This window comes from Microtus oregoni, unplaced genomic scaffold (assembly GCF_018167655.1).
Source record: "Microtus oregoni isolate MIOR12 unplaced genomic scaffold, Mior012 000019F_ref0000042, whole genome shotgun sequence".
Taxonomy (NCBI): Eukaryota; Metazoa; Chordata; class Mammalia; order Rodentia; family Cricetidae; genus Microtus; species Microtus oregoni.
Window position 1 is genome coordinate 22,290,018 of NW_024543078.1, and position 136,829 is coordinate 22,426,846.

The 136,829-nt window shown below is 45.3% G+C and overlaps 2 protein-coding genes, 1 non-coding gene and 1 pseudogene across 4 annotated transcripts; 3 read left to right on the forward strand and 1 right to left on the reverse strand.

Moving 5' to 3' along the window:
* Positions 1–7,997: 7,997 nt before the first annotated feature.
* On the forward strand, positions 7,998–8,161 carry LOC121459925. Its single transcript, XR_005975998.1, has one exon. It is a non-coding gene; the product is annotated as a U1 spliceosomal RNA (small nuclear RNA).
* A 12,954-nt stretch (positions 8,162–21,115) lies between these two features.
* Cep68 (centrosomal protein 68) lies at positions 21,116–51,607 on the forward strand. Of its 2 annotated transcripts, XM_041668783.1 has the most exons (8): positions 21,146–21,212; positions 34,890–35,021; positions 35,106–35,463; positions 37,186–38,691; positions 39,296–39,418; positions 42,451–42,547; positions 47,909–48,082; positions 49,403–51,607. In XM_041668783.1, the coding sequence occupies exons 3-7, from the start codon at positions 35,149–35,151 to the stop codon at positions 48,076–48,078; spliced, it is 2,211 nt and encodes a 736-aa protein (XP_041524717.1). In that variant the 5' UTR covers positions 21,146–21,212; positions 34,890–35,021; positions 35,106–35,148; the 3' UTR covers positions 48,079–48,082; positions 49,403–51,607. The 2 variants fall into 2 exon arrangements, with proteins under 2 accessions (XP_041524715.1, XP_041524717.1); XM_041668781.1 differs by lacking the exon at positions 34,890–35,021 and having other exon boundaries at positions 21,116–21,212.
* Positions 51,608–52,881: 1,274 nt separating this feature from the next.
* Positions 52,882–79,206, reverse strand: Rab1a (RAB1A, member RAS oncogene family). Its single transcript, XM_041668784.1, has 6 exons — positions 78,977–79,206; positions 64,700–64,772; positions 62,389–62,484; positions 55,208–55,303; positions 53,864–53,995; positions 52,882–53,690 (listed from the first exon to the last, which is right to left on the reverse strand). The coding sequence occupies exons 1-6, from the start codon at positions 78,997–78,999 to the stop codon at positions 53,493–53,495; spliced, it is 618 nt and encodes a 205-aa protein (XP_041524718.1). The 5' UTR covers positions 79,000–79,206; the 3' UTR covers positions 52,882–53,492.
* A 6,947-nt stretch (positions 79,207–86,153) lies between these two features.
* Positions 86,154–86,249, forward strand: LOC121459943 (annotated as a pseudogene).
* The last annotated feature ends 50,580 nt before the right edge of the window (positions 86,250–136,829 follow it).

Genomic DNA, 136,829 nt, shown 5'->3' on the forward strand with positions numbered 1-136,829 from the left:
GTGTTGACTCAGTGACTGATGTTCTGACTTAGGCCCCGGGAAGGGGGCAAAGTGACCCTCAGATGTTTCCCCCTTACCTCATCTTACCTCGTCTGATCTGGCAACCACTCTCCAGCCAATTATTGGTAATAGCCCTTTTGAATAAACCAATCATAATAGTTAATAAACAACCCCCAGACACTCCCCTTTCTTCTGTGGCTTTTTTCTTTAAAAGTAGCCTGTACCAGCTATTCAGGGTCTTTCTGCCCTCCTGACTGCTGGAAGACCCTGTCATGACAGAATTAATAAAATCCTCATGCTTTTACATCAGCTGTGGTGTGAGAGATGGTCTCTTGGTGCCACTCCTCCTGGGTGATTGGACTCCAGGGTCCAACAGGGGGAACCAGACAGGGCTGTGTGTGCTTGTCCGCAGTATCTGTGTCACTGTGTCTGCAGGACACATTCCCTTTTCCAGACAGCCTCCGGGCTCCCTTGAACACCGGCTGCAGGACAAAGGCAGATTCTCACCAAGGAGCCCTGAAAGCATCAACCTGTCACAGGGCTGCTACTGTGTTGTCACCATCTTTGGTGAGGGCATTTGTATTACAGCTCTTTGGATATATTATTCCATGTGCCCCATAAATTTAACAAAGCTTCAACAAAGATAGTTATCAATGGTGCCTAACTTGGTTGATCTACAGCCTCAACTAACTGATGTAGCACAATTAATAAAAACCAAAGACAGAAATTGGGGTTCAACCTGAAGGTCAGAAAAGCAAAACAGCCAGTCTCTGGCTCTTACCTCGACCTCAGTCTGAAAAGGCGATCCTGCCTCCAGGAATCTCAGAACAAGATTGTGTGTGAGTGTTGTCTCCTCCTGTCTTATATTCCTCTCTGGTGCTGGGATTAAAGGTGTGCACCACTACGGTCCAGTTTCTATGGCAAACTAGTGTGGCTGCTGGGACTAAAAGTGTGTGTCACCACTGCCTGGTGTGTAAGGCTGATCAGTGTGGCTGTTTCAGTCTCTGAACTTCAGGCAAGCTTTATTTACTAAAATACAAATGAGATATCACCACACACTGACGCTGGGAAAAGGATTTCTTCGCGTGCTGAGAAAGTGCTCCCGGGGTTCTGACTGCTCCCCAGAGCGGCTGCTGGACACAGATCTTCTAGGAGTGGGAAGCTATTTTTAGCTTTTGCATATTCTCACTTGGACACCGTTTTCCAGGTTTCATTAATGTGTGAGAGTGTGCTCTGCAAAGGAAGAAAGCAGAACAGGTACAGAGTGCGGAGGGAAGGCCTGGATCTTGGGTCCATCTGGGTTGCTCCACTAGGGCTGCTCCGCACTCACTGTTTGGACCCAGAAGCCCAGCTCCACCTTCTTGGTACCGACACAAGGTCAGTGTTGAGAGCCCCGGGCCATAGACCTGCCACGTGATTTCTCCTTCCCCCCCCCCCCCCCCCCCGAGATCACCCAAGGGTGCTTTGCTCAGATTAAACCTGGTCCTTGACTTTTAATTTGGCTCCATTTGGTTTACTGCGTGGGCAGAGAAACCCACTGCCGGGAGTCTCAAAATGCTTATCATTGCCCTTGACTGGAATTGGGTGTAGTGCCCATATGGGTGGTTCACAACCACCTGCAACTCCAGTTCCAGGGGATCTGATGCCTCTGACCTCCAACATCACTGTGCACACACCCACACCCCCACACACATACATAATTGAAAATAAATGTTTATTTAGGAGATTGAGAGCTGCTCTTCATGACACCTATAGAAAAAGTACCTTTTTTTTTTCCTGGAGGGGGACGGGGGTCTAGACAGGGTTTCTCTGTGTGGCCCTGGCTGTCCTGGAACTTGCTTTGTCAACCACGCTGGCCTTGAACTCACAGGGATCCTCCTGCCTCTGACTCCCAAGTGTTAGAGGCATGCACCACCACCGCCTGGCAGAAACAGGCTTCTTTTATCAATGGCTCCTTTTATTTCCCCTGTGCAAACTGGCAGCAATGACGCCTGTGTGCAAACACATTTCACACCCAGTAGAGCCCTACTGTCTGTCATTCAATTCGGCAGTCAGACTCAACCATTTAGAGCTCAGGAATGACCTGGCCTTTAATCCTCAGCACTCAGAAGGCAGAGACAGGAGGGGCGGATTTCTGTGCATTCGAAGAGCAAGTTCCAGGACAGGATCCAAAACTACAGAGAAACCCTATCTGGAAAAACAGAAACAAAACAAAACAAAGAGAACTCGGGTATGTACGAATTCCCAAGCCTCACTCAAGAGTTTCAGGAATGTGTCTAAAATAAAGGTTAATGATTTAACAAGTCAATTATATGGCTTCCTCTGGCAGGCACCCAGTCTTCCTAAGTCTTATCAAATTCCGCCAATGCTTGAATGCTCACGGTGCACGGAGGGCCCTGTGAGATTGTGATGATCCAGAGAGAGCGCAGAGATTACAGTTCCAGGGCAGGTAGGGGAAGCAGACCACTGACTGCACCAAGGGCTGAAGCGCGAAATCCTCCAAACAGGAAGGGTAAAGCTCTCAGCTTCCACGGGGTTAGGATGACATCAGATAACGAAATGGCCCCCTCTGCTGGATCAGGGCTGGAATGCTCCCTGAGGTTTCACAACAATGCTGTTGTTAGAAGAAAAGGGAGGAGGAAAGAAAGACAGGAAGGGAGGGAGGGAGAGAGAGAAGGAGAGAGAGAGAATAGGAAAAACGCCAGCGAGATGACTCAGCAGGTAAAAGTTCCTGTCGCCTGTCAGGCCACCCAAGCCTGACCACCTGAGTCCTATCCACAAAACCTTTTGTGGAAGGAGAAACCAACTCTGGAAAGGTGCCCTCTCACCTACACACACACACACACACACACACACACACACACACACACACGCTAAATTAAAAAACAAAACAACAACAAAAAAAACATTAAAAAAAGAAGTGAAGCTGGGCGGTGGTGGTGCACGCCTTTAATCCCAGCACTCAGGAGGCAGAGGCAGGCAGATCTCTGTGAGTTCGAGGCCAGCCTGGTCTCTGGGACAGGCTCCAAAGCCACAGAGAAACCCTGATCTCGAAAAAAATCAAAAAAAAAAAAAAGAATAACAAATGGAAAAGTTGAAAAATGCCTGCTTTAGGTTGGGTATGTGCACTCCTACAATCCCAATATTTAGCAAGTAGAGACCAGTGAGATCCTGTTCCAACCAACCATCAAACAAACAAAAAATAAAGAAAAGAAAAAAGAAATCTCCAAATCCAACCAAGCTACAGTCCCAGCCATGTCGGGGAGCCCTGTGTAACAGGGCCAGACCTTAGCACAACTGACTCCATGATGGAAGTGCCGTTCAGGCTGTAAAATTCAGCATATAGACAGCACCATCTGCCAAAAATGAAAACAAAGACCTAATCCATCAAAGTCCATGTTATGGGAAAGTCTCTAAATGTACTAACCTTGCTTTTTGGCTTCTGTAGTTCGGCTTCTGGCTGACTGTTCTTGTTAATTAACACAAGTCAAACCAGAACACAGTGTCTGTGCTTAAAAGCTCATCCTGTAAGCTCACTGAGCTCACCTCAGTGGTTAAGAACGTTTCCTGCTCTTCCAAAGGTCCTGAGTTTAATTCCCGGCAACCACATGGTGGCTCACAACCATTTGTAATGAGGTCTGATGCCCTCTTCTGGCCTGCAGACATACACACAGACAGAATATTGTATACACAGCAAATAAATAAATAGATATTTAAAAAAAAAAAAAAACTCACCCTGACAAAGGCTCGGGGCTGCACTGGGATCCTGAACACCCAGTGTAGTCACTGGCTGGCTAATAAGTTTCTGTTGACTTAAACCAATGTCTGAGGCATCTCCTCTGGTGAATACCCCTCCACCTTTCTGGAGATCCCAGAGACCAGCTTGAGACACTGGGGCTCCCAGAGTTCCTTGGAGCGAGGAAGAGTGTGGTGAGCAGGGGACTCCCAGAGCATGAGCAGCCAGAGGGGTTCCGGAACCTAAGGCTCCCTCGGATTAATCGCTGGCTAACGATTCAGACACCTCCACCCCAAAAGGAAACAAGTTAGAAAGTTGCCTACTCTGTCACCTCCCGAGGTTAAGTCTGGCTAAGGCATCTTCTGTTTGGACACAGAGGAGAGGTCAGATGCAGCTGCTGTTCCAGTGTCCAGGAGCCATATGAGATGTCACTGTGTGTGTGTGTGTGTGTGTGTGTGTGTGTGTGTGTGTGTGTGTGTTTCTGTCAGTTTTATTTCTCTGTATTGACCAGAGGCTTTCTCTCCTGTGAGACTCTCCCCCAACCCAGCGGCTTGAGTCCTGTGGCCCCTCCTGTTGAGGACCTGAATCCTTTTGGCTCTGCCAGGTCACCCAAAGTCCTCCACCAGCCCCACTCCGGCAGCAGAAGCTCTTGACCATTTTGTTGTCTGACTCCTACTCGGGGTGAGGCTTGGTCCCTGCATGGAGGTGGGGAGAGGCCAGGTTTCTCATCCAGCCCCCCCCTCCCCCATCTTCTAAGTAGAATACACACTGGGAGGGGTAAACAGTGCCCCCCAACCCTGTGAGCATCCCCATTCCCCCCTCCTCTGCTCCATGCTGCAGTCCCAGGGAAGCGGAAAAGTTCCCCTGGCCTGAGACCAAAGGAAAAGAGGAAGTTCCACTCCTTTCTCCTTCCTGATTTATATCTCCTTTTCAACCAATGATCCATAAAACCCGTCATTCTCTGGAAAAAAAAGCAGAAATACCGCCCCCGGGCTGAGCAGGGTGTTGCTACCAGGCACATCCACGGTATGATCTACAGAAAAAGAGGGCTTCTCGTTGTTTGGGGAAAAGGACATTAAGAAATGTTGTCCCTCCTAGAATCCTAGAGACTATTTGACTAACCCTACAAATCGCTGTCCTCCACTGCTGGGCTGCAGACCTGGTTGCCCACAAATGGCCTGAAGAGCAGTGGAGCCTATGGATACTCTGATGATACACCGTGACCCAGAGCGGCCTAAGACTCCACGATAAAGGAGAAACGGACAGCTCAGACCCACAGGTTGAGAGTAAACCCACACCAGAGAGGAAGGTCATTTCCCCAGAAACAACCGGCAGGACTCTGGTACTGACCTTCGCCAGGCTACTCGTCTGGGGTCCACAAGACTTTCGGAGCTGCTCACACCAAGGTATGGTACACCTAGACTGGGAAGCCTCATGCGGGTGTCTCAGCCAGATGCCAGGTTTGTGCTCCAGTGAATCCAAAACAGAAAGCCCTTACACAGAAGGAGAGCTGAATAAGAAAACAACACCCTAGCAAACTTGGGGAAAACTGGCTTCACAGAGATCTGTTGGGGGAGGATAAAAATACCTGCTGGTTTTTACAGATAGCTTTTCTGGGTGGGTAGAAGCGTTCTCCACCTGGACTGAGACTGCTCAAATAGTAGCTAAAAAGCTCTTCCAGGCACTAGTCCCCTGATTTGACTTCCCCCTAGCAATGGGGTCCAACAAAGGCCTGGATTTCACAGCCAAAACCTTCAATTAATAGCTAAAGTTTTAGACATGGATTGAAACACATACATATAGACCCCAGAGTTCTGGTCAGGTAAAAAAGAATAAACAAGGCATTTAAAAACAACAAAAACAATAACAAAACAAACGAAAACTCTAACAAAACTCTCATTAGAGTTCAGCAAAGAGTGGATAGGCCTCCTTCCTTTGCTTTGCTGCATATAGGGAGGGATTTACCCCTAATGGGGTTATGTCTGGAGGACCTCCCCACTGCCTCCCAGGTTCAGAGAGCAGCAGTTGCCAGAACTCTCTAGCCATTCCTTTCTCAAGGCCCTCCAGTCCTCCAGACAGGCTAGTCACTGGACCATCCAAGAGACTCAGCGGGCCTCCAAGGCCACCACCAGTTTCAGCTTGTTCAAGCCTGGTGATACTGCCTGGGTCAACAGGTAGTCAGCGGCACCCTGGAGCCAACTTGGAAAGGACCTACACAGTGATTCTCCACTGCTATGGCTGTGATGGGAGCTGGCATACACCATGGATCCATCACACCCAGGTCAAGAAAACAAGCCACAGACACTGCTGCCAAATGAACTGTTATATTAAAATGTGCTACATTTGTTTATGCTGTGGAACATTTGTTTAATGATGCAAAGACGAGTTGCGTTCTTTTATGTTGCATTTGTTTAACTCTGTGAAGCTGAGACTCTTTACCTGTCTAAAACACCTCATTGGTCTAATAAAGAGCTGAACAGTCAATAACAAGGAAGGAGAAAGGATAGGTGGGACTGGAAGGCAGAGAGAATAAATAGGAGGAGAAATTTGGAAGAAAAGAAGAAGCAAGAAAACAAGGAGAGGAGGACATTGGGAGCCAGCTACCCAGCAAGTCATGGAAAAAGAAAGAAAATAAAGAAGCAAAGAAATGGAAAAATAAATAAATAATAAAAGCCCAGAGGCAAAAAAAAAAAATAGATGGAATCATCTAAGATAAGAAAAGTTGGCTAGCAAAAAATCAAGCTAAGGGGGGCTGGAGAGATGGCTCAGTGGTTAAGAGCACTGCCTGCTCTTCCAAAGGTCCTGAGTTCAATTCCCAGCAACCACATGGTGGCTCACAACCATCTGTAGTGAGGTCTGGAGACCTCTTCTGGCCTGCAGACATACACACAGACAGAATATTGTATACATAATAAATAAATAAATATTTTTTAAAAAAATCAAGCTAAGGCCAGACATTCATAAGTAATAATAAGCCTTCGTGTGTGATTTATTTGGGAACTTGGCGGCAACCCCCCCCCCCCCCCCCCCGCCGCCCAAAAGAGTAAAAGAACAAAAACAGTCTCCTGGACTATGGACCTATTTAAATTGAGGTTTCACTGGGCCCCAGACTCTTCCACTACCTGGCCCTCTACCACTTCCTGAATTTTGTTTTCTGCTCAGAGATACAAGAGAAGATATTAGCTAGTATGACTAGTATGACTACAGCCTAGCAACTCATATTCCATCTTGACTTTTACCTACTGATGCCCACTTTAAGTGTCTGGTTGGTTATATGAAAGGAAAAAGAAAAGATATATGTATATTTTGAACTAAAAATACAAAATTTACAATTCTATGCACGCACACCCTACAGCTGAACTTCCTAGTTGCCAGAAACAAGGGAGTCTCCATTATAAAAATTGGGGTTGTCAAACTGAGACTTCCTGAAAAATTCCTTTAAAAGATTCTGGCCTTTGGGGAACAGGAAAAACCCAGGGACTCAGATTCTACCCCACAGGAAGGAACCCTGGGAATAGAGTTCATTATTCTCAGGCAGAAATCAGCCAGGATTGATGGGTACCCTTAGACACCCAGCCCCTGGACCACACAGGATAGGAACTAGCCAGACTGTCAGCCCTTTGACTGACAAAACTCACTGTGACTGGCTGCAGCCTGAACTAACGTTAGAGGACTTTACAAGGGCCTGAAACTAGTCTAGGATTCAAAACCTTTAACCCAGGCACCCCCTTTATCTGATGCCTGCTATTCTGCCTTATGTGTTAGTTCATCTAGACAATAACAACATTACTGAGCTGCTGCGGCATATATTATTGTTTTGATTAAATATGCCCCTTCTGATGTTTTCCAGTCCAAGTTGATCAGAACCTATAGGTAATTAAAAATAACAAGGAATGTGTGATCCCCAGTAGTCACACACTCAAGATCAGAAGTTTAGGGCCATCCTAGGTTGCACAGTCTTCCGGAGGAGAGCCCAGCAGGGGGGATATCCTGTCCGCGGCGCGGTCGCAGGCAAAGAAAAAAGAGAGGCGGGGCGTATGCAGATTAGTACCAGCGCAAGGGCTGCCGGTCCCGCAGGACTCGAAGGTCCGCGTCCGGTATATTGAATAATTCGTGTATCTTGAGTGTTATTTCCATAGGGACGAGGAGCATATCCTGCGGTCTCTATGGCATGAGGGTGAGGCGGTTGCGCGAGGACGATCACCGTGTGTTGAAAGGGTGTGTGTTGTAAGGGAGAGCGTGCGCTCCGCCAGAGCAACTCATACTTACCTGGCAGGGGAGATACCATGATCACGAAGGTGGTTTTCCCAGGGCGAGGCTTATCCATTGCACTCCGGATGTGCTGACCCCTGCGATTTCCCCAAATGCGGGAAACTCGACTGCATAATTTGTGGTAGTGGGGGACTGCGTTCGCGCTCTCCCCTGATATTAAAGTCCAAAGTAAGACTTACAATTGTGCTCTCTAGTCGAATGCTCGGCTTCTATGCTGTTCATACTCTCTGTATGGAAGATATAGGCACGGCACTTTCCGGGCGGCGTGTCCCAAGAAAGTGCCAGGGCGTTTTCGTAATTAGTGACTAAAAGGAAAGGTCCCAGCTCTCTATGGATGGTGCCGCCCTAGGGTCTGTAAACTGGGGGGCTAAGTAAGTCCTGAGGGGTAAGCAGCGCCCGGCCAAGGCTTTTGCTTCAGCTCCTCCACTCCAGTTTCTGTCCTAGGTGTAAGCCAATTAAACCCCTTCCTCCCCAACTTTCTTCAGAATGTCTTAGCTGTGTGACCAGTATAGAAAGGGAAACAATAAATCAGTATGTCTGTGCAGTGCCCACAGGGGCCAGGAAGAGGGCAGGGTGTTGGATTCCCCAGGAACCAGAGATGCAGACAAGTATAAGCCACCATGTGACTGATGCTGGGGACACAGCAGAGTCTCTCCAGTACCCCTTCTCTACTTCCATGTCTTGTTTGGTTTAGGCTTGCATTTTCGTTTATTTGTTGGCTGGCCATGAACTAGATATGTAGACTGAGTGTCTTAGTAAGGGTTTCTAGTGCTGTGATGAAACATTATGACCGAAGCAATTTGGGGAGAAAGGAGTTTATTCGGCTTATGCTTCCACATCTAAGGAACTCAGGACAGGAACCCTGGGGGCAGAAACTGATGCAGAGGCCATGGAGGAGTGCTATGTACTGGCTTGCTCCCCATGGCTTGCTCAAGCTGTTTTCTTATAGTTTAGAACCAACAGTACTCGGATGGCCCCGCCCACAATGGGCTGTGTCCTTCCCCAACAATCACTAACAAAATACCTTTCAGTCAGGTGTTGGTGGTGCACACCTTTAATCTCAGCACTGCACAGGCAGGTGGATCTTTGGGTTTGAGGCCAGCCTGGTCTACAACACAAGTTCCAGGACAGTCAGGGCTACACAGAGAAACTCTGTCTAGTAAAAAGAAAGAAAGAATGGAAGGAAGAAGAAAGAGGAAGAAAAATGCTTTACAGCAAGATCTTACAGGAGCATTTTCTCAAGTGAAGTTCCCTCATGTACCCAAAGAACAGCATGTTCAAACTCCTTTACCTGTCAGCCCTTCATACCTGAAAAGACAAAGCCTATTTCATGGAATCACATGCACTTCAAATGCAATTGCCCCAGAACCAAATGTGTGCACACGTGGATAGATGGATGGATAGATAGATAGGTGGTCTTTCTATATATCCCAGGCTAGCCACACATTCTCGGCGGTCTTCATGCCTCCTTGGCGTAGGGATCATAGGCATCCACCCCACTCTAAGCCGTAGATATCTTCTAATATTACATTTTCACTAATTTCAACACCCCACGGACCACTGCCCTAGCTCACTTCTCTGTTGCTGTAATAAACACCATGACCCAAAGGTTTTGTTTGGGTTTACAGGATACAGTCCATCTCTAAGGGAAGCTATTGAGATTTATGTTGGGGTGTAGTTCCCCTGAACCTCTGCAGGATTTGAAAGGACCGCCACACCAGGGGAAAACTGGCTAATGATACCTGAAGGTAAATACATTAGCTCACATAAATCTTTTCATCGTGTCCCATTTATTCCTCCTATGTTCTCCTCAATGTTTTCGATGTTCTGATCATCTCCCTCCTCGATGTTCCTTCCAACCCCACAAGGGTTCCAGTTTATATATCCATACAGACATGATTAACAATAGCACTGATGCCAAACATGCATTTCTTAGTGCTAACGAGATGGATTAAGACTGATAAAGCAGGCTCCAGTTCACTTACTGTTGTCTCGGAGGGGGTGTGGCAGTGAAGCTCACCAAGGACACATCTGAGAAGGGGTAAATAAAGGGCTATGATTGCTGAGAGAGTTTTGTGTTATCTACATTTGTGTGGTTAGTTAAGCTAGAGTTTGTGATTGGCAAACGTAGAGAAGAAGGGAAGAAGAACGATACAGGACTGTGTATTCTCTAAGCACTTCCAGCAGCGGCTGGGAACATAGCGTTTGTGGTAGCATGGCAACCAGTCAGTATAACCTGTGGAAGAAAAGCAGATGGTGCCTGGTTCCCGGGGGCCAACAGGGTGCTATGGGGGTGCTGTATCTGCTGGTACCCAGGTGAGAAAGAATTCCTTTTTCTGGGGCTGGTTTAGCAATCTAAGCTTTTTTTCCTGATATTTTTTATGGATAAAGGAACAAGAGAGTTTAGGGCCGCCAGACCTGTTTATCAGAAAGAGCAGACATGCTATCTCTCCTGTTCAGTGCCTCCTGCTCAGGGCTCCTTTTCTCGCCAGAAGTCCTGTCAATAGGGAGGATTATGAGAGACTAGTTTTATGTAGATCTGACTATAAGAACAAAGATTTCTTTGACGGAGTGAATATCTATACACCAGGGTCCCACAGTGTGGGAAAAGGTCATCCAGCTGCCAGTTCATGAAGAAGTTATTGCTCAGTGATGTACGCACTGCTGGGAAATTTCAGGATGAATCCACTATGAAAAGAAGGAAGGCTGTGTCTTCACAAGATTTGTACAGAAATGTCAGTGTCCATTCAGAAGACAGGTGTTCCCAAAGCTTTGCAAATCTGCATCAGAATTTGCTCCTGTGGGTTTGCCTATTGATCTCAGCTATACTTCTACTGTATGATGCTTGTGGCTCACCGCAGGAAGCCAGGACAAGAAACCCTGAGGCAGGAACTGAAGCAGAGACCGTGGAAGAGCGCTGGTTCCTGGCTAGCTCAGAGAGTCTTATTATATCTAACAAAGGACCACCTAAGCAGAGGTGGCCCTGCCCACAGTGGGCTGGGCCCTCCTACATCAATTACTAATCAAGAAAATGCCTCGCACACACGCCCACAGGCCAATCTGATGGAGGCAAGTCCTCCATAGGAGTCAAAAGTCAACCAGCAGCACAGGTTTTTGTTTTGTTTTGTTTCTTTTTTATTTATTTTTTTTTTTTCGAGACAGGATTTCTCTGTAGCTTTGGAATCTGTCCAGGGACTAGCTCTTGTAGACCAGGCTGGCCTTGAACTCACAGAGATCTGCCTGCCTCTGCCTCCCGAGTGCTGAGATTAAAGGCTTGCGCCACCACCGCCCAGCCTGTGTGGAATTTTTCAATTAAAAACTTACATTCACTTATTTTGGTTTGTATGTGTGAGGACAGGCCAGAGGACAACTTGTGGGAAATGAGTTCTCTCGTTCTTCCGTGTGGTTCCTGCAGATTCTTGTGGTTGGTTTTAATGTCAGTGGCCACAAATTAGAATCGTGTGAGTAATGAGCTTCACCTGAGGAGTTGTCCTGACTGCTTTAACGACGTAGGAAGGGCCACCCTGATGGGGGTGGCACCTTCAGGGAGCAGTCCGTATCAAAAATGGGCATTTCAGAGAGATCTTTTGCTGGTTCAGGCTTTCCTCCTGCTGCCTGGGTTGATCCATCCTGTTGTCGATCCTGCTGACTGCTTTGCTGGTAGCAGAACCAGCATTTGCACACCTACATTGCGGAACAGGGACCAGTTGCTCTAGGAACCTTGCTGGATTTCAGCACCAGGCTGGGGCCTTGTGAACTAAGTGACTAATGGCTGTTGCCTCCACCACCCCCACCCTGAGAGACAGCTATTCTGTTGAGGCGCCCAACCTCAAGGACTGAGTATCCGATTCTCAGCATCCCAGGTATGATTATTTAAAGTCCTCTTAATAAATTTATATATGTATATATACACACACATATACACAAGCATACATAGACACACACACATATACATATACAAGCATACATATACATGCATATATACACAAGCATACATAAACACACACATATATACACAAGCATACATATGCTCACAAATATATGTATAGCATACACACATTTACAAATATATACACGACCATATATACATGTACAAGTACACACACACATGCATGTACAAATGCACACACAAATTCATCTCCTTTATGTTCCTCTAGAAAGCTTGGCTAAAACAAATTGGTGCTAAAAGTCATTATCATTATCGAGAAAGAAAATTTTAAGGATGAGTTTCTCTAGTGGGCTTAGTGGTACCTAGAACTAGATCTTCAGCGGGATAGAACCTATGGTCACTAAAGGCGCCTCAGATAGTATTTGGAGTGCTGAAATACATAGTGTGCACTATTTAAGGAATCTATTGAAGCCAGGCAGTGGTGGCACACACCTTTAATCCCAGCACTCAGGGAGGCAGAGGCAGGCAGATCTCTGTGAGTTCAAGGCCAGCTTGGTCCACAGAGTGAGTTCCAGGATAGCCAGAGCTACACAGAGAAACCCTGTCTCAGAAAAACAAAAACAAAAAACAAATTTATTGAGATAAATGTACTTGCTCACAATTCACTTCTTATGAGGTGTAAGGAATTTAGTGATTCTGCGTATAAAAATTCTGAACGTTTCTGGAAAGTACTAGCTGGCTCCTTTTAGCATCTTTGAACAAAATTACAAAAGACTGTGAGCTGAGTAATAAAACTGATTCACTCCAAACGCACATAAACTATCTGAAGGTTTCTAAGTGTGCACTGGGAGAGGATCTTTCCTCCTTCAGTGACAGAGCTCACATTTCAGAAAACCAAAACCAAGCCCTCATTATACAATTAGCTGAGTTACAATATAAATTTAATTGCCAGCTTCATTGCCCATCAGCAGTTAAAGCAAGGGCACTGATTTTTAAAAGAAGGGGATACTAGCCGGGCAGTGGTGTGTGTGTGTGTGTTGGGGTGAGAGGGGGACCCTAATGAGGTTGGAGGTGTTGACTCCTCATATTCTGATGAGTCCTCTCTGCCAGGAAATACTCTCTCCAGTATTAGAAGATGCTAATACCCCCACCCCAATCCCAGCAGTGTTGCCTTCTCTACCTTTCCCTAAGATCCTGTCCCCTGTGTAGAGCAGGCAACAACTTTTCCTAAAGAAGTCAGGCACAAACGATGCTGATGTCCCTGGGGAACCACCCATTCTCACCCCTGACCTGTAACTAGACTCAAGGTTAAGCAAGCCCCTAGAGGTAAAATAGGAAGTGATCCCTGAGGGGGCGCACTACTCCACTAGAGAACCTAACGAGTTCGCGAATTCATTCAAGCAGAAGTCTGGGTCATCTGAGTGGCGATGGATTTGCAGAGCGTGGGCTTATGGTGGAGGAACATCAAACTGGATCAGGCCAAGTTTACCATCAACATGGGGCCACTGAGCAGAGATTCCAAGTTTCCTAGTGAAACTGGCACAATTTCAAAAAGAGTTTATCTGATTAGTTTGTTGGAGTATTTGTGAAAAGGTAGCCTACTAAAAATGACCTAAAATTCCCTGGTTTCATGTTGATGAAGAGATTTTAGGGCTTAGAGAAATTAGAATGTTCAAGTGAATTCGCTGCTCAAAACCCAGAATCCTCCACAATGCGAGGGCCCAGAAGACACGCCTTTCACTAATACTGTAGGACAAAGACATTTGGAGAACTTCATTGGCACCCTTTCCCTTGTGTTGGACCTTGGAGGGGGAGATGCTGCTGCTCAGCTGAAGGAATTAAATATTATAGGTTTAATTGTACCCCAGAGCAGTAGGGCCAGGCTGACAACATTGCATTACAAAGGCAAGTTGAGCACTCACGTAACGGGCAGCAGGGCAAAGAGATGTTTATAAAGTCATGGTTCAGACGGAGCTTTGGGACTGGCTGATCAACCATGGTGTTTTATGAAGTAGGTAAGATTTCTCGGGTTTTGTTTGGTCTGCATATGTGAAAGAGCTCTAGAACACATGAAAGGCCGCACTGGATCATAGTAGCAGGGAATGAGGGCCAAATAATCTCCAGACTTGCGTCCATTTAAGGAATTCCCCAGAGGAAGGACCTTGGTACCTGAGAGTTTTATTGTTACCCTTTCTCCCTTCCCGAGGAACCTACAGTGTTTTATCAGAGTAACTGTACATTGGGAAAAAGGATTTGTCATGTTGGGTCCAGAGGGGTCACGCAAAGATGGGGACAGACCACCAAAGTCTAATAAACCAGAAGCAAACTTTATTCCAGAAACCAGATCCCAGGAAAACTAGAAGCAAACTTAAAAATAATTAAAAAAAAAAAGAAAAAACACTGTGGGGCACAGAAGCTTATCAGCTAGCTCAGACCACAGCCAGAGATGGTATTTGTTAGGCTGTGGCCAAAGGCTAGTTTTTTGGTTTTTTGTTTTTTTTTTTTTTTGGTTTTTCGAGACAAGGTTTCTCTGTAGCTTTGGAATCTGTCCGGGGACTAGCTCTTGTAGACCAGGCTGGCCTCGAACTCACAAAGATCCACCTGCCTCTGCCTCCCGAGTGCTGGGATTAAAGGCGTGCGCCACCACCACCCGGCCAAAGGCTAGTTTTTGAACCCACCTTTTATAGTTAGGGCACCAAGCATTAGGTCTGAACAAAGGAATTTTTACATTCTTGCCCTGACCCGCGAGTCAGTCAACAGAGACCCTAAGGAGGGGAGTGAGTTCTAATGTCAATGGGTAACTAGACAGCTATCATGAAATATGTTTCAGAGTAGATTACAGTGAAAGTTGCTAATTGCAAGAAAACAGGTGTCTTTAGCCATTAATTAGAAAAGGGACCGCTAGTAATACCAGAGGGTTAATAAATTAGAATGAATTGGTTCTTAGGCTGGGAACTTAGAAGACAGCAGAAACCTTTTCACACTATGTCAAGGTAAAACTCAGATACAGACTGCCATACTTTACAGCCTCCATTATCAGAGCTCATTAGTTAAACCATGTGTTTGCACCGTGGTCACCGTCTCCTGGTTCCTCCAGGCAGTGTATACTGAAGCCCCATGCCTCCCCTTTGATGGTGCCAGTTTCCCATAACAGAGACAGTGCCTAACCCAGAGGTCATGTATCTCTGTCTCCTAGAGGTTAACTCAGTTCATATCTGTCGTTTATCAAGGATGGCCAAGACACTACTCTCAGTTTGCAGAGAGAAGCTCCGGCCTTGTAAATAGAACAGCCAGTTGTAAAATGAAATGACCTAGGCTGATAGAGGCTTCTTAAGTGGCTGAGAAAATAGCTCACTGTGAATGACTGATCCTTGATCTGCTGAGAAAGCTGCTGACAGTCAGTTCTTATTCTCCTAGACTTATAACTTTACATTTTTTTATTTCTACATTCTCATTTCTGGAATCTACATTTTTATTTTCCTATTCTTGGACTCTTCAGTTGGGGCTTATTCTCACAGATTCAAGAGACCCCAAAACACACCATGGCCCTCCAGCTGACGCAGGAGCAAGCCCATAAGCAGCATGTGTTCCTCCATGGCCTGTGTCAGTTCCTGACTCCAGGAGCCTGTCTGGGTTCCTGCTCTGACTTCCCTGAATAATGGACTTCAAGCTGGAAGATGAAATAAATCCTTTCCTCCCCAAGTCAGTTGGGTTATGGTGTTTTATCACAACAATAAAAATCCTAAATTAGCTGGGCGGTGGTGGCACACACCTTTAATCCCAGCACTCGGGAGGTAGAGGCAGGCAGATCTCAGTGAGTTCAAGACCAGCCTGGTCTACAAGAGCTAGTTCCAGGACAGGCTCCAAAGCTACACAGAGAAACCTTGACTTGAAAAAAACAAAACAACAACCAAGCCAAACATCCTAAATCAGAGATCAACTCAAGTTGTCAGCTTTGGCAACAAGTGTCTCCTCCCACTTAAACATCCTGCCATCACATCGTGAGTATGAACATTTCTGAGTTAGTGTCACATAGCCCAGGTTGATGCCAAACCCACCACACAGCTGAGGCTAGCCTTGAACTCCTTACCCCTCTCGCCTTTCCCTCCCAGTGCCGGAACTACAGGCAAGCACTACCACTCCAGAGTCACACAAAACGTGAAATAGCTCTCAACATCTTCCCAGGCTCTGCTCTGCCTGTCACGATCCCACCAAAGAGTATTCTAGTTTTATTTATTTATATTTATCAATTTAGCTTTTGGAGACTGGATCATATCATGTAGTTTAGACTGGTCTCGAACTGCAGATCATCTGCAAACTCGAGAGGGTTCTAGTTCTAAAATTTATATCTGGAAGGCACAATACACCCAGGATGGCCCGAAACCTGCTCCATAGCCCAGGCTGACCTCAAACTGCAGCAATCCTTTTGTCTCAGATTCTTAGAATGCTGATATTTTAGGCATGAGTTAGTTACACGTGTCATGCCTAGGTGTGATGGTAATTTTTAAAAATGGATTTCATTATGGTATTTCATGTGTGTGTGTATGCATGTTCATTTGTATGTGGGCATACGTACATGTATGTGTACATGTGTAGGCTGGAGTCAACCTCAAGCGTCATTCCTCAAGAGTCACCCACTTGGTTTTTATTGTGACAATGTCCTTTGGCTGGGGGCTTACTGATTGTGCTAGGCTGGCTGGCAGTGCATTCCAGGGAGCTGCCTGTCTCTGTCTCCCCACTGCTGGGACTGCAAGCATGCAGTTCCAAGTTTGGTTTTAACTTTTTTTAGAATGTGGGCACAGGGGTTGTGCTTAGGTCCTCATGTGTACACAGGAGGCACCTTACCAACTGAGCCCACAATGGTTAATCTTTATTATAAACCTGACTGGCTAGAGAATCCCATACCTTTTAGGTGGATCTGTGAGGGGTTTCCAGAGGAATTAACAGAGGGGAAAGACTCACCCTGAATGTGGGTCACACTGTCCCATGGGCTGAGCCTCATGCTGAATACAAAGGGGAAGCAAAAAGTTGCCGGGCACCACCATTCCCTTTCTCTCTGTTGCCAGGATGTGAACTGTCCTGTTCTGACAAGCCCTTCACACCATGGACTGACATCTCTAAAATCATTAGCCGAAATAAACCCTCCAGAAAGAGAGAGAGAGACAGAGAGAGAGAGAGAGAGAGAGAAAGAGGAAGAAGAAGAAGAAGAAGAGGAGGAGGAGGAGGAGGAGGAGGAGGAAGAGGAGGGGGGGGAAGGGAAAGAAAAAAGAAAGAAAAAAGGAAGAGAGAGAAAGAGAAAGGAGAAAGGGAGGGAAAAGCAAGAAAAAATGGAGGGAGGGAGGGCTGGGAGAGAAGGAGGAAAAAGAGTCAGGAAGAAGTGTTTTGCAGGTGCCTTTAGCTTTCGGCCTGCCACAAACATCCCTTGAAGACAGTAAAACAAACTTGCTACCTGCATGAGGGAGAGGAAAGGGGAAAACTTCTGAAAGGGAGAATTCCACATTCGTAGTCAAAAACATCACCCAACCTCAAGAAACTTAATAACATGGTATTGTGAGAATGGATGTTACGACACGCAGTCTGTGGCCTGCACATGAATTCCGACAGTCTGACATTGTACATCTGGAAAAACCAACTCAATTTGTTCCAGACTTAAATTTCTACAGTTACTGTCAAAATGGTTGACTAAGGGCAGCCCAGTGGGTAAAGGCGCTTGCTGCCACGCCTGATGCCTGGAGAACACTTCCTGGAACCCACAGGATAGGAAGAGGGAGCCAGCTCTTATCTCCACGCGTGTCATGGCACAACATACACTAATAAACAGATATGCTTTAAAAAAAAAAACAACAAGATGGCTGAACAGACATTACAACACCTGGTCTTGGCTTTTCGAGCTTTATCTTCTTCTCTAACTTACGGAATCTCCTTCCTGTCTACAGTTCTCTAGTATCTATGACAGACAACTCAACCTCCATTGCTCCAGCCCTAACTTCTAACTTCACCTTTATCTGTGGTGCAGAAGGCCACAAGACAGTGCCATCTGGGCATCTGTCTCTCCGTATCCTAACCCGGTCCCTCACTCAGACAGCTTTCCCTGAGCACATTTCCTTGTCAGGGAGACAGCAGTGAAGCGCATGCCAAGTCAACTCCTCCACACGGGCCTTTAGAGGTTTCAGGATACCTGCTAACGCTCCTAACATGGGGTTGCTTTGTAAAGGTCAAATCTGTTGAAGTGAGCATTAATTGCAATGGTATCCAAGTTGTTGGCCAATCTGAACCTGACAGCGCTCAGAATGCAAACTACGAGTACACAGGGAACAACAGCCCAGCATTCAGATCTGAGGAGGTGGCCACGGGCTGGGGACAGAACAGAGACAACAGCTGAACCGCCATCAGGAATCTCGTGAGCTTATTCTGGAGCTGGCAGGTGGCTTTCCAGGTGAGTGGAGGAGAAGGTACCGTGAATAGAGACATCTCTCTTTCTGTTCCTTCCCTTCCTTTTTCATCTTTCATCTATCTATGTACTATCTGGGTGGTTTTCCCAGTGCTTGCAGAATGCCCCTGTTGGAGAGTAATGTCCACTGCATGAATCTTGGCAGACTGCAGGGCCTCTACTCTTACTGTGGAAGCTTTCAGGAAGGTACTGCATGTCTGTCTCCACGACATGCAGGCTTGAGCACACGCTGATCTGAGTTGCAGTCAAGAAGGATGTCATTTACTCTGGCAGTATCAAATGTCAGCAGTGGCAGCACACAGTGTCCAGCACATGCTGCCAACAGCGTGACCAGCCAGACTGTCCCTATAGTAAAAAAAAACTGCAAATTTTACAAGGTGAGCTCAGCTTTAAGGAAATAAGTGATTCTTCTGAAATTACACAAGGATCAATGAAATAATATTTTCTTTATAAATAATTCTTCTCTGACATTTCATTCATGAAATTGCTGGAGCATGTGGCTTAACACACAAGTCCTAGTTGAATAATAAAAATGTAACTGATCAGTTTGGTATACAAAGCGAGTTCCAGGCCAGCCAGGGCTACACAGTGAGAGAGACCCTGTCTCAACAACCAAACAACAAAAACAAACACGCAGTTGAAATAAAAATAGTGACTATGGGATTAAGCTTTGGAAGATAGGACCAAGATGGCTCAGAAAGTGAAGGCCATCGCTCCAGTCCTGATGACCTGAGTTCCTCCCTGGGACCCACAAGCCGAAAGGGGAACTGACTCCCAAGAGCTGTCCCAACACTGTGGTGTGTGCGGCCCCTCCCCACACAAATGAGTAAACAAATGTAAATAAAAACTAAAATAAAACTTTAAAAGACTTGAAAGATAATGCAAAATATTACTTGCTCCTATGTTCAGAAAGGATCCATGGAAACATAAGAGCTAAGACGAATATAGCACAGTTTCACAAGAAACTGCAACTTCCTGTTTTGGAGGATGTTCAAAGTTTCATTCATTGGCTCACTTCACTGTTTTGGTTGTGATCATGTATAAATTCTGATAATCATTAATACTCTCCACATTCGTGTCTGAAGGGCTCAGAAAAGAACTTACTTATATTAAGACAACCAATACAAGTGTAGTAGGCTCTTCTTATGGCAAGGTTTAGAAACAAGAGAGTCTTGTGACATAGCTCAGTAGGCGGAGTACTTGCTGAGCACATATGAGGCCCCGGGCTCACTGTCCACCAGCACATCAACCAGGCATGGTGGCACACGTCTTCAATCCCAGCACTGGGGACGTGGTGGCGGGAGGACCTCAGGAATTCAAGGCCATCCTTGGCTACAAAGTGATTCCAGATTAGTCCAGGCTATATGAGACCTTGTCAATAATAATAATAACAACAATAATAATGAGTAAAGCATACTCATTACAAAAATGAGAAGGGCCACGGGCAAAGGAGGGAGCAGAACACATCTGGTTGAGGTTATACGAATGTTCAGTTGCATTTACAACATGTACTGCTAAACGATTTCTTAGGCCCTTTATTTTTTCCTTTAAACAAGTAACTGGATACATGCTGGTAAATGCTGACTACCCATCTGACATATTTCTGTTTTGAATTCTTTTTTCCTTCTGGGCTGAGGAGTGAACTCAAGGGCTTGCGTATGATAATACACTTTGACTTAAAAAAAAATCCAGTACTTAGGAGACAGAGACGAAGGATCAGGAATTCAAAATCAGCCCGAGCTACAATAAAATTTACTCTCATAAAAAGCAAAGCCAGATAAAAAGCTGGGCGTGATGGGGCTTGCCTGTACTTCCAGTACTAGGGAGGCTGAGGCAGGAGAATCATCGTGAGTTGGAGGCCAGCCTGGCTGTCAATTTACCTAAGGTGGGGGCTGGAGAGATGGCTCAGTGGTTAAGAGCATTGCCTGCTCTTCCAAAGGTCCTGAGTTCAATTCCCAGCAACCACATGGTGGCTCACAACCATCTGTAATGAGGTCTGGTGCCCTCTTCTGACCTGCAGACATACACACAGACAGACTATTGCATACATAATAAATAAATAAATATAAAAAAAAATTTCCCTAAGGTAAAATTTCCCTAAGGTCAGACCAAGTCTCTGAGCTGTCGTGGCAGGTTCAGCCCGGCTCCTTCTCTAATCTCACAGGTCAGCGTGCCCTTGACCACAGCTGGGCTCCGACACCCGCGGACCATTTGGGGAACCGGCAGGACACCGTGGAAGCCGACTGCGGGGAAGCTCTTCTCCAACTACTGCTGTGGCAGGCTGGGCCTCTCCCTGCGGCTGAGGGTCTCCAACCGACCGGGGACACCGTACAGTGGGACACACGACCCACAGTATTCTCCGCCCGAATCCCACGCGCCGCACAGGCCACGCCCCCGCGGTTTCCACGCGAACGTAGAAGGGAGCACGAGGCCTGGGACCGCCCTCCCTGTCTCTGCGCGCACGACTGAACCCACGGCGCCCTCCGCCCGCAGCCGACCGGAGGAGAGCTCGCGCGCCCAGCCATCGGCGTGGGCAGCGGGACCGCCAGCCACCCAGCTGGCACGAGCGTCGGGGCGGCGGCGAAAGAAGCCCCGGCCTCCCATAGGCCAGGGCCATTTAAGGGGCGGGCTCTCGCAGCAGAAGAGGGCTGCGGATTGGTGACGCCTCCTCGCCGAGGGTTCCTATTGGCGGCTGCCTCGGGCGTCCTCCGCGGAGGGGCGGTGCGGACGGAGGGCGCGGCGGGCGCTCAGTTCTCCTTCCCGCTAGAGTGCGGGCGCCCGCGGGAGCTAGGCAGTCGCCGCCTGGGACCCCGGCCCAGCTCTCCGGGCTGCTCTGGACGTGCGACGGTTCGGTTCGAACTGAGGTAACTAGGCCGTAGCAGCGCGAGTGTCGCGATGCCGAGACTCGAGACCGGGCAGCCCGCGCGTGTCTGGGGCTCGGCGTGGGGCCCTGTGCGAGGCCCGCGGCCTGGAGGGCACAAAGGCTGGCCGGGGTGGGGGCGCCTCGTGCCTCCGCCTCCATCTTGCAATGGGGAGCGGCGGGGCAGGCAGCGGAGTGTCGGTGCGGCCTGCAGAGCGCACGGGGCCGCACATCTGGCAGCCGCGCAGCTGTTGCGCGCGTCGACCTTGGTCTCGGGGAATCGGCCGGTCACGGACGCTCTCAGTCGGGAGGCCACTGCTTCCCTGGCACAGTGAACGCAGCCGAGGAGGAAAGCAAGGCGTCTCATTTTTATTTTATTTATCTCGAAGATCTGTGTCACCTGTAAACCAGTCTCTGCAGCTCGGGGGCACACGCCCCAACCCTAAGAGAAGCTCTTTATAATGACCAGGTTCAATTCAGTGTGTTGTTTATAATAAAAACGAGCGGAAAACTGCCAGTTTCAGAGCAAGGTAGACCTCACTGGGAATTGATGGGGTCGGAGACGCGAAAGGAGATAGTGTGGTACACCTTCTGACCGGTTGGGACACTTTTGGTTTGAGCTTGGTTAAAATAAATACAAGTCACTTCTTACCTTATTCTCTCCAGCGGTCTGGGTTCAATTCTCGATCACTTAGGAAGAGTGGAGCGTCAGCTTCACGTCAGGAGAGCTTTTAAAAAGTTTTTCCCACAACTAAAAAACATAACCTTCTCTGAGTAGCCTTTACTGGCCTCCGTTTCGACATATGGCGCTGTATTGTGGTTACCCCAGCCCCCTAGCAGGATGCAAGGTCTGTAAGGGAAGGCAGCCAAACGAAAACAAGAGCAGCCAGTGAAGCCAAAAGTTGAGAAAACAGGAACTTTTAAAAAGCCTTTAAGTTGTTGGATTATTTTTACAGGTTAGGGAAACAACCGCGCTCTCTGAATAGAATCAGATTTCAACCCCTTTCACGCTACTGATTCTGGATAAGTTAACTTCTCTGTGCCCCAGTTTCCTCATCTATAAAGTGGAATTCAGGCCCCAGCACGACCTACAAAAAAAAGAAAGAAAGAAAGAAAGAAAGAAAGAAAGAAAGAAAGAAAAGGTGGATAGGTAGAATAATAGCATCAATTCCATGGGTTATAAAGTACTGATATAAAATACCTTATATAAAAAGAATATTTGAAGAGACTATCAGAGCACTCGGGAGACCGAAGCAGGTGAATCCCTGAGTTTAAGGCCAGTCTGGTCTAGATAGTGAGTACAGGATAGCCAAAGCTTCATAACACAGAGACCCTGTCTCAAAATAGCCACCCCCCGAAAAAAAAGTGTCACCCTGCCGAAAGTATAGATTTATGCTTCTAAAGTCTTAACATCCATTCGAGATCAATTAAGTGGGAAACAAATGGTTAAGCTTTATAGAGGTGTTATTTATTTTTGAGGTGAGTCTTCTTAAGTAGCCCAGGCTGGCCTGATTTGGCATCCTCCCAGTGCTGGGGTTATAAGCATAGACCATCATTGCCTGGTTTGGTGAATCATACAACCCAGGTTTGTCTGGAACTAGAGTTGATCCTTCTGCCTCAGCGTCCTAGAGTGCCCAGCTTCAGACACTCACTCTTAGTCCCTTTCTTGGTCCTCATGTAATAGCAAAGGGCTGAGCTAGATCACTGTCTGCCTTCTGGCTAAGGTTGATTATAGGACTGAATGTATAGAGAGCCTAATACGACTGGAAAAAGTCTTGAGGGTGAGAGTCACAAAAAAAATTTAGAAACAACATATGAAATTGAGTTGTGGATAGCTTGTTGCCTTATATTAGTCTGTCTCATGGAGAAACTGCCGTATTGTCTTCAGAGTTTCTCACAGGCAGCATGAAAAGTGGAAGAACCCTTTCTGTTTGCTAGGCAGACAGATGTGGAGCATCACCCCGGGCAGTACTGCCTCACTTTGGTTTTCTGTGTCACGGGAAACACTGAAACATGTATTTCCTTCCAGCTGTTATTCCCTTTGACATGCCTGTTTCTCTTTAAATTATCTCTTCCTTCCTTACTTGTAGCTCAAAACAAAAAAAATTCAAGTATGTAATTCTGCTTTTACTGTTCCAAAATTTATCTTGAACCCTACTCTTACTCTTTCTGGGGCTCTCTTTCAACTCTGACATTCTGTAGTTAGCTGTTAAACACCTGCCATGTATGTCCTGTGCTTTCTCAGGTGTCTGTGCACAGGACAGACATGTCTGTGTGCTGCCCTGGGCTAGGATATAATCTGCGGTCATAGAACCATTGTAGTTGATCCTTTCTAGGAAGGTGAAACCGTCCTGCTTCCTCCCGGGGTGTCTGAGAAATGGACCTGTGTTTAGCAATTGATCTGAAGATCCTGCTATGTAGGTTCTTGATTCCGGCCTCTGAGGGCTTAAGACCAACGAACTCTGAGGTGATGTGGACACCTGGTCCTATTTCACACTTTTTGTTTTGGTTTTTCTTTTTACAGCTGAGTCTGACCTCAAACTCAAAGTGGTCCTCCTACCTCAGCCTCCAGATGCCGAAATTAGAAACATGAGCCACTGTGGCTGTAGGTCACACTTGGGCAGGAGATAGGTTTTATTTGACAGTTCTGGGATTGAACAGTGCTTCATTCCATAAACTATTTTCCTTTTGTGTTTAACTTTTAGAATTACTGGTAAATAGATTATTTATTGTTGTTATTGTTGGGGCTCAAACCCAGTCCCCTTGTGCATATTAAGCATGTGTTCTACCATTGTGCTATAGTAAAAGTTTATTTTATTGTGTGTCTTTGTATGATAATATCTGCCACAGTGCATGTATGGAGGGCAGAAGACAGCTTTTGAGAGTCAGCTCTCCTACTATGAGTTCCTGGGATTCAGGCCTGCATGGCAGGTGCTATTACCCATTGAGCCATCTTGCTTTTGTTGATTTGTTTTTGTGAGACAGGGTTTCATTTTTTTAGCCCTGGCTAGTCTGGTACTATGTAGCCCAGGCTAACCTTGAATTTCATCCACTTCTCTGGCCTTAGCTTATTGAATTTTGGGGAAATGTGTGTGGCCCCATACCTGGCTTACGTTCTTTATCTGTTTTTTAAGACAGGTTCTAGATGTAGCCCTGGCTGACCTGGAAATCAATGTGTAGACCAGACTGGCCTGGCTTCAAACTCAGAGATCTGTCTGCCTCTGCTTCCCTAGTTCTGGGATTAAAGACTTGTTTTACTATGGTCAGCTAGGTTCTTTGTCTTATTCCTAAAAATTGAGAAATCTAAGATACTGGCCAAATTGGCCAAGCCAGCCTTCAAGTCTACCCTCCTGCATCAGCCTCCTGAGTACTGGGATTACATATAGGGCCTGGAGAGATGTCTCGGTAGTTAGGGGTGCTTTTAGAAGACCGGGGTTTGGTTCCTGGGACCCGTGTCAAATGGCTCACAATTCTTTTACCTCAGGGGATCTTCTAGCTTTTATAGGCACACACAGATTTGAGCACATATAGACACATAAATAAGAAATAAAATTCAAATATGTATTTATTTGTGTTTGTGTTCTGTGTGTGTGCATGCCGTAGTATCCATGTGGAGGTCAGAGGACACCCTGGGATGTTGCTTCTCACCTTCCCCTTGGCTTTCTCTGGTTGGCTGCTCTGATGCATACCTACTCCAGGCTTACTTGCCCATAGGCTCCCAGGGCCTCTCCTGTCTGTTCTTTTCATTGTCACAGAAGTGCTAGAATGACACGTACCACCATGTCCTACTTCTGTGTGCGTTCCAGGGTCCAGTCTCTGGTGGCCAGGCTTGTTTTCAGCTACTTACTTGCTGAACTATTTCTCTGGCCTTCTAATATATATATATTTTTTTTTAGATTAAGACTTTTTTCTTAATGTGTGTGTCTGCTTGTCTGTATGAATATTATGTGAATACAGGTGCCCACCAAGGTCAGACAAGGGTGTCAGATTCTCTGGAACTGGAATTGCAAGTCACTATGAGATGCCCAAAGTGGGCGCTGGAAACCAAACCCAGGTCCTCTTGCAAGAGCAGCAAATTCTTTTAACAGCTGAGCCACTTCTCCAACCCCTGTAACAAGATTCCATTTAGAAGATTTTATGTCTTCATGTTTGTAAGTTTGCTGAGTATATGCCAAGTGCCCATGGAGGCCAGGAGAGGGCATTGGATCTCCTGGAACTGGTTCCGGTTCACAACTGGATGGTTGTGAGTCACCATGTAGGTGCTGAGAACTGAACCCGGTTCTCAGAAGAGGAGAAATGAGGTAATATTATAATCTCATTTTTTTTCTTAATGGGATCAGGGCTAAAGAGATGGCTCAGAGGTTAAGGGCACTGCATCATAGTTCTTGAAGACACAGATTCAGCACCAGCACCCACCAGAGCTCACAACCAAGGGCAGCAAGTGCTCTTAACCTCCTCATCAGCGTTCTAGTAACAGGGTTTCTAATAAAGCAATTGAGACAGAAAGATCGAAAGGAAACCACATAGCCGTGGAGGGTAACACAGAAAGGGAGTGGAGTCTAGCACAGTTTTTTAGGTGGGACTTTCTATTTAACACTGAGCTTCCTAGGAGAAAAGCAAAGAGGGATTTTTTTTGTTTGCTTGTTTGTTTTGTTTTTGAGACAGGGTCTCACTATGTAGCTATGGCTGTCCTTGAACTTACAGAGATCCCTCTGCCTTTGCCTCCCAACTGCTAGGGTTAAATGCATGTGCCACCACCACACCCGACACAAAGAGGAATGTAAAAGACAAAAACAATTTTGCTAAAACTTAGAAAGTGAAAAGAGGTATTATACAGACTAAGTTTATATATGTATCTAAGAATATACATATATACTTCTACATATATGTATGTAGTAACAACTAATGAAAAAAGAAGCTATTAATTTGAAAGAGAGCAAGGAAGGGTATGTGGGAAGGTTTAGAGAAAAACAGAGAAATGATGTAATATTATAATCTCTATAAAAAAAACAAAAGAAATTTAAAAAGGAATTGGGGCTAAAGAGATGGCTCAGAGGTTAAGAGTCCTGACAGTACTTTTAGAGGACCCAAATTCCGAGCACCCATGGGGGCTCACAACCATCTGTAACTCCAGTTCCAGGGGATCTGATGCTTTCTTCTGACTTCTGTGGGTACCACATACAGAGACATACATTTGAGCAAAACACCCATATACTTAAAATGAAAACAAATTAAAAAAGGGGGGTAGTTGCCACTCAGGAGAAACAGTGTTTCTGTTGACAATCTCTTGTGGAGTCTGCAAACAGGATGCTTGATACTGTGAGTGCCATTTTTGTTTGAGGGTTTTTTTTTGTTGTTGTTTTTGTTTTTTGGCTTTTCGAGACAAGGTTTCTCTGTAGCTTTGGAGCCTGTCCTGGAACTCACTCTGTAGACCAGGCTGGTCTCAAACTAATAGAGATCCTCTGGTTTCTACCTCCTGAGTGTTGAGGTCAAAGGCATGTGCCACCACTGCCTGGTCCATTTTTGTTTTTGTTTTTTTTTTAAGATTTATTTTATTTTGTGTGCATTGGTGTTTTGCCTGCACGCATGTCTGTATGAGGGTGTCAGATCATGAGCTGCTATAAGGATGCTGGGAATTGAACCTCGGTCCTCTGGAAGAGCAGTCAGTACTCTTAACTGCTGAGCCATTTCTCCAGCCCATGAGTGCCAGTCTTAATAGTATCATTTGAGAATTTTTTTTTCTACTTCAAAGTTATTTCTTAGATTTATTAGAGAGTGCATGCTTTAATCCTAGTAGGCAGAAGCAGGTAGATCTCTAGTTCAAAGCTAACCTGATCTACATAGTGAGTTCCAGGCCATCTTAGCCTACAAAAGTAAGACCCTGTCTTGAAAAGCAAAGTGGGGGTGGGGTGGTGATGGCACTGAGTTAATATGAAAATAAAAAGCCCTATCCCTTTAATAACTTTTTTAAAAAGAAAAACTAAGGAGTCAAGTGAAGAGGCATGGGAAGCCCTGCTTGTGGTTAGGCCCGGCCCACTATTGCTCCTACAGTGAGATTGTTGGAGCAGCAGTGTCCTGTTGGAGCCCTGGTCACCTGGGTCAGCACCCTTCTGGGAGTGTTGAGTCAGTTCGTGCATGCCCCAGATCTTGTCTAGTAGGCCTAGAGGAAGATAAAGGCCTCAGTAGGTTTTTAACAGCCACAGCCCCATGACACTGACAGCTTGTCACCCACCCACATCAGTCTCCAGCTCTGGGGTCTCCTCGCCTGGCAGGAGTAGGGCATGTAAACTATTCCAAGCTTCAATCCTGCAAACGTGTGCTTCTATAGTGATGGCATGTCATAGTCACCTCCCTCTGCCATCTCACCCTGCAGCTTTCCATGTATGTTGCCCAGGCCCTTCCCTAGGGTCCTCCATTGCAGCATGAAGAGACTCGAAGTATGCATGAGGCCCCGAGCCACCACTGCCCGCCCCTGTGTCAGGGCAGCACCCACAGGAGAGGACAAGCTTGAAGCTTTTTAAATTTTTTAATATTTTGAAAATTTCATATAGGGACTGGAGAGATGGCTTAGCAGTTACATGCACTGGCTGCTCTCCTCTCCTAAAGGACCCAGGTTCATTTACTAACACCCACATGGTATCTCACAACTGTCTGCAGCTCCACCCCCAGGGGCTCCAACCCTCTTCTGGCTTCTGTAGGTCCTGCTTACATGTGATGCACAGACATACATTGAGGCAAAACACTCATAAAACAAAAGCAAAACTTCTAAAATAAATTTTAAAAAGGAAAATTCATATGCACGTTCAATATCTGTTGCTCATAGCCATTCCTCACTCTCGCTCTCCCCAGGAATCGCCATCAAGTCAGACATTTATTTCGTGTGGGGGTCAGAGTTGGCACACGTGCCTATGGTGGTAAGAACAGTTTGTGAGAGCATTTCTCTCCTTCCTCCATTTGGGTCCTGGGGATTGAACTCAAATCATCAGACTTGGTGACAGGCCTTTACCAGTTGAATCAGCTTGCCTCGCCCCCTTTGCTGGCCTTTAACTTAGTGCTGTGATTACCGAAGCCTGGTGGAGTAGGAGCAGGTCCTGTAAACCACAACCCCAGAGCCTGTGGGAACCGCTTCAGCTAACAGTAGAAGCAGTTTTTCTGCTCTGCTCCAGGGGCAGAACTTGAACCTGTTGATGAGGTGGTCAGCCCTCAGCATTGTAGGTAGTCCAGAACTCAGCCAAGCTCATTACAGATTGGCAGTTTCACGTCTCCAAAGCCACTGCAGACTTCTGATAGGACATTTACTCTGCTGTGAGACTTGGGTAACAGGCAAGTAAATGTCTGAGAAAGTGAGGCCAAACACTGGTCTCCCCACACAGTGATCTGTAGAGACCCACAGATTCCTCTAGGGCCCTGGAAACTCTTCCATTCTATCCCCTTTCAGAGAAATGTAAATCCCAGAAGGAAGAAGGGGTAGGTACACTGATGCCCCAGAGTCCTGGAGAGGATGATGTGATCACTGACAAGCCACAGGAGACATCTTAATCCATGCTTTGATTTTATCTTCAGAGCTCCAGGTCACCTACTCCAATGGTATTTTAGCCAAGCTAGAGGCTTGGGAGTTTTAGGACCTGTAGCCAGGGAGGGAGTGGGTGGAATAGCAGCTGCTTTTAACAACTGGTCACCTACCTGCCTCTTCATTTTTTAAATCTATGGCCACAATTTTCCTGGTATCCACCCTGCATGCAGCCAGCCAGCCTCAGGGCCATCTCAAGCCTATCCTCTCTTTTGTCATCCCAGATTTACCCTCTTTCATGCTGCCATCCTGCCTAGCTTGGCCTCTGCTTTGATTCTCTCAGAAACCTCGAAGCCACGTGCCCTGCTGCCCGGTTTTTCTCTCTTGCTCGTTAAACACGATCTGCACTGGTATTTGTGGTATTTCTCTCTGTACCTGTGTGTCTTGTGAGATTTCACGGAGGCCCCAGACTGAAAGGGGCATCTGTGCCAGCACAGGTGGCTGTCAGGGCCCATGGGTGCAGGGGTAGCACTTGTCAGAGCAGAACTGCTGACACTTTGGATAAATGTAATTGTTTCCAAGGGAATTGTGATTTGAAGAACCATTGCAGGAATTTTTTTCTTTTTCTTTTTCTTTTTTTTTTTTGTTCAGAGAATTGCTCTTGGTGAATTATTCATCTATTTGAATAAGTTAGACAGAAGTGAAACAGTGCCCTGTCTCCCATTTGCCTGTCCTCTCCTATTTGCTCTAAACAGGAATGAGTGGGAAGAAGCCAAACAGCTGGAACAAGCTTGCTTGAGGGTGACACAGCAGATACAGGAAAGATCAGGTGTCCCCTAGTGTTAGCTTATACATGGTGCTGAACATAGTTTTAGTGGGACAAGAGAAAGCCACTGGGTCACTCCTAATGCTATCTGGCAGATCCTGTGACCTCTACAGGTTCCGGAGACTAATTGAGGGGTTTAGTGGTGAATTTTAGAGGGCTCTGGAAGATGTTAAAGCATGGGTAGCCCCTCGGTTGGCAGTTGTGTGTTGTACAGGACTTTCTCAGAAAAAGGGGCAGAGTTCACTGTTTATTTTCTATGCTGGTAGTGGCGGAGATCATGGTACCCCTGCAGAGGAAAGCTGCTTGTGTGGACTGGATCCTACTCAAGAGAGGCTGTGCAGGCATCTGGGGGGGGCAGGGCTACTCAAGCCTTTGGAACCCAAAGTATTCCATATTGGGCTCCAGATGCCAGCTCCCATGAAGCTAGCTGCAAGAGTTGGTGTTTGCCCTGCTGTATTTGGTCTTTGTTTGATCGTATTCTTTGCTGTCCCCCCAATTCTTTCCTTTGGGAATGGGAATGTATATTATCTATGTATACTGGAAGTATAGAATGTCGGTTTTAGTTGTACAGGAGCTCACAGGTGATTTGCTGAGTTTCAGAAGAGAATCAACAGTTATACACACACACACACACACACACACGAATGTTTTGCCTTCATGTATGTCTGTATACCACATGCATGCATGATACCTATGGAGGCCAGAAAAGATAATCAGATCCCTGGGACTGGAGTTAAAGATGATTGTGAGCCATCATGTAGATGCTGGGAATCAAACCTGGGTCCTCTTTAAGAGAAGTGGTGCACGCCTTTAATCCCAGCACTCGGGAGGCAGAGGCAGGCAGATCTCTGTGAGTTCGAGGCCATCCTGGTCTACAGAGCAAGTTCCAGGATAGGCTCCAAAGCTACAGAGAAACCCAATCTTGAAAACAAATAACAAACAAACAAAAACAACAAAGAGGGCAGTCAGTGCTCTTCAGCCCAGAGCCATCCCTCTGGCCCTAGCAGGTGCACGGTTAAAAACTGTTGGAATTGTGTGTTGGACTGAATGTATTTTGCATAATGAGATGGCTGTGAACAGTTAAGTGTGTTTGTGAGTTAGGATGGTTACTGTTGTCAACCTGACAGGTTATGGAATCATGTAGAAAACAGTCTTCTGGGTGTGCCTATACGGATTATTAGGATTATTAGATAAGGCTAATTGAGGTGGGGTGCCCCCTTAACTATGGCTAGGTCCCAGATGGATGAGCAGGAAGGGAACTGGAATGCTGTTGCTCCTCCTTTCTGCTCCCTGCTGCGGGTGCAGTCTAACAGCAGCCCAGGTTTCTCCTGCACAGCTGCCCCACTGGGACAGACCGCACTCTGAGCCAAAATAAACCCAACCTCCTAGGCCGCTTTTGACATTTTGTCCCAGCAACAAGACAAGTGACTAAGGCAGGAGAGAGCATGGTTTATCAGGCAGACTAATAAATGAGGTTGTAAAGAATTTGAGTGTGCAAACTGGGACAGTAAACACCTATAAAGTGCTGTTTCGGTGAAAATCTTGAACATCAGGCCTTTTTAAAAAGAAAAACTTAAACATTAATTTTCTGCAGCCAGATCACTCTCACATCCTAACCCTAGAATCTTGTGCACGCTGTGGAGTCAGGTTCAGAGCTGTGTGACTCCAGACCCAAGCGCTTGATGACTCAAACAAGGATCAAGGGAGAAAACAAACTAGAAGGCACCCAGAGCAGCTGCTGGTGGAGAATGGCGTGCAGAGTGCTCAAGTTCAGATGAGGATTTCCATGGAGCCACATCCTCCCCTTGTGGCTCTTTGAAAAACTGCACATATTATTATTTGTATGTATGTATATGTGTCTGCATGTGAGAGCATGCTCATGTACATGTATGGACCCATAGAGGCCAGAAGAAATCAGATCTGGAATTGGAGTTGCAGGTAGTTGTGAGCTGCTTGACATGGGTACTGGGAATAGAACTTGGGTTCTCTTGAAGATGAGACAGCACTGCTGACGTGGGTGTGGGCGCTCACATGTCATGGTGGTGCGTGGAGGCCAGAGGACAGTTTACAGTTGTTCCTTTCTTCCCACCATGTGGTTTGGGCTTGAACTCTGCTCCGAATGTCAGACTTTACATGCTGTCTTAGTTCCTGTTAAATTGCTATGAAGAGACACTATGACCAAGGCAGCTTATAAAAGAACGCATTTAATTAATGGCTTACTGTTCCAGAAGGTGCATCCGTGACTATCATAGTGGGAATCATGTAGCAGGCAGGCAAACATGGCACTGGAGCAGTAGCTGAGAGCTTACATCTGAACCAGAAATTGGAGGCAGGAAAAGAGTGAGGCTGGACTTGGCATGGATACTGGAGGTATCCAGTGACATTCTTCCTCCTTACCAAGGCCACACCTCCTAATCCTTCCCAAATGGTTACACCAGCTAGGAGGCAAGCATTCAGATCCCTCTGTGAGGGCCATTCTCAATCAGACCCCACAGCTGGATAACCTACCTTAGGATTCCGCCTCTTGCAGTCTCCTCAGCAGCCTTTGAGAGCTCTCATAGCTCTCCATGCTGCCCTCCCTAGAGCAAGTTTGAAACCCTTTGTGAATAATGACTTCCAGGCAAGACAGAAATTTTAAAAACTTGTCATTGAAACAAAGTGGGGCCACTGAGATGGCTCATCCGGTAAAGAAAGGCATTTGTTGTCTTGCCAAGTCTGATAGCCTGAGTTTGATCCCTGGAAGCCCACATGGCAGAAGGTGAGACCAGACTGTGACAAATTGTCCTCTGACCTCCATGTATGGCATGGCATATGCATCTGCACACATCCATACATGCAGAAATACTTTTTTTTTTAAAGATATTTGATTATTGCCTTACTCAGCTTTATTTCACTGCAGGACCAAGTCTTAACACCATTCTTGTTAGGGGCATAATGGAGCTGTGACCCTTGAGAGGTTCTAGAAATGGAGGAAGAAGTAACAGTCAGAAGTGATAAGTAGGTTCTCCAGCTGATAGGGTCAGCTGTAGTTACCAAAACTGATGCGGGGGCTGGAGAGATGATTCAGCAGTTAGAACTTGCTGATCTTCAGAGGACCTAAGTTCTATCCCCAGAACCCTTGTCAAACAGCCTTTAACTCCAACTCCAGGAGAGCTGATGTCTTCTGACTTCTGTGGGCCCACACTTGTGTGCACACACACACACACAGATACACATGCACGTACACAAAAATAATGATATGTGCGATTTTTCAAAGAGCCACAAGGGGAGGATGTGGTTCCATGAAAATCCTCATCTGAACTTGAGCACTCTGCTCCCTATTCTCCACCCACAGCTGCTCTGGGTGCCTTCTGGTTTGTTTTCTCCCTTGATCCTTGTTTGATTCATCAAGAGCTTGGGTCTGGAGTCACACAGCTCTGAACCTGACTCCATAGCGTGCACAAGATTCTAGGGCTGGGCTATGAGGCAATCTGGCTTTACCTGTCACCCCATTAATAGTCAGAGCTGATTTAGTGGATCTGACTGCTGAGGCAGGTCTTCCCTTTTCACTGCCTCGTGTGCCCATCGTGGTTAAAGAGAATGGATTTCTCTAACAGGAGGACTGTTCTTTGATCCAGGATATACCAGCAGCTGCCCTGTTCAGCACTTTCATAACAAAGGCGTATGTGTGGGGATATTTGTGTTTGTATATGTATCGTGTGATAGGAGTCATACACGAAAACTAACAGCACTGCTTGCCTGTGTTTGTAGGACTTTTCAGTGGTAAATACTTGGCTTGTTTTTTGTTTGTTCGTTTTGTTTTTTGGTCAGGGTTTCTCTGTGTAGCTTTGGAGCCTGTCCTGGAACTCTCTATACCAGGCTGACCTCGAACTCACAGAGATCGATCTGCCTCTGCCTCTGCCTCCTAAATGCTGGGATTAAAGGTGTGCGCAACCATCGCCAGGCGATACTTTCCTTGCTATATGAAAGGTTAGGTGCTGTTTCTACCAGAAAAGGAAAACAGGTCAGAGCCCGATAAACCTGTGAAGGAGCTGGTGTTTAGAAGAGTGAGCTGATTGCGTTTACAGTCCATGCTTTTCTCTCAAGTCACCTCAGAATGGCCCGGAGCCCCATGTGCTGGGTTAGGGAGGAGTAGAAATGTCATATTCCACCTGGGTTGCATTTCCTGGTATTGAAACCAAGCAGGACGAGCCTGATGCAGCCACTCTACCCCACTTGGCAGCTTCCTATGCTGCCACCACAACTTCCTTTTCCACACTTTGCCTCTAGTCTTTGGGAGAAATAAGGCTGTTCCTGTCCAGGTTTGAGTCTTGAGGTTGGTCCTGGTGCTCCGCAGATGACTCCCTGTCCACTTGTCCCCACTTCCATGTCCTTTCAGGTCAGACTTCTGCCCATCATCCCACCAGTGCCCAAGCCTGCTGATGCCAGCTTGTCGTCTTAGGTCTTCTGTAGATGCAGCTGCTTCTTCCCTTTCTTTCCCCAGCTGCCCCCTCACCATGACTCTGCCTGGGGTGCTCTCCTTCTTTCTCTCATGAACTTGTTATTACCCGGCTTTCCATGGCTTCCTGAGGCTGCCAGGATCAGCTTATACCAAGACAGCCTGAGAAGGGGTGCTGATCTGTTTCTGGTCATTCGTCATTATTGGATCAAAAGCCTCACCTAGTCCACAGTCTGGGTGTGGTTCCTATTCCCACAGTCTCCTCCCACCAAGAATAGTTAGAAGCATTTTCCTGAGCACAGTGGAAACCCAGGTGTACCTGGTCTCCTCCAGGGTAGAAGGGACAAGACTCAAGTTGCTGACTGACAAGCCATTAATATAAGAGAACCACTTGAGGGGAGGGTGTGCATGGCAAAGACCAGCTGGACACCCCAGTGAGGTTGAGTAAAGAGGCGACATATGGAGGGCCCACGTCCTGTCTCTGAAGTTACATCTGTGCTGCACACTGAAGCAAGGCCTTGTGCTCAAGCCCATCTCATTTCACCTGGGTGAGCTTGGTAATCACAAGAGGGGTTTGTGAAGCCACCCTTCCCTCTGGTCTGTCCCTGTGTAATGTCCAGAACAGCACATGGGAACCTAGTCAGTGAAAAGAATGGCCCTAGGAAATACTGACCTGTGCTGAGATTTGCAGAACCAAGTATCTCCTGAGCAGGCAGTTAGGATGAGATGTGTCTCTAATCACAAACCTCCACCTGGGAGAAGGCGCCCGCTGATCTGCACTCCCCCTTCTCCCATGTAAGCCTCCTCTCCCGTCAGCTTTCAGGCAAGGAAGGTGTGCCATCCACCCAGGTCAGCCGGCTTACAATACTTTTTTGTCTTCTGTTGCCTTGTTTTTGACCTTCTGCAGTAACCTGTACAAGCCTTTGGTTTGGTCACACCTTTCCCAACTCTACTGAGGCATCTGTGTGAAAGGATCTGGGCTGAGGAAAGTCCAGACCTTGATACTCCCTCAAGGAAGTGGTCACTGTTCCTTACTTAAGTAAGTCTGTCTTTACTTAAAGTCAAGGTTTTTTCAGGACACATGAAGGAAATTATTTTTCTCTCTGCTTCCCTTGCTTTGTAGGTTTCTGAAGGCTTCAAGGGAAACCCAATTTAGGGAAGACTCAATGGCTCTAGGTGAAGATGTGGCAGAGACAGACGCATCTGTCAACACGAAGGTCCCATCCTGTGGCAGGTGGAACTCTGGGGAACAGGAGCTGCTGCCCCCAGGACTCAAGCCACAGCAACCCCTGCATCTGGAAGTTGAGAGAGGGCCACTGTGGAGGGCTGAGGCTGGCCCTGACTGCATCTCTGGAGTTTTCTTGTCACAGGCCCACGTTGCCAGCGGAGAACCAGTAGCAGATAGGTCTAAACCTACCCTCAGAGACCCACTTCCTTCTGCCAGCATGGGGACTGGAGACCTTCACTCTGCGGGAAGCCATGTAAGTACTGAGGAGTTGAAGCTGGAACTGAGCCAGGGTATCCTTTGGGTGTGCACCGCATTTTCTTGACAGTTACTTCCTGCCCACCACTGCAAGGTGGGAGTTGTGGGATCCTGTTTCACAGGTTCACTTGGAGAGCTGGGCCTTGAAGTCAGCAGGGGGTTCTGTGCTATGTCTCCTGTTCAGAGTCATTGGGGACTTCTTAAGGACAGTTTGAGGTTCATCAGGAGCCTGCTGACCAGAGGACTAGGATCAGGGGTCTCTTAATGAGGGACCCTCATCCTGCTTCTGATTTGGTAATCTGAAAGCTTCTAGGGGACTTGGTAGGGGGCTGGGGGTTCCCAGATTAAATCCTTTTGGGACTTGTCAGAACCCTGAAGCTCCTTTAGCGGGCAGCAGTGCCTCTGGTCTCCAGGACTGGAGATTATATGAGAGCCATGTTCTAAGGCCAAAGGCAAGTCTCTGAATCTTTTAAGTCCTTGTAGTAGGAGAATGATCAGTGATCTGCTCCTCCTGGCTCTGGCAACGTCATGTTCAATCTACCGAGGTCCAGGGACAGCTTTGATGTGTGCATTGTGTCTGGCTGCTACTTGGTCTCTCTGTCCTTGGAGCCCTGTCCTGTGAGAAGGCTCTGAGCATGACTGGGAGAGAACAGCGCCTGCTGATAGCAAGGGTTAACAGGGGGCTCTGGCACCTGTAAATCATGTTTGTTGGGTCAAGAAGCAAATCAGCAAGCCCAGAAGTGGGTGTTTCTTAAAAGAGGTTGTGGTTTCTGTTCTTACGCTACTAATGAGGGGCTCTTAGTGCTTTCTCAATGCCTCCTTAGGGAGGCAGTGCTGGTGCTATGTCCATTCCCCAGGGTAGGGAGGGAAGGTCTCGTTGTACTTCTGGAAGGTGGTACAAATAGGAGTTCAGCCTGGTTCTGAAGTCCTTGTGTTAGTTATTGTCTTCCTCTGGGGTAAGTTACTCCCTGAGATTAAAAGTCCAGAGTAAAGAAACAGGGACTCATTTGGTAAGAGTGCACCCTGGTGGAGCCTGCTGGATCTCCTGTCAGAGGTGGTGATTGATGGAGGGCTTGTTCACTTGATGGGGACCCATCATCAGGAGAGGCATTGATTTCCAGCTTCTGCATGCAAAACTGTCTTGGATTCTGCTCTCACAAAGTGAGTGACTTAACTTCTGAAAAGATGGGTTCAGGATCAGTTGCCGGAGAGTTCCCAGGGTAGGATGAGTATTGGTACTAACCACTAACAGCAGCAGCCTTGAAATCTTGCCTGAATACTCCTCTGGGCACACAAGCAAATCTATGTATCCATCTATCTTTCTTTCCATTTTTGTTTGTTTCTTTGTTTTGTCTTCTTAGATAAGTATATTAAGTAATAGGTTTTACCATAGGATCCTTAGAACTACTTTGTTTTCATTGATATCCCCCACACTCCTCCTTCAGCCTTAACTGGTCTTTAAAAAAAAAACTTTGCGGGCTGGAGAGATGGCTCAGAGGTTAAGAGCACTGACTGCTCTTCCAGAGGTCCTGAGTTCAATTCCCAGCAACCACATGGTGGCTTACAGCCATCTATAATGAGACCTGGCGCCCCCTTCTGGCTTGCAGGCACACGTGGAAGGAATGCTATACACATAATATAATAAACAAATATTTAAAAAAAAAAAACAAAAAACTTTGTTTATTTTCACCTCAGCTTTTGCTTTTTCCCCTTGTTGTAGATGGAGGAAAACAAACTTCCTGCCTCCCAGGACCTGTATCAGAGGGTTAAAGTCCTTGGAACTATAACTGTGTGCTCAGAACATGATGCTGACAGTGAAGACAACCAGTCCCTGATTGAGTCACCTCAAGTTCTGGGCCTCAGCCAGCAACCTCACGTCTCAAGTTTCCCTCTGCTATCACAATGGAAGACCACAGTGAGCCCAGGTGCTCCTCAGCTCTCTAGCGGAAGCATCTCTGCCTCTTCCATGGGCAACAGTCTCCAGGATCACCAGGAGAAGGCAGAGCCTCACAGTAGCTCCTTTGCCAAGGTCTCCTCTCAGGAGTTTATTGTACCCCATGGAGCCCCCTCTGTGGTGGGGTCAGAGCCTCAGTCCCTGTGGTCACCACAGCCTGGGGTCCCTGGGGGTAATGCTACTAGCCTGGGTAAGAGACAGCTCTCCTTTCAGGCAGAGTACTGGGCCTGTGTGCTGCCAAATTCTCTACCTCCCTCTCCTAACCGCAATTCCCCACTCTGGAACCCAAATAAAGAGTATGAAGATCTGCTTGACTACACTTACCCACTGAGGCCTGGGCCTCAGCTCCCAAAGCAACTTGAGAGTCATGTACTGGCTGACCCTGTCATGCAGGACTCAGGTGTAGATCTGGACAGTTTCTCTGCCTCCGCAGCAAGTACTCTCAAGTCACCCACTAACATCTCACACAATTGCTTATCAGCAGAAGTGCCTGCCCTGCCATTTTCTGGAGCCAGGGAGCCATGCCTTAAGTGTTGGCCCTTGGGAGTATCCCAGAAACAGGATGGCATAAGCCTGGCATCTTGGAAGCAGCTTGCATCAACCCCTAGAGCCTCAGGTACCAAGGCTACTTCTTGTGAGAACAGAGAGGCAGCCCCAAGGGACACAAAGAACTATCCACCTATAGGCAAGAACCTCAGTGTGGGTTCTCCCCAGCTAAGGACAAAGGAGAGGGGCCTGCCCTTTTCTAGACTAGAGAGAGAGAAGAGAGCCTGCCGGAATGTTGGGCATCCTGCCTATGTGAAGCCTGGGTGGACATCAGAAGAGGAGATGGAAAGTGAGGATGAGTACCTTGCCTTGCCCACGAGGCTGACTCAGGCTTCTAGTCTGATGTCCTACTTAGGTGCCATTCCCACCCTTGTGAACCTACCCCCTGGGGCTGCTGAGGAGCACAGTTCACTGGAAGTCTCAGACAGTGATGGGTCAGCTTCCCCCACATTGGACTCCAGCCAAAGGCAGCATCCTTCTGGTGCTACCTTCCAAGGGCCTATGGTCCAGAACCCCTGCTTCGTGGACTCTATCCATCCCAAAGACTCCTCAGACAAAAGTAATATGATGAGCAGCCAGGCCCTTGGGGTCTCTTATGGACTGCTGAAAACTCACCCCTCGATGCAAGCTGCGTCGGACAGGTGGTCATTCTCAGAGCCAGCTGCTGGAGAGAGGCTTCCCAGGAACACAGGGCAGGGGAAAGCGTCACTGGTGCAATGTGTGCAGGTAAAGATGCTCAGCAAGGAGAAGCTTTTGGAATAAGTGTTATTTCCCCAGCCCACCAACAGCATGTCTCAGCACCTCCAACACACATACCCCCAAAATAGAGGTATTGTTCTCCTTTAGTGGTTGTAAGAAAGTGACAGAGAAATTAGGTAACATGAAGCACCAGTATTCTGTGTGCCTCGGTGATACGAAGCTAATACGCAGTTTTTCTGTTGGGTCATCATGTAACAGCTGTTTTGAATAGAAAGTTTAGTGGTTGGCACGCTTGTTCTTCTGAGCTTGTGCTGTTCCTCCACAGTTCCATTCTCACCTTCAGGACTGTGTTCTGAGCCTGTTAGTGTTGGTGTCATTGCCGGATGAGGGGAGACACAGCCAAGTATGGGGGAAGTCTGAAGTCATGGGGTAGAGGTGAAGACAAATGACCTGGGAGAGAGAACTCTAGAAGGACATCTGTATCCTAACATGCTGCTGTTTGTAGCCTTTGGACAAGGACAACAGCAGCTCACTCAGATGCACCATATAAACTTTGTGGTACTGGGCCCTGAGCATGGTAGGCAGACTTCCTCGCTGAGCTCTCTCCAGCTACGTATTCTTATCTCCACAGACATTTTGTTGTCAGCTGGAAGAGCTCATCTGCTGGTTGTATAATGTCACAGATGTTGCTGACCTCAGTGCTCCACCCAGTTCCACTCTGACGGGTCTCAAGTCTTCTCTGCAGCTTTACCGGGTAATGTGTGGTCCTGGCTTCTGGCTTGCTCACCCATGAAACTGGTGGTTAAATCACTTCTTACAAAATAAAATCTCAACTGGAATCTTGTAGCTCAGCTGACTATTTAATCTGAATATATCTAATCAAGACACCTTTTTTTTTAAATACAATATCCTGCCTGCAGGCCAGAAGAGGGCAACAGAGCTCCATATAGGTGGTTGTAAGCCACCATGTGGTTGCTAGGAATTGAACTCAGGACCTTTGGAAGAGCAGTCAGTGCTCTTAACCACTGAGCCATCTCTCCAGCCCCTCAAGATATCTTTTTTAAATTCCAAATTTTAAAAACTATAAAATATGACTGAACTTCCAGACCAGATAGAGGAAAATGATATTTGTCTCAAATCAGAAATGTTTTCGAGGGGATTTGCATTGTACTTTGGCAGATGTCTCAGGATTGGATCCTTAGGCCTGGGAATCGAATGACAGTTCAGTTAAGTCAGGTGTGCACCACAGCTATGTGGTGGCTGCCACACGGGGCACTGCAGACAGAACACGTCAACATCACCACGGTTCTGGACTGTATTGGTGTTTATGGAGCTGAGTTGAAACTACTGAATCCAGGCATAGATGGGGTCATGTGATAGGACAGATTTAAGCCAAATTTAACCCAAAATCTGACACCAGTTTTATGGATTTTATTTTACGCCTGTTTGTTATTAAGGTCTATTATTTCACACCTATGTATTTTAGCTAGTGATACTAGATTAAAAGTATATTGAAATGGACGGTAATTCCTGTAACTGCTAACCTTGGGTAGCTTGGCTGGCTTTGACCACATGGTGATGGTGTTTGTAGCCCAGACCTGCTGCTAGTCTGGCAGGGAATGGGGAACCTATATCAGATCATATACCCTAACACTGAATCAGCAGAAGACGGTGAGATTTAGTTCCAAGCTCTGAGTCAGCATCCTGGGAACTTCATGTCTGGAGAGGAGGGCCCTTGTTTTCTGTCTTTGCAGTTTACTAAATCTAGCCTGGGCTAGCCAGCTGTCCCGCCATGGCAGGGATGCTCTTAGATACAGTGTAGAGATAGAGAAAAACTTAAGGAAAGAGCTGAAGGCTGAACCTGAAGGTTCTCTCTGTTCAAACACAGTGTGTCTGTGCCTGGAGAGTGTACCTGGGGAGTCCCAGGGAGAGGAAATTGCTCTCTGACACTGAGTAGCCTTTCCTGGCCTGGCTGAACAAGTGAAAGTAGACTTACTCCACTCTGCATTTGACCCTCATAAGCCCCTCTGTGACTCAACTTAAGAGTAGCCAGATGCAACCATCTTGCATTGTAGACAGCTAAGCTCTGAGCCAGGACTTATTCCTGCATATTAGTCAAGCTTAGACCCCTTGTATGACCACAGCTTTGTCAGTGAGATGATTCTACTAATGCCTTCCTCAGAATGGGACAGGACTTACGAATGGGCTCTCTTGGCTCTTGTTAGACTGAGACTGAGTTCTCAGACTTATGGGTGCTTACATTTTAATCATCACTCTTCCTCTCCTGTCCCCGTCCTCTCCTGTCCCCCCGTCCTCTCCTGTCCCCCCGTCCTCTCCTGTCCCCGTCCTCTCCTGTCCCCGTCCTCTCCTGTCCCCTCGTCCTTTCCTGTCCCCTGGTCCTCTCCTGTCCCCGTCCTCTCCTGTCCCCTGGTCCTCTCCTGTCCCCTTCCTCTCCTGTCCCCTCGTCCTCTCCTGTCCCCTCGTCCTCTCCTGTCCCCTCGTCCTCTCCTGTCCCCTCGTCCTCTCCTGTCCCCGTCCTCTCCTGTCCCCTCGTCCTCTCCTGTTCCCTCGTCCTCTCCTGTCCCCGTCCTCTCCTGTCCCCTCGTCCTCTCCTGTCCCCTCGTCCTCTCCTGTCTCCGTCCTCTCCTGTCCCCTCGTCCTCTCCTGTCCCCTCGTCCTCTCCTGTCCCCGTCCTCTCCTGTCCCCGTCCTCTCCTGTCTCCGTCCTCTCCTGTCCCCTCGTCCTCTCCTGTCCCCGTCCTCTCCTGTCCCCCGTCCTCTCCTGTCCCCTTGTCCTCTCCTGTCCCCCGTCCTCTCCTGTCCCCTCGTCCTCTCCTGTCCCCGTCCTCTCCTGTCCCTCATTCCTTCCTGTCCTCACCCTTTCTTGCCCGCTTGCCCAGGAGAATAAAGTGCTTGGGGGCAGAGTAATAGTGATGACAGGAGAACAAATCCAAGAATAAAAAAGCACCCTCAAAATATTAAACAGTGAGGTCTGCCCCATGTCATAGTTTAATTTTATACAATTTTTACCTGCTAAAGAAAGATTTAAAAATAAAATTAGCTACAGCCAACTGTGGTGGCACTTGCCTTTAAATTAGCACTCAGGAGACAGAAGTAGTTATAGCTCTGAGTTTGTGGCCAGCCCAGTTTACATAGTAGTTTAGGACAGCCAGGACTGTCTTTAAAAAAAGTAAAAATCAGCAACACTGCTTTGTAGTTGTGAGGGAAAACCTGCTTGGGAAGAGTTTTTGGGAAAACATCAGCTTCCCTGATGCCAAGGTGTTGCTGTAGAGGTCCATAGAGAGGAGGAATTAAGGTGAGGGCCACAGTTCCGCCAGTCAGTGTAGGGGCAAGCTCTGCTTGTAGTTCTTATTTAACGTGTTCATTCTAGAGGTGAGTCCCATACTGAGTTAGAGAACACCATAAAGGAAGGCACAAAATTAAATCCCATTCCAGCCTGTTCAAGAGCCAGCTTCTCGGGGGAGAAGTCTTCTGTTGAGCTGGGCTTGATGGCCCAGGGTTATAATTCTAGCCCTGGGGAGGGTAAGAAGGAGGGCTTTAGAACAGCCTGAGCCAAATTAAGACCCTGCTTCAAAACAACAAAGAAAATGAATGAATATATTTCCCATGGACTCAAAGAAGCTGCCACTAGACTGGCCCACTGAGGGATTCTACTGCATGATGGCCGTCTTCCATGTTAGAGAAGTCGAGTGTTGGGTCAAGTTCATTCTAGACAACTTTTACAAGCAATAATATTGAAGCTCTTTTTCTTTCTTGATGTCTTAAGCAATTTAAGAAAGATGTAGACAAACATCAGTCCCTGACAGAGAGTGTCTTGGAGAAGGGGGAGATTCTTCTTCAGTGCCTGATGGATAACACCCCAGGTGGGTAAGCAAGAGCTCTGTTTGCTTGTTTATTGACACATAATGTATCTCTGTATCTATGGGTCCAGTGTGGTACACATGTCCACTGTATGTAGCTATAATTGGGGCATGCCTTTCCACTGAGTGTTTTAGAGCAGCCCTTAGGAATTCAATCCATTCAGAATTCAATCCATTCACCTACAAGTGAATTTTAATATAAAAGTCTAAATTGGGCTGGTGAGGTGGCTCAGAGGTTAAATTCCCAGCAATCACATGTTGACTCAACCATCTATAATGAGATCTGGTGCCCTCTTCTGGCCTGCAGGCATACATGCAGGAGGAACACTGTATACATAATTAAAAAGTTTGAAGTAGTCAATGTAAAATGAAAGATGAAGAGCATAGTGGTACGTCTTTAATCCCAGTACTTGGGAGGCAGAGCTGCTTCTTAAATTTCTGGCTAGCCTGGTGTGATAGTTCCAGGACAGACTGGGCTATATAATGAGACCCTGTCTCTAAATAAATAAAAACAAAGGTGACCACTAGCCAGGAACTGGAAAAACAGCTTAGCTATTGTGAGCACTGTAACTCCAGCTCTAGGACATCCAGTGTCGTCTTCTCGACTCGCCTGTGCACACATACACATGTAATTAAAAATAAATTTAAAAAAACTAGCCACTATTACAGCAATTGAATTTAGAATGTGGTGGCACTCTATCATCTCAATGTAGAATTCTCATCAGCTTCAACGGACAGGGGTTTTCAGATTGGTCCCATCCCCACATGCGTTCCGTCTCATGCAGAGATGTGACTATAGAGCACAGCAAACATGAGAGTGGCATCATTCTCCCAGACGCTCATAGTCACAGGGCTCCCAGGTCCTGCTGCTGTCTCTGGTCTAGTACAGACCTCCATACTGCTTCCCGCCAGCCGTGTGGAAGACATCCCTTGCTGTCATCCTTGCTGTCATTTTGTCTGTTTCAACTAAGCCATCTTACCTAAAGATTATATATCACGTAGTTCCCTTCTGATTAATAATAGTGAACCTTTTTCAGAGGTTTGCTGCCCTTTCCTAATATCCTCTTCTGAAGTATCTAGGTCATTCATCCATTTTTTTTTTAAATCAGGTGGCTATTAATAGTAACGCTAGAAATTTTGTTTTTTGTTGCTTAGTTTTTGAGACAGTTTCCCTATTTAGCTCTGACTAGGCAGGAACTCACTGTATAGATCAGGATGGTCTTGAACCCGCAAGGATTCTCCTACCTCTGCCTTAAGTCCTGGAATTACAGGTTTACGCCTGCAATTTTATTTTGTGAGACAAGGTCTCCTATCCTAGTTCCTGGTCACGGTGTTGTGTTTGTTTATTTGAATTCTTTTTTTGTTGTTGTTTTTTCGAGACAGGGTTTCTCTGTGGTTTTGGAGCCTGTCCTGGAACTAGCTGTTGTAGACCAGGCTGGCCTCGAACTCACAGAGATCTGCCTGCCTCTGTCTCCCGAGTGCTGGATTAAAGGCGTGCCACCACCGCCCCGGCTTATTTGAATTCTTGTATATTATGTGGGCTCCAGAGGTCAAAGGCAGGTCATTAGGCTAGGTGCGACCTACTGTGCTGCCTCACAGGCCCTATAGTGTTTTTTGTTCGTTTTGAGACAGAGTCTCACTATGGAGCTCTGTCCTGGAATTCACTAGGTAGCGAGGCTGGCCTTGAACTCAGAGAGACGTGCCTGCTTCTGCCTCCTGAAAGAATGGGATGACCAGCGCAATACCCTTTTTAATAAAAGACTTATTTTTCAATTATGTGTGTTTCTATGTGAGGGTAATGATATGAATACAGATGTTCTTGGAGGCCAGGACATTAGCTCCCCTTGCGCTACAGCTGCATGTGAGCAGCCTAAGTAACAAACTCAAGTCTTCTGAAGAGCTGTCTGTGCTCCTCATCACTGAGCCCTGAGTGTCTGTGTATATTTGCTTGAGGTGTTTGGTTTTTAGATGTGTGTGTGTGCCTGCGTGTGTGTGTATATGTACCACATGCACGCAAGAACATGTGGGGGTCAGAAGAGGGTGTTGGAGCTCCTGAAACTGGAATTAAAAAATTACTGTGAGCTTCCAAGTAGGTGTTAGGAACCAAACCTGGTATTTTCCAAGAGCTAAGTATTCTTAACCATCAGTCTAGTCTTGAGTGTTGTTTTTGGTCTTTTGTTTGTTTGAATCCACTGCTGAGAGGTCAAGTCCAGGGCCTTGGGGTGTAAGATGCTACCAATGAGCTGCATTTCCAGCCGTGTGCTTCAGGTTTTGCTCTCCTGTTGTAAGAAAACGTGCACATTGCCTTCCACAAACGTAACTTCCACAAAGAACACCTACTGGCTCCTCATGTCGCTGACCCTCCAGACCCTGCAGACCCATGGTGAGAGTTATGGGCATAGACGTAAGCCTAAGGCATTGAGCTACAAGAAAAAGATACTTGTTTTTTGGGTTTGTTTGTTTTTTATTTTTATTTTTTAGTTTTTGGTTTTTCGAGACAGTGTTTCCAGTAGCTATAGAGCCTGTCCTGGAACTCATTCTGTAGATCAGGCTGGCCCCGAACTCAACAGAGATCCGCCTGCCTCTGCCTCCTGAGTGCTAGGATTAAAGATGTACGCCACCACTCCCCAGAAAGGCTTTATTTATTTATTTATTTATTTTTTAATGTAGCGGGTGAGGCCCCTTCTACCTTGTTTTGAGGCAAGGGCATAGGCTTGCTTCTTCCCCTGGACTCTTCCTCTCTGCCTGCCATCTTGCTGAACTTTTTACACAGTGAGACTGTCAGGGTAGCCCAGCAAGCACTTTCTTCTCTGAGCCATTGTGCCAGCCCCAAAGGAACTCATTCTTTTGCTTTTATAAGTCTCTGGCAATGTTCTAAGTAAGTGTGTATTGTGTGAGTTCAGGTGTGTGTGTGTGTGTGTGTGTGTGCATGGCACAGATGTAGAGATCAGAGGGCAGCTTCTGAGAGTGGGTTCTCTCAAAATTAGGTCCTCAGGTTTACCCACTGAGCCATTTCCCTGGCCCAGGAAACTAGAATTTATTTGATCTGGCAGTCCTTAGTTGTAGGTGGGGTAGTCAGTGGAAGCCCTCAAATTTCCTGTTTAGCTCAAGTTTTAACTGGCAGGTTTCTCTATTTTATATCCTACTAATTTAGGGAAGGGTTTCTGTCAAAAAAGCAAGGATCATATCAGCTATAGGCAGTTACTGCCCAGCCTGCTTCCTAGCACTTAGAAGGTTTGAGACCAACCTGGCTCCTTTGTCAAAAATAAAGTCTGTTTTCAGGGACAGATGAGTTAAAAGGATTTAAATTTATTAGGAGAATGAGTGGGGATATGATCAGAATACATTATGTGAAATTTACAAAGAATTAAAAAATATATTTTAAGAATTAAACTGAAGCTGGGAAATGGTGGCACATGCCTTTACTCCCAAGCACTTGAAAAGCAGAGGCAGGCAGATCTCTGTGTTTGAGGCCAGCCTGGTCTACAGAGCGAGTTCCAGGACAGCCAAGGCTACACAGAGAGAAGAACCCTGTTTTGAAAGACAAAAAAACGAATTAACCTGATGGGAGGACAGGGTTGCATTTCCATACAAACCAGACTTAAACCCATTTGCAGGATAGGTTCCAAATTTAGCAAAGTGTGAGAACTTCAAGAGTATTTCTAACTGCCTTCACGCCAGGCACTGATGCCCATCTGTGTCTGCAAAAGCCTTGAACTGATGGGCCCCAAAGTGACCACTAATGTCCTGTAGTACTACACAGTTCCAAAGAAAGAGTACTTAAAGGGGAACCAAATGGCATCAACACAACCGTGATGAATCTTGTGTGAACTGATGGCCAGGTACCTACCTACTGGAGAAAGGTTACAAAACAGTTTCTCAGGCTTGGTGCCACTGCCATATAAAGCTTTGCAAGATGTTTTGCAGCACAGAAGGCATTACATCTCCACAGTGTTGATGCCCTAAAAACATTTCTAGACAGTGTCAGTTGTACTCTGGGTCAAGTGACCAAACACATGGTAAAGTTTTGATGGAAAGCAGCCACTAACAGGTCTCCAGCAAAGTGAACTGGTGAGCCCTTGCTTCTCGGAAGGCCTGTCTGCAGTTCTTCTGGATTGAGTCTGAGACATGAATCCAAGTTCCTTCAGAATGATAGGCTAACTCCTCCCAGTCCTCTGCCTGGAATAATTGGAGCATTTAGCTGTATTGTTCAAGTTCCTCTTGACACTTCCTACTTCCTCCTCTCATAAGCAGCAAAAGCAGCATCCTGTCAGTGTGTACACACACACACACACACACACAGACAGCCTTTTCAGATCCTGCTTTTTTACTTGCTACAAATATAACCTTGGGAGTGTGAGTGTACCTTAACTCTACCAAGAGGCCCCTATGCCAGCACCCCGCCAAAGGCATTTTGACCTAGTTACATAAATACAGGCTGACATTTTGTCTTATGTTCAAACTGCTTGAGTCACATGACTGAACCCCATGGGAATTAAGCCAAATGAAGTCCCATATGCATATGTTAAATTAAAACAACACAAAAATCACAACAGGAAAACAGATCTTTCTAGCCTTTCTTCCATGACCTGTTTACAGTAGTTTTAAGTCAAAGGCCCCTAGAATCCCACTGATGGCACACAGGAAGACTGAACCGAGCTTGGCTCAGCCACCCTACAGCATTCCTATGGCACCAGCTCTCTTGTTAGGACAGCACTTTGCCCTCACGTGGCTTCCTAAGGGGCTAACCTCAACACACCCAGCTTGCTGTTCCTTCCCTTTCTGCCCCCTCTAGTCCACGTTGTGTAGAGAACAAAGGCTTCCCCTTTCTTATCCTCGGCTGGCAGATGTTCCCTAGGGCAGGAAGCTAGGGAACAGTTAATAACACAGCCGATAAAGCACAGGAAGTAGCTTTTGTGTGTAACAAAAGGAAACAGCCTTCCAATTGCATACTCTGACCCCAGCACACCCCTCTTCTCATTCTGACCTGTGGGAGTGAATTTAGCCTATTCTCACGCCTTTGCTCCAGTTTTGGTCACTGATTCTCTATGCCCTAAAAATCTACAGATTTCCCCTTGGAGCATTCCTGTTGAAAAGGAGAGAGGTGGACTGGGAATGTGGCTCAATTGGTAGTACTTATTCAAACATGAAATCTTGCATGAAGTCTTGGGTTCTGTCCCCACAGCTACATAAACTAGTGTAATGGTGTATACAAAAGTTGAAGGTCTTATTCAGGTAGAAAGCTTAAAAAGAGGTCTGCCTGCTCTACAGGAGACCCTGCTGGGGTAGGGGAGGAGGAACTGTGAGCTACTACATCCCTGTCTGAGCAAATGGCTATTCCTTTTATGACTTGACCACCGCTAGTTTTGAAGGATGTCCTTGGGAGGATCGCAGAGCAGTCTGGTGAGCTGGAGAGCTGTGCAGATCACCTTTATGACTCCATCTTAGCCTCTTTGGACATGTTGGCCGGCTGTACCCTCATCCCTGACCACAGGCCAACAGCAGCTAAAGAACACCTGCCTGAAAGACTTTAACTCAGTAAGTAGAAAAACCCAGAACCTGCTGTCCAGCCACTGCTGACCAGGACACAGGGCTGTCCTAGTAAAGGATTACTTCTGAACAGCTCAGTTGGGGTGACGGAGTGCTGTGGGACTCGCTACCCTGGCAGCGGCGTGGCTCTTCCTGTGGTGGAACTCAAGTTGGTTCCACTGTTTCCATGTGCTTGCTGAGGAGCACCCCACGTCCCCACTTCTGAGTGTTCTCTTCACCATGACTCCACCCGCAGACAGGAACAGTAACCCTTACCAGTGCTCATTTCCCACAGGCACTTCTCCAGTGTGGGCTATAGTGGTATTTTGTGTTTTAACAAAGCTTGCCTGAAGGATCAGAGAAGAGTGAGGCCAGCCACTAGAGACATTTTACCTCTACCAATGATCAGACCGAAGGGGCAGTCCTTGGACTGCAGGGGCGAGCCTCAGACTGCAATGAGCTCTTGTCTCAACTCACCTAGCTATATCCCTTCCTGTCTCCATCTCCCTAATGCTGGGAACAAAGGTCTAGGACTCCCAAGTGTGGTCACCTTTGTGTGAGCTGTTTCTCCTTTAGACAGATTCAATCTCCTGTAGCCCAGAATGGCCTTGAACTAATAGAGATCTCGCTGCCATCACCATCTCTGAGTCCTGGGGATTAAAAGTGTTTGTCACTACTCTCTGGCCTCCCCTGTCTTAGCTCTGCACTCTGATCTTCAGGCAGACTTTGTTAAGACTGCCTGGCCTGTAGGCTCTCACCCAGCTCATTAGCACTTGTCTCCAGGCATCTGTAACAACACAAACATCTACAAAAATCCAGTCAATTGCCAGCTCTCTACTCTACCCCCTTCCCACAAAGTATCTTTGCAAATCTTATACCACATCCTTCCCCAAAGACCGTGGGGTATGGCACTTCTAGAGACTTTACAAATACTGCTCGTTAACTACAACTTTCATCTTACCTTTTAGAAAGTCAAACTGGGAATGAATAATAGGAAAGAGAGGCCAAGAGAAAGAGAGGGTTACCTGGTGCCTACCCTATCTAGCATTTCAGAACCACACAATTCTATTGTACTTTTTCTGGAACAGCCTCTTTTACAAAATGTTTACCAATAAAGTTGTCTCAGTGAGCATATGCTGAAAACATGTCAAGAGCAGAGACTCCGGGGCGGGGCTGTAGAGACCTGTAATCTCAGAAAGGATTCAGTGATAGAAGCCAGCCTGGGCTACATACCAAGACATCTTTAAAGCATAATAGGAGTAAATGGGGACTCAGATTTGCATCAAAGCAGTGTGAGCAGATGCCTGTCACCCTTGCTTTCTGTTTCAGGCACAGGTGGACTCATCATCAGCTAAACTGGGGAGAAAACAAGAACTTGTTGGAAGAACCATTTAACAGTTAAGGTGTAAGGGAGACACAGCTCTGAACAAACTGCTTTAAGATGCCTTTCCCATCTCTGAAGGGTTCTTGAGTCTCTGTTCTCATCGTGAAACCCTCCAAACGAAGGCTTTTCCTTTTGGTGCTTCTCTACCAAAAATACGTGGCTTTACAATTTTGATAAAATACTAGGATTTGTGGGTCTCATGTACCTCTTCTGTTTAAAAACCAGCAGATAAGCTGCTCAAGAAATGTTCTAAGTACTTGGAATTAGCATACCTGTTAATCTTTTAGACATAAAGTACAATATTTCACATGCCTGCTGCAACCCAGTATGGCTTTTCACAATGCTTATGGGCGTGATCCAAATTAAACTGTGTTGATTCTGCCATCTCTAAGTCAAGCTTATTTCTTACATTGTACGTGGTGAATAATGTGCTTTCAAAAGGCAAAAGAAAATGCTTTTCTAGCAAATGAGAATTGGTTAAAAATCAGTACATTTTACCTTTCTGGTGTGACTTTAAATTGACTTCTCATTAATGTTAGAGCTGCCCTCAGAAATTAAACCCATATGGCAGGCATGAAAGTCAGTCAGCATAAAAACTGAAGATGGATGGGCTGGAGAGATGGCTCAGAGGTTAAGAGAACTCACTGCTGTTCCAGAGGTCCTAAGTTCAAAACAGCAACCACATGATGGCTCACACCCATCTATAATGAGATCTGGTGCCCAGAACACTATATACATAATAAATAAATTAAAAAAAAACCCTGAAGATGGCAGAACCTTACAGAAAAGAGTTAACCAGTTGCACCAATTGAATGCAGAATGAAGCGCTCCTGTTCTCTTAAAGTATAATTACAACCAGCTTCAACTGACAGTGTTTAGTTTGGAATATACTGTTTCCCAACAAAGTACTACCTTGCCTGAAGACGGTCCATGCTTTTGTTCATCCTCTTTGTAACAAAAAGATAAGCTTTTTTGTAACTAAAGGGTGCAAACTCTGACCTTGGCTGTGAACGCCACTTAAGAATATCAACACAGCTGTTAATTGTATCTTCTGCTGTGTGTTAACTTTTGAGCTGAAACTGTCTCAGCCTAGGATGATGCCACCATTTCCATGTGCAAGTGTGGCCAGGGTAGGTTCATTCACATGGCCATGTTAGAATTTATATACGGTCCTTTAAAGTTCATTTGAGTCCACAATAAAGTAGCATCTCAATGCAGGGTTCTTGTCTGTCTAGAGCTAAGCTCTAGCACAAAACAGAGGCTTCAAAGACAGGTTGTTCTGAAACTTAAATGGAACCCAAAAGGAGCGGTGTGCTGAATGGCCAATATGTGCTTGAGAGGGAACTTCTTCTCAAGTGAGCATAGGAAGTTAGCATGAGTCCAATGACTACTGTTTGTTAAGGGTTCCAGGCAATGGCAGAATGTTCTTCATATTACACAAGTTACTGTGTAGCAGCCACTTTTCATTTTTAGTATAATTGGTATTTCGCTATTATGTGCACAATTAGAGCCCCCAATAGTCTTGAAGTGTTTATACTTGAAAAGTGGGATATACCCCCCAAACTGCATTTATTGGTGCATACATCAAAGCAAATAGTAGTTAAGTGTACTGAAATGGTGTTGTAAGCCCTAATCTTGCTGCCAGTGGTGAAAGAAAACTAGGATTTTGCAAAGTCTGTAAATTTGTTTATATTATAAATGTTTTCTGCTAACAAAGAATAAACCAAAAGTTTGAACAGTTTTTGCTATTGTAAAATTAAAGTGCATGGCATCACTTTGTCTTACATTGTTTCTTTATCATTTAGTTATTATAGAAAACAGTTTATGAACTCTTTCTCCCTTTGTATTGTCAAGGAAAAAACCCAACAGTGTACAATATATATATATATGTATATAGGTCAAAATATATTTTGACCCATATATACTGATGGCTTCAGGAGTTTCCAGTTGTCTTACATAAGGACGAATAGACCCAACAAGCACATCTATAATACAAAGTAAACTATGATTTTATTGTGAAATTCTCATAGATGGAAAATTAAATTGAATATTTATTCTGTCCATTTTTCATTTTACAATAATCTTACCACTTATTTTTGTACCATGTATTTCAATTGTCTGTTTAGTGAAAAATAAAGAAACCTGTAATTTTTGACTTATTTTTAGCTTAATATTTTATCATTAAAGACCCCATAATAAAATGTGTTTTCAGCAGCCACATCCTAAGCCCCCAATTGAAGAATGTTTGGCTGCTGCTTAAACCAAAGGAAACAATCTCTGACCTCTGTCACCTTCAATGCTAGTGTCCCTAAGAGACTTTGTTTCCCACTGTAAGACAAAAGCAAAGTCTAGGATCTCAAAGTTCCTAGTTAACAAAACTTTCACACATGCAAAAATTTCACTGAAATATATTATTCTCTCATCATTCCCATCTACCGTTCATGTTTTGAGTTAATTTTCGGGGGATAGAAGTGGGCTACAATTAGGGCAATCAACATTTCCTGCTTTCTATTCTAATGCTTAAATTCTCCTCCAACATGAGTTATACAATTGGAAAGAATAAAAAGTTGACACCTGGAAGTGGGGGCAGGAGGATCAGGAGTTTCAAGGCCATCCTTGGTTACAAGTGATTTTGAGGCCTCTTGAGCTACATGAGACACTGTCTCAAAAAAAAAAAAAAAACGGTGTAGTCTGGTATTGTAGTACATGCCTTTAATCCCACCATTTGGGAAGAAAAGGCAGGTGGGTCTCTGTGAGGGATCAGTTTGTTGCACATACTAACTTCCAGGCCAGTAAGGGTTACATAGTGAGACTCTGTCTCAAAAAAAGAAAAAGAAAAAGCCAGGCGTGGTGGTGCACGCCTTTAATCCCAGCACTTTGGAGGCAGAGACAGGTGGATCCCTGAGTTCGAGGTCAGCCTGGTTCACACAGCAAGTTCCAGGACAGCCAGAACTACACAGAGAAACCCTGTCTCCAAAAGCAAAAATAACAATAATAATAATATTGTGTGACATCTGACTCAGAGCATGGAGGGAGCACCAGCACATATTACCAGGTCACTGCTGTGAGGAAGCATGTGCTGCTCTCCAGCTCTACCACAGACACATGAAAAAGGGTTGCCAGTGAAGCCACTTCAGATGGTTTTAGGACTGGAGATGAAGCGCTAGGGAGCATACATTCTAAACTTGTTTTCCATACAGTTTGAGCTCCTTGAACCAATGAAGCTGGTTCAGTCTACACAGCACAGAAGCTTCTCTAGGTCACTTAGCAGGTCTACTACTAGAAAGCAAATACTGGATGCTGTGCTATAAGATAGGTCTACAGTGCCCTTGCTGCACACACAAATGGCTGTTGAGTATAATGCAAACCTATTTCCCTTTAACCATAAGAATTAAAACAATACTTATCACCATACAGTTTGATATGACTTCCAATAAGTACAATATTTATTAAACATATCTTCAGTTTTGTTACATAGTGTGCAACAAATTACAATATTCTGCAGCCACAAATTATATGCAGAGTATGAAGAAACTATTGATCAGATAGTGTAATCTTTCCATTTATAACTCTACAAGGAAGAACTAGCAAATCAGATCTTACATAGAACGTCTCACTAAACTTTATGCATGGAAATTGACAGACACTGGTTGTGCTGTTTGATACAAAATGGCTGAACTTCATCTTCAGAAGACTAAACCCAACATCTAAAACATGCCAATATAAACATCAAAACAAAATAAATTCTAACCAACCACGGGAAACAATCTGGTATCAGGAAAGCAACAAGGATTACACACATTATTTTATGAACCAGCACACAAAGGTTTAAAACAGTTCTGAAAATGAAGTTAGCTGTCTTGAGTCAAGGGAATAAAAAAAAAGTCAGTATTGACCATTTACAATCTCTGACCTTGTGGAAACGGTAAGAATCTGTTGTAGTGCAGCTACATACAGTACAATTCAGGCAATTTTGTTTTTCACTTGGGTTCAGATTGCGAATTCATTGCTGTGAGAAAAGGACGGAGGCAAATTTTAGCAGCAACCTCCACCTGACTGCTTGACTGGAGTGCTCTGGATTTTAACATTGGACTTCTCTGCACCACCAGCTGTTGCTCCAGGACCCATTCGCTTTTTAATCTCAGCTGCCATCGTCATGAAAGACTGTTCTACATTCGTTGCATTCTTAGCACTGGTTTCCAAAAATGGAATTCCAAGGGAATCGGCAAATTCCTGAGAGAGTAATAAGGAACAGTGAACACTGGAAAACCTTTCTAACTTGATCTGTCAGTGCTTTCTGAAATGGCAATGAAGGACTGACTTAAAGGTTGAGACAGTCTTAGCCTCTGTGACCCATTCATTCCCTTAATTAAAATCCAGTTTAAAAAGTCAAACCTCATACATACCTTTGCTGTTGTGTAGTCTACTACTTTCTTTGTGGTCAGGTCACACTTGTTCCCTACCAACAACTTGTTGACATTTTCACTGGCATAGCGATCTATCTCCTGCAGCCACTGTTTAACATTATTGAAGGACTCCTGAAAGATAAGAACGATACAGCTCTGGATGCAACTAATGATCGATAAACAGCTCCTGTGAAACCCTAGCGACAACTATAATGCAAGGAGAGAAACTCATACATTACAATGACAAGGCTCATCTAATGAGGACTGGAAGGCCTGAACTAAAAATAGCTTATTTGGAAAGGGAAATAGTTAAATATTTAATGGGGCAAACTCCCCAAAAATTGAAATTTTAAAGTACTAACAAAACCTAGTTTCTGAAATTTAGTAAAATTCTAGTTTTTACTAGATACAGAGCTGGATACAGAGACAGCTTTATTTATTTGTTTGTGGTTTTTCAAGACAGGGTTTCTCTGTAGCTTTGGAGCCTGTCCTGGAACTTGCTCTGTAGACCAGGCTGGCCTCGAACTCAGAGATCCTCCTGCCTCTGCCTCATGAGTGCTGGGATTAAAGGCGTGCGCCACCACTGCCTGGCTACAGCACAGCTTTAATCCCAGCACTTGGGAGGCAGAGGCAGGTAGCTCTCAGTCTAAGACAGCCTGGTCTACAAAGCGAGTTCCAACACAGAGAAACCCAGTCTCAAAAAAGGAATTTTTTTTTAATGGTAGGTCAGGAGTGGTAGCATGTGCCTTTGATCCCAGTGCTGGGGTGTGGGGTGTGGGGAGTAAAGGAAGGCAGGTCTCTCAGTTCAAGGTCAGCTTTGTCTTTAGAGCTCCAAGACAGCCAGGGCTAGTCAAAGAAACCCTGTCCCAAAAAACAAACAACAAAATTATGGTAATAGACTAGACATGTTTAAAGTTAACATATTCTGATTATTTTTTTGAGATGCTGCCTAGGCTGGTCCCAATCCTCTGGGATCCTGAGAGCTTATCTCAGCCTCCCAAGCAGGTAGACCACAACAGGCACATGACATCATGCTAATGTAGCATTTTCTTCTCCGCATATCCATGCATCTTCTGCTTGTAATACAAGAGCTAGTTCCAGGACAGGAACCAAAAAGCTACAGAAAAACCCTGTCTCGAAAAATCCAAAAAAGAAAAAAGAAAATAAAAAAATTTCTCTAATGGTAAAAATAAATTTCTGATCAAAAGAAAAGTATTCAAGGGCAGCCTGTCTACATATTGAGTTGCAGGTCAACCAGAGCAGCACAGTGAGAGTGTCGAAAATGTACACATACACAAAAAGTAAGTCCCTGCTTTGTTGATAAAACACTTTCTAGACACTTACCTGATCTGTCACATCATACACAACTATGATGCCATGGGCTCCTCTGTAGTAACTGGAGGTGATTGTTCTAAATCGTTCCTGGCCTGCTGTGTCCCACTATTAGAAACAATCAAGAAGGCAAACAATTCCATTAAAGCAGGCTTGGAAAAGTACAGGAGAAAATCAGATTATTAGGATCTGAAACAACAGTATTTAATGCTTACATTATTAAAATGCATTGCAAGTATCAAATATGTTAAAGTACAGACAAAAGGCATGCACCACTACTCCCGACCTACCAGAATTTTTTTTTTTCTCTTTTCTTTTGGTTTATTTTTGAGACAGGATTTCTTTGTAACAGCTCTGACTGTACTGGAACTTGCTCTGTAGACCAGGCTACCCTCAAACTCAGAGATCTGCCTGCCTCTGCCTCCCAAGTGCTGGGACTACAGGTGTGCACCACTATTGCTGGCCATAAATATTTTTAAATGAGAGAAAAAAATAAACAGGGAAAAAGCCTCACCAAAAGTTATTTACTAGCTCTTTCCTCCCTATCCCCTACCTTGTAGTGGTTTTTTTTAAATATTTATTTATTATGCATACAATATTCTGTCTGTGTGTATGTCTACAGGCCAGAAGAGGGCACCAGACCTCATTACAGATGGCTGTGAGCCACCATGTGGTTGCTGGGAATTGAACTCAGGACCTTTGGAAGAGCAGGCAATGCTCTTATCCACTGAGCCATCTCTCCAGCCCCCCTTGTAGTGGGTTTAAGCTTGAGGCTTTCTGCATGCCATGCAATTTGTCAGTCCCTGAGTTGTACCCCCAGGCCAATGGTATGCTTTTGATAGTAGTAACACTGCTATTATTCATAACCAGTTTTTTTTTTTTTTTTGATTTTTCGAGACAGGGTTTCTCCGTAGCTTTTGGTTCCTGTCCTGGAACTAGCTCTTGTAGACCAGGCTGGCCTCGAACTCACAGAGATCCGACTGCCTCTGCCTCCCAAGTGCTGGGATTAAAGGCGTGCGCCACCACCGCCCGGCTCATAACCAGTTTTTATGTTAATTTTTGTTTTTGTTTTGTTTTGAGACAGGATCTCATTTAAGGTAATTAAGGTAGTTCTGCAACTTTAGACTTTGAGGCTTTGTAGACCAGGCTGACCTGGAACTCAAGAGATCCACCTGCCTCTGCCTCCCTATTCATAAAGTTAATAATGCCTACAATTTAGCTGGTGGTACTGATACCAAAATTATAAATTCTTTAAGAACTGAAGCTATGCTAGGCAGTAAGTAAAAATCAGAGCCCAAAGCCTACTCCTTCCTGGCTGCAGCCACTCATCCCAGACCAGGGTGTTCTGCTGTGTCCTAGCGGGGCAAGGAGGTGGACTTCACTAAGTGGGAGACCGATAAGCAAGGACTGGCACTAACCCTGTCGAAAGCCTTAGGAATGTGAAGAGATAGCGACTGGCAGGGCCCATGCTGAGAATGCAGGCAAGTCCTATTGCTACTCATCCACGTTTAAGCCCAAAGGCTTTGGGAAAGGTAAAGCTGCAAGTCACATTTTCAAGTAGACCCAGGTTGTAGAAACCTCCCACCCACAGGGCACATGCCAGGCCTTATCCCCAGGCACCAGGGTTCCTCCCAGGAGCCCTTTAGGTGTGTGTGTGCACACATACACACACCAGTTGACAGGGCTAGAAAAAAGTGCCCCAAAGACCTATGAACAGAGGACAAAAGGCAGAGTTACTCACTGCTAATACAGTTTACAATACCAGAAAGCAATGGAAAGATCTAATGTTACCTACCAGTCAGAATGACACCCAGTTCAAGTAGGTACTATTTTAATCTGAGCAAAAAATAATGTAAGGAAAATGTTTCTAAACACTTTGGGGAAAGGCAGACAAGAAAGCTCAGCAAAAGATTTGCAAACCTGAGCCGGGCAGTGGTGGCGCACACCTTTAATCCCAGCACTTGGGAGGCAGAGGCAGGTGGATCTCTGTGAGTTCGAGGCCAGCCTAGTCTACAAGAGCTAGTTCCAGGACAGGCTCTAAAGCTACAGAGAACCCTGTCAGTCTGTCTCAAAAAAAAAAAAAAAAAATTGCAAACCTGACAACCTGAGATGGATCCTTAAAACACATGATAGAAGGAAAAAAACTATAAAAAGTTGTCCTCTGACAGGTATGGTGGTTCATGCCTATAATCCTAGCACGGGGGAGGCAAAAGCAGATGGAGCTCTGTGAGTTCAAGACTAGCCTTATCTACACAGCAAGTTCCAGACCAGCTAAGGCTATATAAACAGTGAGAGACCCTCTTTCTGATCTCCACAGATGTGCCACGATACACAGTGACACGCGCACACACGTTCATGCTAAGTTTTTGTTTTGGTTTTTTTGAAACACGGTTTCTCTGTGTAGCCCTGGAACTCATTTTGCAGACCAGACTGGCTTCAAATTCAGAGATCTGTCTGCTTTTGCCTCCTAAGTGCTGGGGTTAAAGGTGTGCATCAGTATGCCTGTCTGATAATAGTAATAAATTTTTTAAAAACAAAAATATATCTCATTTTAAGAACATCTTACCGCAGCTAGGGGGTGGTGGCACACACCTTCAGTCACAGCAATTGGGAGGCAAAGGTAGGCGGATCTCTGTTGAGTTTGAGTTCAAGGCCAAAGAGCTAATTTCTGGACAAACTCCAAAGCTACAGAGAAATCCAGTCTTGAAAATACAAACAAAAAAACCTCACCTTACTGTAATGATCTGTCCTGTTTCTTTGAGAGACAAGCCACCCACCCTCCACCCCCACTGAGACAGTACAGATCTTACCACTTAGGTTCTAACACCAAAAAGAAATGCTTCATCACTGTATTATTGTTCTGAGTTTTAAAAAATGAAAAATAACTAGTCAAATTCACTTTTTAAATTTAAAGTCTTAGTTCTAATAAAGACAGCTGCAGTTGAGAATGTAGCTCAAGAAAAGAGGATGAGAATTTTGTTTAAATTTCTCCTAAGCAACAGCCACACACACACACACACACACACACACTCCATTTTATGTGTATGAATGTTTTGCCTGCACATGTGTCTGTGTACCATATGTGCAGTACCCTTGAACGCCAGAAAAGGATGCTAGATGCCCTAGAACTCGAGTTCAACATTTCTGAGTCATCATGTGGGTGCTGGGAATTAAATTAGGGTTCTCTCAAAGAGCAGTCACCGAGTCACCTCTTAGTCCCCAATGACCTCTTGTTAAGAAAAGTTTGTCTAACTAGATGACTCAATCACTCCACTAAAAGATAATGGTAGGGCTGTGTACACAGCTCAATGGTAGTCGAATGCCTTGCACTGTAAGATTCAATCCCAGCAAAGTTCTTTAACTCTCAGAAATGTGAGACTAGGTAAGGCATTAATATTAATTCTTTTAAATATGACAATGGTTTAATAGATAATAATATGCAGATGCATATAAAATTTTTTTTTGTAAAACTGGGCATGGTGGTGCATGCCTGCAGTCCCAACAGCAATAAGGAAGCAGGAGGATTACAACATGCTCAAAGCCAGCCAAGGCTACATAGTAAGCTCTGTCTCCAGTACAGCCCAAAGTCTGTAACATTAGCACACTTCCAGATGAAAAAGAAAGCAGCTAGGTGTGGTGGTTAAGTATATATCTTTAACCCCAGCAGTCAAAGACAGAGGCTGGCAGATTGCTGAATTCAAGGCCAGCCTGATCTACAAAGAGTTTTAGGACAGTAGGACAGTCAGGGCTGCACAGAGAAATCCAGTCTTGAAAAAAAAGAAAAGAAAAAGAAAGCAAATAATATATAAGGTTTAGCAGCTGCTTATCTTAAAAACAGAACCAATGCTGGCTTCATTCCTTTCTTTTTGGTCCAAACTGAGACTGAGAACTCCAGACTTTGAGGATCACTGTCAAAACTAAGGAACTTGGTATCACCTGGATCTTCTGGCATGACTCTATTGACGTGCCCCTCTTGCTCAATGGTATAACCACTAATTTTGAAGAATACCTGGCCATCGCCACTAAATATAAAAAGTGAAAGGGAAAAACACTTGGAAGGGAAAATGAAGTCTAGCAAGTTGAAATGTAATGGCACAATTTTGCATTTAAAATTGTAAAACATCCATTCACAGAAGTCTCTCTGTGTCACTCATAAACACACATGTGTGCACCCTTTAAGGGTGTGTGTATGGTGTGTGCATGTGGAGATCTGAGGCTGAAGTAAAGTCTTCCTGGATTACTCTCCACCTTATTCATTGAAGCAGGCAAGATCTCCCAACTGAACTCAGAGCTCACTGATACGACTAATAACTGAGCTCCAGGGATCCACCGTCTCTGCCTTCCATGGACTATAATTAGAGGTGAGTCCCTGTGCCTAGATGGCATTTTGCTAGGTGAGTTCTGGTTCTCAGATTTACAAGTACTTTATCTACTGAACATCTCCCCAGACCATACGTATCCTTTACATTGCTTTGCTTTTGTATCCTGCAGTGGGTTAACAATAAGCACCAGTCCCTCAAGTCCGAGAGAGAAATTTCATTTTATGTGAGTGTTTTGCCTGCATACACTACTGTTTGCCTGTGCACTACATGCATGCCTGTTGGCTACATAGGCAAGAATGTGGCATTGAACCTCATGGGGCTGAAATGAGTGCTGTTGTGCAGCATGGGATCTGGGAATTGAGTTCCCTGCCTCTTAATCACTGCATTGAGCTGTTTCCCCACACCAAAAGGGTGAAAATTTTTAAGAAATTAGAAAAGGCACTTTAAAATGCAAGACTGACCCAAATTCAAATGGATCTAAAAACAATTCCAAAAAGAAATGATCAACTGAGCGAGAAGATGGTGTGATGGCATCAGTCTGAAGAGCAGATGCCAACAGAAGTTAGCCTGATCTGCAGTGTCAAATGCAGAGGAAGTCCATAGACATGAAGGCACACTGGCTCCAGCTCGATATAAAGAATGGATAGCTAGGCCAGATTTAATTCCAGCACTCAGGAAGCAGAAACAAGGCGGATCTTTGTGAGTTCAAGGCAAGTTCCAGAACAGTCAGGTCTAGATAAACCCTGTCTCAAAAAACAAAAACAAACAAACAAAAGATAACTAGAGCCCCAAATAAATGGAAGCAGCTGCTTTAGAAATTGGTGAATTCCCCAAATATACATAACAGCATCAGATATGGGAAGAAAATTCCTATTGAAGATAAAAGGCCAACAGAGAGCAATCTGCAAGATCCTTTTCAGACAAAGGAAGTGACAAAATTAAAATGTTTCAAGTATTGAAACCCTGTAGAGAATAATCACCACCTATGCAACTGGTACCCAGGTGGCAGGCTGGAGTGGCTCTTTTCATAATAGTGTTTACTTCTCGCCTTCATAGGGCAGTCTCAAAACCCACTGATATGCCTTCTCCAAGGTCACAAAAGTAAATACACAGCAAGCGTCACGTGATCCTCAAAACTACCTTGTAAACTAGTAAGCCAGGAAACAGTGCTGGGGCTGGGGCTCAGCAAACTTGTTATTATTCTAAGTCAGCATAAAAGACTAGGCTCACACCTGTAACCCCAGCACTGGGAGGCAAAGACAGGCAGACAGATCTTTGAGTTCAAGGCCAGCCTGGTCTACAGAGCAACTTTTTCAGAACAGCCAGGACTACACAGAGTAATCATGCCTCAAAAATGGGGAGGGAGGGAGGGAAGAGTACAAAGACTAATCTTCAGTGTTACTGCATACTAAATAAGTCCATTCTACAACATACTGATTTTTAAAAACTAAAACCCAACTTAAAAACTATTTACTTACTTTCTCCCCGCCCCCCCACCGTGTGTGTGTGTGTGTGTGTGTGTGTGTGTGTGTGTGTGTGTGTGTGAGAGAGAGAGAGAGAGAGAGACAGACAGACAGACAGACAGACACTGATATTCACAGAGGACACCCTGCCATGGCACACACATGGAGGTCAGAGGACAACTTGCAGGAGTTGGTTCTCTCCTACCACCACATAGGCCCTGGGGATCAAACTTAGGTCATCAGGCTTGACTGACATTAAGCACCTTTACTTGCTGAGCTATCCTGCTGACCCCATGATATTTTTTTTTTTTTTTTTTTTTTTTTTTTTGGTTTTTCGAGACAGGGTTTCTCTGTGGCTTTGGAGCCTGTCCTGGAACTAGCTCTGTAGACCAGGCTGGTCTCGAACTCACAGAGATCCACCTGCCTCTGCCTCCCGAGTGCTGGGATTAAAGGCGTGCGCCACCATCGCCCGGCCCCATGATATTTTTTTTAAGATCACAGACAAGCTGGCAGTACACAAACCCATGCTAAAGAGGTAAAAGATGGATAAGGTAGTTAGGATAACACAAAGGCACCTGTTGAAGATGGAGAGCTATATGTCACTTGGTTTTGCCAGTAACTTTAGGCAAATCTTTCTCTCAGCATCCATTTTCTGAGAGTAAAACAAGAATATTAGAAAAACCAAGTTTCCTTCCAATAAAATTCTGTTTCCACAGAGTTGGAATATATGATCTTAAAGTAGAAACACCCAGAGAACTAATAGTTGTCTTTATTTAATGAATGTACGAAGAGCCTCTCGTAGATTCCTTCTAACTTGCCAAAACACTTAGCACAGTAAAAGACATAGAGAAGATGCCAAGTAAATATCCACTGTGAGGCAAGAAAAACTCAAAACTCCTGCCTTCCACCGGAGAAGGAGATCAGTCCTAAGGCTGACTCAATATGAGCATCTCTGCTTTACAAGTAGAATTTTAACATGGAGGACCTGGGATGTTAACTCCATGCTGACAGTGCAGACTTATAGACCTTGGGTTCAATCCTCGACACAGGTGACAAACAAGGAGGGGCTGGAGAGACGGCTCAGTGGTTAAGAGCACTGGCTGCTCTTCCCTCTTCCAGAGGACCTGGGTTCAATTCCCAGACCCACATGGCAGCTCACAACTGTCTGTAACTCCAGTTCTAGGAGATCTGACAACCTCACACAGACACATACTCAGGCAAAATATCAATACACATAAAAATAAATAAGGAAGGCATTTCAATGAGAAAAGTGAACCTAGGACATGCCTTTTGGTCTAAAAACTATCATCAATGCATGGCTCTTAACCTTTATATTCAACTTTGTTAGAATAGTAAATATATATAAATACACCATACATTTACCAAAACAATTTCCAAGACCACTTACTATCTGAAGTTTGATTGTTTTCCCGTCTAACTCTATAGTTCGTATCTTGAAATCCACACCAATTGTGCTGATATAGCTTTCCGTGTATGTATCATCCTGAAGGGGAAGAGTTAATAAAATCAATGATCAACAGAGAAAAAATTTTTTAAATTCACTTTCATTATAGTCAAAGCTTATAAACAAAGTTTTTAACATCTGATTTCATCTTGCTTTGTGTTCTAAAACAAAAAAGTTTCTTTTTTCCTTGAAATATTTTTCAAGCGTTCTTTACTGTTTTTTATACATCTCTTGGTAAATATTTTGCATATGTCAGGAAGATTTTGTAACTGTCAGAGCTCACCCAACCAGATACCTGAGTTTTATCAGTAAAACTCTTGCTCCTTAAATACCCAATCCACTGACCAACAAACAATGCTCATTTCATTCTCCTCTTAGGGATGGATTCCAAAATCTAATTTATATCCTGGAAGTTTTTAATTGAAATACAATACACATAAGAATCCCTCCTTCAAGGCAGAGGCAGGTGAATCCCTGTGGTTCGAGGCCAGCCTGGTCTACAACAGTAAGTTCAAAGAGTACATAGTGAGACCTTGTCTTTAAAAAAAAATTCTTTAGTGTATGTATGTGTGTGGATGTGTGCACAGCATGTACATGTAGAGGTGTTAGGACAACCTTGGCAGTTAGCTTCCTCCTTCCACCATGTTGGTCCTGGGGATCAAACTCAGGTCATTTTGATCTACTGATTCATTTCACCAGCCCTACTTCATTATTGTTTTTGTTTTTTCAACCACATTTTTTGCAGCTGAATATAATCCCATTGATATAGTTTATGAAAGAATTGGGTAGTTTCCATTTGGGGGGGTCATTATAACAATGCATGATCATGTCCTTATCATCATGTTGTTTGTCAATTTATTAACACAATGTTTCTCTTTTTTGGTACATGCCAGTAATCTTAGTACTTGGGAGGCTGAGGCAGAAAGATCACTAAAAATTTGAGGCCATCCTGATCTAGGGAATTAATGGCCAGCCATGGACACATAGTGAGGCTCTATCTTGAAAGAACTCAATAGGCAGTGGTGGCACACACCTTTAATCCCAGCATTCGGAGGCAGAGGCAGGTGGATCTCTGTGAGTTTGAGACCAGTCTAGTCTACAGAGTGAGTTCCAGGACAGCCAGAGCTTTACAGAGAAACCCTGTCTTGAAAAGCCCCCTTCCCCACCACACCCCCCCCCAAAAAAAAGAAAAAGAAAGAACATGACTTCATGAGGGCTCTTACGACAGATCAGAGAATAAAAGTGCCTGCCCCAAGCCTTTCACCTGGGACCCACAGGTGAAAGGGCAAGTCATGCACTCTGTTGTCTGACCTTCACACCTGCTAGTGTGCTCACGTGCACAGCTGCCCCGTGTATACAAACACATAAAAACAAGTAAATGTTTCAAAAGAAGCTCTCATGGAAAAACAGGAACGGAGACTAAGCATCCCTGAACTGCAAAGCAACACCTGGGAAGTTCTCCGACAACCAGGACGGACACCTTGGTGTAGGAACCTAAGAGCAGCATGACAAACTCAACTTTTCTGTGACATAAACTGCTAGCCAATGTGGTGGCCACTAGCCAAGTGGCTTATGAAATGAGAAAAATATAATGATCTTTTTCAAATTTCAATTAAAGTAAAAAAAAAGCTAGAGAACTAGGTTACTATGGTTGTAAAGCTTAATCTGAGTTACTGAATGCACATGACCGTCAGTACATATGACACCATGCATGTACTCTGCGGCTGGTGATGCTTCTCTTTATTAAAATGTTGCTTGAAGATTTCTTCCCATGTCACTGTCACTAAGGCCAAATATCCCACATTATCTGTCCACCTCCATTGGAATCAATCAGAATTCTACAATGAGCATTAGACGCTAATTTTATCATCACACTTCACTGCTTCACTGAATTTCTTTCTTGGCTTTGTTGTCCCGTCCCCCCCCACCCATGTCTGTCTCTCTCTTCTTACGTATTTTTTGGACTGACTGACTTCAAGCCCAAAGTATTCACCTCCCAAGTGGAGAGATGACAGGCATGCACTACCACACCCAGCTTTCCCATGAATTTCCTTTAAGAACAACAGTTACAACACTTATTTAACAGTCCAAGATACTACAGAGGGCAGGGTTTGGGAGCTCTTAGATGTACAAATTCTGAAAGAGTAAGTCAACAGACATAAAACAGTTTGATTTTTGTCTAACTAGAAAGCATGCACTAATTGTACAGTTAAGTGCACCATTAATTGTAAAAAGTATTTTAATTTCAACTTACTGCAAACCTAAGGAGGAGGCAAGACTTTCCAACTCCAGAATCGCCAATCAGAAGTAACTTGAATAAATAATCACTGCAAAAACAGAAAGAAAATCGTATTAATAAACAGTATGTTGTACTGTTAAGTTCTGCAAGAAAACAGAGCTAATAACAGCTTGTTATGAAGACTACAGCTCCTGAAAAGGACTGTGTGTGGCTTAGCAGAAGCCAAAACTAGATCCACCAGCAGCCCTTTGATGCATAGCTGAACGTGTGAATTGCCCAGTCAAGTAAGGAGGCAGTGCCACCCAAGATCGATCTCTCAGGAGTGAACTTCCTCTTCCAAGGAAAACACGTGGTTCCTATTCTGAGAGAGAGAGGGCTGAGGAAATTTCTGCTAATTAAATCCCAGTCCTCTACCCTAGGAGACTAGGGAAGGTTATGCTCCAGCCAGTAAAATTGTCTCTCCTGGCTCAGTGGCCCATGCCTGTGATTTCAGCAAGCTTTTGAGAGGTGCAAACAGGAAAATCTTGACTTTAAGGCCAGACTCAGCTACATAACATAATAGTGCTGGCTTGGAAACTTGAGGTCCTCTTTCAACAACAGCAAAAGTCTCTCCCTCAAATTCAAGGACCAAACTACTCACTGTTCAGAGCGATCCTCCAGTGAGATAATTTCTATGACCCTTTCCTAGAATCCAAGTCTAACATCCCCTCTTTTTAAAAAACAGAAAAGCATGGGGGCTAGAAAGATTGCTCAAAGATAAAGAGCCCTGGCTTCCTAGGCAGAGGATCCAGGTTTGATTCCCAACACTCCCAGGATGCTTTTAACCATCTCTACTCCATTCAATTCCAGGAGATCTGATGCCCTCTTCTGGCCTCTCAGGGCATTGTTATCACATGGTGCACAGGCATCTTAAGGTGTTCCTGCATCTCAATACCTCTTCCCAATGTGATTGCATTGAATAAATGTCCCCCTTTCTGTTTCCTGCTATTAATTTGGCTCTTTTAATTGGCTTGCCAAAGATGAGCAGTTAAACCTGGTTTGTTGGAGCTATCCAGGGCACAGGCTCTGATTCTGATTCCAGTAACACCACCGCTACTCCTAACTTAAAAACCATCACTAAAACATGTCTTCAATGACCTGAAGACAACGGAGTATCTGTCCACTGTCTCCCAAAGGAACCTCTCAGTTCTTCACAATTCTGACTACTTCCATAATCTGAGCACTTTTAAAAGGAGTCTCCCAATCAAGACCTTACATACATATTTTTAGAAGGTACAACTAATTTTTAGCTTTGTGGTTTAATTTCAAAAATGAATATCTACTAATCTATTAAAATTTTTATTATAGAAAGTATAATTTCAATGTAAGCTAGACACACAACTTTAAATACAATTGCCTTTGTGACTACTGATAAATTGTGACCTATCTCTCCTTGCAGAGTGGTATTATTTAAACACCTTTTTTGTTTTATCAAATTAGCATAGTATACTTAATTCCTAAACGTATCTGAGCAAAAGAATTAAAAAGATAAATCCAAACTGTTAGTCATCAACAAAACAGAGGTCACAGAAGGAAATAAAATTTTCTAAACAAATAAATCAGAACTGGGGGCATGATAGTTCAGTTGGTTGAATACATGTCTACCACACATATCCTGTGTTCAATCTCCAGCACACCATACATAGTTGTACATGACTATAATCCCTGCACTTGGGAGGTGGAGGCAAGAAGAGTTAAAAAAAAAAGTAAACAAACAAACCTACCAGGGCTGGAGATGGCTAGGTGGTTAAGAGTTAAGAGCACTCACTGGTTGCTGTTCTAGAGGACCTAGGGTTAGGTTCCCAGCACCCACATGGCAGCTCACAACCATCTGTAACTCCAGGCCCAGGGGATCTGACACTTCCTTCTGGACTCCAGGGTACTGTATGCACATGGTGAACAGGCATACATGCAGACAAAACAATCACATACAGAAAAATAATTTACAAATTTTTTCATCAGTAAAGGAGGGCTGGATATGTATAGCCCAACAATAGAGTAGTTACCTAGCAAATGCCAGACCCTAAATTTTATGTCTAGGCAGACCTTTCAACAAATAAGTAAATAAATAAATAGATAAATAAATGAAGGAAGGAAAGAAGGAAGGCAAACAAGTTGCTGAAATTGAGATTTAGTAATCTGAGATTTCTGGAAAAGCACACCCTCCCCAAGCTGTACTGAGTACTGTTACCACGAAGGACTGAACTGGGCCACAAATGATGCCTGAGGTACCTATCACTGCTACTCTGGTTTATTTCAGCACAATCACAAGGAAGGAACATATATAAACACCTAACTATGTTTCTAGCTATAGCATCAAGAAATTAAAGAGTTGGACTGGAAAGATAGTTCAGCGGTTAAGAGCATGAGTTGCTCTTTTAGAGGACAGGGGTTCAATTCCCAGTACCCATACAGCAGCTTACAACTGTCTGTAACTACAATTCCAGGAGATCCAATACCCTCACACAGACATACATGCAGGCAAAACACCAATACATATAAAGTAAAAATAAATATTTTTTAAAAAATAAATCATTTAGCATAGTCTAAAGTTTTGCAAATGTTATTTTCAAGCAGAGTTTCAAGCAATTCAAAATCATTAGAGAAGCTAAGGTTGGTAGTGCACGCCTACAATCTTGCTCTCTGGAGGAGGGAGGAAGCAAGACTGCCACCAGTTCAAGGCCCAGCTGGTCGCTAATGACTCAATATGTAGCAAAGGCTGAAGAACCTTAATCACTCTGCCAAGTGTTGGGGTTACAGCCATGCACCACACCTGGCATTACACTGATGGTTTAAATACTCCATCTAGTAATTGTTCTAAATCCATCTCCCCTGAACGTTGGCACATAAACTTGAGTATGGGCTGTATATTAAGATTCTGATAGTTAGTGTCTAAAAGTAGAGGAAGAAGAAAAAAGGCAACTTCAAAAGGGCACTAGTGTTAGAGCTAATAATTCTCCCAAAACAAAACCACCACCAGAATGGCCAGTTATAAATCCAGCAACAATGTTCCAGTAATAGCATCACCAGAGTGATGAGTAAAATATAATACTGCTGGGGGCTGGAGAGATGGCTCAGTGGATAAGAGCATTGCCTGCTCTTCCAAGGTCCTGAGTTCAATTCCCAGCAACCACATGTTGGCTCACAACCATCTGTAGTGGGGTCTGGTGCTCTCTTCTGGCCTGCAGGCATACACACAGAAAGAATGTTGTATACATAATAAATAAATATTTAAAAAATATATAATACTGCTATCATATGCCTTCTGATACAATGCAACGAACAGACCACTGACTTCTGTAATTTCTGTGGCATTTTCCCCTAATCTAATAATGAATTAACTAGATGAATTAATTACACTTGTAATTCTAGCACTACAGAGTCAGAGACAAAGATTGGTATAAGGTAACCTTATCTACAAAATGAGTTCCAGATCAGCAAGGTCTACATAGTAAAACCCTGTCTCAAAAAGGGGGGAGAAGGGGTGACTGGAAGGTGGCCCAGCAGTTAAGAGCACTGAATGCTCTTGCAGGACTGAGCTTCTGTTCCCAGCACCCATGATACAGCTCAGAACCATCTGTAACTCTAATTCCTCTAGGGGATCCAAAACTCTCTTCTGGCTTGTGCTGACATCAGGAACACATGTGGTAAACACACATACATGAAAGCAAAATACACATAAAATAAAAATAAATCTTTAAAGAAGAAAAAGCATCAGACAACTGTAAAGAAACAGACTAAGCACCCTTCAAAGATATCCAAATCAGGGCTGAGGATAGCTCAGCAGACAAAATGCTTGCCATTAACACATAAACCAAGCCTAAAGACAAATCCTCATCCTGTAATCCTAGCCAGCAGAAGGCAGAGAAAGGAGAACCATAAACTGAAGGACACATCAGCTCCAACGTGAGCTCGAGGCCAGCCATGGATACAAGAGACCTGTTTTGGGGATGGAGAGAGAGAGAGATGGTTCAGGGATTAACAGCACAAACTACTCTTTCAGAGGATTTGAGTTTGGATCCCAGCAGCCATATCAGTTGGTTCACAACCACCTCTTACTCCAGCTCCAGCAGGGATCCCATGCCTCAGTCCTCCGTGGGCACTAGCAATTCACATACAAATACCCATATAGAGATAGGGTGGGTGGGTGTGTGTGTGTGTGTGTGTGTGTGCGCGCGCGCGCGCGTATGCACATGTAAAGAGTTGGGGAGATGGCTTAGTATTAAGAGCACCAGCTACTCTTTCAGAAGACCTGGGTTCAATTCCCAGTACCCACATGGTAGCTCACAACCATCTATAACTACTTCCAGGGGACCAGTTCTTCTGGCCTCCATGGGTACCAGACACATACATTGATATACAGACATACATGCAGGCAAAACACCTAAAAAAATAAACAGGTAAGAGGAACTTGAAAACAAAAATAAAACCAAATAATAACTTTACAAGAAACTCTAGGAATACAAATTTGACATTAGAGGTCTGTGAAACTGACACAGACTCTTTCAAAAATATTTATTAGTATATATTAATTACACATACTGAATTATAGCATACCATTTTCTACATGTATGTATTTTGGTCACACTCATACTATCCTCTCTTGTCCTACTCCCAAGAATCACTGATCCCATTCCTCTTTAAGCAAGTCCTCTCCTACTTTCATGGGAGGTGGGAGGAGGCAATAAATTTCTTTAGGGTTATTCTCAGGAGCATGGCACCTTACTGGTGGCTACACCACTGAGGAAAATGGATCTCCCTCTCCCAGCAACCTGTAGACACTCAGAGAAGGCTATGTTGGAGAGCCCCACCCCAAAAACCCACGGCATCTATGGTTTCACCTTGTGAAGCTCTTGTGCAAGTGTGCACAACTGCTCTGAGTTCAATGGCTTTCTTCTCTAGCTTTTTATTCTCAGAAAGATGGCCACAACTTCTAAAGCCCCAACAATGAGTATCCAAGAATAGGCAAGAGAAAAACAGAATAGATATGTTTAATTTCAACATTTGGGAAACTTTTAAAGATCAACCCGATAAAGCACTTAAAATAGAAGTCAAAGGTCACAAAGACCGACTATATATTTCATACTTCGTTGTTGCATAAAGAGGGGTGTTTTAGCCGGGCGGTGGTGGCGCACGCCTTTAAATCCCAGCACTTGGGAGGCAGAGGCAGGCGGATCTCTGTGAGTTCGAGACCAGCCTGGTCTACAAGAGCTAGTTCCAGGACAGGCTCCAAAACCAGAGAAACCCTGTCTCGAAAAAGCAAAAAAAAAAAAAAAAAAAGAGGGCGTCTTAAATGTTAAGACTTAGAACTAACTGGAACTTGTGATTCTCGTGTCTCAGCCTTCTGAGTAGTTAGAATTACAGACATGAACCACCATGCAAACTTCACAAACCCTTCTTGTTCAGAACTTATTATGTATCCGAGACTAGTCTCAACTCCCAAACATCCTTCTTTCCTATTTTTAAATCTCTCCATTGGAGCCTGGTGGCAGGCCTTTAATCTCAAGTTACTTAGCAAGCTGAAACGGGAGGATCCCAAGTTCAAGGTCAGTAAACCTTGTTAAAGGTTTGGTTTCTGGTCTGGGGGTGGGAGGAGTGGATGGTTCAGCGGGCAAAGTGCTGCATAGGCATGAGGACCCGAGGTTTCTTAGTCCCCATGTAAAAGCAGGCAACGCACATCCATAGAGCTCATGCTGCAAGTAAAGACAGATCCAGAGCTCACTGGCCAGCCAGGCTTTGAGCGAGCTCCAGGTTTAGTGAGACCTTGTCTCAAAAGGTACAGTCGAAGGTCAGGCGGTGGTGGTGCAGCCTTTAATCCCAGCACTCGGGAGACAGAGGCAGGTGGATCTCTGTAAATTCAAGGCCAGCCTGATCTAAAAGAGCTAGTTGCAGGACAGGCTCCAAAGTTACAGAGAAACCCTGTCTCAAAAAAAAAAACAAAAAACAAAACCCAAAAAGTCAAAGGAACTAGAGATAAAGCTCATTACAGAGTATGTGCTTGGCATGGAGACAACCTAGTCAAATCCCCAGGAGAAAAAGGGTATGAGTGTGAGTGTGCATGTGTGTATAATAAAAACCTCTCTGTGAATGTTTAAGGAGGCTGTCAATCCAAATGTTATCTGGCTTAAATTTAAAAATTTTAAGGTTTGAGGGGGATGCACTTAGAAGCCATAAATTCAATCCCTGGTGGCACAAAAACCAGTAGCCACATAGAGAAAGTGGTAGCATACCTGGGAGGTCAGAATATAAGTCTTGGCCAGCCATACAGCTTAGCAGGTAAGGCACTTGCTTCATAAGCCTGAGGACCCGAGTCTGATCCCTGGAACCCATGAAAAAGTGGAAAGAAAAAGTGGAAAGAGAAAACCAACTCTACGAAGTTGTCCTCTGACCTCCATACATGTGCCTGCATGCATGCCCACAAACATGCATGAATGACACAATACACACACAATATTTTTTTTTTGTTTTTTTGTTTTGTTTTTCGAGACAGGGTTTCTCTGTGGCTTTGAAGCCTGTTCTGGAACTAGCTCTGTAGACCAGGCTGGCCTCGAACTCACAGAGATTCACCTGCCTCTGCCTCCCGAGTGCTGGCATTAAAGGCGTGTGCCACCATCACCCGGCTTTTTTTTTTTTAAAGAAATAACCAGCTGACGACCTGACCCGCGACCACGGTGAAGAACACTGGCCCTGTGACCTGCTCTCTGATCTTCACACATGTGTATGGAAATATATAGGTGTACAGACATATACACTTACACATGGGCACACAGAATAAAGATGAAATTAAATTAAAATAAATAAGTAACTAAAGATTAGAAGACCTCTAGTTACAATTCCAATTATACTGCTTACTCTAAATTATAATGCTTACCCTTGTGCAAGCCATTTAACTCTTCCCTGTGTGTTTCTTAGTCTTTAAAATCAAGACTTTCCAGGCCAGGAGTGACACCTTGAGTTCAACCCCCAGCACCCAAACAAACAAAACTGGAGCTGAGAAGTGGTGGTGCACGCCTTTAATCCCAGCACTTGGGAGGCAGAGGCAGGCGGATCTCTGTGAGTTCGAGACCAGCCTGGTCTACAGAGCTAGTTCCAGGACAGGCTCCAAAGCCACAGAGAAACCCTGTCTCGAAAAAAAGAAAATACAGGGGCTGGAGAGAAGACCTGAGTTCAATTCCCAGCAACCACATGGTGGCTCACAACCATCTGTATTAAGATCTGGTGCCCTCTTCTCTTTTATTTTCCCCCTTCGAGACAGGGTTCTGCTGTAGTTTTAGAGCCTGGCCTGGAACTAGTTCTTGTAAACCAGGCTGGCCTCGAACTCTCAGAGATCCACCTGCCTCTGCCTCCCGAGTTGCAGGGATTAAAGGCGTGCTTCACCACTGCCCAGCAGGGATACATGCAGGCAGAACACTGTATACATAAGCAAATAAAAAAAACTGGGTCCTTTCTTCATAGAATTACTATAAGAATTAACAGAAATTATAATGTCTATACATACATTTTAGGGTAGGTAGCACAAATTTGAATTATCCATTATTGATCTAATTCCAAGATCAGCACCAAAGTTCTAAAGTGTGTTCCTCAATGTTCTGGTTCTCTCCTTTTAATAGTCAACATTAATTAAAGCTTTCTGTAAAATCTAAATCAGAGCTATGGAGGCAGTTCGGTTGTTTCACCTCCAACAACCTGGGTGAGAGACCTGATTCGGAAAGACAGCTTAGCAGCTAAGTGCTAACTGTCCTTTGAGAGGTCAGGAATTTAGTTCCCAGAACCCAAGTCAAGAGCCATACAAATCCCTGTAACTCCACCTCTATAGATGCAACACCCTCTATGGCCTCTATAAGCACACACACACACACACACAGCACACACAAGATAAAATAGTTGTCCTAAGTCAAGAAGATGGAATATAGTTATATTCAGAGCTCTTTCTACTCTGAAACAGTTATATTCAGAGTAGAAAGGATAGGGAATAGTTTTTTTTTTCTAAAATTTATTTATTATGTATATAGCGTTCTGGGCACCAGATCTTGTTACAGATGGTTGTGAGCCATCATGTGGTTGCTGGGAATTGAACTCAGGACCTCCGGAACAGCAGTCAGTTCTCTTAACCTCTGAGCCATCTCCCCAGCTCCCCTAGGGAATAGTTCCTAAGAACTAATGCTAGTGAGAGCAGGACTTACCCTGGGTGATGAACTGACTTTCTGGAGCCAATTCCCTATGGTGGGATACCTTGCTCAGCCTTGATAGAGGAGTAGGTGCTTGGTCCTGCCTCAACTTGGTATACCTGACTTTGCTGATTCCCCAAGGAGAGCTCTTAACTCCTCTAAGGAGTGGATGAAGTGTGGGATGGGGGCAGGTGGAGGAGTGGGGCAAGGGGAGGGAGGGAAAACTGGGGCTAGTATGTAAAAATAAAATTCAATCAGAAGTTACATCTAAGGGCTGGAGAGATGGCTCAGTGGTTAAGAACACTAGCTGCTCTTCCAGAAGTCCTGAGTTCAAGTCCCATGGTGACTCACAACCATCCCTAGTGGGATCCAATGCCCTCTTCTGGCATAAAGGTGTATATGCGGATAGAGTTCTAATACACACAAAATAAACAAATCTTTGCCGAGCAGTGGTGGCGCATGCCTTTAATCCCAGCACTCGGGAGGCAGAGGCAGGAGGATCTCTGTGAGTTCGAGGCCAGCCTGGTCTACAAGAGCTAGTTCCAGGACAGGAACCAAAAGCTACGGAGAAACCCTGTCTCGAAAAATCCAAAAAAAAAAAAAAAAAAGAAGAAGTTACATCTGTCACTGTTCTTGGAAAGGTTCAATTTTGGACTTCATCCAATACCATTAAAAAAAAATTCACTAATTTGTGGCAACAAGAAGGCTCAGCAGGTGAAAGCATATGCCATGCAAACCTGAAAATGTGAGTTAAAAGCCCAGAACCCACATAAAAATGGAAGAAAAGCTCACATACACAATAACAAATTAAAAACACCAATGTTTCCGTGCCTACTTCTGCGCTGTATCTCTGACATAGCTAAGTTAGCCAACCACTCAACAAACACATTCTCTGGCTCCTCTGGCCTCAGAGTTTGCTTTGTTACCAGGCTTGGTTTGCTTGTTGCCCACTCCCTCAAGTCCAAACTAACAGAATCTAGGCTGGTTGCAAAGAAAAACTAAGACTTAAGTTTTCCTCCTTCAATTATCTTCTAGGGGGCTAGAGAGCACTGGCTGCACAATGTTCCAGAGGATCCAGGTTCAGTTTCCGTCAACTCCAGTTCCAGAAGATTCAAATTCCTCTACTGACTTCCTCTGGCACCAGGCATGCATTAGGTACACAGACACACATGAAGGCCAAACACCCATAAGCATAAAATACTCATTTTAAAAGTTTTAGTCATAGTCTAGGTATCTAAGCAGAAAGTTCAGTACCAGCTTCTACAGGAAAACAGGAACAGGCTGACCACTCCCTTCTGAAAAGGGAGAGAGGGCAATCTGCCAGTGTTTCTTACAAAAACTCGAAAGTAAAATTCAGACATAGAGTAATGAAAAACTAAGTCAAATTTAAAAGAGCTCACATAATGGCAACCAGGTTTTTGTTCTTTTAAGTCCCGTCTCCCTTTCTCCTCTACCCCTCTCTAAACCAAGTCTATAACCAGGCAGCCCTTGAGCCAAGACAGCCCTTCCACTCTGGCTCCTCCTGCTTCCACTTCCTGGGACTGGGATTTGCAAGCCTAACATTCTGTGAAGATTCTACCCGATGACTACAGAGCTGATTCTCTAGACACTTAAAAATAATACTCTACACAGTAAGAGAACTAATTACTCTTCTTCCTCCAATTTTTCTAGAATGGTTGGAGTAAAGAGTGACAGAGGACTTCTGGTTGGCATGTGCCAAGCCCTGGGTTTGATTACCAGCAACACACACAACAATAAAGACAAAAATAACAAACTACATGAAAGCCAAGAATGGTACTAATATAATGGCATGACAGATAACATTAACTTTGCTTTATTTTCAAACACAAGGGGGAGAAGGGGCTGCTTACTTGAAACAGCTCTGACCATTAGAGAAAAGTAACATGTTCAGAGAACTTGGAGTCTTGGTTTGAAGTGTAGGAGGGAGGGAGAGAAGAACAGCATCACTGACTTGCTCTGCAGAAGCCAGGAAAGGTGCTGCTCACTTGTAATCTGAGTCAAGAATTCAAGCATCCTTGTCTACAGTGAGGTTTGGTTTGGTTTACCTTTTTGAAACAAAACCTTATGTAGTCCAGGCTGGTCTGGAATTCACTATGTAGCCCAGGTTAGTCTCGGACTCCAGGCAGTCCTCCGACCTCCACCTCCCAAGTGCTGGAATTCCACACACGAGGCACCATGCTTTGCTATTTTGCCACTGTAACAATCAAACAAGCCTAATGACTTGAGTCCAATCCCTGGGACCCACATGGCAGAAGGAGAGAAGTTACTCTCAACAGGCTGTCCTCCACAAACCACATTCTGTGACACACAGAAATATCTAAGTGCATGTGCAGCACTAGCGCTCTCTCCCTCTCTCACTAATTCACTAATGTAGGCCAGTGTGGCCTAAACCTTCAGTGACCCTCCTGCCTCTGCCTCAAGTGCTCAGAGTACAAGCCCCTCCACCCCTGGTACTGTTTAGCATTTTCAATCACTGTGGTGTAATAATTACTGCCTACTTCACTACCTATCTGTGAAGATCAAATCTCGGCCGCAGTTGAGCGCTTACAGTCCGCTCCCCAGGACTTCTGTAGAAGAGCCAATTCCTGCGAGCTGCCCTCTAACCTCCACACGCACTGCGGCATTCATGTGCCCTCCCCACACACAAAATACTAACTGTAATAAAGTCGAGCCTTTCTTCAGATCTCCAGGAAAGAGTAAGTTCCAATCCTTCCACCCACTTCCAATGTTAGGATCACACTTTCAGTGGGTTTTGTTTAGCTGAAATCCAATTGACTCAGTCATTACCCTTGATTCCTGTACTTCTCCCAAGTCAGCCTAAAAACTGAATGGGGGAGGGGGGTGTTACGACACATGGTTTCTCTGTGTAAAAGTCTTGGCTGTCCTGGAACTAGCTCTGGTAGACCAGGCTCGCCTCGAATTCACAGATCTGCCTGTCTCTGCTTCCCGAGTGCTGTAAAAATTGATTTTTTATTCATTTCATAAACACACATACACAGAGCAATGAGACAGATAATAACTTAATCATTATGGGTGTACTGGTTGCACCTGTGATATCCACCAACAAAATATCTATCACTGTCTCTCATCTTATGCAAGTTTCATAAATCCTTTCCCCAAACTCCTGGACTATTTTATTATACAGTCTAAGATGTAAATAAAGGCCAGGTATTGACATATTTGAGACCTCAAAAGAAAGAATGACTAAATGATTGTTCATCCAGGGCATGGTGACACTAACCTGTAACGTCAGCACTTGGGAGGCAGAAACAGGGAGACTGGGACAAATACAAGGCCAGTCTCATCCACACAGCATGTTTTAGGATAGCCAGGACTATAACACAATGAAATCTTGTCTCAAAACTCAGAAAAGGGGTGAAAAAAATTTCTTGCCATTTATTTACTAGCCATTCCTCTTCCCCTCTTCCTCTTGAAAAGTCTTCCCTGGCTCACTTCTGTCCTAATAGCTTTCTCGGGTCTCTTGTTTTCACACTGTTAATTTAGATTCTTGGGGTGGGGGAACGACACATATGTGGAGAGCAGAGGACAATCTGCAGGAGTCAGTTCTCTCCTTCCACCTTGTAGGTCCCAGGGATGGAACTCACCAAGGTGGCGGCTGAGCGAGCCCACTGATGCACTGGTCATTTTCTTACACGTCTCTCCTACAATAGTCTTCCAAAGCAGCCAACCACAACAAGTGACTCGACCCTGAAATCACACTGCTCTGATTCATGCAGCTGTCTCTACTAGATTTGACATGTATAAAATCTAGTTTGTATATTATGTTACAGGCCTCTTGAGGTTAAGGCTTACACTCCTAAGTCCCAGCACAACTAAAATGCTTACTTAAAAATGATTTACACCACCTACAATGTGCTCTGGATAGCTGTCCAAGTTTTTACAAACTCGTGAGCCACACCACTACCTTAATAGGTAGTAAAAATGACTTTTTTATATACTGCTTTACAAAAGGAGAAACAAATTAAAAGTCTGAGTAACATCAAATTTTATCATCGAGTTCATCTTAAGTATTAAAAAATGTAAGTAACATAGACTAGAGAGATTGTTCAGTGGTTAAGAGCATGTACTGTTCTTACAGAAAACTTGAGTTCCATTCCCGGTACCTACATCAGGGGCTCACAACTGCTTGTAACTCCAGCTCCAGGGGATGCCGCTACACCAGGGGTTCTCGATCTGTGGGTCGTGACCCTACCATTCATAACAGTGGTGCACGAAGTAGCAACCAAACTCATTTTATGGTTGGGGTCACCATAACAATTGAATTAAAGGGTCGTTTAGAAGGCTTGAGAACCACTCTCTAACCTCAAGCACATGCATGCACTTTATCTAAATATATGTGGAACAAATACAGGAAACTCCTCCAATAGTACAGGTTTACAAACCTCCCTAAGCTAGCAAACCCATGCTCTTTACTGATGCCAGGAAAATTAACTAGGAACCCCAATTAAACTCTGCTCAACTAAACAAATTTTATCCTGCAGAGTCCATGACTGGGGGGGGGGGGCTGCCAACACAGCAGTGTGTCACTATATGAACTGTTCCAAACTTCTTCAAGAAGCACAAAGGCCTGGGCTGGTGAGGTGGCTCCACAGTTAGAGTGCTTGTCTGAGTTCAGTCCCCAGGAGTCGCAAAGGAAGGAAGAGCCAACTCCCAGAAGCTGTCCCTGACACTTCACACAAGTGCTGTGGCACCCACCTGTAATCACGTGCATCACACACACACAATCAAATTAATTAAAGTGTAAAATCCTACCGAGAGACCAAGACTTCTGCTTAGCACAAATGAAAAAGAACGTTTCAGCATTAAACCACAGTCTTACAAAATCTGAACTCAGAATGCATTTTGCAAGAGCCATGTGACACCCACATGACGACAAGTCAGCTAAACTGATGGATGGACCTTTCACGGGGAAACAGCAGGAACTGACCAAAGCAACAAAGAAATTCAGCTTTTAGGGCAAAACTGATTTCTCTTATCAAAGAAAGGGAATCCCTCTCCCTTAAAGATTTCTTACACTAAAGAGAAAAAAAAAGACATTTCCTCAAGCTATTGACTTTCATACATGGAAACCATAGGAGGTCTTGAGACGCCGTTCAGGAGAGCCCAACAAAATCTACTCAAGAAAAGAGATCACCCGCTCCCATGAAAGGTGCCAGGTGTGTCACTTCTGCTATTGTGACTTCTTGAGTAAGCAAGAAAAAGGAATGCATTAACTTTTCATGACACGTCATGGAACCTCATTCCCTATCTGCAGGCTTTCAACCAGGTAATCTAAAACCTACAGCTCTATCAAAGGTCCCACTCGTTTCTTTTCCAATTTGTCAGTGAACGCACACTTTAAATTTGGTGGTACCGGAAAGACATTTTTTATTTTAGTTTTTTGTTATTGTTGTTGACGTACTGCAGACAAAAGGTGACTGGGAGACTTAAGTGTCCTCTAAAACATTTCACAAATGCTCAGGATTTTGGAAGGACCACGGCTCACAGTTCTTCAAGAACTCTTCCAGGAGACGAGCCCAAAAGGAAGCTGAACATTGAAATAGCTTCTCGCCATCTCCTCATTCCCCCCAGCCCACGCAGTCCCGAGGAGCATCCGTACTGCCTGACACCTGCCGGGGAGAGAGCTGAAACAAGCTCAGGATTTACACCTAAAGCTGGTGGTTTCCTCCCTGCCAGGGCTGACAGCTCCGCAGAGCCGGCGCAGGGTCTGACAGTGCCCTCTAGCAGAGCTCTCCCACCTACCTCCCTTAAAAACAAGTCCTCCTCCAGCCGTCACTGCCTCCCCGAGACGCGCCCCTCCTGGCCGCCGTCCGAGGCCGACTCCCCAACGCCCGGCCACGACACCCAGCAGCTCCCCGCCGGCGGCGCCCCGACCCCTCCCCGCCGCGGCCCTCGGCCGGCAGACAATGGGGCCCTCGGGCTGCTCCGCCTCACTCGCCCGCCCGGCCGACCTTCCCACGGCCGCCTAGCGAGCCTCCCGGCGGCCTTCACCCCGCGGCCGGACGCCCTCACCCCCGGCCAGCCCCGGCTCGCCTGCACTCACTATTCGGGATTCATGCTGGACATGTCACTGCAGCTGCCGCCGCCGCCACCGCCCTTGCTGACGCAGCCGCCGCCCCGACTCTCCGCGCCACGGGTTAAGGAAGGGAAGGAGTGCGCTAAGCTGTTCCGGTAGAACAAACGTCGACCCCGCTCCGACCCTTGGAACACAATCAGCAGCCGCCACCACTCAGTGATCGCTTCCACCCAAAATGGCCGCCGGCGAACCAGGAACTAGGGAAGCCTAGGCCAAGGGGCCTGTCGCGGCCCAGAGGGCGGCCGCGTCGCGCGGCACGACGGGAAACTGAGTCGTGAGCGCACCGCACGCCCGGACAGCCTGACGGGGCCGAGGACAGCTTGCACTCAGTTTCCCACTAGGCCCCGCACACGGTACGCATGCGCACTCGCGAGCTTGTCGCCCGCCCCGTCCCCATTCCCTCACCCCACACCCCGCCCTTCCTGTCCCCTCCCCGCTGGCTTGCTGGCTAGGACTTCGCTCGGACTCCCCCTAGCGGATTGGCTAAGGCCGAGCGGACTGTGTTGATGTCATCAGTGAGACGTGGCAGCTGGGCGAGTCGGCGCCCCACGGGAAGGGGAGGGGAAGGAACCCGAAGGAGGGCGGTGCCGTAGCCGAGGGGGTGGGGGCTCCTGGGGACGCCAGCACGGAATGAGGAGGGGCAATTGGGACTGAGGACAACCTGGCGGACCCTGCTCCGACACGCCCCAGGGGGCTATCAGCACCCGATCCTCCGGACAGCTCTAAGGACGGAAAAGTCAAGCCGCCTCTACAGACCTTGCCCTTTCTCATTCACCCGACCCCTCCTGTTCTTTTCTGATTTTTTTTTAACCATGTTCCTCCAGCAACTTGACGTGGCGGTAGCTGCAAATGAACCCTACTTCAGTCTCCTTTCTGCCCCCCTCCCGTCCCCGTTCACTCGCACACACAGCCAGATTTATCTTTCAGAAACTGCACCTCCATCGTGACCTCCCAGCCTTCAAAGGCTCCGCCGCATTGTGTGGTTGAGACAGGCTAGAGTCAGCCTAAACCAGTCTGCCTACTTGAGGCCTGGACTTAAAGTTGAATTGTTGGAGATTTTGTCTTGCTGTTGTTTGTTTGCTTGCCTGTTTTATTAGTTCGTACTTAATTCTGTATCGGTCTGCAAATTTGGGCAGTAATAAGTGATTTTTTTTTTTAAGCCACGCAATTCTTCAGTACGGACTCCAGAACTAATATTAAAACATTTTTAGACCTTTAATCAGCTCAGGAATTTAAATCTCGACTAAACGTTAACACATTATCTTGGGTTATTTATTACAAAGGTCATAGTATAATACACTGTCCAAAGTTTATCTTCCAACTTTTTCTAAGCAAGAATATTATCTCCCGAGGCTGACTTTCTTTAAACTTCCGTGACACCAAAATATGCCAAAGAGCCTGTTCTCATTTCTAACTCCATATTGGTACATCTTTACATTTCCCCTCCCCCACCCCGGAGTTCTTTCATATGCCATGATTAACAACCTCATCAGACTACACATAGGTTTTTGTTTTTATTGTTGTTGGGTTTTGGCTTTTTGAGTCAGGGCTTCTTTATGTAGTCCTGGCTGTCCTGGAACTCTGTCTGTAGACTATAGAACCCAGCCATGACAAGCTCAATAGAGGCCAGAGTCTCAGTAGCTTACCCTAAGGTAAACCTAATTCCAAGAAAGACCACAAACAGTCCACCCAGGCACCACCCAGAAACAGACCTTTCGAAGGAAATTCCTAACTTCCAACCATGTAGATAGGATTGTTAGGAATATTTCCTAACCGAGCCACTCCTCCAATGCAAAATAATCCCAATCAAACCAAATCAGATCAAATTAAAAGATATCCAGGTTTAATTAGACACCTGCTCCCTGGAGGCCCCTAAGGGAAATGGGAGCTGCCCAGCCCAGAGGAAGAGGGAAAACCACGCGTTTATTTTCTGGGGAAGCAGTTTAAATAGCCTGTGGGAGTGGTCTTGACCTTTCCTGGGGAGGGGTCAAGGTTCGAGGGTCAAAGAGGAGGGACCTCCAAAGACGGAGGCCAGAGACTGGAATTACAAGGATGACCTGCCAGCACACACCCATCAGTTTTCACCAGGACACCCCTAGATAAATGTCAGCCAATCAGGGGTCCTGAACCTTAGAAGTCCCTTACCCCAACCTCTGTTATTATAAAATTCCCAACCCAACTGAGCTCAGGGCTCTCTGATCACTCCTATACATTGGACACACAGAGGGCCCGAGTTTGAACTCACATAAGAATAAAGGCTCTTAGCTTTTACAAACAGGACTCGGTCTCCTAGTCCTGTTTTGGGAGGACTCTGTGATCTGGGCATAACAGACCAGGCTGGCCTCAAACTCAGTGATCCTCCCTCCTCTGCCTCCTGAGTGATAGGATGAAAGGTGTGTGCCATTACTACCTCCCATTAGGGTTCTTTTACCTAAGTTCATTTCCTCTGAAATGAACGTGGTCACCACCCGAAAACGACCCTAGATGAATAAATGACGCTCCACATGTGTGTATCGTCCTGAACCCTGAAGCCTACAATACTTCCTGCTCATTGCCATTTACAGAATAAAAACTCAGAAGTGTCCTCAAACTCAATTTTTCAAGCAAAGCTTGTTTGTTTGCTAGGAGTTGCCGTGTACCCCAGTGTAGCAGAGCATGTCTTTAATCCCACCACTTGGGAGGCAGAGACAGATGAGTTTAAAGCCAACCTGGTCTATGCAATAAGTTCCAGGACAGCCAGAGCTACATAGTGAGACTGTGTCTCAACCCCTCCCACACTCCCCGCCCAAAAAAACCCAACTCTGTCACCCCAACAAGAACTAAGAGTGCCTTCAGAGGATGAGCCATATTTCCCGCCCAAGCTGGGGTATTATCGATGAAATTTTAATATAAGCTCAAGCAGAAATGTTAAGGGAGAAAGAAAAACCCTCTCCAGAGCATAGATGTTGGTTTCTCTAAGAGGCACTACCACCTTTCTCTCTTCTTGGAGGTAAATTTCCTCAACCTTATTTCATAAACTATTCCATTTCTCAACAGATTATCTTGTAACTTATAACCTGGGTGAAAAACAAAACAGTGTAGAGAGGGCTGGAGAGATGGCTCAGAGGTTAAGAGCATTGCCTGCTCTTCCAAAGGTCCTGAGTTCAATTCCCAGCAACCACATGGTGGCTCACAACCATCTGTAATGGGGTCTGGTGCCCTCTTCTGGCCTGCATGTATACACACAGACAGAATATTGTATACATAATAAATAAAAAAAAAAACAGTGTAGAGGATATAGCACAGTTCTTCCTTGACACCACCAAAGCTTTACTGTCTGTTGTATGCATATCCTAGTTACTATGTTATAGCGTGCACGTGGATTAGGAACAGTCATGGCTGTGGACTGGCGCGTGCCAGCTTCCACTATCCTACTGCAACAAAGGTGTTATTTATATTAAGAGTCCTCCCCATGGGATTAAAGAGATGGCTCAGACATTATGAACAATGTCTGCCCTTGTAGAAGACTCAGATTCAGTTTCCAGAACCCACATGGGAGCTCACACCATCTATAAGTAGTTCTGTACAACCCAATGCCACCTTCTGGCCTCTTCAGGGACTGCATGTAGGTCATGTACATACATACATACATATATACATACATACATACATGCATGCAATCAAAACACTCACATATAAAAAGAAAATAACTGGTTGCTGCTAGCACACCCCTTTAATCCCAGCACATGGGAGGCAGAGGCAGGAAGATCTCTGTGAGTTCGAGGCCAGCCTGTACTACAGAGTGAGTTCCAGGACAGTCAGGACAATACAGAGAAACCCTGTCTGGAAAAAAAAAAAACAAAAATAAAATAATAATTAAATACTTCCTTTCCTAACATAGAAGTATGTTTTTTTTCTCCCCACTACACCTCCAGACAGGGTCTCACTTCATAACTCTGGCTGTCCTGGATCTCACCTGGTAGACCAGGCTGACCTTGAACTCACTGAGAACTACCAGCTCTTAGGTGAAAGTAAAGAACCTTCCTCTCTCCCCCCCCCATCCCCCGTTGTGTGTGTTTATGTGCATAGAGGGAATTGTACTTGACCATGTATCGCCATATAAAAAGGCTAGAGGTCAACCTCCCTTGTCTTCCTCTGTCACTCTCCACTGTACTTTTTGTTTTTGGTTTTTCGAGACAGGTTTTCTCTGTAGCTTTGGAGCCTGTCCTGCAACTAGCTCTTGTAGACCAGGCTGGCCTCAAACTCACAGAGATCCACCTGCCTCTGTCTCCTGAGTGCTGGGATTAAAGGTGTGCACCACCACCGCCTGGCCTTCTACGGTACCTTTTGAGACAAGGTCTCGCTGAACCTGGAGCTCACTCAAAGCCTGACTGGCCAGTGAGTCTGGATCTGTCTGTCTGTACTTCCAGTACGAGCTGTATGGATGTGTGTTGCCTGCTTTTACATGGGGACTAAGAAACCTTGGGTCCTCATGCCTCTGTAGCACTTTGCCCGCTGAGCCATCCGCTCTGTCCCCCAGCCCTGAAACTGTACCTTTAATAAGGTTTACTGGCTCTAACTTTATTATATTTCATGTTTAAGTTTTTACCAATGGTTCAGATTAATAACTCCAAATAAACCAAGCATCAGTGGCTCAGTCTTGGAACCCTGGCACTGGCAAGGCAGATTGATGGAAATTTGAGACTAGCCTGGGCTATGTAGTGAGTCCTAAGCCAAGCTACATATAAAACTGACTCAAAAAACAAAATTTCTTTAAAAGCAGAATCATTCATTAAAATGCCACACACAAGCCGGGCAGTGGTGGTGCATGCCTTTAATCCCAGCACTCGGGAAGCAGAGGCAAGAGGATCTTTGTGAGTTTGAGGCCAGCCTGGTCTACAAGAACTAGTTCTAGGACAGGTTCCAAAGCTACAGAGAAACCCTGTCTTGAAAAACCAAAAAATAAAATAAAATAAAAAATAAAATGCCATACACTGTGCCAGCTGCCCTACTGTCGGATCAGAGCGTTTCTAGGGGTGGAGATATGACCGTTAGCACAGCACTGACATCATGAGGGAGGCCTGGGTTTGAGTCTCAGTGCTAGAGACAAGGCAATGCCTCTTCTAGGGCCGTTAGCCTTTTCTTTAAAAAGAAAAGACAAAAGACTTATTTTTACATATGTGTCTATGTCTGTGCGTGGGTATTTGCAGATGTGTTTGGGTACCTGGAGGAGACCAGAGGAGGGTATTGAGTATCCTGACAGGGATGCGAGGAATGTACAAAGGTCCTCTGCAAGGGCAGCCACTGACCAGTCTCTCTAGCTCCCCCTCCTCCTATTCCTCTTACTTCACATGTTTATTTTGTGTGGGGTGAATTGGGGTGGGAACATGTCAGGGGACATGCATGTGAGGGCAGAGATGTGTGGGTGTATGGGGTACATGTCAGGGCACACATGAGGGCAGAGACATGTGGGTGTATGGGGTACATGTCAGGGCACACATGAGGGCAGAGACATGTGGGTGTATGGGGTACATGTCAGAGCACATGTGAGGGCAGAGACATGTGGGTGTATGGGGTACATGTCAGGGCACACATGAGGGCAGAGACATGTGGGTGCATGGGGTACATGTCAGAGCACATGTGAGGGCAGAGATGTGTGGGTGTATGGGGTACATGTCAGGACACATGATTCAGAGACATGTGGGTGTATGGGGTACATGTCAGAGCACATGTGAGGGCAGAGACGTGTGGGTGTATGGGGTACATGTCAGGACACATGATTCAGAGACATGTGGGTGTATGGGGTACATGTCAGAGCACATGTGAGGGCAGAGATGTGTGGGTGTATGGGGTACATGTCAGGACACGTGAGGGCAGAGACGTGTGGGTGCATGGGGTACATGTCAGAGCACATGTGAGGGCAGAGATGTGTGGGTGTATGGGGTACATGTCAGGACACATGATTCAGAGACATGTGGGTGTATGGGGTACATGTCAGAGCACATGTGAAGGCAGAGACGTGTGGGTGTATGGGGTACATGTCAGGGCTCACGAGAGGGCAGAGAACAAGTTTCAGGACTTGGTTATTTCACCTTTACCCACTAAGTCCCCCTCCCTTCTTTTGTTATTTCCCTTCTTTCATTTTCTTTTTTTTTCCTCCCCTCCTTCCCATTCTCTTTTTCAGATATATATGACCTGGAACTTAATAAATGTATGTGGAACTTGTTCTGGGTTTCGGTAGGTTTGTTTGCTATTTTAAGATATATTTTCATGGGGGCTGGAGAGATGGCTCAGAGGTTAAGAGCATTGCCTGCTCTTCCAAAGGTCCTGAGTTCAATTCCCAGCAACCACATGGTGGCTCACAACCATCTGTAAAGGGGTCTGGTGCCCTCTTCTGGCCTGCAGGCATATCCTCAGACAGAATATTGTATACATAATAAATAAATAAATATTTAAAAAAAAATAGAAGTCTGTCAAAAGCGAACAAGGCTATACTTGGGCGTTGAACTCACCTGCCAGGAAGCATGAGACCAGAAGTACTTTAAAGCTAACTTATGGTTTTGGGGAAGACTTTGTGGAGAGCTCGTCTTGGTTCATTTAATGAGGCCAGCTGAGTTTGTTCATCTGGGTTTATTTGGAGAAGAAGCAAACATTTTTATTATCAATGGTTTTCTTTTAATGTTCTGTATGTGTTTGTGAGTATACGGTTCAGGTGTGTAGGTGCTACAGCAGCCAGAAGGGGGCGATGGATCCCCTGGAGCTGGAGTTAGAGGCAGTTGTCAGCCGCAGCTCAGGAGTGTTAGAAACCAAACTTGAGTCCTCTGGAAGAGCAGCAAGTTCTCTTGACTGCTTGCTGAGCCACCTCTCCAACCCCAAAACAAACTGAATTTCCGCAACTGAAGCCAGTCACAGAAGTTAAAGCAAGGCACTCACTGGGCTAGGAGTGAGAGCAAGAGTTTATCCCCTGAATATCTAGTTGTGTTTCAGAGATAGCTCAGGCTGGGGATGTAGCTCAGCAGCACAGTCTTGCCTCGCTTGTGAGAGGCCTTTGAATTCAGTCCTCCGTATGGTAGGATCCATAGCTCAGTGATAAGGGTTGATAGCTCATAAGCCTGTAAATCTCCCAACCTGAGAGGTGATTCAGGAGGATCAGGCTCAACGTCACGGGCTTGTTGTGGCAGCACACACATTAAAATTACAGAGATTAGCAAGGCCCTTGCACAAGGATGGCATGCAAACCTGTGATGCCTTCCATTTATTTTTGTCTGTACAGTTTTGCTTGGATAACTGCAAACCTGGAAAAAACTGTTGCTGATGTTAATTCAGAACACAATGCTGTTATTAGTCCTACATATATTTATATATACATATGTAAATGCATACCACAGTACCCATTCCCACCAGCTAAGTTATTTCTGCCACCATAAAAAACTGTGTGACCGTGCGCTGGAGAGACGGCTCGCTGGTTAAGAGCACATGTTGCCTGTACAGAGGACCTGATTTGATTCTCAGCACCCATAAGGTAGTTCACAACCATTCATAACTCCAATTCCTGGGCATCTGATACTTCTTCTGATCTCAGTGGGCATCAGGCACATACATGTTACATATACATACAAATAGACAAAACCTCACATAAAATAAAGTAGATAAATTTAATTTTTAAAAATGTGTCCAAAAAATGTCGTTTGGGGAGAGACAAGCCCTTCCTCTTCTAGCTCACAAGGATTGCAAAATTAAGTTATTTTAGCCAGACAGTGGTGGCACATGTCTTTAATCCCAACACTTGGGAGGCAAGAGACAGGCGGATCTTCGTGAGTTCAAGACCAGCCTGGGTCAACAGAGTGAGTTTCAGGATAGTCAGGACTACACAGAGAATCCCCGTCTTGAAAAAATAAAATAAAATTGAAGTGCCTTGCACAGGGTCACACACTGAGACAATTGTCTGAATTGGTTTAGGAACTGGAGCCCTGGCCTCTTGGTCCAGAAGCAGACATCTCTAGTGAGTGACAACAGGGAGGGTAGAGATTTAGGACTCATTTGATTGTCTTTTTTTTTTCCTCTTTTTTTTTTATTTTTTTCATTCAAAAATTTACACTTCCTCCCCTCCTCCCATTCCCCTCCTGCTTCCCCACTCACCCTCCTCCCTTGCCCTCCCTCCTTAAGAGAGGGCAGGGAATCCTGCCCTGTGGGAAGTCCAAGTGTCCCCCCCCCCCAATCCAGGCCTAGGAAGCTTTGCATCCAAATAGACTAGGGTCCCAAAAAGCCGGTACATGCAGTAGAAACAAGTCCCAGTGCCTTTATCAATGGCTTCTCAGTCAGCCCCCATTGGCAGACACATTCAGAGAGTCTGGTTTGATTGCGTGTTCATTCAGACCCAGTCCAACTGGATTTGGTGAGCTCCCATTAGAACAGGCACACTATCTCAGTGGGTGGACCAATCCCTCATGGTCCAGACTTCCTTGCTCCTCTTCTCCCTCCTTCTGCTCTTCAACTGAACCTTGGGGCTTAGTCTGTTGCTCTGATGAGGGACTTTGTCTCTATCTCCATCCATCGCTGGACAAAGATTCTATGGTGATATTTGAGATAATCATCAGTGTGGTAGTGGGGCAAGGACAGTTCAGGTACCCTCTCCTCTGCTGCCCAAGGACCTAGCTGGGGACATCCCTGTGAACACCTGGGATCCCCACTGGAGCCAAGTCTCTTGTCAACCCTAAAATGGCTCCCTTAATGTAGTATTCTTCTTCCCTGCTCCTATATCTGCCCTTCCTCCATCTCCACCCTCCTACTCCCCCAAGCTCTCTCCAGTCTTTCCTTTCTCCCTTCTCTCTCCCCCTCTCCCCTTCCCCCAACTCCACCCCTTACCCCCACCCCCAAGCTCCCAACCCCAGTAGCACAGACAACAAGAGCAACAGTGAATAAATAGGACCTCCTGAAACTGAGAAGCTTCTGTAAAGCAAAGGACACTGTCATTAAGACAAAAAGGCATCTTACTGAACTCAAGAAACTGGACATGAAAATTCTAAATAACCCAATTAAAAAATGGGGTATTGAGCTGAAATGAGAATTCTCAGCAGACCAAGTTCAAATGGCCCAAAGACACTTAAGGTCATGCTCAACCTCCTAAGCAATCAGGGAAATGCAAATCAAAACAACTTTGAGATACCATCTTACACCTGTCAGGATGGCCAAAATCAAAAACACCAATGATAGCCTATGCTGGAGAGGATATGAAGTAACAGGAACAGTCATCCATTGATGGTGGAAATGCAAACTTGTGCAACCACTTTGGAAATCAGTGTGGCGGTTTCTCAGGAAATTCGGGATCATCCTACACCAGGATCCAGCAATACCACTCTTGGGAATATACCCAAGAGATGCCCTATCATACTACAAAAGCATTTGTTCAACTATGTCCATAGCAGCATTATTTGTAATAGCCAGAACCTGGAAACAACCTAGATGCCCTTCAATGGAAGAATGGATAAAGAAAGTGTGGAACATATACACATTAGAGTACTACTCAGCGGTAAAAAAAATAATGACATCTTGAATTTTGCATGCAAATGGACGGAAATAGAAAACACTATCCTGTGTGAGATAACCCAGACCCAAAAAGATGAATATGGTATGTACTCACTCATTAGTGGACTCTAGCCATAAACAAAGGACATTAAGCCTATAGTTTACAAGCCCAGAGAAGCCAAATAACAAGGTGAACCCAAAGAAAAACATATATAAATTATTTGATTGTCTTGAAGGCGTCAAGGTCTGTATTTAAAAGGCTAATTCGAGCCTGGCGGTGGTGGTACACGCCCTTAATCCCAGCACTCAGTGGGCAGAGGAAAGTGGGTCTCTCTGAGTTCCAGGTCAGCCTGGTCTACAGTGTGAGTTCCAGGAGAGGCACCAAAGCTACAGAGAATCCCTGTCTCAAAAAACAGAAAAAAAACAAAAGAGGCTAATTCAGCCATGAACGGCTGCCACAAACCTAGCAACTGCTTGGCACTACTTGCATAAAAGAAGAAAGAATAATCAGATAATGTCTCAGCTTGTGTTAATTAAATGCAGCACCAAGTAAAAGACACATTAAACAAGCAAGTAGGCAGAGATGGGTAATATTTTAAACACTGAAAGAAAGAGGTGTCAGTTATGATTTTAGCCAACCAACATGGCTGGCACTTCCGGGTTCCAGGGCCACGGGTGCGAACAAGTCCTCAGGCAAAAATACCTTGCCACCCGGTGGATCTTAAAAGGCCCTGCGTGAGCCAGGCGGTGGTGGCGCACGCCTCTAATCCCAGCACTCGGGAGGCAGAGGCAGGCGGATCTCTGTGAGTTCGAGGCCAGCCTGGTCTACAAGAGCTAGTTCCAGGACAGGAACCAAAAGCTACGGAGAAACCTTGTCTCGAAAAATCCAAAAAAAGGGCCTGGAGAGATGGCTCAGTGGTTAAGAGCATTTCCTGCTCTTCCAAAGGTCCTGAGTTCAATTCCCAGCAACCACATGGTGGCTCACAACCATCTGTAATGAGGTCTGGCGCCCTCTTCTGGCCTTCAGGCATAGAGACAGAATATTGTATACATAATAAATAAATAAATATTTTTAAAAAAAAGGCCCTGCGTGACCCACAAACCGCATGGTTGCAACACCTATGTATGACGCAGGTAGGTGTGCCCTTGTGTGCATGCGTATGACTTGTAGCTACATCATTGCCCTGTGCGCAGGAGCTAGGCAGCCTTTAAAAGCTGGACGCACCATCTTCGGCCCTCTCTTTCTGCACACCGACTTCATCAGGCCCGTACATGTCTCCTCTAATAAACTCCTAAGCATGTTTCTTGCGTGTTTCATGCTTCCCTCTCATTCGCGCCAGGTAATGTCAGTGTCCTTTTGGGAAAGATGGTCAGAAGGCGGACTTAGAGCAGTGGTTCTCAGCCTGTGGGTTGCGACCCTTTTAACACACCTCTATCTCCAAAATTATTTATATTACGACTCATAACAGTGAGGAACCTGCTTGACTCCATTCTGAAGGCAGGAGCCATTATGCTGTATTTTAAAAAATAAGTTTCTATTTATTGTGTGAGTTGTGTTGTTCTGTTTCTTGGAATCGTTGCCAGCCTATAACCTTGATTTGTTTTTGAGGACACCCTTACCCACCCTGATGACTCTCTGACCTTCCCAGCCAGGATTTGGAGGACAAGAGGACAAACATCTTCAACATCCCTATGTCCCACTCCTTCAGCACGCAGTGCCTGATTTCCAAACTTCCCAGCAAGGACTAACATCATCATTATCCTTGAGCGGAAAGTACGCTCTAGCAAAGCTTGAATTTTTGTTACATTAAGAAAAAGCCTTAAATCGGGGAGTAGTTGCGCTCACCTTTAATTCCAGCACTAGGAGGCAGAGGCAGGTAGATCTCTGAGTTGGAGGACAGCCTGGTCTATAGAGAGAGTTCCAGGACAGGCAAGGCTACACACACACACACACACACACACACACACACAGAGAGAGAGAGAGAGAGAGAGAGAGAGAGAGAGAGAGAAAACCCTGTCTCAAAAAAATTAAAAAGAAATAATTTATTAATTTTGGTGTGAGTGTTGTACACGTCATGGCACTGTGGAAGTCAGAGGACAACTTGCAAGTGTTTTCTGTCATGTTGGTTCTATTGGGCACTCAGACTTGGCAGCAAACACATGGACCCACTGAATTCATCTCATAGACCCTAAACATAATTTTTTTCTTTTGGTTTTTCGAGACAGGGTTTCTCTGTAACTTTGAAGCCTGTCCTGGAACTAGCTCTTGTGTCTGTGTGTGGGTTTGTGTACATGTGTTTGAGTGCGGGCAGAAACCAGAAGAGGATTGGAGTCAGATATGGTGATGACCTGCCTGATGTGGGTGCTAGGAATGGAACCCAGCTCCTTCAGAAGAGCATCAAGTGCTCTTAACTCCTGAGCCATCCATCCCTCCAGCCCTTAAAGTCCATCTGTCCTTCCTTCATTTCTTCCTTTTATTTCTTTCTTTTTGGTTTTTTTGTTTTGTTTTGTTTTGTTGTGAGTTTTGTTTTTCAAGACAGGGTTTCTCTGTATAAGGGTCCTGGCTGTCCTGGAACTCACTTGGTAGACCAGGTTGGCCTTGAACTCACAGAGATCCACCTGCCTCTGCCTCCCAAGTACTGGGATTAAAGGCATGCACCACTGCCTGGTGTCTTGTATAGATTTTTAATAACTAGAACCAAAATCTGGACTAGAAATACAGGACGGTTGGAATTCGCCACCAAATAATTTCTCTCCTTGTCTCCTCCAGGAACAATGGGAGCCACAGCCTTTTTGCTCCGTTAGTGAAATACTTTGTACAACAAGTCCCTAGGTTAATAATTGATCTAACAGGGGTAAAAATCCATGTTCCTTTGCCATGATGCATCAGATTTCATTTTTGCCAAGGACTTAGTTATTGCACACTGATAATATAACTCAGTGTGATGTCACCAGAGCATTCTAGAACATAGCACGTCATCCACAGTGCCCTAGGCAGCGGCAGATAACCTCCTCTGTAGTGTTAGCACCATAATCTTTCTGATAGACCTGACTGGAAAAAAGAAAAGGACCCAAAGAGACAAGGTCACACCTAGGTAATGTTTAAGTTGACTATATGTATCTCAAAACAGAGACTTTTTATGTAGGCATTCACCTCCCCATGACTGGTGATTGCACCTAGGCCCTCAAGAATGCCAGGCAAGCACTGGGGTTGTGGTTTTTTTTTTTTTTTTTTGGTTTTTCGAGACAGAGTTTCTCTGTGGCTTTGGAGCCTGTCCTGGAACTAGCTCTGTAGACCAGGCTGGTCTCGAACTCACAGAGATCCGCCTGCCTCTGCCTCCCGAGTGCTGGGATTAAAGGCGTGCGCCACCATCGCCCGGCTTGGGGTTGTGTTTTAAAGTGAATTTTTATTGAAGTATGTAGATACTCAAAAGAACACAGTATTGGTTGGGCATTCATCCCAGCACTTGGGAAGCAGAGGCAGGTAGATCTCAGTGAGTTCGAGGGCAGTCTAGTTTACATAATGAATGTAAGCCAGAGAGATACACAGGGAGACTCTGTCTCAAAATACAAAAACAAAAATAAAAATTCAGAAACAAAGTGATTTCTAAGCCAGTCAGCCAGCCAGGGCTACAGCACAAGACTATGTCCTCAACAAACACATGAGTTAATTAGTGTTTGGCTTTGATGAGTTTCTAAAAGGTACACAGCTGATAATGTTCAGAGGCTGTGAAACTGAATGTCATCACTACCTGGCTGGTCTCCAGACACATCCCCACCACACACTCCCACCCATTTCTCCCTGCTTCTCCCTTTCCTCCCCATTATATGCTAGGGAGGTACTCTGTCTCTGAGCTGCAGCTCCAGGTCAGCATTATATGTAATGTTATTTACTTATTTTTAAATTTTTAAGATTTATTATATGTATGTATGTGTGTGTGTGTGTGTGTGTGTGTGTGTGTGATAGGGTCTCTCTACATAGCCTTGCTGTCCAGGAACTCACTATATAGACAGGCTAGCCTTCAACTCACAGACATCTGCCTGCCTCTGCCTCCTATATGCTGGAATGAAAGGCACGTGCCACCATACCTTGCATACTTTATGTGTGTGAATGTTTTGCCTGCATATATGTGGATGCACTACATGCCTGCCCAAAGAGATTAGAAAAGGAGATGGAATCCCCTGGAACTAGAGTCCATTGGTTGTGAGCTGCCATGTGGGCTCTAGGAATTGAACCTGGGTCCTCTGCAGGAATGGGTGCTCTTAGTTAAACCAATAAGTTGAGCCAATTCTCCAGCCATGGTTTGTTGTAGAATACATACTTTAACTATGTAAAGATGTGCTACATTTGTTTATGTTGTGGACTATTACTTTAATTATGTATAGATGTATTGCTGTTTTACCTTGCCTGCCTAAAGCGCCTGGTTGGTCTAATAAGAAGCTGAATGGCCAATAACTAGGCAGGAGAGGTGGTGTTACTCTCTTGGTACAGTTTGTGCACCACTGTACCATATGCGAACTGGGCAAGGGCCTGGAGATTGAAAGAACACACAAGAGACCTGGGTCATTCTAAAGATCAGCCGAATGCCATGCTGTTTATTCAAATTTAGGGAAAACCTTAAATACATAGTTGCTGCACAATGGAATACCCTCCAGGCAGGTGGGAAATTACCACGCCCAAGGTGGAGTCAACAATGCCCTGCAGGTAATCACCAGGCAGAGCAGAGGGAGCAGCAGAAAAAACAGGAAACACTGGCTGGCCAAAAACTGTCCTCAAAATGAACCCCAGGAGCAGGAGTAGACCCATGGGCCCTACAGAGAGGGATAGGCGGGATTGTCATGCAGAGAGATTAAGTAGGAGGAGGAATCTAAGCTCAAGAGACTGAGAGAAGAGAATAAGAGAGAAAGAGAGGGAGATGCCCAGGGCCAGCCAGACACACAGAAGCAGGAAAAGTAGGACATACAGAATGAAAGAAAGACAAAAAGCCCCAAGACAAAACATAGATAATGAGAGACAGATTCAATTAAATTATAAGAGCTAGTGGGACAAGCAGAAACTAAGGCTGCGCACTCATAACTAATAATAAGTCTCTGTGTCCTGATTTGGGAGCTGGTTGGTGTCCTAAAGAAAGCCAACTACACAGAGTTTTTGTTTTTTTGGTATTTTCCAAAAAAAAAAAATAACTTACTTTAAAAAAATATTTGGTTTTATTTATTTATTGATTTTTTTTCAAGACAAAGTTTCTCTGTGTAGCACTGGCTGTCTTAGAACTTGCTCTGAGACCAGGCTGGTTTGGAACTGGGAACTCCACCTGCCTCTGCCTCCTGAGTGCTGAGATTAAAAGTGTGTGCCACCACAGAGCAGCGATTTTTTTAAGGCTGTGTGTATGTGTGTGTCTGTATGTGGGTTTGTGTACTATTCTTGGAGGTCAGAAGAGGGGTCACATCCCCTGAAGCTTGAGTTTCTGGCAGCTATAAGCTGCCCAGTGTGTGTGCTGGGAACTGAACTTGGGTCCTCTGCAAGAGCAGTACACATTCTGACCTGCTGAGCCAAGTCTCTAGCCCTGTGGTAGTCTGAATGTCATTGGCTCCCATATGCTTATGAGGAATGGTGCTATTAAGAGGTGTGGCTTTGTTGGAGTGGGTGTGGCCATGTTGGAAGAAGTGTATCACTAGGGAGGTGGGCTTTGAGGTCTCATATGCTCTAGCCATTCCCAGTGTTTCAGATCACTTCCTGTTGCCTATGGGTCAAGATGTAGGACTCTGAGGTCCTTCTCCAGGTCCATGTCTGTCTGTACACTGCCATGCCCAGCCATGATATAATAATGGACTAAACTGAACTGTAGGCCATCCCAATTAAATGTTTCCTTTATTAGAGTTGCTGTGGTCATGGTGTCTCTTCAAAACAATAGAAACCAAATGGCAAGCCATAAAAGTTTTTTTTTTCCCCTTAGTTCCCAAGACAGGGTTTCCTCTGTGTAAGCACCCTGGTTGTCCTACTTGGCCCATTTACTCCAGCCTCTTATTGGCTAACTCTCACATCTTGATTTAACCCATTTCCATTAATCTGTATATTGCCACGTGGCAGTGGCTTACCAGGAAAGATTCTAACTGGAGTCTGTCTCAGGCAGAGGACCCATCGCTTCTCTTTGACTCTGCTTTCTTCCTCCCAGGATTCAGTTCTGTTTTCCCTGCCTACCTAAGTTCTGCCCTATCAAAAGGCCAAGGCAGTTTCTTTATTCATTAACCAATGAAAGCAACACACAAACAGAAGGAACTCCTACACCACAGCCCTAAATGGGAGATCTGTATCCATTCTCAGAAGGCTCAGAGAACAGTCCAGAAGATGAAGCAGAAACTCTGCTTAAAATAATAATTCCTTTATTCTGAGGGATGAGTGGCATAGTACAGTGGTAGAGTACTTGCATAGCATTCTTGGTGCCTGGGTTTGATATCCAGCACCACAAATGTAATAAAATAATATTTTTATGTTTAAGCTGGCTAGAACTTACTGATATCATAGTTTTTTGGTTTGTGTACGGGAAGCATATTATGAGAACTTTCTTCACTGTGACATAAACATCTATCCCTCATAGTATACCAGGGATCAACAAAAGTAGAATTCCACTAAAGTCCAATTTGGGGAACTTACAGATCATGGGTTGGGGGTCACTTGTAGGAGCACTAGGGACAATTTTACCCTAGTATTGATGATTACTGTACCATAGCACCTTCCATGGTTTACATTCTCTGCTACCTGCCAAGATGATGAGGCCACGTGCAATTATAATTAGATATAGATGACCTGGAGGTTCAGGACTGGGTGATTGAGATCAGATGAGGGTCTCATTACCTTCTCCATGACCCTCCTACTGGCAATGGTCAACGGGCCCAAATTCAAGGGTTTCTTGCAAGTAGTCACAGCTGCTTTGATGAAGATGATAGCTGTTATGCTCAAAGAACAGCACTACTCAGCTCTGGGGGGGAGGGGGTGCGCGTGTGCGTGCGCATGCACGTGCATATTTTTGCATACAAGTGTGGAAACCAGAGGTTAACATCAGGATGTCTTTTTCGATCACAGTGGTGGTGAACTTGGTTTTATCCCTCCCATTCCAGCACCCCTCCCTCGTACTCTCCCTCTCTTCCTCAGGTCCCTCATCCCTAAGAAGTAACAAAAAATATCTCCAAGCCGGGTGGTGGTGGCGTACATCTTTAATCCCAGCACTCGGGAGGCAGAGGCAGGAGGATCTCTGTGAGTTCGAGCCCAGCCTGGTCTATAAGAGCCAGTTCCAGGACAACTAGGACTGTTACACAGGGAAACTCTGTCTCGAAAAAGAAAGAAAGAAAGAAAGAAAGGAAGGAAGGAAATAAGAAAGAAAAGAAAAACAATACAAAACAAAAAAATCCCCAAAAGTACAGTTGTACTTGCCAGGTGTTGGTGGAGCACACCTTTAATCCCAGCACTCGGGAGGCAGAGGCAGGTGGATCTCTGTGAGTTTCAGGCCAGCCTGGTCTACTAAGCAAGTTCCAGGACAGGCTCCAAAGCTACAGAGAAACCTTGTCTCAAAAAAAAGAGAAAGAAAGAAAAAAGAAAAGAAAGAAAGAAAAAAAAGAGTCAGTCTTTTCTTTCCACCCTTGGGTCTCAAGGATCAAACTCAGATAGTTAGTCTTGGCAGAACCTCCTTATCCTTAAGACAGGTTCTCACAATGTGGTCCTGCTATCCTGGAATTCACCATAGAGACCAACTGGCCTTGAATTCACAGAGCTCTGCCTGCTTCTGTCTCCTGAGTGCTGGGATTACTTCCTTTAAACATGGAAATCCTAGTGCTGGAACTCAGGCCATCGGGCTTGCTGACTGAACCATCTCACTGACCCCTATTTTAATACTCTGTCCAGAGTGCCTGGCAATGGCAAACTTCTTTATTCACTGAACCTTTTTGTCAGTCTAAGAAACCTGAAGAGTACACTCTGTACCCCACCTTCTGAAGAGCCCATGTGGGCTTAAAACCAAGAAGCAGAAGTATAAGACAACAATCCCACTGACCCCGAGTGCTAAAACAATACGTACACAGCCATCTCCTGCCATCTTTTTTTTTTCCAAGACAGGGTTTACTCTTTAGCTTTGGAGCCTGTCCTGGAACTAGCTCTTGTAGACCAGGCTGGTCTCGAACTCACAAAGATCCGCCTGCCTCTGCTTCCCGAGTGCTGGGATTAAAGGAGTACGCCACCACTGCCTGGCGTCTCTTGCCATCTTAAATCCTCCCCACAGCTCTTAACATCTCTTTGGCTTTACAATGTTCTCCCCCAAGTTTTATATGATTTATTTGTGAAATGAACAATACTATTTGTGAAAATAGTCATAGACTCACAAGTTTTGGAAACAATACCATGTGCCTTATTCACCCGTCTGGTTTTAAATCCTCGACTCCATGTGTATTGGTTACTTCTCTCATCACTGACAAAATGCATGAAGTGGAGAGGAGGGAAGGCTGAATGAAAGTGTGCTGTTGACATGCCCGTGACCCAGAGAAATTGGTAAGCCCAACCGGGGTGGGTGAGGCTCAGGGACAGCAAAGTCTTCCTCTGATCCATGTGCAAGTGTTGATAGTGTGTGCACAAAGTGTACGCCATAGCTTCCTTTCCCCTGATATTTCCAGCCTGAAGACAGCTGCTCCTCTAGAGACTATGCCTGCTCAGGTTAGCTACACCTGCCTCCTTCATGCAGCTGTATACAATAACCCTACCCCCTTGTGTATCTCTATGCAATAACTCCACCACCTTGTCCAACTCTATATAATAAACACCTTGTGTTTCCAGAATCCTGCGGTTTCTCCATCAAAGAGTCCAGTCACCCCAACCTCACCCTTTCTGTCTGTGTGTCCCTGTGTCTCTTTTCTTCATTTCCTCTCCAGGTCTGTCCCAGGATCTCTCCATGCTTAGCAACCCAACAAGAGGAATGTAAGAAGAGTTCATTTCCTCTCCATAGTGCTGGGGAAGGCATGGTGGCAGGGACCGAGGCAGCTGATCATACTACATCCACAGCTAGAAAGCAGAGGGGCTTGACTTCTGGGGCTCGACTTCCGGGGCTCACCTTCTCTTTCACTCTCTCTTCAGTCCAGGATCCCAGCTCATTGAACAGTGCCCCCCACGTTCAGACTTGAGGTCTTCCCACCTCAACCCAATCAAGACATCACCGACATGCCCATGCTTGTTTCCTGGGTGATTCTAGATCCTGTCAAGTTCATAGTCAACAATTACAGAATATAAAAGCGTTTCAAAGAACATAAGCACAGTAGCTGTTGTTTTTCTTTTAAAATGTTATTGCATTTATTTATTTATTTAGTTAGTTAGTTAGTTAGTTAGTTAGTGTGTGTGCAAAGGTCGGAGGATCGCCTGTAGGAATTGCTCCTGTGACCATAAAGGTTCTAGTGATGGAGCCCAGGTCATCAGGCTTGTTAGCCAGCACCCTTGCTGGCTGATCCATCTCATTGACTCTTATTTATTTTATCTATCTATCTCTAGGTATCTATTTATTGTTTTTTTTCAAGATAAGGTTTTTCAGTAGCTATGGAGCCAGTCCTGGAACTCAGGCTGTAGACCAGACTGGCCTCGAACTCACAGAGATTCACCTGCCTCTGCCTCCTGAGTGCTGGGATTAAAGGCATGTTCTGCCACAGGCCAGCAACCTATCTTTCTTTCTTTCTTTCTTTCTTTCTTGTCTTCAGGCAAGCTTTATTTGTTAAAACACAAATAAAATATCAGTATATAAATCTAATTAAACAACAACAAATTTATGAAAAACAAAGTTTCCTATGTTCTGGGCTGGCCTGGAATGTGGCAAATAGCCCAGGATGAGCTGAACTTCATATTCTCCTGTGTCCACCTCCAAAGTGCTGAAATTATGGGCATGGGTTTGTCACACATCTGGCAATTCTTATTTCTTAAGACTCTCTCTCCAAAGTCAGTCACCTACTTGAAACTAGTAACTTGGCTGTTTCTGGTATGAGAAGGAAGGCCAGACCTCATTGCTGTGGATCCTTAGGCATTAGAGCAGAAACCATTGTGTTCTCTGCAGACACTAGTTCACTGAATTCTGTCAACTAGGTAGAAGAGGAGTTGGAGAGATGGCTCAGTGTTAAGAGCACTGGCTGTTCTCCTAGAGGACTTCCCAGTTATTCATAATTCCAGTTCCAGGAACCACCATCCTCTTCTAGCCCCCTTGGGTACTACATGCCTGCGGTGACAGACATACATTCAGGAAAACTAACCATACATATAAAATACAAAGTGAAATAAAGGAGAGCTCTATATTTTTAACAGTTTTCTGTAGATTCACAATCTAACAGATTCAATATGTATAATAAAATAATGTAATCCAGCAGTTATTATATATGATAAAGTAACATAATCCAAAAGTCAATATACCTAAAACAATAACATATTCCAACAGATTCAATATATATAATAACTAATCCTACAGATTCAATATGTATAATAAAATAATATAATCCTACAGATTCATAACCTCAGCCATTAATGAATATTAAGATATGACAACAGCTGGGTGGCGACACACATCTTTAATCCCAGAACTCAGGAAGCAGAGTCAGACAAATAAACCAAAAAGACAACAGATGCAGAAGAGAACCCTCAACACGCAGACTGAAACCAAAGATTCCAGACTGTTCTAACAGCTGCAAACCCGTTGATCATTCGCATCAGTTTTCCAGGGAAACTATTCACATCTGCACCCCAGTCTTGAACAAGTTTCTCTTCTGTGTATTTATGTGATTAGCAACGGGAAAGGAAAATATTACAATCTAAGATTATTTTAAAGGATTAAGTAAATTAAATAAAATAGTATGTATTAAGGTTTTTTTTCGGCCTGACAAACCTCTCTGCCGATGTAATAATCAAAATCAGACCAAATCAAACCAATTTAGAAGAAGCCCGTGTTTAATGGATGCCAGAATTCCTGGGTGGCCCTCCCGGAAAGCACAGAGAGAGAGAGAAGGAAAACCAGGAAGACCATGTGTTCATTCTGGGGGGGGGGGCAGTTTAAAAGCCTATGGGAGTGATCTTGACCATCCCTGGGGAAGGGTCACTGTTTGGTGGGCTTTCTTGGAGGTGGAGTCTGGACTGTGGCAACTCTCAGGGGAGGGGAGCTTAGAACTTTAGACCAAACAGTCCAGACTCCTTGTATATATGGATGCCAGGGGGCTGGGGTGATATTTCCCACCAAACAGTCCGTACTCTATAGATAAAGGGGTGCCAGGGAGCTGAGGTGATGCTTCCAACCAAACAGTATGGGCTTTACTTCTTTCTTGAGAGTTTGAGTTATCACTTTATCCTGTCATAGAGATTTTCAAATAACATTTTTTTTTCCAAGACAGGATTTTTCTGTTGTAACAGACCTAGCTGTCCTGGAACTCCCTCTGTAAACCAGGCTAGCCTTGAACTCAAAGAAATCTACCTGCCTCTTCCTCCCAAGTACTGGGATTAAAGGCGTGCATCACCACCACCACCCAGCTCAAATGACACTTTTCTTTTTTATTTCAGTAAGCACTATCATAAAAAAATTGAACTACCCACTCTCTAATCTCCAGTGCTACCCTGTGGGAGTGGAGGTTAGCACGCAGCTTGACACATCAGAGCAATTTGGCTACCAAATACAACTCATACCAGAACAGAGGGAATTTAAGTACAAAAGTTTTATCAATTTGGGAATTAGTTTTTGGATTTGTTGTTGTTGTTTGTTTTGTTTTTCTTTTTGAGACGGGATCTTTCTATATAGCCCTCACTACTGGCCTTGAACTTGCTGTGTAGAACAAGCTGGCTTCAAACTCACAGAGATCCACCTGCTTCTGTCTCCCAACTACTAGGATTGAAGGTGTGTGCCACCATGCCTGGCTTAGAAGTCTGCTTTTAATGATCATGTCTGGAAGGATATCACATCCAGAGTACATGTTTCAGGACTTTTCTTCTTCATTCCTAAAGGGGAAATTGTTATGAGTTTAGCCAACCAGCATGGCTGGCACTTCTTGGGTTCCAGGGCCATGCACATGCAGACAAGACAAAAATACCTAGCAGCCCTGGGGTCCTTCAAAGGCCCTGCGTGACCCATGTGTGGCATGGTTGCATCACCTATGTATGACGCAGCTACGTCCGTCCTTGCGCGCATGCGTGAGCCCTGTCATCTGTGTATGATGTAGCCATGTTGTCCCCCTGTGCGCATGTGCTAGGCGATCTTTAAAAGCTGGACGCGCCATCTTCCTCCCTCTCTCTGTGCACACTGACTTCACCAGGCCTGTACACGTCTCCTCTAATAAACTCCTAAGCGGGTCTGTTGTGTGTTTCGTGCTTCCTTCTCACTTGCGCCAGGTAATTTCATTGGTGCCTGAGACTCAGTAGGCTTTCCCGCCCCTTTCCTGAGGTCAGGATCCCCGGAACCGGGTATTTTTTCCACAACAACCACATGTTCCATCTGCCTAAGTGTGACCTCTATGCACACCACTGGCTTCAATTGGTGAGTTTCCCCATTCTGGCCAGCTTAACCGTTTCTCCAAATCCGAGGAATTGACCATTGAGCTCCCTGAAATTTTCTAATGTTCCTAGAAACGGTGGGGGGGCTCCGACGATGGCCTTCACGGCTACAGTTGAGCCCTTCGCTGACATTCATTTCTGGTTGCTTCCTATAGCTAAAAACATGATCGAATGACCCAGGGTAGTCCACCTGTGCGAGCACTACACACACTGAGCAGTGCATGCATTCACCTTGGGGCCTAGGGTTCCTCAGATTTCGCTTTTTCTTTTTTTCTTTTGGACCACTTGTAAGTGAGAGACCACTCGGAGCGTCCTCTAGCCTCTCTGGCTTCTGAGTCGCCCAGACCGGAGCCAGTCAGGCTTCAACACCTCACCTGTAGAGATGTCCTCCTATAGGCTTTGCGGTATTGCTGCCCTTTCACACACACCCCGCCTGTAGAGAGGAAACATTGTCCTTCATTAAGCCTTGTGGTGTTGCTGTTCTCACAGGTTTTCACAGTTTCAGCTATGGGGAACAAGCCATTGAAGACTGACAATCCAATTTTCCCCTTAGGATGCCTTTTAGAGGCCCTAAAACCCCAGGCTTTTAACGCCCTACTTACAGATTCCCACACTTGTCCGTCTTTGTTTGAAAAATGGCCTCGATACCATTTAGATAACAACTTAAAATGGCCACCTAGTGGCACCTTTGATTCCAATATTCTGTGGGAGCTTTCTAACTACCGTCAGCGCACAGCGCAAATGAAGGAGCTTCCTTACATCCAAGCCTCTTACTATCTAAACTCTAAGCCTAAGCCCTCCGTCCTTGCAAGTTGTTCACCTGCTCACATGTTCCTGGCTCTGCCATCTGAGCCGGAAGAACCCTCCACTTCTGCTCTGGACCCAGCTAACGAACCCCCACCTTTCTGACCTCAGTGGGCAGCTACTTCTGCTTCTTCAGCTCCCACTCCAGACCCCGCTAAGGAACCCCCACACCTTTCTGACCTCATCAGACAGATACTTCCACTCCTTCACCTCCTGCCGGCTTGCCACCTGGCTCACCACCTCTCTCCGCTCGCACCTGCACCGCGCAGGCTCTGCTGCCCTCTTCAGCTCTCTCTCTCCCCTACTAACGACTCCATCAGCCCTGCTGGATCATTCCTCCTCTCACACACTCATGTGCTGCTAAGGAACCCAACCCTGACCAAGCCAAGCCGGCTGCAGTTCTCCTATTGCAAGAGGTGGCCGGTTTAGATGGATTGGTTAAGTTATACATCCTCTTTTCCCTCCCAGAACTCTCCCATATAGAACAGAAACTGGGGTCCTATACATGTAATTCTATTTCTTTCATAAAGCAATTCCAATATATTACCCAGACTTATAATCTCACCTTTCATGATATCTATATGATCTTATCTAATAACCTACTTCCTGAAGAGTGCAGGTGAGTTTGGGAGCAGGCCACACTACATGCAGACGAGGTTCACCAAACTCACGCAACACACCACCCAGGGGCAGAGGTGATCCCCAAGCAGGAACCACAGTGGGATTATAACACCCCAGGTGGAATTTTAGCTAGGGACCGGATTTTTTTTAAAATTTATAGTTATTAGTCAACATTTTTTAAAGATTTATTTATTTATTATATATAGTGTTCTGTCTACATATATGCCTACTCACCAGAAGAGGGCATCAGACCTCATTACAGATGGTTATGAGTCACCATGTGGTTGCTGGGGATCGAACTCAGGACCTCCAAAAGAGCAGCCAGAAGCCAGTGCTCTTAACCTCTGAGCCATCTCTCCAGCCCAGGGACCGGATTTTGACTTGCCTTCTGGCAGATCTCCATAAGGCTGCCCTCAAGCCAGTAAATTATAATAAGCTCTCAGAGGTCATTCAAGATACAAAAGAAACTCCTTCTGCATTTTTGGAACGCCTCACCAAAGCTCTGTTACAGTATACTAATTTAGATCCAGAAACCATGGAAGGCAGACAGTTACTCATGATTCATTCTTTTTCAGTGCTACCTCGACATTAAGGCTAAACTTAGACGTTTGGAGAAAGGCCACTCCACCAAACAGTCTTAGAGTTGGCTTTTAAGGTGTACCACGCAAGGAATGACAAAGCCCGCAATCATTACTGTCACAAGTTAGGCATGTCCCACCCCGACCGGCCAAGGTGGCAGACAGCCCCATCTGCAGCCTGTGCTGCTGCTTCCTTGCCTCCCGGGGCTCAAGCACCATCAGGCTCGTGTTTCAAATGTGGTAAAACTGGTCACTGAGTCCGAGCATGCCCTAATCCTCATCTTGGTCCCACAAGAGCTTGTCCAAGATGCCATAGGGAAGGACATTGGGCAGCCGATTGTCCTCATGCACATCAGGCATGGTATGGAAACACCAAACCCAGAAAATTCCCAAGTTGACCTTCTAGGCCTGGCCATGGAGGAATGAGGCTGCCTGGGCTCTTTTGACCTGACTACAACCGTCATCTGTAACAAGGAGCCATGGGTAAATATCACAGCATCAAGACGTCCATCTCCTTTCTCTTGGACACTGGAGCCACATACTCGGTACTAAGGGAATTCTGGAGGCCTACCTCTCCTTCTAGTTTCCCTATTGCTGGGGTAGGGTGACAGCCTTATCTACCTCAGCCAACCCTACCACTTAACTGTTTTTAGGGGAATTTATCTCACTCATTCATTTTTAGTTATGCCGACCTGCCCAGTACCTCTTATGGGAAGAGATTTTTTTTTTTTTAGCAAAAGTAAGAGCCTCCATTTCGTTTGCTTCTTCCATTCACCTTACCTCAGACTCACCTGCAGCTCCCCTCCTCCTCCTCCTAGCCTCCCAACATCCTAGCTCCAATGTGTCTTTTCCTCTCTCAGTCTCTCAGGTGGACCCCCCCAAGTCTGGAACACCCCAAACCCCTCTATTGCTAAACACCATTCCCTCCTCCAATCGATGTCCAATTACAAGATCCTATTAAGTACATTACTCAGGCTCAGGACCCCCTCTCTCTCTCCAGAGCCTTAGGGTACTTAATCCTGTTATCTCTGACCTTCTAAAAAAGAGCTACTTTGCTCCACCTCTTCTCCCTTTAACACTCCTATACTTGCCTTTAAAAAACCTAATGGAACCTATCACCTGGTTCGTGACCTCTGGCTCATTAACTCCACAGTGGTCCCTCTTCATCATGTAGTGCCTAACCCTTACACACTTCTTTCCACTATCCCTCTAGGAACCTCCCACTCTCAGTTCTAGATTTCCAGGATGTTTTTCTCTCTATTCCTCTCAGCTCTCAATCTCTAAATAGCTTTTCCTTCACCTGGACTGATCCTGACACTCACCTCTCCACACAGCTCACCTGGACTGTCCTTCCCCAGAGACTCCAGGACAGCCCACACCTATTTGGTCAGGCTTTAGCCTCTGACCTACTCTCACTCTCTCTCCTTAAGTCTAAACTCAAACAGTATGTAGATGATATTTCACTTTGCAGTCCATCCTTGGAGATTAACAAAACCGATACCTCCTCTCTTTTAAATTTCCTGTCCAAAAAGGGCTATAGAGTCACATTCTAAGGTCCAACTGTCTACCTCTCAGGTTATTTACTTGGGATTAACTACTACCCTAACACAAAAAGCTATTACCCTAGACAGAAAAAAGCTAATTTAGTCACTTGCAGTTCCTTCTACAAAAGAAGAGGTTTTTATTGTTCCTAGGAATAGCTGGCTTCCTGCGTTTCTGGATCCCCTCTTTTTCTCTCCTCGCCTGCCCCTTATATGAGGCTGCTCTCGGCTCTCTGCATGAGCCCCTTCTCCATCCCATTACTAAACCCTTCCAGAGACTCCAGCAAACGCTTATCCAGGCTCCAGCTCTTCATCTCCCAGATTTAATGCATCCTTTCTCCCTCTATGTAACAGAGGAGGTGGGATATGCCCTTGGGATCCTAGGACAACAGATGGGACCTTTCTTTGCACCTGTAGTGCACCTGTCAAAGAAGCTGGACCTCACCTCTCAGGGCTGGATATGTGCTTTAGCGGCCACTGAGCTTCTTATTCATGAGTCAAAGAAACTAACTTTTGGTTCACCCACCCGTCTTCTCCCACCACAATCTGTCCCATTTCTTAACTTACAAAGGCTTACAAACCTTATCCCTTTCCCGAGTTCTATTCCTCCAGGTGGAATTAGTAGAAGATGCCACACTCACTTTTCAATCCTACCCACTCCTTAATATCTCAAATTTCCCAGCCAGCAAGCAAGCTTCAGCATTCTGCTCACAGACCACATTCAAATGCTCCGTAGTCAGACTGCCTGACTGAAAGAAAGCCAGTATTTTAAAATGGTGTAGCTTTTTCCTGTTATGGCTGAAAGCTGAAAAGCATGCAGTCAGCTTTTTATCAACACTATTTGTGTTTTTTTGGCAGGACCTCTTAAAAGAGCTGCAAGGCTTATAGCTAAAGCTGAGTGAGGAAGCCTCTCTTAAATGAGAGTGCTTGCTTGCCTCTGGCAAGCAGAGCAGACCCGAGAAATTGCTGCTACCAAGAAGCCTATTTTACTTTATTCTTTTTCAAGCTTTTAAGGCTTTTTGTGGATGCAGTTATCCACAGGGGTGCCATTCTGTAACACGAGGGCCTGCTCGTTGGGGTTTCTGTCCCGCCTGGTACCCCACAGCCGGCAAGCCCCTAAAGAAAATCACACAGAGATCTCCAGAAGTTATAAAACTGATTGGCTCATTAGCTCAGGCTTCTTATTAGCTCTTATAACTTATATTAACCCATTATTCTGATCTATGTTAGCCATGTGGCTCAGTACCTTTCTCAGCAGGGCAGGTCACATCTTGCTTCTTTGGTGATCTAGGCTGGACTGAAGCAGGGAGGAATATCCTGCTTCCCAGAATACTCATGTTCTCATTGCCCCGCCTCTACTTCCTGTCTGGTTGACCCACCTATACTTCCTGCCTGGCCAATCAGTGTTTATTTAAAACATGACTGACAGAATACAGACAATTCTCCAGCACCACCCAAGGACTTAGAGTTCTTAAAAGCGATCACTGCCTCTTATAAAAATCTATTTAAAGTCAGATCCCAAGACCAAATATTGTAGCTTCCCCTTTCCCACCCACCAGACCAGGGGCTCCCTTCCAGGAACTGTCAGCTCGATTTTACTAATATGCCCACAGTCAGGCAAGTTAAATATCTCCTGGTTTTGGTGGACACCATGTCTGGGTAGATTGAAGTGTTCCCTACCACTAACAAGAGGGCCCAGACAGTTTCCGCTGTTCTTCTCCAAGAAATTATTCCCAGGTGTGGAATCGCAACCTCTCTTCAGTCAGATAATCGCCCAGAGTTTACCTGTTTACCTCCCAGATCTCTCAAACTTTATCTAAGGCTCTTAATGTTGTGCTTTCCTGTCGCTTTAAGGGACAAGCCACGCCCACTCCCATTACTTCTGACCTGCCCACCGCCATCTTGGGCCCTTCCTTTTCTGCTTCCTTGATGTGCGCACGCGTTTTCTCTGTCTCTCCTTTTATCTCTTTTCTCTCCTTTTATCTCTTCTCTCCCTCTCACTCTCCCTCTTTCTCTCTCCCTCTTCCTTAATAAATACTTATGGCTGTTTCCTGTGTTTATGTGTCTGTTACCTGCCACCACCACCCACGCGGCGCGTGCCCTCCCGCTGGTGGGAAGCTGTAGCCACTTTTCTCATGGCAGGCTCCGCCAGCCCGCCCGGGGATCGTTTTTAAGAATAACACTTAACATTCCCTGACATTTTCATATCCCATACCGTCCTCAGTCTTCAGTGAAAGTAGAACAAACTAACCATTCCTTAAAAAATGTTCTTGTTAAGATGTCACAAGAACTTCACCTCGACTGGGTAAAACTTTTGCCTCTGGCCCTTCTTAGGATTAGGGCTCTCCCCAAAAGCCCCTTCTTGCCCTTTGAACTCATGGATGGGCTGCCGGTTTTAACCTCCAGCCTCTTACCTAAAACTTCTCCCCTTTCTGATCACTGCTTACTCTACTGTTATCCCATCTTCTCACCCTATTATGGGATTTATTTTACTGACCACTCATTACCTCAACCATGTGTTAATTCACCGCTGGTTAAAAGAGATCAGTTACTATTCTCTCCCCCAAACCAACACCCCTTATCCTTTTCCCCTAAATGGCAGGGCCACTTTAAAGTAATTCCTGTAACTTCTACAGCTGCCAAGCTCAAGGGACTGCCTCATTGGATCCACTTGTTCCATCTCAAACCTTTTACTCTTCTGGCTCAAGATACCCCCTTGTATATGGTAACTCAAATAGGGCCCAGCTCCCTTAAGTTCCAGAGGACACCAAGATCAACTGTTTTTTCTCTAGTTCCAGAAGAATAAAAGTCTCATTGCTGTACTCAACTCTCCTCTGCCAAAAATTCCATATACTCTCTCTTCCTCTCTCTCCTATTTGCTTTACCAAATTCTCTGTATCTCCAATGTCATACTTAAATTTCCAGTTAACCACTCAGATGTTATTACTGGACCATTATTAAACACAGAGCTGGAGGTTAAAGAATTGACAAAAGCTGGCACCGAATAGAAGACCTGGATATCAATCCACACATCTCTGAACACCTGATCTTTGATAAAGAAGCAAAAAATATCAAATGGAAAAAAAAAACATATTTAACACATGGTGCTGGCATAACTTGATATTAACATGTAGAAGAATGAAAATAGACCCATATCTAGTCACCATGCACAAAACTCAAGTCCAAATGGATCAAAGATCTCAACATAAAGCCAGTCACACTGAACCTGATAGAAGAAAAAGTGGAAAGTATACTTGAACGCATTGGCACAGGGAACCACTTCCTAAATATAACCCCACAAGCACAGACACTGAGAGAAACAATTAATAAATGGGACTTCCTGAAACTGAAAAGCTTCTGTAAAGCAAAGTACACAAGACAAAATGACAGCCCACAGAATGGGAAAAGATCTTCACTAACCCCACATCAGACAGAGGTCTGATCTCCAAAACATAGAAAGAACTCAAGAAATTGGTCACCAAAAGATCATATAATCCAATAAAAAAAAATGGAGTACAGACCTAAACAGAGAACTCTCAACAGAGGAATCTAAAATGTCTGAAAGACATTTAAGGAAATGTTCAACATCCTTAGTCATCAGAGAAATGCAAATCAAAACAACTTTGAGATTCCATCTTACACCTGTAAGAATGGCCAAAATCAAAAACACTGATGACAACTTATGCTGGAGAGGTTGTGGGGAAAAGGGAACATTTCTACATTGCTGGTGGGAATGCAAGCTAGTACAACTCCTTTGGATGTCAGAGTGGTGATTTCTCAGAAAATTAGGAAACAACCTTCCTCAAGACCCAGTAATACCACTTTTGGGTATATAACCAAAGGATGCTCAATTGTGCCACAAGGACATGTGCTCAACTATGTTCATAGCAGCTTTGTTTGTCATAGCCAGAACCTGAAAACAACCTAAATGCCCCTCAATCAAAGAATGGATAAGAAAAATGTGGTACATTTACACAATGGAGTACTACACAGAAGAAAAAAATAACGCCATCTTGAATTTTGTAGTAAAACGGATGGAGCTAGAAAACATTATTTTGAGTGAGGTAACCCAGACACAAAAAGACAATTATCACATGTACTCACTCATAGGTGGTTTTTAAACATAAAGCAAAGAAAGCCAGCCTAAAAGACACAATCCCAGAGAACTTAGACAACAATGAGGACACTAAGAGAGACTTACATAGATCTAATCTACACAGAAAGTAGAAAGTATAAAAATCTCCTCAATAAATTGGGAGCATGAGGACCTTGGGGGAGGGCTGAAGAGGGGAGGGGAGAAGCAGGAACGGGAGCAGAGAAAAATGTAGAGCTCAATAAATATCAATAAAAAATGTATTTAAAAAAATAAAATAATAATAATTGACAAAATCCCAGGTGGTAAGAAACAATAACGAGTTTGGGAACATTCACAACCCCAGACTCCAAAAAACTCATAAACCAGACTTTAACATAACAGATTTATCACTGACTGCAGCAGTGTCTCCTAGATGTTAAGGTAATACCATGATGCTAAAGAGAACAGCGCCTTAAGATTTGCTTCAGGTGAAAATTTGAGGGGTCTAATAATCCCCCTTCTTTTCATCCCTCCCCCTACCATCTTCTATTCCAACACTATACTATCATAATCATATTTTTTTTCTTTTTTTGGATTTTTGAGACAGGGTTTCTCCGTAACTTTTGGTTCCTGTCCTGGAACTAGCTCTTGTAGACCAGGCTGGCCTCGAATTCACAGAGATCCACCTGCCTCTGCCTCCTGAGTGCTGGGATTAAAGTCATGCGCCACCACCGCACGGCAAAGATTTGTTTATTTTGTGTGTATTAGAACTCTATCCGCATATACACCTTTATGCCAGAAGAGGGCATCAGATCCCACTAGGGATGGTTGTGAGTCACCATGGGACTTAAACTCAGGACCTCTGGAAGAGCAGCTAGTGTTCTTAACCACTGAGCCATCTCTCCAGCCATAATAATCATAATCTTTTAATATGTCTAAAATTTATTTCTTTTCAAACATTTCTTTTCATAAACTTCAGGGAGCCAATCGGACTTATTTAAATGGACCAGATTTGACCAGAATAAGTATCATTTAATTCTTCCCTTTTCATTCTTGGTCTCGGGAACCCCTGGGAAATTCCCTCCTTCACCCTAAAAATACCTTCTCCATCTTCCATCTTGGGACTCTCCTCCCTCAATCACCAGGATCTAAATTTTTTCCAGACATAATTTTCTGCCTTTCCAGCATCTTGCGAGGTCCAAGCTGCCAGTCAGCCAGTTCACAGAGCTCAAAAAAATCACGAAAGTAATCAGCCACCTTAGGACATGGTCCAGCACCTCAACTCTCCGATGCCCACAAGATCAGCAAAAAGCAGTCACGAGAGACCTGATGATGCCCCATTCCTACCCATTAAAGACCCCAAACTCCCCAAATTTTTATTATAAACAAAAGGGTGGAATGTAATGATTTTAGCCAACTGGCATGGTTGGCACTTCCGGGTTCCAGGGCCATGCATGTGTGCACAAGCCCTCAGGCAAAAATACCTAGCTACCCTGGGGACCTTAAAAGTCCCTGTATGGCCCATGTGCGGCATGGTTGCATCACCTACTTATGGACGTGGTTGTGTAAGCACACGTGTGAGCTCTATCGTCTGTGTATGACATAAGTCATCCCTCACGCACATGGACGCACCATCTTCAGCCCTCTCTGCACACCGACTTCCCTAGGCCTGTACACGTCTCCTCTAATAAACTCCTAAGTGGGTTTGTTGTGTGTTTTGTGCTTCCTTATCACTCGCACCTGGTGATTTCAGAAACAGTACCCATGATGAGGGATAAATTCAAGAAAATAACAAGTTCATTGTTGCCAGAAGGTATTGTGCAAATTACCAGAGTTACAGAAGTGTGCAAAACAATCTCAAGAATCCCACAAAGAAAAATTTGCTTTCATTGGATGCTTCCAACTCTATGATCAGCAGTCCACGCAGTGTGCTTCATACACAGAAAGCAATGCTAAAAACATAGTTCTAACGCAATCATGTAGTTATATATAGTGGTGAAGTTTTGAGGATATTTTTTAAGCCTTTAAAGAAACCAAGTGAGCTAGGCGGTGGTGGCACACACCTTTAATTCCATCGCTTGGGAGACAGAGGCAGGGGGTCTCTGTGATTTCGAGGCCAGCCTAGTCTACAGAGTTCCAGAATAGTCAGGGCTACACTGAGAAACCCTGTCTCAAAAGAAAAAAAAAAAGAAAAGAAAAGAAAAGAAAAGAAAAAAGAAAGAAACCAAGTGTATATAAACGTGCCTGCACATATCTTTGTACAACATTCTCAGATACATATTATTCTTCTCACATTTGAAGACAGAAATACTGAAGCTGAGCCGGGCGGTGGTGGCGCACGCCTTTAATCCCAGCACTCGGGAGGCAGAGGCAGGCGGATCTCTGTGAGTTCGAGGCCAGCCTGGTCTACAAGAGCTAGTTCCAGGACAGGAACCAAAAGCTACAGAGAAACCCTGTCTCGAAAAATCAAAAAAAAAAAAAAAAGAAAGAAAGAAAGAAAGAAATACTGAAGCTGAAAAACAAAGTGCCAGCCCCAAGGTGGTGGCGCACGCCTTTAATCCCAGCACTCGGGAGGCAGAGACAGGCAGGTCTTTGTGAGTTCAAAGCCAGCCTGGTCCACAGAGTGAGTTCCAGGATAGCCAAGGCTACACAGAGAAACCCGGTCTCAAAAAGGGTCACACAAGGAGCTGGCTATCCAAGTTGGTTTAGGAACTGGAGCCCTGGCCTCTTGGTCCAGAACGAGTGGTACCAATTCTCTCCACTGCAGGTCTGAGAAGACACAGAATTCAGACATCTCTAGTGAGTGGCAACAGGAGGGTAGAGATTTAGGCGTCAGCCCTTAACTCATTTGATTTTTTAACTAAATCAAAAGAAAGACCGTGTTTATCTCTTGTCTTGATGAGATCAAGGTCTGTATTTAATTCAAACCTGAACGGCTGCCACAAACCTAGCAACTGCTTGGCACGACTTGCATAAAATAAGAATAAATAATCAGATACAGTCTCAGCTTGTGTTAATTAAATGCACAGTCCCAAGTAAAAGACACATATTAAATAAGCAAGTAGGCAGAGATGGGTAATATTTTATTTTATTTTATGTATTTTTTTTTTCGAGATAAGGTTTCTCTGTAGCTTTGGTGCCTGTCCTGAACTAGCACTTGTAGACCAGGCTAGCCTCGAACTCACAGGCTTAAAAGCTACAGAGAAACCCTGTCTCAAAAACAAAAAAACAAAACAAAACAAAAAGACAGTCGCTGGCCAACTCTTGGGGTGTACCCCAATTAAAAAAAAATCAAGCTTTCTTCAAATTTGGCTTAAATTGTGGTAGTGGTCTTGTTCTTGCTGTTGTTATTGGAGTCAAGATTCCAGACCACCCACCCAAATTTTAAACCTGGACCTTCACTCTAGAACCCTGGGGGACTGGGTGGGTCCCTCAGGAGGCACAATGTAATGATTGTTCTCTCTCTTTCAGAGAAAAGCCATGCCCACTCCCTCCCCCATCTGCTGAGACAGGCTGAGCTTCAGCTTCCAGCCTGAGTTCTCTCTCTTTGCCCTCTCCCTCTTGGAGATCCATCTTTCATCTCTCCATTCTCTTCTCTCTCTCTCTCTCTCTCTCTCTCTCTCTCTTTCTCTCTCTCTTTCTCTCTCTCTCCTCTATCTTACTCTCCCTCTCTCTCCTCCTCTTCTTTCTTCCCTCTCCATAATCCACTGAATAAATATCCAATCTCTGCATGGCCTCAAATTTGGCCTATCCATGTCTATGTTGCCTGCTGCCGCGTGTCTCCCTGCCGGGGACCAGCCACAGTTTGGGGACTGGCTGCTCTTGGGACTCCCTGCCCACTGCCTGTCGCCACATGGCCCACTGTCTGCCGCCACCAGGGATCCTACAGCATATTTTTATTGATCCATTTCACTGGTGCCCTGACAATCACTACACACATGCTTTGAGATGTTCCAAGGCTCCAGGGATGCTTTCAGTTCACAGACTATCAGGGTGAACTTTGGTGTTTAGAAAAACAGTAAGAGGGGCTGGAGAGATGGCTCAGTGGTTAAGGTCACTGGCTGCTTTTCCAGAGGTCCTGAGTTCAATTCCCAGCAACCACATGGTGGCTCACAATGAGATCTGTAATGAGATCTGGTACCCTTTTCTGGCCTACAGGCATACATGCAGGCCAAATACTATATACATAATAAGTAAATAAATATTATATTAAAAAAGAAAAACAGTAAGAATCTATAGAGGCCTTCTGGTGAGTTACAGTCTGGTTCTATTTTGTGGGATCCCTAGATGGGACGTGGAGGGGGTTCAACATAATCTCAATATTCTCCTATCAGGGGCAAAACAAAAATGAAAAGTCACACTCCTCTCCTGAGGTTCTTGGACTGTTTTTATGTCCTGTTTGTCTTTTCTTTGTGTGTCTTGTCTGATCTGTGGTTTCATTTTTACTGTCTTCTTTCTGTCTTGTACTTTCTGTGTTCATTGGTGTATTTTGGACTTGGGGTAACTGAACTAACAGACAGTATGGGTAATAAGACTAGCAAGCTAACAGCTCTCTAACCTGTGTTCTAGAGGATTCTGATAAACTTTACCCCCTGCCCATAGTTAAGGAAGATTAGGATTATCCAACCACTGAGAGTTGTCTCCGAACATTCTGTGACTCTAAATGGCCAATAGTCAGGGTTGACTGGCCTTCCCAGGGTCCTTTTGATTCTCAGACAGCCTGGGCAGTGGTTATATCACCCTCTGTAAGCTTGGCCACTCAGATCAGATTGGATACACATTGCCTTAGGCTGAAGCAACGTCCACCCACCCCCTGGATGAAGGGCTGTATGGCCCACAACAGGAAAGGTGGCCAAGCCCTGTTTGTCAGCAGATAGACCTTTCCAGGACCTGTAGCAGAGACCAACGAGCCCCCTCTGAAGACCGTTCTACAGGCCTCACAGGAGGAAGGACCCCTCCTCCCTCCACACGGCCATCTTTACCCTCTCTTCCCCTCCTTAGCACAACCTCTACCTTTGCCATCACAGTCCTCACCAAGGCCTCACTCCACTCCACCTGTCTGCACCTACCCCTACCCCACCATCTAGTCTTCCTTACCTCCATCTATCTTCTGATCCCCCCCAGCTCTTCCCTTCCCCCTCCTGTCTTCTCCCCTCCCCACGCCCTCCAGGGAGTACCATATGGCCCTTCTGACTTCCCCTCCAGTTCTAGTTCTGGGGTGTCAACCCCTCCAGTCCTTGTTCCTCTATGGTCATTTCCTGACAATCGTATGTCCCTTTCTCCACCACAGATCTCTATACCTGGAAGAAGAGAACCCCGTTTTAAGCACTAGTCCTGAGTCCTGAATTTCTCTAATTGACTCTATCTTTTTCAATCATCTCCCCACACGGGACAACTGTCAGCGGATGCTCTACCCTCTCCACTCCCGAACAAAGGAGACAGATCCTCATGAAAGCAACTGAAGCTCTCCATGGAATAGCTCTATGGCCGGTGACCAGAGGGCAGACGCAATTGACCATGCTCTGCCAAGAAGGAGACTCCCCCATGGGACTACAACACAGAGAGAGGTCAGAGGTCACCCAGTGAACACCAGCAGGTTCTGCTGGATGGGATGAATCTAAGGAAACAGATGTGACACAGAGCACAGATGAAATCTGCTTCTCCTTTCCTGGAATGACCTCTGGACGCCCATCGGTTATACATTCCTACTGACCCAGAGGACCGGGCAGATTGCAAGGCAGTTAACCTGGCCTTTGTTACTCAGTCATTCCCTGACCTGTGTAGAAAGATACAAAAGAAAAGATGAATGGGTCTTCCGGAAAGAACAGGGCAGAGACAGCCCAGAGATTGCTCCGAAGGTGTTTCACGGCAGAGACAGCAAGATCTGATAAAGATGGGGCGTGCCACTGTGGTTACACTGTAGGCCCCAGCTATTTTCAACTCTGCCTGTGTACACCATGATAAAAAGCGGAGCCCTTTACAAAAGGACTGCAAAGAAATGGGTCATTGACTGGGCGGTGGCAGCACCTGCCTTTAATCCCAGCACCCGGAAGGCAGAGGCAGGTGGATCTTTGTGAGTTCGAGACCAGCCTGGTCTACAAGAGCTAGATCCAGGACAGGCTCCAAAGCTACAGAGAAACCCTGTCTTGAAAACCAAAAAAAGGAAAAAAAAAAGAAAGAAAAGAAAAAGCTATGGAGGATTAGAGAGGCTAAGGCTCCTTAGAACTAAACCCCCAGGATCTTGTGGTAACCGTCACTGTAGGGAGCCAAAGTGTAAGTTTTCTGATGGACACAGGGGCTACTCACGTGGTCTTACAGGAGCTCCTGGGACCACTTACCAACCAAACAATTGAAGTACAGGGGCCAGCAGGGGATGTCAAAGAATATAAATGGACGACTGACTGGACTGTTAACCTAGAACAAGAAACTGTGACTCATTCTTTTACGGTTATTCCTGAATGTCCCTATCCTGTACTAGGGCAATGTAATGGTCTGTTCTGTCCCTTTAAAGATAAGCCCTCCCCTCCCCTGCCTGAGTTCCTTCCTTTCCAACTCTCTCCCAAGAGGCAGCTTCCCCCTTGCTCCCTTCTCCCCACTTCTCCCCTTCCTCCTCTCTCTCTCTCTCTCTCTCTCTCTCTCTCTCTGCTCTTCTCCCTTCTCCCCTTCTCCCTTTCCATTTCCCCTCCATAACCCACTAAAAAAATACCCACTTTCTCTGCATGGCTACCTAATAAGTCTCTGTCTCTCACCTGCCACAGCTGCAGCTCCTCGTGGGACTGGCTACCCTGGGGAGGTCTTTCACCTTGCTGTGCGTCTCCCTGCCTGGGACCAGCTACCTTAGTGGCCTGCTGTGGTCTCAGGACCCACTGCCCACGTTTTACCATAACAGGCAGGTATTATTATTATTAATTATTATTATTAGTTTTTTTGAGACAGGGTTTCTCTGTGTTGCTTTGGATCTAGTCCTGGAATTAGCTTTCATAGACCAGGCTGGCCTCGAATTCAGAGATCCGCCTACCTCTGCCTCCTGAGTGCTGGGATTAAAGGCATTTGCCACCACCACCACCGATTCAGGCAGGACTTCTTGAACAAGTTCCAGGCAATAATATCATTCTCAGGAGACTCCCAGGTTGCAATTGGGAGGCCCTGCTAAGGCTTGAAATATAACCTTCCCAGTAAGTGAGAAATACCTGCTCCTCCAAAATCCAACCCATTCCAATGGAAAAAGTTGATGTTCCAGAAAATTCCCACACTTTGGGCAGAGGACAGTCCTCCTGGCTTGGCAAATCATGTGCCACCAATCACAGTGCAACTATCATCCGGGGCAATGCCCATTAGAGTCAAGCAGTACCCCATCATTCCAGAAGCCAGGGACGGGACTGTGATTCACATCAGGCATCTCCTTGAAGCAGGCATACTTACTCCTTGACAGTCAAGCTGCAATACCGCCTTGCTGCCTGGAACTCAAAAGACTACAGACCAGTACTAGACTCTAGAGAGCAGAATCCGTTTTCCCAACTGTTCCAAATCCCTATACTTTGCTCGGTTCATTACCACCAGAGCATGAGGTTTAAACTGTATTGGACTTAGAGGTGCATTCTTCTCCAACCTTCTGTCAAAATTCAGGCGGCCCATCTTCTCATTTGTATGGGGTGACTCTAAACTGAGGATATCAGGACAACTAACCTGGACCAGACTGCAAGGGTTCAAAAACTCTCCTGCCATTTGTTTGTTTGTTTGAGGCAGGGTTTCTCTGTGTAGCCTTAACTGACCTGGAACTCATTCTGTAGTCCAGGCTGTCCCAGTCTGGCCTCGAACTCACAGAGATCCACCTGCCTCTGCCTCCCAAGTGCTTGGGATTAAAGGTGTGTGCCAGGCCACTACCGCCTGACTTTTTTTCCTTTACTTCATCTTAAGAGCCTGTGTCAGAGCTATTATTTCTGCTCTCTGGGCAGATGTGCCCCTGGACAAGGTTTGTGCCCAAATGACCTCCTTCTGGCCTGTAACACACAGACATACACACATATCTGGTTCCTTCTTGAATGAAGCTGCTGCCATCCAAATAGAGATCTGCATCTCTGGTAGTGAAAGGAATGTCTGTCAGGTCAGGTTGCATACCTTTGATGGTATCGGGTATTCCCAGACAGTTATGAATGGGCTCCTCAGGGTCATCATCCTTGCTTTTACCAGGGCTCATGTTCATGGGCAGATAAATAAACCCAGGGCCTTACTCATCTCAGAGGGAAAGACTATTAAAAATAAATATAAAGTTGGGTGGTGGTGGCACACGCCTTTAATCCCAGCACTCAGGAGGCAGAAACAGGTGGATCTCTGTGAGTTCGAGGTCAGCCTGGTCTACGAGAGCTAGTTCCAGGACAGGAACCAAAGCTACAGAGAAATCCTGTCTCAAAAAACCAAACACACACACACACTCACACACACACACACACACACATAATTGTCCAGTTGCTAGAGGCCATCTGGCTACCAACTGAACTGGCCACTATTCACTGGCCAGGACGTCCTAAACTCAAGGTAACAATCGTGCAGATCAAGCTGCCGAAGAGGTTGCTCTTGGAGAACTCAAGCCTTAGATGGTTCTGGAACTATCTGCCTCAATGAGGATGTTCCTGAGTACGATCCAGAAGAGATGAAGTCATGTTCTGACTTGGGGTCCAGGAGAGCCGCAACAGATGGCGGATCTTGCCTGATGGAAGAATCTGCACGCCAAAGGCATTGGGCCAAACCTGCTTGACTCCCTGGCATCATTGCCTCAGGCCATGCACTTGTCACCTAGGAACATCCCAGAACTCGTCTCTCCTCAGGTCTGGCTACCTGGACATTGAGGAAAAACTTCAGAGCATTTTAGACACTGCCTGACCTATGCTCAGGTAAAACATAAAGGAGGACACCCCCCCCATCCCTCCTTAATTACACAGGGACAAAAGATTTTTTTTGTATTTCCTTAATGTCCCTTCTTTTTCTTCTTCTTCTTCTTCTTCTTCTTCTTCTTCTTCTTCTTCTTCTTCGTCTTCTTTTTCTTCTTCTTCTTCTTTTTTTTTTTTTTTTTTTTTTGTGGCTGGAGAGACTGCCGTGGGTGCTGGGAACCGAACTCTCATACTTTAGGTTGTGAGTCATCTCTCCAGGCCCCTTGTCTTTCTTCTATAAAACTACTTGTGATCTTATTACTTAAAGGGGACCCAAGAGATGGATTTAGGACTGTTCTCTTTAATAGGACTTAGGAGGTAGTTGCTGGCCAGTTCTTTAGAGCACCCTGATTAAAAAAAAAAAAATCAAGCTTGCTTCAATTTTGGCTCAAATTGTGGTACTGATCTTATTCTTGCCATTGGGATTTACAACAGAAGCAAAACGACAGTTATGAAGCAGCAATGAAAAGACTTTTATGGTTGGGGTCACCACAACTTTAGAGATTGTATTAAAGGGTCACATCATTCGGAAGGTTGAGAAGCACTGACTAGAGGAAGTGATGTACTGGAGGGGGAAGAATCTAAAGAATGAAGTGGTTAGGTGTGCACTTGCCTATAATTTCAGCATTTGGGAGATAAAGGCAGGAGGAACAGGAGTTCGAGGTCATTCTTGGCTACACAGCACCACTAGAGATCCAGCCTCAACAACAACAAAAGCCTGGCGGGGGGTGGGAGGGTGGGGGGGGTGGGGGGGTGGCGTGTGTAGAATGGAGGCAGGTGGTAGTCCAGCCCAACACTAGATTATGCAGTGCCTTAGGGGCTCTGCAGTGGGCGCTGAACTTCATCCCAAAACACTGGGAAATCATTAACAGATACAAGTGAGACCTGGTACAGAAGAGTTGAAGGTACTGGCTGAAGGACCTTCATGGAGGACACGTTTCTGGGCTGCTTAAGGAGACGGTGGTGAAGAACACCTGCCGGACAGAGAGAGGGCAGTAGGTACTAGGCAAAGGGGACTGGAAAGGTGAAGAAAGCGCTGTGGCTGAAGGGTCGCTGGGTCACGGAAGGAGGAAAACAGTGGAGAAGATTCCGTCTCAGCCGGGCGGTGGTGGCGCACGCCTTTAATCCCAGCACTCGGGAGGCAGAGGCAGGCGGATCTCTGAGTTCAAGACCAGCCTGGTCTACAAGCTAGTTCCAGGACAGGCTCCAAAACCACAGAGAAACCCTGTCTCGGAAAAAAAAAAAAAAAAAAAAAAAAAAGATTCCGTCTCATGTTGTGACCATCGGGATGACCGGTGACGACAGGGCAGAGGGTAATGGTTCTTACGTGGGGGCAACAATGACATGGCTGAGTCCCTATACAGGGATAGAAGCATTTGCCCTTCGACTCCTGCCACTCCACACAGGAGGTTCCGGTGCCCCTTGCACTGGAGAAGTCTGGAGTCCCCTGAAGCTCTGCTTTCAGGTGCTGGACAACACTGCCACCTGCTGGTACATCCTGGTAGGTTCCCGAGAAACTAAGCTGCTGAAACTCCAGGCATAGACAGCAAAGACTACATCACTTAGACGCCTGTCTTAGCTACTTTTCTATTATGGTGACAAAACACCACGACCAAGACAGCATATATAGAAGAGCATTTAGTTGGGCTTACGGTTTCAGAGGGTTAGAGTCCATGATGCCAGAGCAAGCGCGTGGCACAGGAACAGCTGAGAGCTCACATCCTGAACCACAAGAGGCAGAGAGCCCAACAGGAGTGACAGGAGGCTTTTGAGACCTCAAAGCCCCAGTGACACACCTCCTCCAACAAAGTCACACCTAATCTTTCTCAAACAGTTTCACCAACTGGGGACTGGGTGAAACGGTGGGGCTGCGTCCTGCCACCAGGCTCCTGCACGGCTAGTTTTACCTGAAATAATTACACGGAAACTGTATTCTTTTAAACACTGCTTGGCCCATTAGTTTTAACCTATTATTGGCTAGCTCTTACATATTGTTCTAATCCATTTCTAATATTCTGTGTAGCACCACGAGCTGGCTTACCAGGAAAGATCTTAACCTGCGTCTGTCTGGAGTGGGAGAATCATGGCGACTGACTGACTCGGCTTCTTTCTCCCAGCATTCTGTTCTGTTTACTCTGCCTACCTAATTTTCTGTCCTATCAAAGGCCAAGCAGTTTTCTTTATTAATTAACCAATGAAACAACAGATAGAAAGATGACCCTCCTCCATCAACTGAGTATTCAAATATGGGCTGTTCTCATCCAAACCATCACAACATTCTGTTTTGGAAATGTCCTCGGCAGATTTGGGCTCAGAATAATGAACGTCCTCACAACTAAAGCATGCTTTGTAAATAATGCCCATCTTATGTTATCACAGAATGAAGATGTAACATGTGTCAAAGAACATGAACTGTTGTATAAACTGTTTTCACTTTCTTAGTAAAATACTGATAACAATTATGTAATAAAATGCAGACTCTTTTTTGCAGTTTTCTTTTTTGTTTTATTTTATTTATTTATTTATTTAATAAAATGCAGACTCTTAAACTAGACATCTAAATGAAAAATTACAAACAAAATCACCCAGAATAACATACAGAATGTCCCAGTAGCCTTCAAACCTCTCTCTTACCCATCCACTACCCACCCATTCTGATTTCTGTTTGTATTTGTTTGAGACAATGTTCTTTATATACATCCCTGGGCTGTGCTGGTACTCCCTAACCAGCCCAGGCTGACCTTAAACTGTAATTCTCTGACTCAACATCCCAAGTATTGGGATTACAGGTGCATACCACCACAAGTTCAAACAGTAGAGATTAACTCACCCTGTTCTTGACCGTCATATAAACAAAATCAACAGTATGCACTCTTGTATTGTGCTTCTTTGGTTTAACATTAACACATACCTGTGAGATTTCCCAGATTGTATATCGCAGCAATTTCCTTTTAAGATCTTTAAAAATGTTTAAAGATTTATTTGTGTGTGTGGGTGCGTGTGTATGTGCACGCATATGTATGAGTAGGTGCCCTTGGAAGCCAGAGAGCATAGATTCCTGTAGCTGGAATGACAGGCCATTGTAGGTGGCCCTAATACAAGTGTTCAGAATCAAACTCAGTTCCTCTACAAAAGCAAAACTTTCTCAGCCTCTGAGCCATCTCCCCAGTCCAGCGGTTAGTTGCTTTTTTGTTTGGTTTTTGAAACAGGGTTTCTCTGTACAGTCTCTCCCTGTAGACCAGGCTGGCCTTGAACTCATAGAGATCTGCCTGCCTCTGTCTCCCAAGTGCTGGGATTAAAGGTTAGGGCCACCATGCTCAGCCTCAGTTAATTTTTTAATGAATAATTCCTTGCAGAGGACCTGATCCTGGTTCTCAGCATCCATATTGAGGGGTTACAACTGTCTATAAGCTAGCTCCAGGGATTCCAAACCATCCCTAAAGAAGCCTTGGACTCCATAGTGGCTTGAACAAATGACGAGGAAAGAAATGACAGTCTGAGGAGGGACAGGTCCACAGTCTGCAGACCTGTCCCCGGGAAGCCCCGTCTGGGAATGTCTGAGGCTACACAGGCCAGCCCCAGCGGTCTCTTTCCCAGAGAGGCACCTGCACAGATGCCAGTTTTGAGGCTTTCCCATCTCCTAGAAAAGAAGCCTGCATGGGATGAGGAGCAGGAAGAGAATCACAGCAGGCAAAGGGACCAGAGAGCTGACCCCACCCTCACCTTGCTTGGCAGCTTCTCAGCCTTGGAGCAGGCCTGAGCAGGGAGATGGAGAGACTTTCAAGTTAAGCAACAGAATGGAGTTATGACTGAGACAGTCATTTCGTCCTCCTAATTGCTAAATATTCCTGGTACACCTCACACCCTGAAACTGTTCCTCCTGGAGATGTGTTTTCGTCATCTCTCTGGAACTCCATCCTTTATGTTGCTCAAGCCCAAAGCCGTCTCTTTCACCCCACACTGTACCAGTGGGCCATCTCTGTGTCACCATCCCTATGACTTGAAAGAAAAGAGTACTTCAATACAGTCTGGGTGACTTTGTATCTAGGATTCCTGCTTTCAGGAGAGTAAGAATCAGTAGACTTTGCAGAACTGTTTTGTTTTAAACTTTTTTTTTTTAATTTTTTTGAGCCAAACTCTCTTGTAACTAAGGCTGTCCTCAAAACTCTCTGTGTAAACAAAGATGCCCTTGGACTTTTCTGTTCCTCCCGCCTCTATCTACCACCCAAGTGCTAGAGTTACACACACAAGCCATACACCTGGTTGTTTCGTTTTCTGAGACAAGTTCACCGTTAGCCCAGGATGCCCCCAAACTTGCTATGTAGACAAGGATGACTTTGAACTCATGATCCGCCTGCCTTCACCTCCCAAGTACTAGAACTATAGTCACCAGCCAACATGCCAGGTTGTTTTTGTTTTTGTTTCTTCTTTTAGTTCTTCGAGACAGGGTTTCTCTGTGCTCTGTGTAACAGTCCTGGCTGTCCTGGAACTAACTCTTGGAGACCAGGCTGTCCTCCGCCACCCCCAGCATAAGATGAGTTTTCTTACGTAGCTCTGGCTGGCTTGGAACTCACTGTGTAGCCCGGGCTGGTCTTGCATTTGCAGTAACTCTGCCACTTGCGTATTCCAGTGGTGGGTGTGTGCCACTGTGTGCTGTGTAGCAGCTTCTTACCATTGAAGCATTCCATCCCTCAGGGATGCTCTTTCAGACAGAAGGTAAACAACTCAAAAGAGCTTCAGAAAGTCCATAAAACTGACCAGAAACACCAGGCCCCTTGCTCCCAAGACTAAGCAATAAAGAGTGTTGAACATCACTCTCGGACATGCTGAGCCGTAAAGAAGAATCTCAGAGGAGTCAAGCTGCAGAGAAGACGCTGAGTCCACAGTAGCTCCCTGGGAGATGTAGAAACCAGTCACACTTCCTGAAAGAGGTTAGACCAGCTGAGTCGCTGGGAAAGACTCTCCAGCCTGTTGAACTGCCTACAAGCGGTGCAGTGTACTCTATGTTCCCAGATTTTGTGAGCTGCTTTGGTGTGCAGATGTCCTTGAGTCTGCTGCTGTCAGTAACCTAGGTTTCTGTAAGCAACCCCAGCAAAACCTACTGGCTCATTAAGTTGGACTTTGGTGATATCTGTACTTTGGTCTGTTGTGGGCTTCTTATCTGGGGTCGGAAGATATGTGTGTTATTGTGTCTCCCCAGGAAGAGTCTTGTCACACACCACCATGTGTGATAGATTTTAGATTTTTTTTTTAATTTACTAAGAAATGTTCTGTCTCCCCTTTTGTACTCTTGTGTTACTGAAGGTTAAAAAAAAAAAACAAATAACAGTGAAGACCTAAGGAGAGAACTAGAAGCTCATTAAAGTGAAATGAGTGTGGTTGCTGATTCATTTTGTCCTATGTGTTAATCCAAGGAACCTAGAGGCAGTCCACACCGGCTTCAGACAGCGCCCTGCACATCTGTTTCCCCGAGGGCTCAATATCCTCCCCATGAGCCGGGCGGTGGTGGCGCACGCCTTTAATCCCAGCACTTGGGAGGCAGAGGCAGGCGGATCTCTGGGAGTTCGAGGCCAGCCTGGTCTACAAGAGCTAGTTTCGGGACAGGCACCAAAGCTACAGAGAAACCCTGCCTCGAAAAACCAAAAAAAAAAAAAAAAAAATCCTCCCCATGAAGAAGAATGGAATACAAGACCTTCAGAGCTGCACAGCAGGAATTCCCAGGGCCCTTTCCAGTCTTCCTTGAGAATGTTCATTTAAACAACCACCCACATCTTAAAGTGTCTTCTTAAGAGCTCAGGAAACCGGGTGAGAGGGTACAGAACTTAGGTGTAGCTAGGAAATATGGAGCCATGCCTTGAAGCAGGCAGGGAGACAATTTTACCTATGTGTTGTTCCATCCCTTCTCGGGCACCACAGAGAATTGACCATAGTGCTCTGCCTCAGACCCCATGCCTGGGTCTGTCCCTGCTAAACACAGTGACAGACAGGTGCATGCAGATCCAGATGTCGGGTTAGTATTTTTGGTGGTGCCTCCCAGTGTATCCCCCTACTCCCCTACCCCCATCCCCACCCCCAGCCCCCGCCCCTACAAGATCTTTCAGCCTCAAGCTTCAGTCTTGCTCCTGGTACCAGAACAACAGAATCGGGCCTGCTCACACAGCACAGACTTCAGGTACTGTCCAGGGCCTGGGCAGCACATCTCTGTGCTCTAACAGCAGGTGTTGTTCTTAATTCCTGCGGGTTAGACGAGGGTTACACGAGGAAAGACACAGACACGCGGCAGTCCCACGTGGTACACTTTTAATGGGAGGGGAAAACACACTAGGAAAAGTGGAAGGAAGGGACAAAGGGAAGAGACAAGAAGGGAAGGGAAGGGGCGAACTCGTGGCTTGTCCTTGCTTTTAACGGGGGATGCAAAGGCTTCTGGGAAATGTGTCCCGTGCTTGCGTGCGCTGGAGTCCAGAGGGATGTTGGGAGTTGTAGTGTTGCAAGAGAACAACAGCAGGCATGCATCATATTAGGCCATCTGTTTGTGGTGACTGAAGGCATGGTGATACACACGCCTCTAATTCCAGCACTTGGGGGGCAGAGGCAGGTGGATCTCTGTGAGTCCAAGGCCAGCCTGGTCTACAGACAGCCAGAACTACACAGAGAAACCCTGTCTCGGAAAAAAAAAATATTTGTCTACATTGTCTGTGAGTCATGTTTGTCTCCTTTGTTTAGACTAAAATTCTCTAAAGAAATTATATACATTTAATTTATAAACTGTTCTTTATATCATGGACAATTGTCATAGCCTCACGGTTTTGAGCAATGGAGGTGCTTACATAGGCCTTTAATTTTGCCAGGCACTGTGGCACACACCTTTAATCCCAGAACTTGGGAGGCAGAGGCAGACAGATCTCTGAGTTCGAGGACATCCTGATCTACAAAGTGAGTTACAGGACAATCAGGGCTACACAGAGAAACCCTGTCTCCAAAAACTAAAAACCAAAGCCAAAAAAAAAAAAACCCACAAACAAAACAAAACAAAGAACAAACACTAAATTGAAGCATTCATTCAATGTGCTTGAGTGTTTGCTTGCATGCATATCTGAGCATCATGTGATTGTCTGGTGCCTGAGGAACACAGCCAGGCTTTCTCCCAAATAATAATAGGGGGATGTCTTGTTAAATATGAAAGTTTGGCCTTAGGCTTGTTCCCAACTAGCTCCTAAAACTTAAATTAACTAGTTTATATAAATCTAATTTCTGCCACGTGGCTTGTTACCTCTGCTCAGTATTATGTGCCCCACTCCCTCCATGTATGGCTGACAATTCTCACCGCTCTTCCTCCCAGAGTTCCTGTCTCTGCCCAGAGCTCCCGCCTGCCCTTCCTTCTTGCCTAGCTATTGGCCATTCAGCTTTTTCTTTCTTTCTTTCTTTCTTTTCTTTTCTTTTCTTTTTTTTTCTTTTTTCTTTTCTTTTTTTTTTTTTTTTTTTTTTTTGAGACATGGTTTCTCTGTAGCTTTGGAGCCTGTCCTGGAACTAGCTCTTGTATACTAGGCTGACCTCAAACTCACAGAGATCTGCTTGCCTCTGCCTCCTGAGTGCTGGGATTAATGACTGCCCAGCGGCCATTCAGCTCTTTATTAAACCAACCAGAAGTCACCTTAGGCAGACACATCCTCACAATGTACAAAAAGTTTATCCCACAACTTTCCCCCTTTTTGCCTAAACAAAAAGTGAAGGTTTTACCTCTAGCACAGTAAAACTATATATAATAACACTTACCAGGTAAGAATTACATTCACCATCTCTAGTCCATTTGTATTTGGCAAATTTGGAGAAAGTGCTCTATTATTTATTCCATCTTGATGAGTCCAAAGTTTTCTACCTAAACCATTTTCTATCATAACTTATATTATCAATCTAAAAATATCCTTTTAGACCTTAAAACACTTTTTTTGACAAACAACTTAAGCTTTTATGTCTCTCATTATTTATAAACTTTACATTTCCTTTGTGTTTTTTTTTAATTTGGTAACAAAATAGTAAAACTATAGCTATCTAGTCTTCAACCCCATCAGAGACCTGAGGATAAAACATTACCTGGGTAAATAGGAAGTGCAGAGCAACCCATGTTCACAACTTTAGAAATTATAGAGACAGCTGGTTGCCTTGTCTTGGAAAAGTTTGGCAGTCACCTTCTTTTGTGCCCTGCTTATCCAGTTTGGACAGCATACTGTCAGCAGTTGAGGCAAGGGCAGGTTCTTGCCCAGTGGCTAACTTTGTCATAATAAAAGCAAACTCCACAAAGAAAGTTCTTTCATACTTTTCATCTTCTTTGAAGTAGACTGGTGCTGCCAAGAATGTATGTGTCTCACTGGAAATGACAAGCTACAAAGTTCCTGAGGGTGACCTTTCTCTAGTCTTAATTCTTTTGTTGTTGGTTTTTGAGACAGGGTTTTTCTATGTAGTCCTGGTTTTCATAAAACTCACTCAGTAGACCAGGCTGGCCTCAAACTCAGAGATCCACCTGCCTCTGCCTCCCAAGAGTGGGGATTAAAGGCATATACCACCACTGCCCAACTCTGTTCTCAATTCTTATGTGAGAATATTTACAGATGTTCCCTCAATTAATAAGCAATTCTCTTTGGCTTCTGTGACTAGTCTCATGGTGAGCATGTGGACCATGCCTAGGTTTTTTGTTTGACAGGTAAGAGATTGCCAGGTAGATCTAAAGCTCAATGCGTAATGAACATTTTTGACTGCCTAGATCCAGTGATGCCTGAAATTCATTTCTCTGGACTTTCAGTTATGGGAATGAATCAAATCCTTCCTTGAATATATAAAAACTAGTTTTAAACATTAGAAAAGGTCTTAAATACCCAACCACTGACCTATGTGGCTTCCTGCTGTTTGTTTTTTTTCCCTTGAGATAAAGCTGTTAGGTCTCATGAAGTCCATATCTAAAAATTACCTCAAGTTGGACTATTGAAGGATTTATGACTGTTAGATAAAGGCCAGCATTCCTCAGGAACTTGTGAAACGGGTTCCCCATCTCCTTGCCTCTGGCAGAAGGGACATAGCTGTCCATGCACCTGCCGTTTCATACCACAGAAGTCCACGCTGGCCTCCAGGCTCCTCGGTGCTATTCACAAATACTCGTTATACCTTCACCCTAGTCTCCTATACCCTCCCAGCTGCTCCTCCACCCGAAACTCCTCAAGCTCAGGGGTCAGAGCCTAACCATTCTCTGCTCTGTTGCTGTGTTCTTGCTGCTGTTGCTAGCCTCTCTAACTCTCTGCTTGTTCTCCTACCATTCTCTGTCTTTTTCTGTCTCTACTACGCTCTCCTGCTCTTCTAGCCCTGGCCGTGTTCACTTTTTCCTTCTGCTCCGAACTCTTACAGATGCCTTAGGGATGTTTTTCTCCCTCTTATCCACAATAAAAAACCTTTCTCCCTCTCACCCCTTGCTGGACACGGTGGCACATGACTAGGCAGAGGCAAGCAGGTCTCTGAGTCAGGGTCACACAGAGAAATTGTGTCTCAAAAAACCAAACCAAGCCAAACCAAACCAAACCAAACCAAATTCCCCACTATTGGAGCAGTCATTTCAGTGGTTTCTTTACTGCCCCACCCCCGACACACACACACACACACACACACACTCTCTCTCTCTCTCTCTTTCTCTCTGTCTCTCTCTCTGTCTCTCTCTCTGTCTCTCTCTCTCTCTCACACACACACACTCTCTCTCTCTCTGTCTCTGTCTGTCTCTGTCTCTCTCTCCCTCTCTTTCTCTCTCTCTCTCTCTCTCTCTCTCTCTCTCTCTCACACACACACACACACACACACAAACACACACACACAAAAGCTAGCCTGGAACTCCTAAGAGACCCATCAGCTTCTGCCTACCAAGTGCTGGATTTAAACATGTGTACCACTGTGTTGGTTAATTTTACGTCAATTTGGCACATGCTTGAGTCACTGGGAAGAATTCTCAATTGAGAAAATGCCTCCATAAGATTTGTCTGTAGGCAACTCTGTTGTTTTGTTAGTTTTAGTTTCGTTTCGTTTAGTTTTGTTTTGTTTTTCAAGACAAGGTTTTACTGTGTAGCTCTGAGTGTCTTGGAACTCGAACTCACAGAGATCTGCCTGCCTCTGCCTCCCAAGTGCTGGTATTAAAGGCGTGCGCCACCACCGCCTGGCTTTGCAGGCAACTCTGTGGTGCATTTGCTTGATGATTGAAATAGGAGAACAAGCTCCCTGTGTCAGGAGACTGATGGGGACAGGTGCCTGGACAGTTTTATTTTATTTTATTTTTTATTTTATTTTTTTTTTTTTTGGTTTTTCGAGACAGGGTTTCTCTGTGGCTTTGGAGCCTGTCCTGGCACTAGCTCTGTAGACCAGGCTGGTCTCGAACTCACAGAGATCCGCCTGCCTCTGCCTCCCGAGTGCTGGGATTAAAGGCGTGCGCCACCACCGCCCGGTTGCCTGGACAGTTTTAAAAAGCAGGGTGAGGCCGGGCGGTGGTGGCGCACGCCTTTAATCCCAGCACTCGGGAGGCAGAGGCAGGCGGATCTCTGTGAGTTCGAGGCCAGCCTGGTCTACAAGAGCTAGTTCCAGGACAGGAACCAAAAGCTACAGAGAAACCCTGTCTCGAAAAATCAAAAAAAAAAAAAAAAAAAAAAACGAGCCAGTAAGTTGCACTTTTATGGCTTCTGCTTCAGCTGCCTCCAGGCTCTGGTCCTGACATCTCTCCATAATGGAATGTGACCTGAGATAGTCAGTAAACTGAAACAAGCTCACTTTTCCTCAGATTGCGTTGGTTTTGGTTATGGTGCTTTTCTGAGGCAACAGAAATCCCAAGCTAGCCACCATTCGTGGTCTTTTTGTGGCATTTTGATTATATAGCACACATCCATTTTCCTTTCTGTGGTAACAGCAACTCTGGTTCCTTGCTTGCTTGCTGATTCCTTCCATGGATTCAGGAACTTGTCCTGACTCGGAATGAAGGGAAAGTAAGCAGTTACACAAAGTGGAATCAGGTAGTCTTGGCTCTCTGGCAGAGAAGCCTCAGTAACCTGGAAGCTCAGCATGTTGATTATACAGAACTGAACAGATCGGCAGGGCTATTGCCTACGGCTGAACAAGGAGTCTCCATAGGCTAGCAGCCTTCAGGCTATAAACATCAGAGGGGAGACAGCTATGGTGGGCATTTTCTTCACACACTGTCAACATTCACATATGGAGCAAAGGATGGCTTTGCGATTTGTGGCGGTTTAAATAAGAATGTCCCCCATAGGCTCACATATTTGAATACTTAATCAACCCAGGGAGTGGAACTCTTTGATAAGATTAGACAGATTGGAAGAAGTGTGTCACTAGGGTTGGCTTTGAGGTTTCAAAAGCCCATACTAAGCCTAGTTCTTTTCCTCTCTTCCTGGGGTTTATAGATCAGGATGTCGCTATCTACTACCTTCCCAGCACCGTGTCTGCCTGAGTGCCACATTCCCCACCATGATACTAAATCTCTGAACTAGAGAGCAAGCTCCCAATTAAAGGTTTCTTTTCATAAGAGTAGCAGTGCTCATGGTGTCTCTTCACAGCATCAGAACTCTGGCTAATCCATCCCTCTGAGGAGAAAATTTAGCCTGTTCCATTTGCCCATGGGTCTGAGGCTATGGTCCTTGGTGTGGCTGGCTATTGTCAATAGCACATACTTACTCAGGTCTCACACACTTAGGAGTTCCTCCACTCCATTTCCTTCCTCCCTCCGTTCTTGCTCTTCCTTCCTGTCTATACAAAGCCTTATTATATAGCCCGAACTAGCCTGGGACTTATGTAGACCAGGTAAGCTTCTAACTTAGAGATCCTCCTGCCTCTGCCTCTTGAGTGCTGAGATTAAAGGCATGCATGTACCATCATGCCGGCACTGATTTCTTTCTCTTTCTTCCTCCCTCCCTCCCTCCCTCCCTCCCTTCAATGACTGAGGGAGTGCCTTGGCCCCCCAAACTTTTTTAAATGTTTTTTTATTTATTTTAATTTATTGTTTTTTTAAAAAAAGAAAACAAGCTATCTTTTTTTTTTCATTTCACATTCCAATCCCAGTTCCCACTCCCTCCCTTCCTCCTGTCCCCTCCACCTTCCCATCCACTCCTCAGAGAGGGTAAGGTACATTGCTTTGGGAAAGATCCGATGCCCTCCCTACCATATCTAGGCTGAGCAAGGTGTCCATCCAAATAGAATAGGTTTCCAAAAAGCCAGTACAAGCAGTAGGAATAAATCCTGGTGCCACTGCCAGTGGCCCCACTGTCTGCCCCAGCCATTCAACTGTCACCCATATTCAGAGGGACTGGTTTGGACCTATGCTGGTTTCTTCTCTGTCCGGCTTGAGTTGGTGAGCTCCCATTAGCTCAGGTAAGCTGTTTCAGTGGGTGAACCCTTCACGGTCTTGACCTCTTTGCTCATATTCTCACTCCTCCCACTCTTCAACTGGACTTTGGGAGCTCAGTCCAGTGCTCCGATGTGGGTCTCTGCCTCTGTTTCCATCTGTTGCTGGATGAAGGTTCTATGGTGACATTTAACATATTCTTCAGTCTGACTACAGGGCAAGCCCAGTTCGGGCACCCTCTCCTCTATTGCTTAGGGTCTTAGCTTGTGGATTCTTGGGAATTTCTCTAGTGCCAGGGTTTTTGCTAGCCCCACAATGGCTCCCTCAATCAAAATATCTCTCCCTCTCTGTTCTTCCTCCATTTTGACTATCCTGTTCCCTCAAGTTCTCTCCTCCCTCCCCTTCTCCCCTCCTTTTCTCCTTCCGCCCTCCCTTCTCCTCCCCGCCCTCACGATACCAATTTTGTCAGGCGATCTTGTCTATTTCAGCTTTCCAGGTGGATCTCTGTATGCTTTTCTGAGGGTTCACCTTGTCAGTGAGTGTCAAGTTGGGAGCATAGGCCCCAGTCCCTCACATCTATCCCAGCCTCCAGGCCTGGTCTGGACTCCAAATCCCAGCAGGCCAGGTCCTGACCCCCTCCCTGGGGGTGGGGGTCAGGACCACTCCCCAGGGTACTTAAGTGATTTCCTGAAAGAGGAACTCAAGGGGGTTGCGTTTCCACAGCTTCCTGGTTCCTCCTCAGGGCCACCCGAGAGCGCAGATCTCCCATTAAACCTGGATATTTCTTAATTCAGCTTGTTTTGATTTGGCTTGATTAAGAATTTTTGTGTCGGCAGGGAGCTCGCATTAGGAAATATTCCTAACAGTGAGTCTCCTTGGTTTTAAGCCTGTGAGCTGTCTGCTGACTGTGTCACCAGCGCCAGTCAAGTATCTGAACTGCATCCCCTCACCACTCTGACTGGCTCGGAGACAGTCACCTGACTTAACTGTGGTATTTTGAATGCAACTGGCCCCCATAATCTCATAGGGAGTGGCACTATTAGGAGGTGTGGCTTTGTTGGAGGAAGTGTGTCACTGTGGGGACTGGTTTTGAGGTTTCCTATGCTCAGGATACCGCCCAGTGTCTCACCAACTTCCTGTTGCCTACAGGATGTAGGACTCAGCTCCTACTCCAGTGTCACGTCTACCTGAAGGCTGTCATGCTCCTCCCCACCATGATGATAATGGACTGAACCACTGAAACTGTAAACAAGCCAACTCAATTAAATTAGATGTTGTTGTGGTCATGGTGTATCTTCACAGCAAAACAAAACAAAACAAAACAAAAAAAAAACCCACCCTAAGACACTAACTTTATTTATTGATTTATTTACTTTTTTTCTTTTTGAGACAGCACCTCTGACTCTGAACCTGTGGGATTAAGTCATCTTCCTTCTTCAGTCTCCAAAATAGGTATGGTGGTTTGAACGGGGCTGCCCTGCATTTGAATATTTGGTCTCCAGGTAGTGGGTAGCCTTGTTTGGTGAGTTTTAGGAGGTATGGGGACCGGTTTTGAGGTTTTCAAGCCGACCACTTCTAGCATACTTTCTCTGCTTCCAGTTTGTAGTTCAATAGGTGAGCTCTCAGCGGCTAGTCCAGCTACCTGACACCTGCTACCACCCATCTCCATCACAGACCATTATCCCTCTGCAACCTTAAGCCCCAAGTAGACCTTTGTTCTCTAAGTTGCTTTGGTCATGGTGTTTCAGCACAGCAATAGAAAAGTAGCTAATACAGTAGGTCGGACTGTCAGTGTGGTGAGAACAGGAGACAGAATCTGGCCAGGCTGTTGCGGGGACTGCTGGGAAAGGATCAGCTCCGTCTTGGCCAGAAGCCTGGAATGTTCTTGCTTCTGTGAGAAGTTTAACCCTAGTCATAGGCCAGAAATACCAACAATGTTTCGATGCACTGCTTTGTGTACTGGTTTCCTGTGTTTATCTTCTTTCTCTTTTTACACTGTAACTTAAGGAGCCCAGCTGACTGGAAGGGCTGTGTGATCAGATCTCCATTAGCCCCTGAAGCTGTGCGCCAGACTCTAGCCAGACACTGGGATGGGGAGGCATGTGAACACCTCTGTGTGGGTCAACTGTAATAAGGTTTATTTTTATGTGTGGTCAATGTAATAAAATTTTAAGTTCTAATTTGGTAGTAGAGAACTGGACAGTGTTTTCCAGGGGTGGAAGGGGAACTGGAGAAGTACTGATCACAGGATACAGCATTTCAGCTAGGTGAGAGGGATACAGCCAAGGAGCTATTGTGAAATCTGGTAACCAGCTAAAAATAACCAGTGCTATACTTACTAAAAGACAGGGTTTGGGGGATGAAGAGATGGCTCAGTGGTTAAGAGCACTGATTGCTCTTCCAGAGGACCTGAGTTCAATTCCCAGCATCCACATGGCAGCTCTCAACTGTAATTCCTGTACTAGGAGATCTGACACCCTCACACAGTCAGACATACCTGCAGGCAAAACACCAATGCACATAAAATACAAATAAATTATTTTTAAAAAGATTGTGTTTTAAGTGTTTTCACTGAAACAGGCACTGAGAAGCATCTTTTGCTAAATTTCTCACGTGGGCCCAGTGTTTGGTATTGTTCAACTGCTGGGAAGGAACACCATGACCAAAGGCAACTCTTATAAAAGAAAGCATTTAATTGGAGGCAAAGAGAAAGTAAGATTTGCCTTGGCATGAGCTTTGGAAAACTCAAAGCTCAGCCTTAGTGACACTCCTTCTCAGTAAGGCCACACCTCCTAGTCCTTCCTAAACAGTCCACCAAATGGGAAACAGACACTCACATTTTTATTCAAACCACCACAAACACCAAACGCACAGATGCTCAAGTTCTTTAGCTAGAAAGGGATCTTTGCATAGAGCTTACCCATATCCTCCCCCAAAGAGAGAGAGAGAGAGAGAGAGTGTGCATGTGTGTGTGTGTGGGGGGGGGGGAGAAAGACAGAGAGAGACAAACAGACACACACACACACACACACACACACACACACACACACAGAGAAAGGTGGGGGTGTTTCAGTGTTTCCAACCCAGGCAGGCTTGAACTTCTTATAGAGAGAATGACTTTGAACTTCTGGTCCCCTTGCCTCCATCCCCAAGGGATGGGCTTACATGTGTGTGCTACCACATCCAGTTTATGTTGCACTAAGATCTAACCCACGGCTTCAGCCACACTCTGCTGCCATCTGAGATACATCCCCAGCCTCCTCTCACATACTTTAAATCGTCTGTTTTACTTTTAATACCCCAGCATCAGAAAATGTAGTAATGTAAACTAAGGAGGTTGTGTTGTAACAGCTCAGAAGGCGGGCAGAGCACCTGAGACAGTGCCACCCATCACTTAGGGTGCTGAACATCTCCACGTGCTGAACACACAGGGAGTGAGATTTTCCTGTCGGGAGTTATAGTAACAGTCAAAATTAGGAAGCAAAGTGGACTACCAACACCACTGGGCCAAAATGAAATGGAGAGATGGCTCAGTGGTTAAGAGCACTGCCTGCTCTTCCATAGGTCCTGAGTTCAATCCCCAGCAGCCCCATGGTGGCTCACAACCATCTGTAATGAGATCTGGCGCCCTCTTGAGGAAGAGACCATGAAACCACTATGGACAAGTTCTCCCAAAACCCCCATTTATGGGCTGCCCATGCCTGCTTCAGCATTGTCAGTGAATAAGTTTCATTTTTTTTTTCATTTATAGCAGTATTTGCAACCTTCCTGAGGCTGCAATCCTTTAATACAGTTCCTCATATTGTGGTGACTCCAACCATCAAATTACTTTTGTTGCTACTTCATAACTATAATTTTGCTACTGTTACACATTGTAATATAAATATCTATGCTTTCCAATGGTCTTAGGATACCCCCGTGAAAGGGTTGTTTGACCTCCAAAGAGGTCATGACCCAGGGGTTGAGAACTGCTGCTACTTTAGAGAAAGAGCATTAACTTCTACCTTCTCTCCTTTCTGAAACTGGGAATAGAAGTTAGAGAGGGAGGAGGTGCACGGCTCCACTCACCAGGGGTTGTAGGAGGCGATCTCCACGGACATGTGGCCATTGTCTTAGTTACTCTTCCTGTTGCTATGATAAAATATTGTGATAACTACAGCTTAAGAGAGAAAGAGTGGGCTGGAGAGATGGTTCAGTGGTTAAGAGCATTGCCTGCTCTTCCAAAGGTCATGAGTTCAATTCCCAGCAACCACATGGTGGCTCACAACCATCTGTAATGAGGTTTGGTACCCTCTTCTGGTCTGCAGACACACACACAGACAGAATATTGTATACATAATAAATAAATATTTTAAAAAAAAGAGAGAAAGAGTGACTGGGGTGGTGGTGGCTCACGCCTTTAGTGCCAGCACTTGAGAGGCAGAAACAGGCAGATCTCTGAGTTCAAGGACAGCCTGGTCTATAGAGTGAGTTCCAGGACAGCCAGAGCTACACAGAGAAACCCTGTCTCAAGAAAAGCGAGACAAAGCTGGGCGGTGGCGCACGCCTTTAATCCCAGCACTTGGGAGGCAGAGGCAGGCAGATCTCTGTGAGTTCGAGACCAGCCTGGTCTACAAGAGCTAGTTCCAGGACAGGCTCCAAAACCACAGAGAAACCCTGTCTCGAAAAATCCCCCCCCCAAAAAAAAAAGGAAGAAAGAAAACCGAGACAGAGACACAGAGACACACAGAGTGTTGGTTCATAGTTCAAGGGTACACACAGTGCGTGGTGATGGAGATGCTGCACCTGAAGTCAGGAGACAGGAAGAGGAATGCTGCTGCTCCCTCTTTTTTTTTCCCCTCTTTTTAAACAGTCCAGAACCCTAGCCTAGGGAATGGTGCCACCTTCTATTAGGTGCCACTTTCCTTTAGGATGGATCATCCTCTCTCAACCTAACCAAGAAAACCCTCATAGGCATGCCCCCAAGCCCTCACAGATGTGCCTTCAGGTATGTCTTAGGTGATTGCAGACATCAAATTCACAATCAGTATTAACCATCACCCCTTAATACAGGTAAGAAGCCTACAGCAGGGGAGTTAGAGAGAAGGCTTAGCAGTTGAGAGCACTTACAGTTCTATCAAAGGACCAGTGTTCAGAACCCAGCATCCAAGTCAGATGGCTTAAAGATACCTGTAACTCCAGCTCCCAGGGAGCCAATGTCCCCTTCTAGCCTCCACGGGTACCTGTATACACCTTCATTCATAGACACACACATACAAATAAAACAAATAAATCTTAAAAAGAAAAGGCCACAAGTAAGGTCTGGTGTGGTTATTTATGCCTATAACCCTCAAACTTAGGAGTATGAGACAGGAGGATGGCTGAGAGTTCAGCCTAGGCTGCATAGCAAGACCAGTCTTAGATATGAGTGAGAGTTGTCTCAGAAACAAACAAACAAAACAAACCGCCCCCCCCCCCCCCAAAAAAACCTCAGGAATCCCAGGGGAAAATTGACAGAAGAGGTAGGCAGTGCGGGTCTGAGCCCAGTCTTCTTGGCTGTTTTTTTTTTTTTTCCTTTTACCAAGGTCACATTTAGTTGTTTCTAGCTAGACTTCCAGGCCTTGAAACAACGTATGAAAAAGCTGTTTCACAGGCTGTTGCCAGGAGGCTCGGCCACGGAAAGTCTCTTTTTCATTTTCCATCAGAGATTTAAATTTATCCCTGCCCCCGCAGACCTTGTGTTCCTCCTCTTCTCCTGCTGCCTCCCCCTCCTGGGGGAGCTGAGTAGTTTGACAGCTGGGGATGGAACCCAGGGCTCCGTGCCTGATAGGCCAGCCTTTCACAACTGAGCCACGGCCCTAGTCTTTTGTTCTCTTTTCGATTGCAAACTATTTTTAACATCCAGATTCTATACATCCTAGAGCTTTGTGTGTGTGTGTGTGTGTGTGTGTGTGTGTGTATGTATATATGCATATGTATGTATATACACTGTGAGTCCAAGGGATTGAATTCAGGCATCAAGCAGGCTCCTTTACTTGCCGAGCGGTCTTGCTGGCCTAATCACAAATATTAAACTTGGAAACACTAAGCATCAATAATAAGTACTTGAGTTTAGGTAGTAACATATGTAACAAAACCATGAAATTTGAGAAGTTCTGGCAGTAAGGTCATGTAGGGTATCTTTCATATTTACCTAAGGGAGTACTAGGCCTAAAATTGAATTAAATAGGATACACTACTATCTTGCAATTTATATTGTGTAAGGTGATGGAGCCTTGACAGGAGGAAATTAAAAAAGCAAAAGCTTCATCATTCCCTATATATTTAGGACCAAGACCACTACCCTCTTGGCTGTGCCCAAAATCTTTAGGAAGATGTAACAAGCTGGGTTTTAGAACAAGGGCAGTCACAAAAGACAGATGTAGATTTTACAGATAATGAGAACCAGGCTCAGAAGCATGTATTTAATGTTAAAATGCTACCACTGAGCTAACGCTTGCTCTCAGCACAGAATGCTCACAATCACCTGTGCATTTAGAGGTGATTATGTCCCCGCACAAAGTCCTGCGTACACCCCAAAACATTTCACTGTCAGGGCCAGAATCAAAAGTGGAGTTGTATAGGACACGGCGCTGCTTGCCTTTAATCCCAGCACTTGGAAGGCAGAGGGGGGCCCATTTCTGTGTTTCTGTGAGTCAGTGGATTGAGCTCCAGGTCAGCCAAGAAAAGACAGTGAGATTGTCTCAGAAAACGAAAAAAAAAAAATTAAACTTTTTTTTGAGACAGAATTGTGTGTGAGTGTGTAGCCTTGGCTGCACCAGAACTAGCTTTGTAGACAGGCTGGCCTCGAAATCAAGATCTGCCTGCTTCT

Bases quoted from the DNA above. Each gene is read 5' to 3' on its own strand.
- Rab1a (XM_041668784.1), bottom strand. From the start codon at position 78,999: ATGTCCAGCATGAATCCCGAATA. The intron at 55,304-62,388 runs GTAAGTGGTCTT...TGTTTCTAATAG, and splicing joins AAACAATCAAACTTCAGATA to TGGGACACAGCAGGCCAGGA. The intron at 53,996-55,207 runs GTAAGTGTCTAG...CTTATCTTTCAG, and splicing joins TGTATGATGTGACAGATCAG to GAGTCCTTCAATAATGTTAA.
- Cep68 (XM_041668781.1), top strand. From the start codon at position 35,149: ATGGCTCTAGGTGAAGATGTGGCAGAGACAGACGCATCTGTCAACACG. The intron at 35,464-37,185 runs GTAAGTACTGAG...CCCTTGTTGTAG, and splicing joins TTCACTCTGCGGGAAGCCAT to ATGGAGGAAAACAAACTTCC. The intron at 39,419-42,450 runs GTAATGTGTGGT...TGATGTCTTAAG, and splicing joins CTTCTCTGCAGCTTTACCGG to CAATTTAAGAAAGATGTAGA.